The sequence below is a fragment of the Ursus americanus genome, chromosome 15 (assembly GCF_024610735.1).
Source record: "Ursus americanus isolate L20-20 chromosome 15, mUrsAme1.1.p, whole genome shotgun sequence".
Classification (NCBI taxonomy): domain Eukaryota; kingdom Metazoa; phylum Chordata; class Mammalia; order Carnivora; family Ursidae; genus Ursus; species Ursus americanus.
The window spans coordinates 24241560-24381367 of NC_142141.1; the positions used below are offsets into that span (position 1 = coordinate 24241560).

The following is a 139808-nucleotide window of genomic DNA, read 5'->3' on the forward strand; positions in this document are numbered from 1 at the left end:
CATAGTCCATAGTCTCTCATGTTTCATTCCCCCTTCTGATTACCCCCCCTTTCTTTATCCCTTTCTTCCCCTACTGATCATCCTAGTTCTTATGTTCCATAGATGAGAGAAATCATATGATAGTTGTCTTTCTCTGCTTGACTTATTTCACTAAGCATTATCTCCTCCAGTGCCGTCCATGTTGTAGCAAATGTTGAGAACTCGTTCTTTCTGATAGCTGAGTAATATTCCATCGTATATATGGACCACAACTTCTTAATCCAGTCATCTGTTGAAGGGCATCTCAGCTCCTTCCACGATTTAGCTATTGTGGACATTGCTGCTATGAACATTGGGGTGCATATGGCCCTTCTCTTCACTACGTCTGTATCTTTGGGGTAAACACCCAGTAGTGCAATGGCTGGATCATAGGGTAGCTCAATTTTTAACTTTTTAAGGGACCTCCACACTGTTTTCCAGAGTAGCTGTACCAACCTGCATTCCCACCAACAGTGTAGGAGGGATCCCCTTTCTCCACATCCTCTCCAACAGTTGTTGTTTCTTGAGAGATGGGCTCGATTGTTATCACTCCAACTTACGAGATGAGGAAACTGAGGCCCAGGAGGAGAACGTGTTTTCATGATTGTGCAGACATTCAGAGCAGAAGCAAATGTTTACCCAAGACTGCAGGGGTTGCGTGGTGTAATAACTACTACTGCCAGTATTTGCCAAGCTGGCTCGGCCGACAGCTCTTCTCTTATAACCCCTCAACGCTTTTAGGTGGTGACCCCCATTTTACAGATGAAGGAACTGAGGCTCAGAGAAGCAGATCACCTGCTCCAAGTTCAGTTATTTGCAAGCACTAGACAGAGTGTCAAAGTCACGTTTGAACTCAAGTCTGTCTGGCTCCAAAGTCTCAAATCTTACAGGCAAGACAGGGCTGCCTCCCCCTGAAGTGACGGAATCACCCTGTTTCCAAAGTGGGGCCTGGGATGAGCCTGGCCTCACTCCCTGTTCGCGGTGCTGCTTCAGGCCTGGTACACACAGCTCCTGGGAACCCCTTGGGCAACAGGTCCTGGGAAACAGAGCAGGTGCCACAGGACTTTGGGGCATGTTGGGGCCACATCTGTGTGTGAGCCCTCCACACACAACAGCAACCCCTGGTCTCAGCTAATGTGGCCCAATGACAGCCTCACAGATAAGCTCACACATGTGTGCACATGGCTTCTTCCCTCCCTCCCTCCCTCCCTCCCTCCCTCCCTCCCTCCCTCCCTCCCTCCTTCTTTCCTTCCTTCACCAAACACCAGCCAAGTGGCTCTCATACTTCTATACACAGACATTCACTTCTTTTGCTGACCTCCCCAACCAGGAATAGCTACATAATTTATGGAGCCCAGTGCAAAATGAAGATGCAGATCCCCTTGTTCAAAAATCAAGAATTTCGACAATGCTGGCGGAGCATCCAAGCAAGTGTGGGGCCTAGCGTGAGTGCACAGGGGGGTGTGAGTGCACGGAGGCGTGCCCATGTACCGGCCTGCCCCAGCTCAGCTCACCCTTTCTAAATCTAGCTCCCCTCTCCTGACAGAGGGCCACCTTACCCTCCTATCTCATCCATGAACATTCCAAGCTCTTTCCCATCCAGGACTTTTGCTACAGACCCTTTTCCCAATCTTGTCTCATAACTGGGTCCTTCTCATCGTTCAGGTCTCAGCCCAAATGCCACTTCCTCAGGGAGACCTCCCTGGTCCCCCCAGTCTGAAGTGGCCACCATCTTATCTGTTTATCTCTTCCTGGTGTGTGTCACAATCTGTGACCTCACACATACTTCTCAGTTTACTGTTTACTGTCCCTCTTCCCCCCTCAGATATTGGCTCCCCACGCAGGACCCAAGTCTGTCCTGTTCGGCATTGAATCCCTGGGGCCCATCCCGTGATTGGCACCTAGTAGGTGTTCAATAACCATTTGTAAAACAGTGAATGAATGGACATAGACACCTTAATACACACACACACACACACACACACACACACACACACTCCTTCTCCCACCCTCCTTCTGCTAACCCAGACAAGCACAGGGGGCTCCCTAAATATCTGGTGCCCCAGACATCCCACACAAAGATCTGATGAGACCCAGAGGGACAGGATCCTGAGGCCTCAAAACAAGGACACATAGAATTGTCAAGGCCTGGATAAAAAGAGAAAGAGAAAGAGGGAGAAGGAGCAAAAGAGGAAAGAACAGAGAGATAGAGCTGGAGGAAGGAGAGAAGAGGTAGACAAAGAGGGGAGAACAAGTTAGGCTTGGTGATAATCCTGTTTCTTCTCTTTATTAGTGAAACTAATAATTACTATTAATACCTGGCCCCTCCCTGGCCCTTTCATCCAGGCTGGTGGGGAAGTTTTGAAGATGAAAGTCTGGGGGTGGGAGTGGGGTGCTCTCAGATGCAGTTTCCAGGGCCTCACAACCACTAATTAAACTTGGCAGCCCCCTCCAATTACCCCTCCCCACGCCCCCCATGCTGTGCCACCTGACTCAATGCCTTTCCAGGTGGGAAGCTGGCTGAGGAGCTGTAGTTGGGGAGGAGGGACTGTCAGCAGAACCAGTCATGGGGAGGTGCCAGAAAGAGGAACTTCACACCAGGTGGCACTGAAATTGAGAAAGCCTGCCCCCAGCTGAAATTACAGCCCGTCCCTGAGGCTGGCCTCCCCACCCCCACCCCAGGGTCTCCTGTCGGGGCCCTGCCAGATGGCAGTGGGGGAAGTGCCACTGAGGAGAATCTAATCAGACAAAGAGTCAGCATGTCCAGCTCCTCCACACAGTCTTGGGGCCCCCCGGTCCTGGTCTCTGGCATCTTCAGGGGCCGTTTCGTTCCACCCCCCTCAAAGAGGCCTCCCCTTTCCCGCAGCTGTGACTGACCTCAGCCAGGCTCCCCGCACACCTGCAGTGATGGGGCCCTTGCTGGCTTCCGTTGTGCACCCACCTGGACTGTGGGCTGGGTAACCTCCCCCAATCCCTTGACATTGGAACAATCTAGAGGTGACATCGGCAGCCCCGACTGTTCCAGGGAGCCTCAACTACCTGCCCCATCTTTCTACCAGCATGTCCTACAGCTAGCTCCGAAAGTGACAGGGCCTGAGCGTCCCACCCGCCACTCAAATCACAACCTCTCCCAGGCTCCACCACCGTGATAAATGGCCCCACTGTCCACCCGCTGCTCAAAATCCTACCCATGCTACTTCCAAAGTATCTCTCAAACCTGGATTTGGTCCTCCCATCCCCACAGCTACTATCACGCCCTGAGTAACCATCTCTCACCTGCACGACCGTCTTTACCAGATTCTCCCAACAAAATCAGAGTGAACTTTGAAATACACAAATCAGAACATGCCACGCCCTGCCTCCAGCTCCTCACCGCCTTCCCATGGCACCCTCCCACCAGGCTCCTGGCCTCCTGGATGATCTTACCCCTTTTCCCCTCTTTACCTGCCCCCTCCTCCAGGCAGTCCTTCAGGCTCTTCTCTGCCTTGGCAGCCCTTGCACGAGCTATGCCCTCTGGCTATGTGCTTTCTCTCCTCAGGTCTCAGAGTCTGGTCCCCACTCCCCTCCAAGAGAACAAGCCCAGCCCTGTGACCTTTTTGAGCCTGAGTCCACCTGTTTCCCTCACAGCCCTTGGGCCGGTTTATCTGTACATCGTCTGGCTGGCTCTGCTGCTAGATTCTGCCTTTGGGACTGTGCTATCCATTGCCTTCTTGTTCACCAATGCCTAGCACGGAGCCTGGCATGTAGTACGCACTCAACAAGTGTGCTGAATGGGTAAATGCCCCGGAATCCATATCCTGGTACCACCACCCCGTTGGGCCTTGCTCTCGCCTTCAGGGCAACCCCAAGCAGGTCCTCTGAAAGCCAGTTCTGCAGCGTGGGGAAGTGCAGAGCCCTAGATTCGGATCTGGGAGGCCTGGTTTCCACCTGCAACCACTTACTCCACTCTGAACCAGCCCAGGGACCTTGGGCACGTCCCTGACCTTCTCTAGCCTTGGCTTGCTCCCTGGAAAACAAGGATAAAAATCTGAGCTCCTGGGGGTGAGGTGAGGCACAAAGAGAGAACGTCTGCCATGGCCACCTCATAACCATGTCCCAGGTGGATGTCCCGACTGAAGTGCAGATTTACACACACAGACACACACTCACACTCCCCACCAACTTCTGGGCTCAGAAATTGCAGAGCCGGGATCCCTAACACAGGAGCGCCCCCCCTCCCAGCCTCAGTCAAGGCCGCGCCTTCCCCCCAGTGTGGGGATCAGGCGCCATCTAGTGGGCAACCTAGGCAAGAGCGGGCATTCTCAGCCCCTCTGTTCCCACAGCTGCCTTGATCTCCCTCCCTGGGCAGAGCTGGGCCTAGGAGCAAACACAGGGGCTGCCCATCCAGGTACTTAGCCTCTCACCCCCACCCCACCTCCCGATCTGGGAGCCCACTTCTCACCCTTCCCTCCCCTCCAGCCGCACAGAATGTCTCCACGAATGATCCTGAATGATCCACGTTTTCTACAGACTCGGGACCTTCCCACAGGCTCTTTTCTCAGCCTGGGAATTCTCCCCCACCCTCTTCTCCCTGTCCTGGCTGACCCCTAGCCCCTACCTACACTCTGGGCCTCTACTTAAATGGCACCTGCCCGGAGGCCCCTGACCCAGCTAGGCCTGCCCTCTGTTGCCCCTGCAGGCATCCCTCCCGCCCTCTTGCTAAGCCTGCTCCCCGTACATGCACCACGCTTCCTGCCCGGATCCCTCCTTCAGCAAAGACCCAGACAGAGGCTTTGTCATGCTTGCCTCTGCAGGGTCAGAGGCCCGGGGCCCATGCACTCAAACTGCGAGTGAGTCCCGGAGCGTCAGAAGCAAGCGGGTCCCAGCCTGTGAAGGATGGAAACTGGGGGTTTCCAGGAAGGACTCAGGGTGCAGCCTGCCCCAGCTCCAAGCCCCAGTGCCCGCTGGGCTACCGTTGGTCTCTGACTCCTGGCTGTGTGTCTGTGGTGAACTAACTCACCCTCCCTGGGCCACAGCTTCTTCTTCCCACGCTTTCCTTGCTCCCTTTCACAAAACTTGCCTCCAAGGGGAGCAGAGGATGGAACTCATGAGCAAATTAAAGTATGACCTGTTGCTTAACATGGGAAGTTTGGGGCATTCCAGGGTGGGCTTGAGGGCCCAGCAAAGGGCTGGGTGTGGGTTTTTCAATTCCCTGCTCTTCATGTCCCCACCCAACAGATGCTTAGAAAACACTTAGAACTGCGATTTAGCATGTCAGATTGCCTGCGCTCACATCCCCACACCACACTGACGGCTGCTGACTGCTTACTTGGGTGCTCAGTTGTGAATGAGGGGACAAAAAGCTGTCCTGCCTCCCAGGCTGATTGGAAGGACTCAGTGAGGTGATACGTGCACCTGGCTTAGGGCAGGGACTGGCGAGTTGTAAGTGTTTGACTAACACAGGGGCTCTTGTTGCTACTGGTGCTCCCCGGCAGCTGCAGGGGTCAGTCACTAAGCTCTGCTGCCCTGACCGCCCACCCCACACCCACGGCCTCCCTTGTCTCTGGCACTCTGGTCCCTGCGCGGCCCTGGCAGCCCCTCCTCAGTCCTACCCGCCCCCCGCCGCCCCCACCCTTGCCCTTCGATTCCCCTTCAGTTCCTCAAAGCCTTCTGGAATTCTGCCCTCGGGAATTCCAGGCCATCAGCAATGGGATTTCCTCCCTCTCTGCCTCTTCTCCGGACTTTCCCGTCCTGTCCCAGGAAACCTAGCCCTCCCCTACATCTCCCTGCGGGCCTCCCTGTGGCTTCCGCTTTCGCTTCCATGGCCTGGGGCGTAGGAACCACAGGGTGTGAGCCTGTCCTCAGGCTCCTCCTTGTTATTTCCAGGCCATTCCTCCCCCACCCCCAACACACACACTCTAAAGGACTCTAGGTTTGCATCTTGTCCCCGCCCGCCTGTAGCTAGCACGCCTTACCCTACCTCAGCGAGGACATCTCCCAACCCCTGGGTCCCATCCTGCCTCCCATCCTTCAGGCCTTTCCCCCGGACTCAGCATCACTCTCCATCAGTCTATTCCTGTTTTAGTTCTTGGTTCTCTCGGGATTCACACAGAGGACCCTGCCAGCATGACCCTGGCCTCTGGTCCCTTGATCTGCTCCTGTCTACGGAGAGCCGCTCACGCCCGCGGTCGTTAGCAATGCCTGCAACTCCTCTTTCAACCAACGTCTCAACCCCATGCCCCTCAGCGCCTGACCTCAGCCCAAAGGATCAGCCGGTAACTGACTGCAGCTGTCCCCTTGCCCCATCAGGGCCTCTGACCTGTGGCCCCCACAGTCTTTATGGTGTCCTTTAGCCCCTCGCTGCTCTCACGACCCTAGTCATCCAGCTTTGGTGTCATGCTCGGTCATGATGATTGTTCCTGCGCACTCACGCCCATTCTCCTGCCCCTCTGTCAAGTCTCTTCTCTTGACGACACCACAACTCTGGTTAAATCCAAAGCTCTGTCCGCTCCGTGGCTGCATCCAAGCAGCTAAGCACGGCTGGAGAAAACACCAACCACCAACCTCACGTGGGCCCTCCACGCCGCCCCAGAGTTATCCTCTAGGGCCCTAGATCTCAGAGACCGTTTCAAACCTTCTCTCACCTCCAGCCCTCCCTATCCCCCCACCCGTCTCCAGCCTCGTGCTCCTTCCGCTCTCAAGCTCCCTCCCCGACACGTGCTGACCCAGCACGCCTCCCTTTTCCCCCATTTACACAGATGCACTAGTCATGCTACCTCAAGCCAATTCCTCCCTGTGGGCACTGAAGCCCATCAAATCTCTCCTGCTCAAGGACACAGCTCCTTCATCAAATTTCCACTGTACTAGACCATTCCCATCAGTGTGCAAACATCTGTTGTGGATACAATCTTTAAAAAGAAAAACCAAAAGAACCTCTTGATCTCATTTCCTCATTCTCTTATCCAGTCCTTTGCACCCATTACCTTCATTTCTGTCTTACACCTACTCCATTCAAGCGTTCCCCCTATACACACTCACACTGAAACCGCTCTTGTCTTGGTCCCCAGTGCCCCCCATGTGGCTGCATCCGTGCACATTCTCAGTCTCCCCTTACATCTTGGCACAGCTGCCCGCCCCCTTCTCCTTGTTCCCTTTCTTTGCTTGGCTTCCTGGACCCCCTCCTCTCGGTTTTCCTCCCATCTCACTGTTCCCAGCTTCTTTTTCCTTGGTTATCTCTTTCTCTTACCCCCATGCTCCAGTGCTCAGTCCCTGGACCTCTCGTCCATCCACACCCAGCCCCTCAGGGGTCACCAACGGTCTCATGACTTCAAATACTGTCTAGATGCTGAAGACACCTCTCCTCAATTCCAGACCCTTCTATCCCCCAAACCTCCTTGGTATTTCCGCTTGGATGTGCAATCAACACCTTAAACTCAGGCCCACGATTGAACATCTGATCTTCCCCCCAAAACCTACTTCACTCTAGGCCTTCTCCATCCTAGCTGATGGCAACGCCACCTTTCCAGTTCCTCCAGCCATACATGCTGGAATCATCTGTGACAATTCTCTTTCTCTTATGCCTCATGTCTAATCTATCAAGAAATCCTGTTGGATCTACTTCGGAAATATAATGAAATTTTGATCTCTTCTTTCTGCTCCCACTGATGCCACCTGGGTCTCAGCTACCAGTGTCTCTCCCCTCTAAACTGGAACCCCTTCTTCTATGTTGGCCCCACCCCCACTGACAGTCTATTCTCCACGGAGCATCTTCAATGATCTTATTAAAACATAAGTTGGATTCTGTCCGTCCTTTGCTAAAAACCCTCTGATGACTCCTTTCAGAGAAAAAGCCAAAGTCCCTCAGTGACCTAAAAGCCTACATGATCTGCCCACACCACCCATTACTTTCCATCACTGCATCTCCGTGTCTCCCACCCACCTGCCCTCGCTCACTCTATTCCAGCCACACTGGCCTCCTTACGATTCCTGGAATATGCCAGTGGTGCTCCCACCTGTGGCCCTTTGCACATGCTGTTCTGTCTGCTTGTTATAATCTTCCCTTAGAAGGCAATACTTGCTCCTTTTTCTGCCTCCCACCTCTGCTCAAAACTCTCAACAAGACTACCTTGTGCTCTCAATTTAATTCTGCCACATCCGCCACCCCTTCCCTGAGAAACCCCCACCCCTGCAATATCCTTTACCCTACTCAACTTTTTCTTCTTTCCATAGTAACTGGTTGATTACCTTCTAACATAATAGAACTTTTGTTTAGATATTGTGTCTGCCCTTGCTGTCAGAATATAAACCCCAAGAAGGTAAGGATCATTATCTATTCTGATCACAAATATACCCCAAGTATCTAGAACAGCGCAAGACACATACTAAGGGCTCAATAAGATTTTATTGAACGCATGAATAAAGTATGAGAGGTGATGGCAAACATATTCGCTGTGTTTGCACTGTTGACGGTGCATGGGGTGGGGCGGGATGGGGAAAGCAGGCAAGGCAACAGAGAAGTAAGACCCAGCAGGAAGTGGCTCCCACCATTCCTCCCATGATCTCCCATCCCTCTTCCCTCACACACAAAACCCCAACCATACTGGCCATGTTTTTTCCTTAAACTCTCCGAGTGCCTTCCCACCTCAGGACCTTTGCATAAACTGTTCTCCCTGTCAAGACCATTCTTTCCACCTTCATTTAGCTAATTCCCGCTCTGTTTTTAAGTCTTAGTTTAAATGCCAGTATTATTATATCTCAGAGCTTGGCACAGAGCAAGTGCCCAGTGAAGACATGTTTCAACACACATTTTAAAAAATACAGTTATTACCCCATTTTACAGGTGAGAAAACTAAAGTGCAGAGAGGTTACAATTTTTGCCCAAGGACTCACTATAACTATTGTAGAAATAATAAATATGTTGTTTAAATAATAGAACTGGAATTTGAAAGCAGTGACTTTGCTGATTTCTGATATGAAGATAAGACTTCCCTGTTAAAAAAAAATTTTCTTTTTAAAATATTTGTCTTATTTTTTTAAGTGAGCGGTATGCCCAACGTGGGTCTTGAACTCATGACCCTGAGACCAAGAGTCACATGCTCTGCCAACTGAGCCAGACAGGTGCCCTTAAAAAAATATGTTTTGGGGCGCCTGGGTAGCGCAGTCCTTAAGCGTCTGCCTTTGGCTCAGGGCGTGATCCCGGCATTCCGGGATCGAGTCCCACATCGGGCTCCTCCACTGGGAGCCTGCTTCTTCCTCTCCCACTCCCCTGCTGTGTTCCCTCTCTCGCTAGCTGTATCTCTGTCACATAAATAAATAAAATCTTAAAAAAAAAAATATGTTCTGAGGTGACTGTATGGGCTACCTTCAGCCATAAGATCAAGCCATGCTCCCTTCATGAAGTTTTCCTTCACTGAGGTCTTTGTGTTTAGTAAAATTCTTACCCAAAGCAAGAACTCACTCCACAATGCTCCAGTCTCTACTATCATGTCTCTTCTTCTTCTTTTTTTTTAAGTTAAAATATGCAAGCATTTACTGAGATACATAACTACAAATAATTAGATGTTAAAATAATTTAATACAATACTGTAAAATATTCTATGCAAATAATTTTGACATTCATAAGGAGAAAGAAAATTTTTTAAATTTAAGTTCAACTAATTAACATATAATATATTATTGGCTTCAGAGGCAGAGTTCAGTGATTCATCAGTCTTACATAATACCAAGGGCTCATTACATCACATGCCTTCCTTAATGACCATCACCCTGTTACCCCATCCCCCCACTCTCTTCCCCTCCAGCAACCTGAGGGTTGCTATCATATCTCTTCTATTGATGAACTCACTACTAGAGAATAAAACGCTCCCCCTTTTCAGGACTATAAACAATTCACAGAAATTATGCAAATGCTCAAAACAATCCACTAAAAGACATCTCACCTTACTAACCATGGAAGAAATACAATACAAGGAGACATATTTAGTTTCTCAGTTAAGCAAAAGTGAAAATTGATAAGAACTTTCTGAGGGGCAGTGTAGCAACATGTATCAAAATTTCAAATATAGGGGCGCCTGGGTGGCTCAGTCGTTAAGCGTCTGCCTTCGGCTCAGGGTGTGATCCCGGCGTTCTGGGATCGAGCCCCACATCAGGCTCCTCTGCTGGGAGCCTGCTTCTTCCTCTCCCACTCTCCCTGCTTGAGTTCCCTCTCTCGCTGGCTGTCTCTCTCTCTGTCAAATAAATAAATAAAATCTTTAAAAAAAATTTCAAATATATATATTTTTTTACTTCTGGCAATCTACCCTGAGGAACAAATAGCACGAGTGTGTTCTCGACACTTCCGTTTACATTTACAATTCTGTCCCCAACAATAGAGCACTGGCTAAATAAATGATGGGTCAGCTAAACAAAGAAATATCATACAGTAGTTAAACATGATACAATACAGCTCTTCCTAGTTGCTTGCAAGGAAGAGGATTGGGTGGCTGGGATCAGAAGTGAGAGGAGGACTTTTTTTGTGCATACTGTTTCCTATTTGTTTGTAGTTTTTATTTTTGTGAATGCACGTAATATTCAAAATAAAATTTAAAATATTTGTAAAGCAGGGCACCTGGTCAGTTAAGTGTCTGCCTTTGGCTCAGGTCATGATCCCAGGGTCCTGGGATCCAGCCCCGCATCAGGCTCCCCGCTCAGCAGAGAGCCTGCTTCTTCCTCTCCCTCTGCTGCTCCTCCTGCTTGTGCGCTTTCTCTCTCTCTCTGTCAAATAAATAAATAAAATATTTTAAAAAAATAAAATAAAATATTTGTAAAGAAATGTTGAAGATCTCTACTAGTTGTTATGGGAAGATGTCCACAATGTTGAGTAAAAGAAAGTTACCAAATGACATGCACAATACAATTCCATTTACCTAAGACTCTGTATTATATAATAAAAACATAAGCATAGGCAATAGAAAGTAATTTCTAGAATGATGTTACACCTTGATAATGATAATTTGGTAATGGTGGTATCATTAGAAGAATGCATGTAGAGATGATTTTTACTTTTTTCTACATGCTTTTCTTTATTGTGTAGATTGGTTATGTTGGGCACGGATTTTTTTTTTAAACCATCAAGGAAAGATATTGCAAGGTTATTCTCTTTTCTTAAAAAAAGGAAGTGCCTCTTCTGTATGTATTTGCATAGATCATGTTTGGAAAGGACATATACTAAGGTGTTAATTGTTGTGGGTAAGACTGTCATTTCTTCTCTTTTGTTCTCCTTTCTGATCCTTCCATTTTATGGGTTTTCTGTAATTAATCACTTTTGTAAAGGGGAAAAGAAGCACTGCTTTTTAAAAAGTTCTTCCCTAAATTGAGCTAAAGCTATTCAGTGGCACCAATTCTAGAGAAGAAAGGGCTCTATGTTACTCTGTATAATCGCTCATTTTGTTCAAAAACTTTCATATATATATGCAATATATACAGTCCATTACATGGGTTTTATATATAAATGTATGTATGTATATATACACTTATATATATACGTACGTACACACAAACACACACGACCTACTTCTCGGCCCTTCCCCATATAGGGTTTATACATAGGCTTTGAAATCAGAATTCCAAATCAGCCACAAATGTGATTTCAGTTAACATCCCATATCTGTAAAAGGGAAATCGAAACAGTTATCTATTTGATAATTTTGTGAGGATTAAACGAAACAATCCATATAAATTGCTCAGCCCAAGCTAGTATATAAATATTGAATAATGTATTCTTATTTTGCCCAGTACATAGTAGACCACAGTCTGTGATGATCGCCGTTGTTGTTGTTATTGCCCTCCGCGCCACGAGGAGCGCTGCAGCCTCCGAGCTGACCAGGCCCGGGGTCAGGATACAGGAAGTCCATCTAGCCGCGGTCCCGTCCCCTTTGCACACTGGCTCGCCTCACTTAGTAGGTGTAGCTCCTTCGTGCAGTCTCAGAGGCAGACCCGCTTGCAGCGACACCCTGCCCCTTGCGTCCTCTGGTGCTCTCTTAAGCAAACCGGCTTTACCGAGGGCGAGTCTTCAACTCCTTGGAAACGCTAAAGCCGGCATCTTCCGGGAGCCGGTTTCGCTCCGTGACCTCAGGCGTACACTTCCGGGGACGCGGACGTGACCCGTCGCCCCGCCCACTTCCACTCTCTCTTTCCGGTAGCGGAGTCTGGAGAAGACGCGCAGGTAGGAGGCCTGGGCGAGGATAATCCAGTGGCATCCTGCGGCAGGGGGCACCCATCGGGGCCGGGGTCGCGGGACTGGGGTGTTCCCGTGGAAGCCGAGCCAGGTGCGGGCGAGAGGGGCGCGGCCGGCCGACCCAGACTTAGGGGTCGCTCCTAGTCTCGGAAGGTGGCGGTCTTCCCTCGAGGAGGGGCTTGTGAAGTCGGGGTGAGTGCGGCTACAGCTCTGAAGGCCCTGGCTCCGCGCTGCCGCCCCCGCTACGTGTAAGGGGCCGCACAGCGTGGTTGATAAGTTGCGGGGACCCTAGTGTGATGTGGCCTCTCACGTCTACTCCGCCAGTCTCCTGGGCGGTCGCAGGCCCGGCCCCTAACCCCTAGTTCGTTTCCTTGTTTGGGAACTACGATTAACTGTCACTCCGATCCCATAGGGTTGTAGTGAGTATTTAAGGAGGGAATCAGAAACGGCCCTGGGTTGGGTGCTAAGTCTGGGTAATTGCTAAGGCTGGCACGTTGCAAGTACTGGGCGCTTAGGGCGCGCCGCACGATGCCAGAAGTCAGGGCTAGGGAATGTGCATCAGTGTTTGCTGAGCACCTGTTGTGCGTTTATAATTTATTCTCCAAGGACCATTGTCATCACCACTTCAGGGCGACACGGGGTGGGGAAACTGCACATGGGCATTTGTTGAGTGGCCACTGCAGGAATTTGTATTCATGCTTCCGTAGTTCAGATCTGCGGGAGTCTTTCTGGGCTTTTCCAGGCAAAACTTAAAGCTTCTTTTCCTGGGAGCTCCCTTGGCACCTACCTTACAATTTTTACTCTGTTGGATCTATTTGAGCGTAGAAACAATTAACTTTGTACACCCAAGGCCTACACTTGTAGTGTTACTGTGATCACGCACTAGACCTCCTATAAGGAAGGCTCCGGGGAGATGCAGGAACGCAGGAGATGTGGACTTTCCCAGGTCTGGAATTATGGTTATTCATGGAATAGAGGCATCTTGACACAGGGTAGAGAGTGCTGGACTGGGGGGTTGGGACACTGATTTTTAGGTTTGGTGTTGCCGCAGTCTTTACAAACCTAGGCAGGGCCATGTTTGTCTTCATCTGGAAGGATACAGCCTAACTCATCTAAGCCCTTCTTATTTCTAGTATCTTCTGAAAGTGTTAGGAAATTGTTGATTCGAGTCTCAGGAGGGCCAGAAGGCTTGGGGCTTTGGTCAGAAAGTAGGTCCTCTCCTAGCCTTCCGCATTATTATTCTCAGTGCTTTCCTCCTGTTAGTGTCTATCTCCCGTAGGGTCTCTAGCGGTTTAATTGCACTTCCGTTACATGCTATATCAGGTTAGAGTTAACCTGGTTTCACTAACATTGAGTTTTTGGGATGGGGCTTTTTCACTTAGCCTTCCGAGAGGATATGTTTTATTGCCTTTAATGCTTGATTCTAGTAAAAGTTTGAGAATTTGGTTTTATTCAGTTGTGGAAAGATAGCAGGAGATAAGTTGTCAGAGGATGGGAGATAGCATTTAAACTGGCTTTTGGAGGGATCTGGTAGAGCACAGGATATAGTAGGAGATGAAGCTAGAGGGACGTGTGGGTAAGGGACCCTTGAATTTTAAACCAAGGAATTGGTGCAGAGTTCAGGCAACAGGTGCCTTCCATAAAGGGTCTTCGGCGTCACCAGTTGATAGGTTATTGGCCTTGGCCTTCTACTAACCTTTTTGAATGTGGTCTTAAAGTTGTCTTTGAGCCTAACCTGTAAATGGTACTGGGGGCCAGGAAACCAGAAACACTTCTGGCATTGGAAGTATTGTGAGATGTAGACCAAGAATCTCTCAACCTGGTTTTCATCTTTGCTCTGCAAATGACTTGCTATGTCACCCTAAACAAATCATCAAAAATTTCTCAGGATATATACTGGGGGCAGTAAAGCTCAGGGATAATGGATTTGCCCAGGTTTACAGAGCTGTCAGTTGAACTTGGAGGTCTCCAGAGACCTAAGCCAGTGTGTTTCTCAGGTTTTTGAGGCCCACTTGGTAAAAATTTGAGGGATACCTAACGATCTGCTTAGAACTCTAGGCTCCTTTCCTATAAGTGCTATGAGCTGTGCTTTGGTAGATTGAAGAGAAAGACTATCTCAAGGTACTTTGCTTTTTTAGCCATCAGTCGAAAGCCTCTAAATGCAGGGAGAAATGAGTTTTAGGCAGAGATGAGATTTCACAGACGAGGGTGGAGGGAAACAGGACACAGGAGCAAAACTTGGGAGATTTCCTTTAATAGCCAGGAAGAAGGGGCTGTGGAAACCTTGTCCATTGCTAATGTTGGATTCTTTTTCTTCTTTCAGAAATGGCACCTCGCAAGGGGAAGGAAAAGAAGGAAGAACAGGTCATCAGCCTTGGACCTCAGGTAGCTGAAGGAGAAAATGTGTTTGGTGTCTGCCACATCTTTGCATCCTTCAATGACACTTTTGTCCATGTCACCGATCTTTCTGGCAAGTGAGTACTTAGGTGAAGAGGCACACACCAAACTGGCAAGGGTCTGGGGGAAGAAATGCCCCTGGAACTGGGTGGCAGTTTAAGGGATTCTCTTGAAAGAATTAAAAGAATGTTCAGATAAGGAAATGTATTTGGTTGTTTGGCCACAAATACTGTGATTTCCCAGGCACTTGATTTACGAGAGAGAGACACATTCTGTGCCCTTAGTGACCTTAAAGTGTAATCCTTGAATTCTCAATCTCTTGGTACTTTGCAGGAGCAGGGGTGGACAGGAAGTCCGCCCTGTGTACAGGTTCTGGCTTTTTTAGCCAGTTTTTGTGACAGGCGAAGTCACTCAGATTCTAAGCTTTGGTTTTCTCATAAAAGGGGAGGTTAATTGTACCTACCTCATGGAACAATTGGGAGGATTAAATGCAAAAGTAAACTTAATATTGTTAATTCGGATCCCCATTAGGGCCAAACCCATGGCAGTCTTGTTAGAAAGGAGGGTGCATATTCAAGTTGACCTTCATCCTTTGCCATGCCTGAACTGGCACTCTTTACTTAGTAGGGATGTGATAAGCATTCAGAATCCTTGATGGATGAGAGGAATGACTGAGCTTTTGTTCCCAGGGAAACCATCTGCCGCGTGACTGGTGGAATGAAGGTGAAGGCTGACCGAGATGAGTCCTCTCCCTACGCTGCCATGTTGGCTGCCCAGGATGTAGCCCAGAGGTGCAAGGAGCTGGGCATCACTGCCCTCCACATCAAACTACGGGCCACAGGAGGAAATAGGTATATATGGCAGGGTCTGGGTGGTGAGATCCCTGCCAGAGCACCTGGATTTGATGCTTGGTTTTTGTCTTGTGACTGTGCAAGACATCATAAGTGTGTTCAGATTTAGTAGTTGGTTGCTGCACCACTGCTTCTGCGTGTCCCCCCCCCCCCCAACTTACTGTTTATTGAGCACTCGGCTGCATACCAGGTATTGTGTTCTACGTAGTAGAGAAGAATGATGGGAAAGGGTAGTTCTACGTAGTAGAGAAGAATGATGGGAAAGGGTAGCTATAGCCTCTACCCTTTCTGTGTAGAGGTGCCTAGGCTGGTAGGAGAATCTCACTTTATAAACAGCCTGAGTAGGGCTTCGTGTGCTTTCCGTTTGTGGCAAGTGCTGGGAGGCAAGAAGTACAGTGTGAGCGATGGGAGTTAGTGATAACGTATAATTTCAACTAAGACCTAAATGTTGTGCCAAGAGCTGGTTTAGTGAAGGGAGGGCAGGGGGAGAATATTCCAGCCAGATACAACTGCAGGGAAAAGGTCTTGAGTGGGAATGAACTTGGCACATCTACGGGAAAGATTTGCGTTAAGTATGATCAGAGAGATGGGAAGGAGCAAGTTCCTGCTAGGTCTTAGAGGAAGCAGTAAGGATTTGGACTTAATCCAAAGAGGGTGGGGGGAGCATAAGAACTTTTTAATAGTAATGACCTGATGAAATTGGGGTTTTGTTTTTGTGAGAGAAGGTGTGTGAGGGCGGGGAGGGGAAAGCGGTACAGAGGGAAAGGGAGACTCTTAAGCAGACTAAAATGCTCAGCCCAACCCTGAGATTGTGGTTGACCTGAGCTGAAACTGAGTTGGACGCTTAACTGACCGAGCTACCCAGGCGCTCCAGAGATTGGCGATTTTTTCCTTTTTTTTTTTAAGGATGACTCCTGTTTCAGGACACCTGGCTGGCTCAGTTGATAAGAGCATGAAACTCTTGACCTTGAGCGTGAAGAGGCCAAGAGTTCAGGCCTCACGTTGGGCACAGAGCTTACATTTAAAAAAAAACAAAACTGCGACTGCTGTGTGGGCAGCAGACCAAACACGGTGGTCCTCTGGAGAGTGCTAGTGTCTTGGTTTTGGGTGGGGGGAGCAGCTGGAAATGGATAGATTGCCAAAAAAGAAATTACAGCCTTTGGCAAGAAGGGCAGTTCCTTAAATGGGCTGCAAGCAGGGCAGAGCACAAACTCTGATGCATGGGCCAGAAAGTATGCAACAAAAACCACACGTGGCCCACTAAGCCTTAAATATTTATTGTTTGGCCCTTTACGAAAAGTTGCAGATTCTTGAATTAGGTGGTTGTGGGATCAAGAAAGAACCAACCCCTAATGAGTTGAACAAAGCTTTTCTTAATGTAGATCCTCATTTCCCTAGAACCAAGACCCCTGGACCTGGGGCCCAGTCAGCCCTCAGAGCCCTTGCCCGCTCAGGAATGAAGATCGGGCGGATTGGTAAGTGCCTCCCTCTAGCTAGCACTTGAATTTGCTTTGAAGCCTTGACCCCAGAAAGCTTGTGTTGTACTCAGTGGGATGCAGTGCCTAGTCCGGGGACTGTTGGCAGTTAGGGTGCCACAGTTAATGGGGGTTGCAAGAGGCACCACATGACAGAATTTCTCCCTGAGCACCCCTATCGCCTTGATGTGAATGCTGACCTTCCCTTCTGCAGTGGGACAGTGCAGTTTGATTTCTGCCCCTCGGTGCTCCACACTGCCTGGTGTGCAGGGCTTGAGACTGGCTGGTGGAACTGATGGGAGATGAATTGTCTGTCCTTTTCAGTGTTTCTTAAGGGAGTTGGCATTTTGTGTGGTCTGTCCCCTGAATTGTAAGACCGTCAGCATCCTTGGTTCTTTCTTATTACGTATCAGAGCATGCCAAACATTGTAACAATGAAAAATGAATGCAGGGAGCAGCAACTCCATGGTAGAGAATCACAGCAAGTCCCCTTCCTCTGTGTAGTGCCTGCCCCCTCACGCCAGTGATCTTCTGGCCCCTTACAGCTCCTGAAAAGGTGTTGGCCTTTCCCTGTTTTCTGTGCGCATGGTAGCATCATATACTGATTCCCTCGGTCTAGTTAGTGGTTCAGCCTTTTACCTTTTGAAAAGGAGGTAGTTTTCAGTTCCCCCTGTTTAGAAGAATTTTTCCACTAGATAGTCTGTGGGCTGGGTATCAGAAATCTGATATCTCACCTCCTTCTGACATTGTAAGTTGAGTGCCTTTTCTGACCCTCTATTTTTTCCTTCGGAAAAGTGAGTTCAGACCACATCAGAAATTTTGAGGAAGCAGCAGATGGGGCAGTCTATGTCCATGTGTTAATATACTGAGGATTCGCTGTTGGTCTGTTAGACCACGGGTCTAGGGAGGCCTGGACGCTTTCCCATCCATCTCTAGGCAATGATGTTTTCTCTTCCTCCCCACAGAGGATGTCACCCCCATCCCCTCCGATAGCACCCGCAGGAAGGGGGGTCGCCGTGGTCGCCGTCTGTGAACAGGATTCTTCAAATTACTGTTTTCTGTTAATAAATTGCCTTTGTGTAAGCTATTTCGACTCTAGTCTTCTCTCCTTCAGGGATATTTGATTTTCCTCCTAGCTACATTTGACCAGGATATGAGACTGACTTGTGGTCTCAGGTGCAGGACAAAGCAGGAGACATTTAGTAGCTATGTTACTTCAGAGGATGTAGAGAACTTGCCAGACAGGAACACAGGAGAGATTGGTTAGGCCCCTGACATGTGACAGGGTGAGCCAGTGTTCTGTGAAGTGACTTCCTGAGAGGAGTTGCCGGAGGAGAGGTGAGGGACCTGTGCTGCAGTTGGGTCTTCTCCACACTGCTTGTTGTGGCCATCATTTAAAGCAGACCAAGGCCTTAGAGACCTTGTTTTGAAAGCGGAGATGTTGGTTCCAAAAATGGACTAATTCTTAAAGAGCCGGAGCAGAGTGGAAACTGTTGAGCCAAGTGTAGTCTGAGCAGAAGAGGAGCCTTCCAGACTTGAGCCATATATAAACACATGTGGGTGTATACTCGCCCCCCACACCTTCTGTGCAAAATTGGGAGCGCGCACTCCTGCGTCTTGCTTTTTCTCACTTGGCAGATCTTGGAGATTGTTCCACATCAGTACATAAAGTACATAGAGATTCGGTCACCCCACAAATACACACCAAGCCCTATTTCCATCAGTGATTAAAAAAAGTTTTCGCTCTCCGGAAGCTTGCATCCACCTCCAAGGACCCAGTGGCACCAGATGGTACGGAGTGTTCTGCAAGAGATTAGCATAGGGCCCAGTAATGGTGACTGCTACACTGGTGGGGGGTTAAAAAAGTAAGCTGGAAGAAAATGTTACTAACGTTATAAGGAAGAGAAAGAACATTTACAGTATTCTGCTGTATTTATCCAAAAAATCCACATGTATCGAATTACCCACACACTTCAAATCTGTTGTTCAGGGGTCAACTATAGTCATTCAAGGAGATGGGAACACTTCCAAATCTATGATACTCTTTAAAAACCCATAACCCAGTTAGAAGACATTCTGCAAAATACCAGTGCTTAAGTCACCAAAAGTGATGAAAAACAAGGACAGAAGACCAGAGGAGATTATGGAGACAAAACTAAACACAGCGTTGGATTCTGAACCAGAAAGAGGGCTTTGGTGTGAAAAGTAAAATCCAAGTAAGGCCTGAAGTTCAGTTAGTAGCGTACCAACATTTGTTTCTTAGTTTTGACAAATGTTTGTGGTCGTGTTAAGATGTTAACATTAGGGAAAGCTGGATGAGTGGTATTCAGAAAAGCCACATGATCTTTGCAACTTTTTGGAAAATCTAAAATCCAAAGTAAAAATGCGAGGGGAAAAAAAACAAGAGTACTTTCTTATGGTCAGCCTGGTTCCTGAGGCAGGATGTGTACAGACCCTCAAGTGGTATACAGGCCTGGATGAAAATTACCTAGTTTCCCAGCTTCAGACTAGCTTTAGGCAAATAGCCACTCAGCCACTGAGTGAAAATTCCTGTGATAATGGCTGCTTCATAGGATATCATAAGACAAGATGAAAGTGTTCAGCACAGTGTCTGGCTCTGAAGAAGCTACTGCTATTCTTATGCCTGTTGAGTTCTTATGCCAAGGAGCATGAATGACAGCTGGCTAGAATCCTGGTGGAAAAATGCTGGCAGTTGCTAGAGCATTCTTTTTATTTCCTGTGATGGGACTTTGCAACTTGTCCTGCTGTTTCCTGGTAACCAGGGATGCAATCAGCCAGGTCTTTGAAAGCAGCTCCTTTCAGGGGTTTGTTTGCAAGGAGAGCCAATTCGCACAGCTTGGGTTCGAACGGAGCAGCAGTCTGTCGGCCACAGGCATGCAGGGCAGGACTGGATGAGCCGTTGCCCACCTGCAACATGGACCATGGGAACCCATCCTTGGCAGGTGAGCCTGATGACGTGGGCTACAGTCGCAACCCCAACCAGGCTCCTAGAAATGATTCCTACTGCCCTCCTGCTTCCTTTCTCTGACCTGAGCCCCTGCAAGTCTCCTAAACAAGCCTCGGTGTTTTCCCCTCGGGCCCCTGCGTAGCCCTAGAGCACATGTTTTGTTATCTGGTCCTGCCACACACTTCACCCTCTCTTCTGTCCAAGCCAAACGTACTTCCTTTCACTTTTCAGTTCTCTGGGCCTTCAGTCTTCTGCTCATGTCCCCTCCCAGCTTGGCTCCTTCAGCATCTTCTCTCTCCCATTTCACCTCACTATCTGATCTGTTAGAATCAGTTCTTCATCCCTCTCAAAGTCACCCTCCTGGGTGCCCTTCAAAGTGCTTCACTGAATTTCCATGGTAGCCCTACTTCCCATGTGCCACCACTGTCCCCCTGTATTCTGATGGCCTATTTTCTCTACTAATCTGTGAGCTCTGAGAGGGCAAAGTGGGTCTTGTTCACTGTCTCCCACCCCAGCACTCAGCAGTCTGCAAAGTATGGGCTCAATAATTTGTTAGTAACTGAAAGAATGGGTGAATCTCCCCCTCTGTAAACTAGATTGTATAAACTAGATGTGGGTTTTTAATTTTTTTTAAGATGTTATTTATTTCAGAGTGCATGGGTGAGTGAGGGGGAGGGGCAGAGAGATTCTCGAGCAGACTCTGCACTGAGCATGGAGAGGTTGATGTGGGGCTCGATCCGATGACCATTAGATGACCTGAGCCAAAACCAAGAGTTGGACACTGAACTGAGCCACTCAGGTGCCCCTAAGCTACAGAGTTTAAAAAGCCTTGGTAGGGGCGCCTGGGTGGCACAGCGGTTAGGCGTCTGCCTTCGGCTCAGCGTGATCCCGGCGTTATGGGATCGAGCCCCACATCAGGCTCCTCCGCTATGAGCCTGCTTCTTCCTCTCCCACTCCCCCTGCTTGTGTTCCCTCTCTCGCTGGCTGTCTCTGTCTCGAATAAATAAATAAAAAATCTTCAAAAAAAAAAAGAAGCCTTGGTAGATCCTTAATAAATTAAAACAAACATGCGTTCCTGTGCTTCAAAAAAATAAATCTGTAAGGGCATTCAGGGAATGTGGGGGAAAAGTTAGGATGAAATGGATTAGGGAACACAGCCGTAGGCAAAGAAAGTTGGGGTAGCCCTCCTGGCAATACCAAGTCAGTGCCAGGAAGTTAACTTTAGGCTCTGTCCTGACCTCTATCCTCAGCCTCAAGGTGAGGGAGCTGAGCTTGACCTTCACAATAAGCCAGAAATCCCCAGATTTCTGGGCTAATATGGTCCTAAGTAGGACTGTTCCAGGGCTCTTGGCAAAAGCAAATCCTCTGGAAAGAACCACAGTTGAGGCCCTCTGGCTTCCCACAGATTAGGTTCAACTAAGTAGGACCCCCTCCCCCCCCAAATACCAATGCATGAAAATAGGCACCAAATGAGAGTCAACAAAAACAGTTTTAATGTGCCCCAAGACTCCATATTAGAGTTAACAAAATACAATCTCATGTGAAATGTTTAAAGAAACAATAGAACAAGAAAGTAAGCAAAATATGAATAAACAGATGTCTTTGAAAAGGAAGTGAAACAATATAATAGTTACTGAAATTAAATACTCAGTGGATGGGTCCAATGGCAGATTAGAGCCAACAGAAGAAAGAAAGAATGAACTGCAAAGTAAAGCTGAAGAAATTCCAAAACAGGAAAGTTCAGTGGGATTGGAACTGGCTATCTTCCTGCATTGCTCCCTTCCCATTCTGCCCGAGCAAAAGCACTAGCCTTCCAGTTAACCTTCATTCACCTGGGTGATGATGTGGCTCCCTGTCATCTAGGAGTTTACTTTCAAGGTCATTTTCAATCTCTTAATGCAAAATCAGAGAAACCTTTCCCAAGACATGGCTTCAGGGAAGCCGTTGACAGTCTAAAGAGAAGATACATAAGGGACTTAAAATCGGTCAGTTCTGTCTTGGGGAGGAAGGGGTAAGTCTTGTTGCATGTAGTTCTAAGGTGGGAGCATTTGGCCATTGGATAGGAGTTGTGGAGAGGTAGACCTGAGTTATCAAAGAGTTTTCTAAAAGAGCTGCTCAAAGAGGGAATACAACTGCTTAATGATGTAGGTATCTCCCCATCACTGGAGGCATATAAGTATAAACCAGACCCTCAAAGGCTAGTTCCATCAGAATCTCTTAGTGTGGCAGAGACCATTGTTTCCCAATATGCTTTTTCTTCATTTTCTATTGTAGAAAGGAGTCTCAATTTTTAGCTGGCTGTATGGTTGATCAGAATAAAGACTCCTCAGTGGTGCCTGTGTGGCTCAGTTGGTTAAGCACCTGACTCTTGATCTTGGGGTTATGAGTTCAAATACCACCCTGAGCTCCATGCTGAGGCATGGAACCTACTTAAAAAATAAATAAATAAAAATAGACTCCTCAGGCAGGTAAGTGTGGTCCATATGTCTAAGTTGTGGCCAATGTGATATAAGCAGAATTTGTGTATGCAATTTGCAGGAACTATCTTTTGGAATTATTAACTATAGTCACCTATATCATATCCCCAAAATTTACTTAATAGGAAGTGTCTTGAAGGGGAAAAGGCATACGCTTTAACCTTTCCTCTAGATAATTGCTTTCCGATCTCTGCTGGAACCTGTCACCTTATCAGACAGGCTCTCCCTGACCATCACAGATGAATTAGCATTCCCCACCTATCCCCCCACCCAGCCATTCTCAAGATATTTAACCATTTATTTTCTATATTCATAGCACTTAACTCCACCTGATACATACATCTATGTATTTCAGTCTACTAGCCCTCAGCCTTGAGCATGCATCAGATTCAGCGGATGGAGGCCTGAAGATTTGCATTTCTTTTTTTTTTTTTTTTAAAGATTTTATTTATTTATTCGACGGAGATAGAGACAGCCAGCGAGAGAGGGAACACAAGCAGGGGGAGTGGGAGAGGAAGAAGCAGGCTCATAGCGGAGGAGCCTGATGTGGGACTCGATCCCATAATGCCGGGATCACGCCCTGAGCCAAAGGCAGACGCTTACCCGTTGTGCCACCCAGGTGCCCCTGAAGATTTGCATTTCTAACAAGATGTTAGGTGCTGCTGCTGTCAGTGGCCTAAAGACCACACTTTGAGAACTACAGGACTTGTCTTTTTAGGTTCACTGCTATATCCCATAACAGTGCATAAGTGGTGGTGTTTTCTAGATATCTGTTGACTCAAATTACTGACATTACCTCATTTAATCACTTTGAGGTAAGTACTGTTATTATCCACGTTGCACATATGGGGAAACCAAGGGTCAGAGATAAGTGACTTGTGCAGGGGCACAGCTAGAAAGGGGTAGAGCTGGGATTTAAACCTGCACCTGTCTGTAACCACAGGTAGTGCCCTTAATCACTGCACTGTCATACCCCTGGCAGGCTGGGGCTCCGCAGTCCGACTGGCAAGGAGGTGGAGGAGGGGGAGAAGGCGAGGAGGGGGAGGAGGAGGAGCCTCCTGTCCTCCTTTCAGCTGAGGACAGGGAAGTAGATGGCAGCAGAGTCCTGTTCCTAAGGGAGCCTAGCCTCTGCCCTTTACTTGTGGCACTCATTTATAGGTGACCATGAGGTGGCAGCATCATTCTAATAGGAAGCTGCCTACTGGGATGGGGACTGTGTCTGGGTTCTGATCTGAGTTCTGCCACCATTTGTTGTCTGGCCCTAGGCATATCCCATGGGTCTATGGGTAGGCCTCAGTTCCCCATCTTTATAGAGAGAAGATTAGATCTCCTTAATTTCCAAAGCGCCCTTTCAGCTCGAATGCCATCTCTAAGAGACAGGTACAACCATGAAAATTCAAATACCCCAAAACTAGTTGTACTATTTTTTTTTCTCCCCCACTGGAAAAAAAAAAAAGCATTACCACCATCACCCTCTACGAAAAACTACGAAAGCCCCACCATAACAGTACTGTCCAAAAGAAATATAATGCAAGCCACAAAATTGAGCCACATGTAATTTCAAATTTTCTAGTAGACCTATTAATAAAGTAGAAAATAATATTAATTATAATAATATATTTTACTTGGGGCACCTGGGTGGCACAGCGGTTGGGCGTCTGCCTTCAGCTCAGGGCGTGATCCCGGCATTGTGGGATCAAGCCCCACATCGGGCTCCTCTGCTATGAGCCTGTTTCTTCCTCTCCCACTCCCCCTGCTTGTGTTCCCTGTCTCGCTGGCTGTCTCTATCTCTGTCGAATAAATAAATAAAATCTTTTAAAAAAATTTATAAAAAAATAATAATATATTTTACTTAATGCAATAATCCAAAATATTTTCATTTCAACATAATAATCAATATGAAAATTATCAAGGTATTTTACATTCCTTTCTCACACTAAGTCTTTGAAATCCAGCACATTTCAATTTAGACTAGCTATGTTTAAGGCTTCAACTGCCACATGTGGCTAGTGGCTAGTAGACAGCACAGCCCTAGAATATTCATGGCAAATGTTCATTGAGGTAGGAACTGTGCTGAATGTTTTATATGCATTATCTTAATCCTCATAGCACCCAATGAAGTAAGCAAGGTTATTATCCTCTCACTTTTGCAGATGAAGAAACTGAGGTTCAGAGACACTGAGTGTCTTGACCAAGATCACACATTGAAAGTAAGCAGAAGACTCTGGATTTGAGCTTGTCTCTGTCTGTCTCCAGAATCTGGGCTCTTTGTCTTGACATAACCTTGCCCTGATGGTAGATATACAGTCATGGGGGGCCCACTGACGGAGTTCCAAATTCAGGGAGTGCACAAGCCTGGGAGTCAACAAGAGGGCCTGCGAGGGTAGGAGGCGAGGCCTTAAGCTGTCATTCTCCCACCCTACTTATGTATTTGGCAACGTCGAGCTTGCCTGGCAAACTACCAGTGACTCTGTCAAGGAGAAATCATGGTCTTAGGAGAACCATGTTTGCATGATGAATAACTGAGCTTACAAAAAAACCCAAAAAAACAACCCCCCAAAAAAAATTGCATCAGGAGAAAATGAAAATTGAGAACTGCAGAACGATAGGATTAAACTGCAGGTGAGTGCAGAAGAGGGTAGGATTCCAAGGGCCCGATGGGTGGAGGTTATAGTAAAGTAAGAGCTTTCCCTCAGGGAAAATAATGATGATTATGTTAATACCTAAAATTTATTATGTACTTACCAAGCAACTTAAATGTAGCATCTTATTATTAATCCTCATAATCACACTAGGAAGTAGGTACGACAGACTATCATTACCATGTTGCAGATGAGGAAACTGAGGCACAAGACACAGTAGGTAGCAGAGTTGAGATTCAGCCAGAACAACTCGGTCTGGAGTCCATGTTTTGGATTGCTATGCTATCCCGCTGCCTAGAATAGGCTGCTCATGGAGGTAGTGAGCTCTTTGTCTCTGGAGTCATGCAAACAGATTATCAGGGATGTGAGGACATGCTCAAGAAGTGTCATTCCTGTGTAGAAACCTGGTGAATTGATACTAAGCTTGTCTGGAGAGTAATGGTGGAAATTGCCCACATGAAACAAAGATGGAGAAAGAATCCCATCTGCCTTTCAAATCTATCCCATTGGAATTAGGGGCACAGGAGGCATGGCCTTCACTGCGACTGGCCGAAGTGAGTAAGGGGGCTGTGCAGGCAGCATGGCATGGCAGTGAAGAGAATGTAATCTGCGGACAGCTCAGACCTGTGTCCGAGTCCCAGCTCTAACACCAGCGCCCTTAGCTCGTGCTTGTACAGCTCGGTAATCTCCCTGAGGCTCCTAGGGCTGTTGTGACAATAAAGTGAGAAACTGTGTTGTGGGAATGTGTTACACTCAGTTACAGAGGTGAGATACTAAGAGGGAACGAAAGCCAAGAACGAAGGCCTTGGTGTACTTCAGGAAGTTTCACTTTTTCCTCAAATCCAGTAGACAGTGCTGTTGGTGGCAGCATTTGGGAAATGAGCTGCCATGTCGAGGCAGGAGGGCTGAGTCCCGTGGAACAGAAGAACAGAGGTGTCGGGGAGCTGGTTTGGCTGCCATGGACGGGACGCACTGGGGAGGAGGCTGGGTGACAGAGTGGCCTTGCTTGGCGGGGCAGCTTCTGCAGAAACACCTCACTGTGGAGGAGCTGGGCAGGCTTCCTCAGCCCCATCCATGCCTGCCCCCTTCCCTCCTGAGTCATTCACATCCACCCACGTGCCCAAAAGCCATGACCTGAGTCCTCTTCCAGCTGCTGCCCCCAACCTCTCTGGTCCCCCTCGCATACTGGCATCATTTTTCCCAGTCACCTCCCGACCTGGTTCACTGATCTCCTGTCTCCAACTCCCATGGCCTCCATGTGGCCACGCCCAGTGGGCCTCTCCTCTACCTTGTCCTCTCAGCAGTATCTGACAGTTAATGTTCGTCCAACATTCCTTTACTGGGCTCTGTGAGAGCACCCTCTCCTGGCTTTCCCTCTCCCTGACGCCTCCTCTGCACTGGTCAGGGCTGCTCCTCCATCTAGACTTAAACGTTGAGGGTCCCTAGAGCTCAGCTCTAGTCCCGTGGTTGTAAATACCATCTGTAACTTGATCACTTACAAATGTCTATGTTCACTCTTTTTTTAAGTTTCAGTCTGGTACCGTCAACCGTCTCCTTGATGTCTGCATGTGGGTGTCACACAGAATGCAGCCAAAACTAAACTCTGGAGTCCGCCTGTTCCAGAATGTGCTCTCCCATCTTTCCCATCTTGATGAATGCCACAGTCTATTGTGCCCAAAGGCAGGTGCTGACATCTCTCCCTTTAAAACAGCTATGGAATCCATCCACTTCTCCCTGTCTCCACCACCATTGGAAATCACCACCATTTTTCACCTAAACTACTTCTCTCCTAACTGGTCTCCAGGCTCCCACTCCTGCTCCCCTTAAATCTATATGCTACACATCATTTTAAAACATTAACCAAACCAGCCCCTTCCTGCCTCACACCCTCTGCTAGCTTCCCATCGTTTTAAAATAATAACCCACAAACACCCAAGCCTGCGTGATCGCTGGCCCTTGCTTATCCCATTGACAACACTTGAAACCACTCTCCCCCTTGCTCAAAATGCTCAGACGTATGGCATTTCTTTCTGTTCCTCAAATGTGCCAAGGGCTTCCTGTTTCTGTGAATGACATCATCTTCTCTGTCACCCAAGTAGGAATGCTAAGCAGCATCTTGGTCCCACCCCTTTCTCCAGAGAGGCCCAAGTCGAGTCTGGTCCAAGTCCTGTGGACTTTCGTCCTGACCTTTTTACTCTTCATCCCCTTTCCTCCATGCTCCCAGCCACAGGCTCCATCAGGCCTTGCCTCTCCAGCTTGACTTTTCACCACAGCCTCCTAACTGGTCTCCGCCTCCAGCTACAGAATGACCCCTGACCCCCAAGCTTAACCGCAGCCACTGGTAGCCTGGTGTCTGACTGATATCTGACTCCTGCTCCACCAAAGCCTGGGGCTCAGCTCTCGTCGGGTGTCTTCAAATGCCCCTGTATCCTAGTGCCTGCCGTGGAACTGGTGCTTGGTGCATGTTTGTTGGGTGAATGAATCATAGGGGAGGACTACTCAGTCCGCCCTGCTCAGAGGCACTGAGATCCAAGTCCAAAGGCTACTTACCTGCCTACCAGATGGCACCTGGCAGAAGAGTCTGGGAGTTCCAGATCCTAAATTGGTTGTAGAACATCTGACCTTGGGCAAATCAGATCCTTTCCTTGCTCAGTTGTCCCTTCAATAAGATGGGAAGAAACAGAATAGCTGGTCTCCTTTTCCCAGAAGCATTGTACTATATTCAGGGCCTTTTGTTACAAAGTGCTTTCCATCCAGGCTCTCCTTAGACCTTCACAGCAGTCCCACGAGGCAGTGGGGATTATCAGTCCCTATTGTACAGATTCTTAACGAAGCAGCCCGAGCCATTCTGTTAAAACACAATCAGATAACAGCACTCCTCTGCTCAAAAGCTTCCCATGGCTCCTGATTTCACTCAGAGTAAAAGCCAAAGTCATGAACATAGCCACAGGGTCTGGCTGCATACGTCACTGACCTCATGTCCATTCACTCTATAGCTCAGTGGCTCCACTCCAGCCACACTAGCCTCCTTGCTCTTCCTCAACCATGCCAAGCACATCCCCACCGGGGGGCCTTTGCTCTGGCTGTTCCTTCTGCCGAGGACACTTCCCCAGACTTGGGCTTGGTAAACCACCTCACCTCCTTCAGACCTGTCCTCAAATCTGGCCTTGCCAGTGAGGACCATCCCAACACCCTATAATGTGCTGCAACCTGCCCCCATCCACCTGCCCCAGCAGTACCTTCCCTCTTTCCCAGCTTGCTCATCTCTAACGGAATCGTTTACTTGTTTGCCTCCCTGTAGAATGTCAGTTCCATAAGGGCAGAGATAGTTCTCTGTTTTGTTCATTGATGTAGCCCAAGTACCCAGGACAGTGCCTGGCACAAAGTAGATGTGCAATACGTAATTGTGGAATGAATGAATGAATGAATGAATGAATGAATGAATGAATGAATGAAGTGAAGTAAGTAACTTGCCTGGGGCGGGTAAAGCAGATGCGAGACTGGAAACCAGACTTGCTGCTTCTCCCACAAAGAGCCCCTTTTCTGGCTCTGCGTTCATGGCCCAAGTGTACGAGGATCCACGGAGGTCCCACCCTGAAAGGATGGCCAGGCCATGTGGGGTGTGGACAGGGCTGGACATGCACAGCCTGCCTGCCACCTGGGGCGGCTCTTCCCTCTCAGGGACTTAGGAACTAAGGAGAACAGGATGGGCTTGAGGTCCTGGGAGACCCCACCTCCTGGCTCACCCAAAGTGAACTGGCAGGAACTCACACCTCTGGAGCCTGGAGGACCCAGAGCAAAGGAGGGTAGGCGTTTCAACTGACCAGCTCGACGGGTACAGTATGAGACTCCCAGGAGGGTCCCTGGTGGGAGGATACACATGCTCGAACAAACACGCTCGCTGCTCCCTTCTGTTGAGCAGCTCCGAATCTCTACACAGGCAGGGTTCCTGATTCAGAGTTAGCCAGTTTGCAGGAAAAATCATAATGAGCTACCCCAGCTTCATTGCGCACTTAGCCTCTATGTCAGGCCTGTGTGTGTGCACTCATTCAGTTCTCCCAGCGACCCAGTAAGACAGGTTCTATCGTATGCCTGCTTTATAGATGAGGAAACGGAGGCAAAGGGGAGTTAAATGATCCGCTTAAAATCACACATCTAGTAAGTGGTAGAGCTGGAATTCTTTCCTATCAAAAAACAAAGCAAAACAAAACAACTTTTGGTAGTTACTGAGAAAGTCCTACACAGATTACAACACACAGTATGTGCCTGTGCTGTGAAAGAGCCCTCTGTCCCCTCAAGCATCAGTGTAAGAGTGATGGGAATGTAGTGTCTTAGGAGCCAGCACAGTTCCTGCATAGAATTTGTATACAATTGCCTTTTTTCCAGCCATTTATTATGATGAATTTCAAACATACAGAAAAGCGATCATTCCTATACCCACCATCTATAGCCAACTCTTGTTAATTTTATCTATTGTCTATCTGTATCTTTTTTCTGAACCATTTGAAAATAAGTAGGAAACATCATGTCATGTCACCTCCAAGTATTTCATTCAGCCTTCAGCCTCTAAAAAAGAAATACTCACTTAATAGCCAAAAATTCCATTATCACACCTAAGAAAAATAATAATTCCCAAATGTCCTCTAATATTCTATCCAGATTCACATTTCCTTAATTTCTCAAAAATTATCTTTTGTAGCTTTTTTTTTTTTTTTTAAACCAGAATCTTGTCAAGATTTGCAAACTGCAGGGACGCCTGGGTGGCTCAGTCAGTTAAGCGTCTGCCTTTGGCTCAGGTCATGATCCCAGGGTCCTGGGATTGAGTCCCACATCGGGCTCCTTTTTTTTTTTTTTTTTAAAGATTTTATTTATTTATTTGACAGAGAGAGAAACCGCCAGCGAGAGAGGGAACACAAGCAGGGAGAGTGGGAGAGGAAGAAGCAGGCTCCCAGCGGAGGAGCCTGATGTGGGACTCGATCCCAGAATGCCGGGACCATGCCCTGAGCTGAAGGCAGACGCTTAACGACTGAGCCACCCAGGCGCCCCCCACATTGGGCTCCTTGCTCAGTGGCAAGCCTGCTTCTCCCTCTGCCTGCCACTCCCCCTGCTTGTGCTCTCTCTCTCGCTCTGTCTCTGACAAATAAATTAAATCTTTTTAAAAAGATTCACACATTGCATCTGGTTATTACATTTGTTTAATCTTGTTTTTAAGACGTTATTTTTTTGTAATCTCTACACCAAACATGGCACTCGAACTCATAACTCTGAGATCAAGAGTCGTACTTTCCACTGATTGAGCCAGCAAGGTGCCCCTACATTTCTTTCTTTCTTTTCTTTTTTTAAGATTATTTATTTATTTGAGAGAGAGCAGAATAAGCAAGAACATGAGTAGGGGGAAAGAGGTAGAGGGAGATGCAGACCGCCCCCCCCCTCGCTGAGCAGGGGGCCCGATGTGAGGCTCGATCCCAGGACCCTGGGATCATGACCTGAGCGAAGGCAGCTGCTTAACCAACTGAGTCATTCAGGTGCCCCTCCCCTACATTTCTTTAATCTTTTAAAATATAAAACCCTCTCCACACACACATCTTTTTCATGGCATTGACCCTTTGATGGTAACAGCCACGGTCTTGCCGATTGTCCCTGGATTTGTTTCCTCATGGTGTCATTTAACTTGTTCTTCTACTCCTCTAATTACTGTAAACTGGAACTTAGGTCTAAAGGTAGATTCAGGTTAATGATTTTTTAGAAAAGATATTTCATGGCATAATGTCAGTTTGTCCCACTGTTGGTGATGCTAAAAGTTTGATCACTTGGTAGTGACAGCAATAAAGTGCCTTTCCCTCTTTGCCACCAACAGGAACTTTTGGGATGATACTGCAGCGTGTGGATAACCTGTCGCCCTCCATTCATCTCATGGTTTTGGCATCCATTGGTGGCCCTTGCCTGAACCAGCTATTATACTGGGGTTATATAAAGGCGATTTTCTTTCTGTCTTTTACGTTAGTTTTCCTGCATTCTTCTGTTTTTTTTTTTTTTCTTTATCAAGTGGGATTGAACAATAGTTTCTTCCAAGGAGGCAAGGTAAATTATTCTAATTGATTTTGGAATTGTCCCATATCTGGCTGGCAGGTGCCCATTCAAGTTGGATCCTGGATCCTTCTTTTTTAAAGGAGCCCCATTTAAAAGATTTTATTTATTTAGAGAGAGAGCATGAGCATCAGGGGGCAGTAGGGGGGGGAAAGAGAGAATCTCAAGCAGATTCTGCACTGAACGTGGAACTGACTCAGGGCTTGATCTTTTTTTTTTTTTTTTTAAGATTTTATTTATTTATTTGACAGAGATAGAGACAGCCAGCGAGAGAGGGAACACAAGCAGGGGGAGTGGGAGAGGAAGAAGCAGGCTCCCAGCGGAGGAGCCTGATGTGGGTCTTGATCCCAGAACGCCGGGATCGCGCCCTGAGCCAAAGGCAGATGCTTAACTACTGAGCCACCTAGGCATCCCAGGGCTTGATCTTATGACCCTGAGATCATGACCTGAGCTGAAATCAAGAGTCAGACTCTCAACTGACTGAGCCACCCAGTCACCCCAGATCCTGGATCCTTCTGACAAATCCCAGTAGTCTGAGCATTTCCTTGCTTTCTGGAAAAAAAAAAAAAGATGTCTCCAACACACCTATCTGTATTTTCTTTTCCTCTGCCCTGTGATCCAGCTTATTGGAACTTGGATGTAAATACAGGAAGTCTGACCCAGAGCTCTTTTGTTTAACTTCAGGGGCCAGTCTCAGCTCTGTGTGACATTGGGCCAGTTCCTTTCCCCTTTCTGAGCCAGACTTTCTCCATCTGAATAATGGGAGAGCTGAATTCTGCCTTAACCCTGTATCCCCCTAAGGATGTGTCACATACCAAGCCTTCCTACTTTCTATCACTTTGTCTCCTTCCCCATGGAAGGAGAGGGGTGGCACAGAACTCCTACACTGGACAGTGGGGCCTATGTGACAACTGGGACCTTTTACCTTTTTAGAAAAGATGGAGGGAGCCAACCCTGGGGAAACTCAGTCTTAGGGTCCAAGTTCCTGGCTGGAATTGGTCTACAGCCTCCTCTGGGCAAGGCCAGGTTGATCTTTGGGGTCATCCTCAGCCTTGACCTAAAGTTGCTTCACAAGGGAAAGGGTTTGGGCTACCATTTTGTTTTCACAATCAGCCTAGAATCAATTGACTTTGATGCATTTTTTTCTTTATTTTTAAATTTAGTTTTACTTTGTAGCCAAGTTACAAATTTACATATTTAAAGAATCAAATACTTCTATAAGGCTTGCTGTGAAAATAGCATTTCCTCACCTTCCTCTTTATACTATTTCAAACTTTTTTTAGCCGATTCTTTTGGTATTTATCTCTGTACCTCTGAATAGCTTCTGGTATTACTTCCTGGTTTTTTAATTTTAAACATTATCTGGTTGGTTTTTCACAGTGGAAGATGAAGATTTAGCCCTCTTTCCTCCTCTGTCCCTCTATGTTACTCTTTCTGTCCTCTCAAACTCCCTTATGCCTCTACATTTCTTTAATCTTTTAAAATATAAAACCCTCTCCACACACACATCTTTTTCATGGCATTGATCCTTTGATGGTAACAGTCACTGTCTTGCAAACTGTCCTTGGATTTGTTTGTTTCCTCATGGTGTCATTTAACTTGTTCTTCTACCCCTCTAATTACTGTAATATTGTATGTTTGGTTATGTATGATCAGCATTCAATGTTCACCATATTATGACAGTGTGTACACCATTCAATTTGAGCTACACAGTATACTAGGATTATTATACATTTCCTAAATAACTTTTGTTTTCCCAAGACTTAATAGTTGTCTTGGTTTTTCATTTATTTAATTTTCTTTCTTTTTTTTTAAATTAAGTTTTTTATTTTAGTTCCAGTATAGTTAACATACAGTGTTATATTAATTCCAGTGGTACAATAGAGTGATTCAACAATTCTGTATATTACTCAGGGCTCATCATGGCAAGTGTACTCTTTAGTCCCCATTACCTTTCACCCATCCCCCACCCACCTCCCCTCTAGTAACCATCAGTTTGTTCTCTGTAGTTAAGAGTCTGTTTCTTGGTTTGTCTCTCTCTCTTTTTTCTTTTCCTTTGCTGATTTTCTTTTGTTTCTTAAATTCTACATAAGAGTGAAATCATATATTTGTCTTTCTCTGACTTAGTTGCTTAGTATTATACTCTCTAGCTTCATTCATGTTGTTGCAAATGGCAAGACTTCGATTATTATGGCTAAATAATATTCAGTTGTGTTCCTTTCCATCTTATCCATCATCTTTTGATGGACACTGGGGCTGCTTCAATAGCTTGGATATTGTAAATAATGGAGCAATAAACATAGGGAAGCGTGTATCCCTTTGAGTTCGTGTTTTTGCATTTTGGGGGTAAATACCTAGTAGTGTGATTGCTGGATTGTAGGGCAGTTCCATTTTTAGCTTTTTGAGGAACCTCCATACAGTCTTCCAGAATGGCTGTACAGTTCACATTTCCACCAACAGTGCATGAGTGTCCCTTTATTTGCTTAATTTTTTATGAAATTATCATAATTTAACCTCATACTCTCCAACAATTATCTAAATTGCCTCTCGGTACCTCCAGGCCTATCAGATATCTATCAAGTTTGTCATGTTGAGGAGATGTCTTTCAGAGCTCCTGGGCCTGATCCAATGTAGATGTTTGGTTTACTCCTAGAATTTCTGTGTGCCACCCTCCTGGGGATCCCAATTCCCTCTCACAAATTGAATTTCAGTTTCCTGTGTCCCAGGGCTTCTCTTATTTTTAGTGAACTTCATTTTGATAGAGCATAACTTCCTGAAGCTTTCTGAGAAAGGAAGAATTTTGAGATGTTGAATGAGAATATCTTAACGACACCCACTATTTGATAATTTGGCTTAGTAAAGACTCTAGGGTGGAAATCATTTTCCCATAGACTTTTGAGGGCATTGCTCCAATCTTCGGGTTTCCAGGGTTGCTGTTAAGAAGTCCAAAGTCATTGTGATTCCTGGGTTTTTGTATATGTTGTTGTTGGTTTTTTTTTTCCCCTTTTTGAAATTTGGAATTTGTGGAATCTTTTCTTTGTCTTTATTTTTCTGAAAACTCAACCATGATGTCCATTGGTTTGAAACTATTTTATGCCTTTTCCTTGGTACTCACTGGGCCCTTTTAATTTGGAAATGTATGCCCTTGAGTTCTGGAAATGGTACTGAGCTATTTCACTGATGATTTCTTCCTCCAGATTTTCTCTGTTCTCTATTTCTTAAGCTCTGATATTTGGCTGTTGGGCTTCCCAGATTGGTTTTAATTCTCTTTTCTTTCTTTCTTTTTTTTTTTTTAAAGATTTTATTTATTTATTTGACAGAGAGACAGCCAGCGAGAGAGGGAACACAAGCAGGGGGAGTGGGAGAGGAAGAAGCAGGCTCCCAGCGGAGGAGCCTAATGTGGGACTCGATCCCATAACGCCGGGATCACGCCCTGAGCCGAAGGTAGACGCTTAACAACTGCGCCACCCGGGCGCCCCTAATTCTCTTTTCTTTCTGATTTTTCTTTTTATCCTTGTGGGAAATTTATCTTTCTGAGACACTAAAAAAACTTTATTTTCTATCTACCAGTTGTTTAATATCTGCCTTGTACTTTTAATCTTCAATAGCTGTGTTTTTCTTCTAATAGTACCTATATCTTTATAGCATCCTATTCTTGTTTCATGGGTACAGTATCATCTTTTATGTCCCTAAGGCTATTCATGGCCATTTGTTTTCCTCCATGGTGCTTTTTTGGGGTTTGGTTATTTGTTCATTCTCTTTTATGTTGGAGGCTTTCTTCAGATGTTCCATGATCCTTGATTGTCTAAACAACCAAATGGAAGCTGTGATCCATGAGTAGGGCTTATCTGCTGAGGGCTTCCCTGTAGCATTATCTGTTGATTGGGGAATCCCCAGTGTCAGAATATTCAGATCATTCCTCCTGGTACGGTCATGTTCCCCAAAGAAGGATCTTTCCATGTATTACCTGAGGGAGAGGCCTGCCTTCTAGTATTCTGGGAACTCTCAGCTTTAGTGCTGGGCCATGCCCTTTACTATGCCTGGGGATAAACTTCTAGCCTTCTCTCAGAGAGGGTAAGGGTACTCGGGGAGGGAGAGGAAGTGGGTATCCAGCTGTTTCATAAAAAGACTTAAACCAATCCTCTTCTTAACCCCACATTTACTCCCACCCAGTCGCCTAATATCCCAATTCCCGAGCCTGTTCTGCCATGTAAATAGGTAGCTTCTCAGCTTTTCTAGCCGCAGGGTTAGGATTCAGATTTCTGGGGTCTGCTACAAGATATACCACTGGTCCATATGCTCCCCAGCTTCCAAAATTCTGCTGCTGCTTTCTCTTCTGTCCTCTTTGTCCTATAGTTTACATAAAAAAAAAAAAAGAGTCATTTGAGAGAGGAAGCAAAGCTGGTATGTGTGTTCTAGCCATCCTTACCAAGAAATCTTTTTTTAAAATGGAGCTATAATTCACATACCACAATATTCAAGCTTTTAAAATTGTACAACTCAGTGGTTTTCCATATATCCACAAAGTTGTGTAACCCTCAACACTATCTAATTCCAGAATATTTTCATCACCCCAAAAGGAAACCCTGTACCCGTTAGCAATCATCCTCTATACCCCGTCCTCTGCCCCCTCCCCACCCCCAGCCTCTGGCAGCCACTAATCTACTTGCTGTCTCTACGGATTTGCCTATTCCAGACATTTCACAGAAATAGAAGCATACAATATGTAGCCTTTTATGTCTGGCTTATTTCATGTAGCATAATGTTTTCCAAATTCAAACATTTCGTGGCATGAATCAGTACTTCATTGTTTCTTAAAAACAACAGTTCTGTTGAGATTTTAACTCCTCTTTATGGCTAAATAATATTCTATTGTATGGATATGCCACATTTTATTCACTCACTCATCAGTTGATGGCTATTTGGGTTGTTTTCATTTTTGGGGTGCTAGGAATAATGGCACTCTGAATATTTGTGTACAAGTTTTGTGTGGGGGTATGCTTTCATTTCTCTTATGCAGATGTCTAGGAGCAGAATTACTGGGTCACATGATAACTCTGTGTTCAATTTTTTGAGGAATTACCACATTGTTTTTCAAAGTAGCTGTACCATTTTATTTTTTTAAAGTAAGCTCTCTCCCCAAGGTGGTGCTGGAACTCACGACCCTAAGATCAAGCGTCGCATGCTCTACCGGCCGAGCCAGCCAGGCGGTCCAGCTGCACCATTTCACATTCCCACCGGCGGGAATGAGAGAATGACAGTTTTACTTTTTCCACGTCTTGGCAATATTGCTATTGTCTGTCTTTCTGATGAGAGCCCTCAGAGTGGGCGTGAGTGGCGCCTCGTTGTGTCTTTGATGTGCGTTGCCCTAAAGACTCGTGATGCGGAGCGCCTTTTCATGTGCGTATTGACCATTTGCCCAACTTTGGAGAAAAATCTACTGAAATCCTATGCCCATTTGGAATCAGGTTGTCTTGTGACTACTGAGTTCTAATACCTCTTTATATATTCTGGACATTAGATCCTTATTAGATATATCATTTGTAAATATTTTCTCCTATTTTATGGGCTGACCTCACTTTCTTAATAGTGACCTTTGAAGTACACACACTATTTTTCTTTGTCACTTGTTTTTTAAGAAATGTCTTTCAAAAGTCTTATTTTAAAAATAGCTTTATCGAGGTATAATTGACGCATAATAAACTTTACGTATTTAAAGTGCACAATTTGGCAAACTTTGACGTATGCATACATCATGAAAATAGCTCTACAATCAAGGTAATGCCCCCACAGTTTCTTTGTGCCCCTTTGTCATCCTTCCTTTTTGTCCCTTCCTGCACTGCCCTCCACCCCCAACTACTCATCTCTTTTCTATCACTGTAACTTAGTTTGCATTTCCTAGAATTTTATCTAAACGGAATCATACAGTATATATTCTTTTGTTCTGGCTTCTTTCATTTAGCATAATTATTTTGAGATTCATCCAGGTGGTATGAGTATCAATAGTTCATTCCTTTTTATTCCATTGTATGGATGAACCACAGTTTGTTTTTCTAGTCACCTGTTGATGGACATTTGGGTCGTTTCCAGTTGGGGGCTGTTATGAATATTTGTGCTCAAGTTTGTACGGATACATTATCTCATTTGTCTTGATTATCCAGAAAATATCTGGTAAATATTTGAGTAACAGTTTCATTTCTTGAGCATCTCCTAAATGCCTATTTAGGACCTGTGCTAAATGCTTATTTAATCTTATATCTCTGCAAGTTTAGTATTATTGTCCTTCCTTTCCCAAGGAGAAAACCAATTCAGAAAGGTCCAGGGGCTGGCCCAGGCCATGGGGCTAGGTAGGGGCTTTCTGACTTGGGATTTGAACTCAGGTCTGGTGCATCGAAGGGCGTGTCTGCTTTTTTCCCTCCCCTCAAAATACATATACTATTTCCCTTGATTCTTGACATCTAAGACTCATTGAATCTTCAAACCACAAAGCTTTTATTTATTTTTTTAAGATTTTATTTATTCATTCATGAGAGACAGCGAGAGAGAGGCAGAGGCAGAGGGAGAAGCAGACTCCCCTTGGAGCAGGGAGCCCGGTGTAGGACTCAGTCCCAGGACCCTGAGATCACTACCTGAAGGCAGATGCCCAACCGACTGAGCCACCTAGGTGCCCAGACCACAAAGTTTTTAAATTAAAAATTTCTAAAATTACAAAAAAAAAAATAATGTAAATTTTGAAATACACAAAAGACATAAAGATTGATAAAACGAATATGGTAGGTAAGCCACAAGATAGTGAGAAATAAAGCCTTGCCAACATAGTTAAATCTCCCTTGGGTTACCCTTACCAGGCCCTCCGCAGAGGTCCCCACTGTCCTGAATTTGAACCACATGGTTTGGACATCAGCATGCCCAGGAGCAGAGTGGTTAAAACCACGGAGTCCCCACTTCTGGGATGCATGATCCCGAGCAAGCGCAGAGCCTCTCAAAGCCTCAGTGTCCCTACCTATAAATGGACATAATGAAATAAAACAGTACTCAAAGGGTCACTTTAAAGATTCAATGAAACAAAGCATGTAAAACAATTAGCATGGTGCCTGGCACAGAGGAAAGCTTAGTAAGTGGCAGCAAATGTTAGTACCAGAGCCTTAGAACTCTGGACTCAGGTTCATAAAATGGTCAAGTTAGAAGGGAGCCATGGGGAACACTGAGCCCATCACTCCCCCCCCCCACCTTCTGCACCCACTCACCAGTGGGGGAGCAGGGAAGACAAAGACATTTTCTGTTTCAAAGTGATTTCCCATCTAGGGAGTGAATGTTTGCCTGTTTCTCGAAATATCCAAAGTGCCTTATGAATCCAAAGGTCTGCCCGGAAACAAGTGATGAGGGCCCTGAGCAGCCAATGAAAGTATGCCGGCCTTTCTACCTGTCTGGGGAGCCCCCGCCTCCCCATCCTGCCCAAGTGGGGTTATTTCCAGCTTTGTGATTTTCACTTCCAGTTTTACCAGGTGGGCGGAGTGGCCTCCGGTGGACAAATCAGATTCCTCCTCAGCTCCAACTTCAGAGGTAAACCAGGGGTGCAGGGTCCCAGACACCCAGGTGGCGGCGGCGGCAGCAGCAGCAGCAGCAGCAACAGCAGCAGCAGAAAGTGTGGGGAAGACCGGAGGCCAGAACCATGGAAGACCAGCGCGACCTTATCTCCAACCATGAGCAGCTGCCCATGCTGGGCCAGCGCCCTGGTGCTCCAGAGAGGTATGTGTGAGCTGCAGAGGGAGCGCACAAATCCTGGACCACACAGACGTGCCCGGGTGCCGCGGGAGGAGCACTGGGCAGGGAGCCACAGGACAGATGGATTCAGGCCCTGACCCTGGGGGATTTTGAGCAAGTCTCTGGCCTGCTCTGGGCTTCTCCCGCCAGTAAAATGAGGGAGCTTCTCTATGGCAGGAGTTTTAAATTTCTTTGCATGATACACTTCTTTTCTCAAAATCACAAGAGAGCTCCGGATTCTCCCCCTAGACATTCACACTCTATCAGGGACTTCACAGACCCCCTGAAGCTGGACCGCGAATCCTGGGTTACAAAGCTTGGACTAGATTTGGAAAATGTTATAGATCCTAGATGGAGAAGCAGAGTTTCTCAGAGAGGATGGTAGCAGCTGCTCTTCACAGTGGAGTTTCTCCCTCGTCCCCATGGATAGGTGTATGCGTTTGTACCGGGGAGCGTGGTCACAGGTGTTTGTAGAGTGGATGGACACGTCCGCCATTGCGGGAGGGATTGAGAGATGACGGGAGGAGTCAGAAAAAGGCAAACGGGGGCTCTAGCTAAATTTTTAGAAGGGACTGAAGGTTGACGTGGGTCATGCCCTGCCTCTGTCCCTCTCCCTTGCTGCAAGGGGCCAGTGCAGCCATCCAGAGGACCCTGGGACCCCTTTCCCAGCCCCAGGATTGTCTCATCCAGGTGTTTCCCTGAGAAAGAGAGAAAGAAAGAAAGAAAGAAAGAAAGAAAGAAAGAAAGAAAGAAAGGGGGTTAGAATGCAGCTACCCCATGGCCCCTCTCTCCCCAATCTTCAAAAAGTAATTTGTAAATTGGGGTAATCGGCTGGCTCAGTCAGTAGAGCATGGGACTCTTGATCTCAGGGTTGTGGGTTTGAGCCCCATGTTGGACGTAGAGAAGACTTAAAAATCTTTGAAAAAAAAAAGTAATTTGCAAATTATAGGGACTCAGAGCTATGATGTCAGCTGTTGCCAGGCAGAGAGGAGTTTGGGAGAGACGCTCAGAGACGTCATGAGGAACTGCATTCTGGGGGACAGGTGTGACCAGATAGAGACCATTAGAACATTCCAGTGAAAATCCCAAGGAATCCCAGGCCTAGGAGGGCTGACTCTCCTGTGAGGGCTAGATTCTGGTCTAGGTTCTGCTGCCGTCACATGTGACTTGGACAAATGGCTACTTCTCTCTGGGTCTCAGTAATAATAAAAACAATGATGACACTAGTCATGATAATAGCTCCCTTTCACTGACTACCTGTCACCAGTCCTCAGCCAGGGTTAGTAATTCTATGATTAGTTATGTGCTAGACCCAACCCTAACTCTCACAGTAACCCTGTAAGTCCGGCACTTTTATTATCCCCATAAGAGAAAATTGAGGCTTTGTTAGTTAGCAGCTTACCGAAGTTATCATAGCTAGTGAGTATTGGAGTCAGAATTTGAATCCAGGACTAGCCTGATTTCGAAGTGTGAACTCACTCTACCACTGGCCCCCTTCTAGAGTCAGGGTTTGCGGAGAGGGGAGGGAGGGTCACCCCGTGAATCGCAGACCTCGTGCAAGTTCAGTGTACAGAGAGGGTGCCCCCTCCTCAAATCCTTGCCTGGCTCTCCGTTTAGTTCACTGACTGCTTCTGAAACTGGCCCTGGCCCTGTGCGCAGTCCATTCCAGCCTTGAGCCTGTTCCTCAGACCCCTTTGTGAACACTCTGCCTCACAACATTTGTATCACGCTTCCTGCTAATTCTGGTTGGCTCCTGACTTCAGCCAATTATTATTATTATTATTTATTCAAGAAGGAGGCAGTGGAAAGGAGGAAATGAAGAGAGTGGTGGCAAGATTTGGCAGTCATCCAGAACCAGGGGACCTGCATTCAAGAGGCAGAAAGAGGAAGGAAGCCAGACGCTAAAGTTAACTATTATCCCCTGAGAACAGTACTCAGTGCTGTGTACCTAGGTATGGGGCCAAGAGCTTTACTCTCTTGATCTTAACAACCCTTTGAGTAGCTGTTCCTACCTCAGGTTACTCAGAGGGGTTGACTTGCCGCTGCTCCCTGAACTAAGGGGGTGGCAGAGCCAGGATCCACTTCAGGTCTCATCTCCACTACGACTGTAGATTCTTGGGCTTTATGAGAAACTGAGGTTCAGAGAAGGTATAGTGGAAGGTAGAACTGGGACGAGGTGGGTGTGGGGTTGCAGAAGGGGTGAGCAGTGTAGATAACGAGCTGGAGAGCTTGAACCCAGGCATGACCCAGGCTGGGGTGGACATTCACAGAAGCCGGGCCACCCCTGTTCCAGGAGAAGGCCAAGAAGTGGTACTTGTTTTCCCCTCCTGTCTGGTCTCCTCCTTTTCCCCACGCAGGATTTTTGCTTTCTCCTAACAGAACAACAATCTTTTGTGCTGGACCTTGGCCCAGAACATGTAGAGGACTGGCAAGCAGAGAGCCAATGAGAATGAGCTATGTGTGTGATGTCATGAGTTACTAGGCAGAAGGGTCTCCTGGAGTTTCCTAAACTGTGGTTTGGTTCCTGGAGTAAGCAGGGTGCAGTCTCATGCTGACAGTTTCCAGTGGGGTTCTGGTAGTCCCACCCCTGGGGTGAGGTGGGAGAAAACAGGCCAGGAACTCTCAGGGTCCTGGGGCAGGATCCTTATATTCCCTAAGCTGTGACACGTTCATGTGCTTCCAAAACTGTATCCAAGGCCAACAGCTCCAAGGACTGAGGTCTGACCACCCCTCCCTGTGCAGCCAACTCATTGAAAGAATGTGAGACATTCTCCCAGTCGCACAGGCTCAGGCACCACACTCCTACTGAAATCCCCCAGGTGAATAGCACCATCTGAAATACTTCTGTAGTCACAGTCAGATCTTACCTCAAAGAAGAAAACCACCAAATCCTAGAATTGCTGAGGTGAGAGGCACCCACATGACAGGCCCAGAGAATGGCAGAGACTTGCTCAAAGACACAGAGAGTGTGGAGTGAGGATGTGTCCCCAGAGGGGGTGGTGCCTGACTCTGCTTGTCTGACATTTTCCACTGCCCCCAGCCTGCTCCTGAAATGTCAAGGCCTCACTTCTCGTTTTCAGGTGGGCCACACGCACTGCCGTCCAGGGCCCACTTCCTTCCCTTTTCTCTGATTTCACTGAAGGGGTTGGGTAGGTCGGGGGGTGAAAACCCCCTTCCCTTTGAGAGCAAGGGGAGGGGGCTGTGAGATCCTCGGGAGACCCCCTGGCAGAAAGAACTGGGGAGACCCTCCATGTCAAGCCCTTGTTGCACAGGTGGCACCGAGGCCCAGAAAGGACAAGGCACTTGTCCCTGGCTCTTCCCCCCTCATCCTAGGTCCAGGAGCAGCGGTAGGATTTAGGAGGACTAAAGCAGGAGGACTCCTGCTCGGGACGGCTGTAGGAGCAGCAGTGGTTGGAACCGTGGGGCGGGGGGAGGCCTCGAGCTGTGTGTCCACAGGCACTTGCTGTCTGTGCTGTGTGTTTGTAAGGGGTAGCTGAGGTGGGGGAGGGGCTGACGGAAATGGGGGGCATTCCCCCGCTCTCAGTCAGTCCTTGGGGCAGCCGCCTCTGTGGCCCCTCCTCTGACCTATCTCCTTCCCCCCAACAGCAAGTGCAGCCGAGGAGCTCTGTACACAGGCTTTTCTGTCCTGGTGGCTCTGCTCCTGGCCGGCCAGGCCACCACCGCCTACTTCCTGTACCAGCAGCAGGGCCGGCTGGACAAGCTCACGGTCACCTCACAGAACCTGCAGCTGGAGAGCCTGCGCATGAAGCTTCCCAAGCGTGCGTGCCCCACCTCCCTCCTGACGTCCCCCACCCGCCATCCTTCCCTCGAGACCCCATTCCTGCACCCAGCTGGGCCCCGTCTTCTTCCTTGGGTCTGGAATTCCAGCCCCTCCTCGCTGGGTTTGAGATCTTGGGCCCCAGTCTGCGTACTCTCTTCCCTGGGCACTGGGGCCACCCTCATACTGTCCCTCCTGTTCCCACAGCTTCCAAGCCTTTGAACAAGATGAGGGTCGCCACCCCCATGCTGATGCAGGCGCTGCCCATGTCAGGCCTGCTCCAGGGGGTAAGGACAACCCCAGGGCGTGGGCCGGGGGGGGCCTGGGTGGAGGGCAGGGGCCGAGGGCCAGGGGAGGACAGCTGAGCCAGGAAAAGCCCAGCTGGGGAGCGTGGGGGAGCTCCTGGGGGAGGAGAGGCCTGCCTTAGGAAGAAGAGGGTTCCCGGGCTGGGGGAGGAGCGAGCCTCTCGGGGCCGACCCTGGGCCGTTTACAAAATGCTTCAGGTTTCCCAGAGCACATCACGGCCCCTCCCTTCTCAAAGCCCTGATGTCCTATAGGGGTAACGTTTCTGTCATAAAACAGTCCGCTGCCCACGAAGCCCTGGGCAGGGAAGCTTATGCGGCTTTGACCACTGAGGACGTTGGCACAGTAAAGGGACGTGCCTGAGCTCCCCTTGGGCTCCTACTCCGAGGGGCCGAGGCAGGCCTGTTCCTGTGGAGCACCTGGAAGCCCGGACTCTTACCCAGACCCGGAGCTGCTGGCTCTGTCCCAGGGCCCCTCCTCTGTGGGTACTGGTAACCCCCGTTTCTTTCCTTCCACAGCCCGTGCAGAACGCCACCAAGTATGGCAACATGACACAGGACCACGTGATGCACATGCTTCTGGTGAGTGGGACCCCACGAGTGGCCCTGCCTGCCCACCCAGGGTTCCTGCGACAGCGTGCGCCAAGGCCTGCACCTTTCCGGGCTCACCGGATTAGCCAAGGAACGCCGGCGTGCCCCTTACCTGTCCGATGCCGTCTAGTCCTGCCCGCCGCTTTTTTGAGTGTCTGAGGTGGAGCATGAGGCCCAAAGCCCAGAAGTGACTTGCTCAAGATGCCCGTTTTTCCTCCCCAAGTTTCTGCTGCATGTCTACTCCGCAGCCGGCACCGTGCACTGGGCTCCCATTGGGAAGCAATCAGACTCTGCTTCCAACCGCACAGGGGTCCCAGGCTAACAGGGGAGATAGACAAGGGACCAGGGGATAAGGGACATGCAGAGGAAAGCAGCAGGGGACCCAACTGAGTGGGGGGATGGGAGGGGGTGGTGAGGAGGGGAGACCTGGAGGATGAGTAGGAGTCTGCAAGTAGAAGACGGTGGGTTACGGGTAGAACCAGGCCTGGAACCTGGGTCGCCGAGCTCCCAGCCCTGGGACCCTATAGCCGTGCCGCTGGAAGGCCCTCGCTGCCTCCCCGTCCTTGGCTCCATTACGGCAGAGATCCAGGGGAACGCGGGTGGCACATTCCACCGTGCCTGCCAGAGAGCTCTTTTTAGACCTTCCTTCCTGCCTTGCTCCCCCACAGGAAGCTGACCCCCTGAAGGTGTACCCGAAGCTGAAGGGGAGCTTCCCAGAGAACCTGAAACACCTGAAGAGAACCATGGAGACCCTGGATTGGAAGGTCGGCAGCTTTCCCGCACGCTCCCTCTCCTCTGACACCTCGCACAGGGCTGGGAGGAGTGTAAGGGGTGGGCCGGGGAAGCCGGGCTCGGAAGCGAGACACAGCGCGCCAACAGAGCCGCAGACGTGAAGGCGGAACCGCCTCGACCAGACCCTACAGGTCTCTAAGAGGGAACCTGGCTGCCGCTGGACTCTGGGGTGTTGGGTCCCTGTCGGACCCTCCACGTCTGTGCCCAGGGGCGAAGTCAGACAGGGTCGGAGCCTGACCGCTTGCCTCTATCCCGTTAGGTCTTCGAGAACTGGATGTATCAGTGGCTCCTGTTTGAAATGAGCAAGAACTCCCTGGAGGATAAGCCTGAGGTTCCACTAAAAGGTATGGGGAGTCTTGGGATGCCAGGGCTTCTGGAAGCTCCCTCGGGCTCTCTGGGAGCTGCAGAAGTTAGGACCTAGAGCCCTCCCAGATCCCAGCACTGGGACTCTCCCAGTCTCTCTCGACTCTCACTCCTGTCTCTCCTGTCTGTTCCTTCTGGGCTTGGCGGCTCCTCCTCAGACTCCCTTTAGAGGCTGCCCTCCCTCGCAGAGGGTCGCACTGCACACGTGGGCCTGGAGCAAAACGGCCTGACACATCCCAGGAGTCATCACAGTGACCTTCTCCACGCAACCCCGCGCAGGTTTTAGTGAGGGGGCCGGGCAGGGCTCGCGACCCCAGCTGCAGAGGGCCCCCCGAGCTCGCACAGCCAGTACATGCCAGATGAGAGGACTTTGGGGTTCTTGCGTCTTGGGGACATGTACGCTAGGATTTTCTGCCTGAGAGCCTCAGAGTGCCCTGTCTTCATCCTGGCGCTCATCCGTCATGCAGCTCGGGCAGGGGTCTTCCCTCTGGGCTTCGGTTTGGGACGTGGAAGATCAATGGCCCACCCCACCCGAGGCCTCCGGTTTTCTAAACGTAGATTTGTAAAAGCCACCTGCGACGCCATCGTGACCAACTCCCAGCGGTTGTCTGTATCCCTCTACAACATGCTCGAAGCCCCATTTGTACTTGGATAACTCCAGTAACAGAGGCTCAGACTTCCCAAGATGCCCATTGCTTTTCCCTAGAAATAAGAATCACAGGCACAATTCTACACTTTAATAGGCACGGAGTGTCAGAAGAAACCATCAAGCTCTGGGAGAAGTTAGTGTGGCCATGCACTTCCTCTTCGATCTCACAGCTTTTTGGTCCAGGCCTTAGTTTCCCCATCTGTGCCAGGGATAGTGAGCACAGCCACGGGGCCGAAGGCATCAGGCCCCAGCCGTGGTATGCGGATCTCTGGTTCTGCGGAGCTTCCGGCGCAGGGTCTGCTCACTCACTGTCTTCACCATGCCTGTCGCTTCAGTACTGACCAAGTGCCAGGAGGAGGTCAGCCGCGTCCCCGCCGTCCACCCTGGCACGTTCAGGCCCCAGTGCGACGAGAACGGCGACTATAAGCCGCTGCAGTGCTTTGGGAGCACTGGCTACTGCTGGTGCGTCTTCCCCAACGGCACCGAGGTCCCCCACACCAGGAGCCGCGGGCACCACAACTGCAGTGGTAAGCACTGCCTACGCGGCCAGGGAGCGCCGAAGGAGCAGGACTGCGGAGGCCCTCCCGGCACACATGGGGCCGGGCCACTCGGCTCCGAGGGGGCAGCCACTCAGCCGCCCTTGTCCATGCATGTCCTCCACCACCTGTGCACTCATCAGTTTGTCCCTCGGTCCTTTCTCTCCTTACATCCACTCACCTCCTCACTCACCTGTCCTTCGTCCTTCCTCTGTGACGCTCGCGCAGCCGGGCGCCACCCGCGGGACAGCAGGGTCTCCTACAGGCCCTCCGCTCTCGCACAGCACTCCTCCCTCGGCCTGCCCCGAGCACGCCTTGTCGCTGCCATCCAACAAGCGTCCTGCTCCCGCGGGCACGAGGCTGGAGGCCAGGCTGGCGAGAATGACCCCGGCTCCTTGCCTGTGGGTGTGGGCGGCTGGACTGCCAAGTGACACATGGCCTTGCTGCTCCCTTGCAGAGCCGCTGGACCTGGAAGACCTGTCATCCGGACTGGGCATGACCAAGCCGGACCTGGGCCAAGGTAAGGGCCCCTGCAGGGGTCATCGGGCCCCAGCAGCTTATCCCCCGAGGGGCCGAATCCCTCATGGACAGAGGGCTGGCGTAGCGTGACCCTGGGCCGTCCTCCAACGTCCCTAGAACATCCATTTCACACCTGAGGACCACGACTAGGGGCTGTGGGGGTGGGGAGTCCTCAACTGCTCTAAGATCCCAGGATGCTGGGAAGGGGCAGGGACAACAGATGACCCCAACCCTAACCTGCTGCTTCTCTTCTCCGTAGCGGGCATTTGAGAAGAGCAGATGCAGACGCCGGCACGCAGCCCGCCCCGCATGGCCACTGCCTCCTTGCTCCCCTCTACCCCCAACCCTAGCCCCCCATCTCCTTCCCTTTTACACTGCTCCCCCACTGTCTCCCACTCTGCGCCTCCTTCCACGACACCCTGGCACCTGGCTCTCCACCATCCTTAGACCCAAGTCACATCAGAGTGGTGCAGATTTAACGACGCAGGAGGGCCCTGCTGCCCCACGCCCCATCCATCTGAGGAACGAATGGCCCAAGGAGGAAGCCCAGGAGCTCGGCTGATCCCCATTTCAGCCTCCAACATGGAGCCCCAAGATCCAGGCCCACAGATGAGATGGAAGGTGCAGGGAGAGGGGACAGTGCTGCCCCACCCCCAACACGTTAGCTGTTCCTGCCCTTTGGGCCTTGCCTTTCTAGCCTATTTAGCTCCCCTCTCCAGCAGCACCCACCCAGGACCAGCCTCTCCACAATGCCCTCACTTATGCCAAACCCCCTCCCCTCTGTGCAGCCAAGCTTGTCACTGGCCCTCAGGGCCGCTGCTCTGTGAGAATAAAAGGTAGTAATAGAACACATCTGGCTCCTGACTGTTGTTGGGATCTGGCTCGTGGACCCCAAGGAGTGACCGAGACCTTGAATCCAGCAGTCTGGGTGGGAGGGCACAGCCCAGGGAGCCCAACCCGATGCCGTGGGGCCCGGCTGCGCTGTGGGGAGGCACTCTTTGGACACAGCCATGCTTGGTTCCCATGGTAACGCACAGGCATACTCTACTTCCCAAAAGAAATAAACAACTATGGGCAAGAGCCTCAGTGTAAGTTCCTCTTGATTCAACTTCCACTTTCCCAGATGCCCGTTATTTCTATACTAAGAACAGCGGGAGTGTGAGGACAGGCGGCAGTGGCACAAGGCCCCAGTGTCGGGACTACCAGGAAGGGGGCACTACCAGGAAGGCCCTACGTAGACCGGACCTGTTCCAGGAGGGGAGAGAAGCCAATATGGGGCAGGGCCCTGAGTGCAGGGTGCAGCCAGATGCCAACCTGAGTCTCCAAGACCCCCAGCCCAGCACGCTCCTTTTCCACCCGGCCTCTTACTCTCACTAGCAGAAGGCTCGAGGCCTTAGCGAGAAAGCTCCACGTCCTCTAGCGCTCACGCTGCTCTGGGCAACGGCGCTGCCGCCCTCACCGCGTCCTGGAGCTACGTCCCCCTGACTTATCTCTGGAGTTTACACGTTTGTTGCCTTCATCGTCCGAGAACCTACACTGCCCGGCCACGAGGCGCCTCCGTCCTAACTGGTACTCCCGCTCCCGCTCTGCCCGCGGTACCCAGTCTCTACCAGGTTCCTCGACAGGGCCTGCCTCCGGCTCACACCCTAACTTCAAACGGTGGCTCGGACAGTCATCCCCCACCACCCCTCTTCCATTTCCTGCCTCTGGATATTTCCCTGGCCCTCCCTAACAAACCACCTGTGACGATGCACGAGGTCCCCCCCGAGCGGAGATGCCATCTCCTCCAGGAAGCCTTCCCCACGCTGACTCAGCACCTGCGGCACCTTCGCAGAGTCTCGTTCTCTGGCAACCTGTCCGTTCCACTCACCACAGCGTTGCAGAGCCTTGATGTGTCGTCAAGAACAAATGCTGAGTGGTGGTCTGCTCACCTCCAGGTGTCAGCCAGACTCTCCCCTCCCAGAATAAGTCAACTGCAAAATGTTTGTCCTGGATGTGCTGGGAACTCGCACCTTTCCTTCAAGCCTTTTATTTTCTGAAGTTGTTACAAAAAACCACAAACAAAACAGGGAAAAACTGACAGAGGACAAAGCCTCAGCATCAGCCAGAGACCAGAGATGTGGAAGGAGCTGCAGGCTGGGCCTTGCTAGGTCTGCAGGGCCAAGAGGTGGAAAGTCCTGAGGCCTCTGGGCACGTCGGGTTTGAAGGGGGAGGGGCAAGTCACTTAAAAAAATATATATATACTGTACACATCTCTATGAAGCATTCTGTGTCAGGACAGAAGTCAGACGCGGAGTCGGTGAGTACCAGTCACTGGAGCCGGATGCTTTTCCTCCTCCTCCTCGGACCAGCCTCTCTGCAGGGCTCACTAGCTCAGCCAGCACGGGCACTGCGGCTGGCTGGCTTCTTCTGCAGAGGGAGGGAAGTTAAAGGTTCAATTCCAACCCATGGTGGGCAGAGGCATGGGGCTGGTCACCACTTGGCTAAGAAATCCCTGGGTGAAGGAAACACATCCAGGGGAGGAGCACGGGCCACCACGGACACGTGAGCACGGACGGGTCCCAGGAACGGGGCTGAGCGTCTCAGCACTCCACTGGATCCTCGCCGCCAGCCAGGCAGGCTCTGTGCCCCCCAACTCCAGGAGGCTGGTGGCTGCTGGGGCCCCATCAGCCCCTGCACCACCACCCGGACAGCACAGCTCCATCGGAACGGCTTATCCTGCGGAAACCATCTTCCTCCCCACGAGGAACGCCCTCAAATACAGAATCACAAGGAAGAGAAAGCGGACAGTGGTGGGGAGAGACCGAGCTGTACTTGACCTCGAGCCTCATCCTCCTCTACAAAGAGGCACTGTTCTGGATCCTTCTAATTCTGCAGCTCTGACTTCTGGCATCGCCTCACTGGCCCCACTGACCTTGAACCACTTTCTCCAGCCCCCGCTCCTTCCCGCTGCCTGGCCCCCGCGACGAGGACAGATGCTAGTTACCCTCCCACCCTCACCAGAGAGGGGAGGTCAGTGGGATCCCCGGGCCAGGCATCATACCTGTCGCCGTGTGCCCCTCAGACAGTCTGCTCTGCTGTCTTCTTCTGTGAGGAGAGAAGTACGAGGCCCCTGTAACTGAAGCAGCCCTGCCGCCCATGCTGCCCGCGCCCCACACCCAGGAGCGATGTGACGGTTCTCTACCGACGACTCGCAGCTCGCCCAGAACAGATATTGGGTATAAAGGGATCCCCAAGGGCAGGGATGGGACCCCCATTTGTCCAGGAAGGAGCCCAAGACACGGAAGCCAACAGATGCTCAGCTTTTCTGAACACAGCTGAGGCCCCGCTGGCCACGTGAGAACTGCACCACGTAAGGTGTGGAGGCCCCCCTATTCCGGTGATCAGCCTTTGGAAGCCATAAAGCGGAGGGGTGTGTTTCTGTGGTGGGGATACCCCGCCAGCTGGGGTACACACATCCCAGGGAATGTCTCCTCTCACCTTAGCCTGCCTGGCTGGCCTCCCTGCCCCCCACCTTGGGGCTCTCCTTTCTTCACCCATCCCAAGAACATCCTTCCACCTCACAGATAAAGACAGGGTCACTCCCGTGGCTTCTACACACACAGACCATGTCCTCCCCGCAGGTGGTACCTGCCTTCCACCCATCTTCTCCAGTGTGTCACAGTTCACAAGCCCCCAACCCCTGGACCCTGAGAATGGATAGGGGGCAGGGACCAGGTCTGGCCCGCCCCACCAGGACGCTGACACACACAGGACGGAGCTCATCACATTCACCCTGGGGACTGCGTCTGGGTTCTTCTGGCTGGAGACCCCTCAGGAACTCACGCTACCTTTTTCTTTTTTTTCTTCTGGAATGGTGAGTCAGGGTCTTTGGTTGAGGCCTTTTTTACTTTCTTCTTCTTTTCCTTTTTTTCTTTGTCTTTTTTCTCTAAGGAAAGAACGTAAACCCCCTAAGTAACAGAAGCATGGTGGGGTTGGTGTTAATGTCAAGAGACAGGGCTCGTCTCGAGGGATCCTAGAACCACTCCTCCCAATGCCAGGTCCCCAGTTCTCTCCACTCTGTGGGGACCCATCAAAACACAGGCCCCAGGCCTCTGTGACCACCTGCCCTGGTCTGAGAGCCCATGGGGCTTGCCTCATGATTTCTGCCCCATCCACAGGCGACCTGGACTACTACTATTTTTAACTCACTGTTTAAAACTTACACACATTTTACAAAGTTACATTCTACCTGTGAACAGGACTATCGCCTAAGGTATAGACAGGGCTGGAAGAAAGGAGGTTCAGGGCTTGTGGAGTCTAGTGCAGAGCTCAGGAAGGGCCAGCTACCGTGAGCTCCGAGGGGAACCTGCTATCTAGGGGCCCGGGCCGCAGAAGCAGGAGGCTGAAGTGCGCGTGAAACTGGCCGCCCGCTGTGGGCGAGCTCCAGTGGCCTGCGTGTAGGCCGCACCCTGCAGCCCCATGTCCCCATGTCCCCAGCAGGTCAGCCCAGGAGCTCTGGGATCCAGCTCTGGCTCCGCCACCACCATGCCCCCGCCCCAGACAAACCAGCTCGTAGTCTTTCCCTTCTATGCCCACTGAGCGTCCCCCTGCCCATGGCGTGCTGACCGGGGCTCTCGGCCTGCGCCCAGAAGCCTGCTCCAGGCTGCGGCTGGCCGGCCACTTACTCTTGTCGGATTTCTTCTTCTCCTTCTTGCTCTTTGGGTTGCCTTGGTCTCCGCCCTCAACCTTCAGTGTCCCTGGCTCCCTTTCAGGCTTTTCCTTGGCCCCTCGGGAGCCAGGAGACTCTTTCTCCTTCTTCTCCTTGATGTTACCACTTGCTCCGTCTCTCTTGGCTTTGGCCTTGGGAGTCCCGAGGGCCTTTTCTGGCGAGCCACCACCCTCCCCGCCTCCCCCGGCCACCAGCTGCTTCTTCTTCTTGCTCTTGGGGGCTCTGGCGGCCGTCTGGTCCCCCGACAGCTTCCGCTTGCGGCCCAGCCGGCCCTTCCTGCCGCTCTCCTTGGCGGCGTCCGTGGCCTTCTTCCTCTCCTGCTCCAGCAGCTCCGTCAGGACCTTCACCACGGAGGCCTGGACCTGCGCCTCGTTCAGGGGCCAGGGCTCGCTCAGGAGGCGCCGGCTGATGTCGTTTTGCAGTGCCAGCATGGAGGCCTGAGGGCTCCCGGCCTCCTTCTTGGCCTTCCGGGGCTTCTGAGGCATGGGATTAGCCTCTCTTCTGCCTGTGGAGAGAGCACATGGGGTCACGCACTGGGGAGAGAAACAGGCTCACCATGTAAGAGCCAAGGGGGGTCTAGGGACACAGCTACCTTCCTCCGACAATGGTACAGACAGGAAAAGGGTGGCCCATTAGTCACTCTGCCCCATCCGGTCTCCTGCCTCAGCTTTCTAGCAGCTTCTAACTTAGCTTTTTCCTTTAACTTAGCTCTTTCATCTCCTTGCACTAAAAACTCAAGTCAGGTTGGAGATGGAAAAGGACTCCAGAATCTTAAGGAAGAGGCGTGAACTCCATCAACAAAACGAAGGTCAGACAGGAGGGAGACGGTGTTGTCCAGTCAGAAGTCCAGAGCTGGGAGGCAAGGGCCTTGAATTCCAGGTTCTCCTACCAACAGCGTGCTGTGGGACCGTGCTCCTCTCACAGCCTCAGTCTCTCCATTTGTTAAAATAAGGGCTTAGATGAATAGTGAGGCCTCTATTCTACGTCACAGACTATGATAAAAGCTGGTCAGGGGACAAGGCAGCCTGGGGGTGACGGGCATGGTGTATACGCACGTGGCAGCTGACTAAGCAGGTCTGCTGCCTGCCAGAGGGACTTCTGGTGCAGCCTTTGTTTAGAATTCTCCACGCCTCTGCTCTCCTTTGATAATTGTGTGCTGACTACACGTGTGAAAAAAAACGTCCACAGCCCCCTCTAAAATGTCTCCCTGTCGCACCCGCCTCTCACAGAGAACACTGGGGAAGAAAGTGAGCAATGACTCTTCTGCTGACCCAGCACCGGCGAGCTGCAGCTAAAGCCAAGGACGGGGTATGGGGGGTGCGGGGGGACATCAGCACTGTCCCGGTGCTGCCCCTAACTTCCCAGGTGACTCAGCAGGTTTCCACTCATTCTGGGCCTCACAGACACAAGATGCCTACACGCTGGCTCCAAAGGCGCCAGTGGCTCGGCCCTGCTCCCCGTCACGGGGCTGGGGTGGGCTAGGAGAGGCGCAGACGGCAGGCGGAGCGGGAGGGGCTCCCAGCATAGACCGAGGCCCAATTCAGCCCTTCGGTGCTTCTTGGCAAGGGCAGGGGTTGCTTGGAGAGGGAAGCTGAGGAGGGCAGCTTGCACTGGCAGCCTCCCTCCACGCAGCCCACTTCTCCGCTCTTGCCTACAAACACCCCAGAACACCAAAGCTGTCTAACGCCCAAAGCTGTCCCAGACGGGCCCAATAGAGACCCCTGTCCCTCAGTGCTGGCAAAGTCAGCGCTGGCTGGCTGATGCCCCAGGCTGGGTGATCTCAGCAATTCCGGTCCGCCCTCCAAACACCACGTGACAGTTTTCTGTGTGTGCCACGCCTGGACACTCACTGGATGGCTCTACCCTGCTCTGTGTTGTTCAGACACAGAGGCCCAGCGTGGCCAGGGTCCGGTCTGAGGCTTTACAACAAGCCAGTCCATCACCGGGGGTCTCTGCCATGTGCTAGAGACTTCTCCGAAAGTGGCTCCTGCCTTCTGGATGAGCTGCCCTGAGCTCCTACCCCCCAGACCACGAGTCTGTTTGTTAGAAAGCAAAGTCAACGGGGATAGTCGGAGGAGAGCCAAGGCCGCTCTGAGGCAGAGACTGCCCTACTAGGCACGCCAGCATCCCACAGAGCTGGATAACCCGACTTCCCGGCCGGCCCAGATCCTAAGAGCCAGACACGTGGGCGTGGGGCACCAGGCCTTGCCTGGAGAGGCCCTGGTGACAGACAGGACGATACTGGTTAGGACTGTGCCTGAGGGAGAGAAAGAAGGGGCCCACTGCCTTGTCCCTCCATGTCCCACTGTGTCTCCTGTGGCCCTTGACTCACTTGTTTTAGGGGATACGGTGCCTGCTACATGTCGGGGCTCCACTTCCTGCTTGCCGTTGGAGGCATCTGTGGTGGCGGAAGTAGAGGAAGCCGAGGGGTTGTGGTCTGGCCTAGGAGTGGCCTTTGAAGCCTGGGAATTGGCCAGAGTCGGCCCAGGGGTCACATAACCTGAGAGGAGAGACTGAAGAAACCCAGTGTGAATGAGGCTAGAACCCTGCCCCACCCTTGAGTGCCGGGCCTGCTGAGGAAGCTATCCCAGGAGCCCCTAAGATGGGGCCAACCCTGCTGGGCCAGGCGGGGAGCACGTCAGCCCTTTCTCTGTACCTTCTGCACTATTTTAATTGATAGAAATTCCCATCAGGCTCATCTAAGAAGACAGTCTCTTAGTACTAACGCGAATGGAAAATCACTAGCGCCTGCCATGTACAGAAGATAACCTTAAAGAAATCCCATCTGTTACAAAATGTCTTTTTTTCTGGGACTCATCTAGAATCAAGGCAAGCCTTCTCTACAGGCTCTAGGAGTCCACTACGTATGGCTTTATGCTGAAACAGAACCTCGGGGGGAGACACAGGGCCCTGTCGCGGGGGATGGCCTCGGCCTAACACTGCAGCAGGTGGCCTCGAGTGCCCGCCCCAAGGCCCCCAAGGGGCCAGTCCCCTCCCTCGCGGTTACCTGAGAGGGTGCCACCGCCTCGTCCTCGCTGGACTCTGCTGTGGTCTCCTCCACCAAGGTCTCCGTCGTGGAGGGTGCCGGACCTACTGAGGGAGCACAGGCCAGCTGTCGGGAGGCCCTGGGATGGCCTGAGCCTTCCGCTGGACCCTCACCCTCCTGCCCAAGGCTTTAACCGCTCCTATGACTCCCTCCAAGATCAATGGCTGTTTGCAGCCTTTTAAGCAAGACACCTGAACGCCAAAACTTCCGTTCTAATTCCTGAGGCCTGACTTATAGTTCCCAGCTTTTCTGTGCGGGAAGCACGACCCTGGGATTCTGGGGGGTCAGTTATGGGAGCCCGACAGTAAAAAGCCAGCAGTGGTCAAACAGTAGAGCTAGAAGATCTTTGGTATCATTTGGATCAACCTCCTCATGGGATTGTACAGGTGGGGAAACTGAGGCCCAGCATGGGATGACTAGGCCCAGGCCTCTGAACAAGTGGAGACACAGAGCCGAGGCCGGAGCCTCGTGCTCCGCCAGACAGCCCTGGCCCCGCTCTGGGCCCACCTAGCCTTCTCCTGGGACCCTCACCTGGCCTGTGGGCCGAGGGAGCCATCCGGGGCCTGTCAGCATCCTCCTCACTCCCCGAAGAGCTGCCGCTGCTGTCGGCACTGTCATTGGAGGTGTCAGAGGCCTTAGCTTTGGCGTGTCCGGCAGGAGTGGCCGTGGCCCGCTGGATTGCAGGAACCTCAGGCTTTCTGAGCTTGTTGGTCCCCTTGGCCTGCACAGGGGCGCTCTGGGGACTCATCACAGGGAGTGTTCCCAGAGCACCGTCAACCTAATTTCGTTAAAAAAGAGAGAGAGAGACAGAGAGACAGAGAGAGAGAGAGAGAACAGAAGAAAAAATGAAGGGAAATAAACTTGGACTTGGTGCCTACCGAACACCCCAGGTACCTCAGGGCTGGGCGCCTGCTTGCGGCTTCACGCCCGGGCCTCACTTGGCCCTCCCATAAACGCTCCGCCGGGCAGCACAGGCTGGGGGTGTGGGTCAGAGACACGTGCATGCTCCAGTCACAGGGCGGCTAAGTGCTGGCGCTGGGACCTGGGCCCCTGCCTGGGCCCTCTCTTCTCTGCTCTGCCATCCTCGCTCACTGTCCCCTCCAGGATGGGGCCTGGCTCCACCACCACCACCAGGCTCCCCAGCTCACCCCACTGGAAGACGGGGTCCTGGCAGCAGGAGGCTGGGCCTCACTGGCTTTCTGGGCAAGGACCTTCAGGGCAGCCTGGGTCAGCGGGAGGCGAGCAGGGCTCCTCTTTGTCACCTGTGGACAGCCACAGGCAGCCCTGAGACTCGCAGGTCCTCAGGATGCCATCTGTGCTAGGCCCTGGTCAGATCCTGGCTGGGGTAGGAGGGGACCTATATCTGCACAAGGAGTCACGGGGCTGGAGTAAGGGACTGACGGATCGTCAAGGGCGAAATGCCACCATCAGGGCAGAAAACAGGGCCAGGCTTCAGGTTATCAGCTGATCACATCGTTCTCAGAGGATCCAAAGACAGCTTCTAGCCAGGGGAGGGAAGCTGCTCGGGTCCCCTCCGAGGCCCCCCAACTCAATCTGAGCTTGCACCTGGGACGAGTCTCTAGCCTCGTGGCTACAACAGCCTCTCAAAGTCTCCCCGGCGCCACTCCTGCTCCCCACGTCCGCCACCAGTCAGGGAGACGGCACTGGAAAGGAGCTGGGCGGGGCCTCCCCGAAAACCTCCAGGCACCCCCACTGCCTCTCTGCTGCTGGGCAGCCTCACCACGGCCTGTCCGGGCCCTCTCGCCTTCTGCTTCGTCCGGCTCTCCCGCCCAAGTGCTTCCCCAGAGGGTCCCACCCCGTGTGCCCCAGCCTGGAGTACCCCCTTGCTCGCCCTGGCCTGGCCGCTTCTCTAACCTCCGTGTCACCTCCTTGGGGAGGCCGCTCGGGCCCATCCTTCCCGAAGCAGCTCCCCCCCTTATTCTCTGGCTTATACTCAGTTTCTTTCAAAGCACCCACCAGCTGGTGAGTACTTCACTCTTCGGCTTGCTTGTTCCACAGCCCGTGAGGGAAAGCACTCTCCCTGCTGTCCTCCCGCGGCACCTCCAGGGCCTGGCGCGGACAGACGCCCAGCACCGGCTGCCGGCCGAGTGGCCGAACGGAGGCAGGCTGCCGGGCGCAGCGACCACAGCACAGCTAGCCAGCACCCATGCTCCCAGGAAGCTTCTCTTGGGCTGTAGCTCGTGACGAGCCCCTCTGGGCTAGGGGTGCCCAGCTCCCTCCTGCCCTCTTAGAAGAGAGGGGCGGGGTGCAATGGGAAGGGAAAACTAACCCACATGGCCCAGGAGCTGGGTGAGGAGTGAGGAGACCCGGGCTCTGGGCCTGCCTAATCCCGGACAGGCCTCAGCGGTCTTGCCAAGGGGCAGCGCTCGGCTCTGCCGCTCGCCGCTAACGCTACCCTGCTCAGGCTGTAGATTTAGGCAAAGACGCAACAGAAACACGCCGAAAACGGCGAAGGCCAGCAAGTCACCATTACCCACACTAAGAAGGGCAAGGTTTGTTCACAGCACTTCCAGACCGGGGGGGAAAAAGAACACAAACCAAAAGCACAACCGCACTGGACCGGCTGCCGAGGGCGCGCGGAGCCACACGCTCCCAGACTACTGTTCCTCGCTGCTCAGAGGCATCCGGGAGCCTGGTCAGGGCCGCAGCCAAGCCAGGGAAGGCGCGGGCCGCGAGGGGGCGGCTCCTTCTGGGGGCGCCGGCCCGCACAGCCCCCCCTCGCCTGCCAGGTACCTGAGCGACGGGCACCTCCTGTTTCTTGCCTTCTGACGCCCGACCGGACGCCTCACTGCCGCTGGCCCCGACAGCGCTGGCTCGGACGGCTGGCCTTGCGTGGGCCGAGAGCACGGTCGCGCTGGGTCTACTGGCTGAAACGGAGCGGGACGGGGCGCAAGTCAGGGCACACAAGGAGCAATCCCCAATTATCAGCCCTTCCTGGGGACGCGGCGCAGTGCTCACGACATTTGTAGCAGAAGCCTTTTTAAGAGGGCGCCTGGGGGGCTCAGTCGGTGAAGCCTCTACCTTCAGCTCAGGTCATGACCCCAGGGCTCCCTGCTTGGTGGGGAGTCTGCTTCTTCCTCTGTCCCTGATTCCCCGGCTCATGCTCTCTCTCACAAAAATAAATAAAAAAAAAAAAAAAAAAAAAAAAAAAAAAGCCCTCCCTGAACCTCACAGCCAGGAGTTGTCACTAGCTCCGTGTCACGAGCTCAAGGGAATCACAGGACTGCTGTGGCAGTGACCCCAGGATTTCTCCCTGGCCCCTCCCCACACTTCAGTCCGATGACGCTGCCCCTCAGCTGGCCACGCCACTACCTGGGCAATGGTGGGGGGCACTGTCACCAAATGGGACTCACTGTGCTTTTAGAGAGTCTTCGTAAGAATATCACGGTCGCTTGCAAAGGCTGTAACGTGTGTTCGCTGTAGCGCTGTGTTCGTGATATCCCCACAGCCCCCACGCAAAGCCCTTAGCTTCCTCCGGCTCGGCACTGCCCACATACACTATGCTAAGGCCACCCAGAGGACAGCTCCGGGGCCAGCAGGAATCACATGGTAAATGCATCATGTCACCGTCCGTCAGGTAAAAATTACAGAGCAACATGCACAGTACGGCCTCACTAAAAACACAGACACAGTTGCAGTGTCTGGGAAGTTAACAGTTCCAGAACGTCAGTAATTATTCCAGACAGGGGGATTACAGCGACATCTTTTCTTCCGTGCTATTCTGTGTTTAATGAGCCCACCAAAACCAGGTCTTATTATTACCCTCACAGAGTGTCATAACAACAACATTAGCCATTTTTCTGATGGCACTGGCAGCATCACAGATTCTCAGAAGTCAAAGAAACCACAGAGAGGGTCGGTCTCCCACTGACAGATGGAATCCTGGCCTACGATGTCTGGTTAGGGATTACCCAGCCCTCTTTACAGGTGAGCAGGACCAGGAGGCTCACTACCTCCCCGCCCTGTCCCCATTCAGGCGGTCCGTTGTTACAAAGCTCTTCCTTAGATTCTGCGGAAACCTGCTGCCGGCAGCTTCTAGCCACTGGCGTGGGTCCTACCCCTTGGAGCTGGCAGAGAAGTCCCGACAATACTATCTCCGGAAATGGGGACCACAGGTAGCTCCTTGTTGGGATGAAACAATGAGAGCTGGCCTCAAGCCCCTCCGGAGCAACTGCGTGCTGTGTGACTCAGCCAGCAGCCTCTCCCCTTGGGGCTGCAATGGGGTGTGCATGCGTGTGTGCGCGCGCGTGCGTGCGCCGGCGGCCCCTCCCAGGTGAGCCTGGCGGCTCGGGCACAACAGCCTGCCGTGCACGGCGGGCCTGTGCTCACCAGGAGTAGAGCACTGCGTAGCGGGGATCACATCCTCGTCCTCACTCTCAGAGGAGGAGCTCCTGGCTGTGCTCTCCGAGGCCCGGGCCTTCCTCGGGGTGTTTGCAGCTGGGGCTTGTGTGGCGGTAGCAGCTGGGCCAGCTGGACTACGATTAGGGTCGACAAAAATCAGAGGGGGTTTAATCACCTTGAAAAACAAAAACAAAACATACCCCCCTAGTGATTAAAGGCTTGGCCAGGCAGAGGCCATTCCGGCCGCCCCCCAGCACTCTCAGCGCGCCCCCGGCCCGTGCACCTCTAAGACCCGCACAGCACCTCAGAGCCCACAGGAGCGCCTGAGGTCAGCACTCCTAGCTCCACTGTATGGTTGGCAACACTAGAAGTCCAGAGAAGGGACAAGGGTTGCCCAAGGCTGCACAGCTTCACTGAAGTAGAGCCAGGGCCAGAAGAGCCAACTCAGCCTGCTTTCCTCTGGCAACTTCAGGGACAGACGCTGGCCGAGCCAGGTGCTCAAGCGGCATGGCCCTCAGCCGCCTGGTCGTCACCCACGGTTCTCCTGGGGAGCGGCTCCCACCCTAGAGACACTGGCGCAGCCTCCTGAGCTGTGGCCCAGGGTGCGACGACCCAGCTCCACTGACCCCATGTCTCCAGCAAACAAACCGCACAGGGGAAAGGCAAGGTGCAAGCGTAAGGGACCCAATGCAGTGTGTGGCCCTGTGTGGGCCCTTCTCCCAGCACACCGGGTACAAAGACTACCGTACATGAGACAATCCGGGAAGCGGAACGCCGAGTGTGCGGGCCAGTTTCTTAGGGGTGATACTGTATGGTGGCTGTCCTCTCAAAGAAAAGAAGCCAGGGGTGCTGGGGAAGGGGCGGAGGGTTTGCAGGAAGCAAGCCTGGGCACGAGTGCAGACCCGCTGAGGCTGGGGAGGGCACGTGGGGGTTCTTCATGCCTCGTCTATCTCTGGGGAGGCTTTACAGCTTCCAGTGAGGCAGTAGAAGAAAGAGAAAGCGGCCGCTCCCGGGATCCTGCGGACCAGGCCAGGGTCATGGCTCCGGTGGATATGCCCACTGCACGCAAGGGTATGTCGCACACACGGAGCCTGCGAGCCCGGCGAGCCTGCGCTTTCCATCCCCAGAGGTCAGACTCGGTCTGAGTGCCATGCCCTCTCTGGGCTGGGGGAAAACACAGGGCAGCAGGAGGAAGCTGCCCAAAGCCAGGGTCTGGGACCCAGTCTTGCCCATTACTCCACCCCGCCCACCTCCACGGCCCCGAGCACAGGGAGGGGGGTTGAGACATCATGAAAAGTCAAGCAGAGAGGTGCCCGCCCAAGGGTGGGAGTTCTGCTGGGCTAGGGCGCTTCCCACCCTTGCCAAACAGCCTCCCCCGCGGCTGCTCTGATCTGCCACTTCCAGAGCCTGCCTTCCCACATGATGAAAGAGAGAAGGATGGAAAGTGGGAGAAGGCTTACAGTTGAGGGAGGGGGGATCTATATATATGTGAGAAGACAGAAGAACAGATTGTCGGGGACGAAGAGAGGCACCGAACCCACCGAGGCAAACAATAGCGTCTGGGATGTTAAAAGCAGCTCAGCAGCGAAAGCCTCCCCCTCCCTGTTCCACCTGCCCACACGGCCTCGGCGCCGGGGGCGGTACAGGGGGCCTGGCGCGGGAGGGCAGGGACACGAGGGGCCCGGGGCTGAGCCCTGGACACGACGCAGTGCAGTGGTGGCAGCGCATCGTTCAGAAGGTGGGCCATGCGACCCAGGGACACGGGGAAACCCGCCTCTGATCCCACCTCCGCCAGACCTCACCATGTGGTGAGGGCCTCCGTTTCCCACCTGTTGAAAGGGCTCTTAGTAATCCCAGCCTGGGCTCGCTCACTGGAGGGGCTCTGATGCGCTCTGACAACTGCAAAGCACAGCACACGGGGTGACAAAGATTCACAGGAAGCTGGCGAGGCCTCGCCTGGGCATTCGGCTGGGCCTTCCTGCAGCCACCGTGCAGCCAGGGCCCAGAGGGAATGCAGGGATCCCCTTCCAACTGCAGAACAAACCTGGGGGCCCGCTGTCACAGCTGAGCTCACCGACTGTGCCCTCGTTCCAGGCTGGGGCCGACAGGGGGCAGGGGGCTGACCGGCCCAGGCTGTTAACTCTGGGGGTAAGGGACAGAGCTGAGAAGGCACCCCAGAGCCCCTCGCAGAGCTGCCTGGGGGCTAGCGAACAGGTCCTGGGCCAGCCCCACCTGAAAGGGCTGGGAAATCCCTCTCTCCAGGGGTGGGCCTGCAGCCTCGCGGCTCACCAGCCCCCGGGGAATGTCATCCCATGGGTTGAGAAGGCTGAGGCTCAAGAGAGGGCAAGTGGCCTCCCCCAGGGTGACCAGCAAACTGTGCCAGAGAGGGACGGGAAGTCAGCTCTCTCGGCACCACACAGGAGCTCCTTCCAGGACCAACCATGCCAGGGCTCCGACTTAACACCCTAATTCAGTTCTTTCCGGGTCTTTCTCTCTAACTCTCCCTGAAATGTTGAGGGCAGGCCTTAGGTCTTTTTAATACGGTACCTACGCCAGCAGACCCTGGCCTGGGGTTGTAATGCCAGCACAACAGGGCTGCGCCACAGACCACCCCCCCCCCCCCCGTGTATCTCAGAGACAGAGTCTGGGGTCCATCCTTGCAGGTGGGGAGACTGAGGCACAGAGAGGGAGCCTAGGAATGGAGCCACAGTCGCCCCTGCCTCTCAGCCTGAAGCTCTGCCCACAACTCTGGCATCGATCCCTTTTCTCCACTGATAGGCTAATAAAAACAGAGTGAAGCTCGTCCATCGAGGAGTACTTGACAGATGCGAAACAGTGACACTAATCATAATGAGGGAGCTGGGGGGGAAGGAGCTGAAACCCCTCCAGTGGTGAGCAGAGGCTGTGGCTTCCTCAGGCTGCTCTGTCTCCCCTAAATCCTCCTAGGGAAATGCACAAAATGCCAACTTTTTTCCTGTTTCTTTTTTAATAGGGACTCCAGAATCTTCAGGACTAACGTACCAATTAAATGGTTCAGTTTAAGCATGACGCTCATTTTAATTGTGTTACTCTGCCCCCGCAAGCAGGGCGAGGCAGCCCCCTCCCTCCCAGCTGTCCCGATCCTGCTCAGGGAGGGAGGCGGCCTTCTCAGGGCGCCCGGACAGCCAGAGAGCAAAGCCCAGGTCACCCTCCTCTTGCCCTGGAGAGAGGACAGCACAGGCAAGGGCCAGGCCACGGACACAGTACGGACGGCCTGTATTCAAACGCCAGGTCTGTCCGCTTGTTCCTGGCCATGGGACACCAGGGCAGGTCACTCAACTTCTCTGAGCCTCACTCCTTCCTCCTTCGAACGGGAATAAAAGAAGGACCTACCCTCAGGGCTGCTGTGGGGACCGAGCAGAAAAATGAAGTACGGGATTCGGCACACAGAAAGTGACTGATAACATTAGGTGTAGCCGGTCATCAGGACTTTTATCACCGGGGCTACGGAGCAGAGAACGGCAGCGAGCACCCCACCCCATCACTGGGGGTGGCACACAGCATCAGACGTCACCGCTGGACCGATCAGCACGCAGTACGGTAGGTACACGAGAGAGGTGGTTAAGGAGAGGGTCTGGCAATTGCAGGACTCCAGTGACCCTGAGGGGACCTGGCAGAGGCGTCCAGGTACCTGGGGCTACAGGACAAAGGGCACTGCCATCTGCCGGAAAGGCTGGGGCTCACACAGAGGCCTGGACTTAGCAAGCTGGGGAGACAAGGTGGGCCTGGTCCCAACCTTCGGGTGCAGCAGAGCACGTGAATGCACGCCACGGGCATCGGAGTGAGGTCCCGGACATGCCCCCTGGATTGGGACAAGCCCTGCGGAGAAGGCTCCCGGTCCCAAACGGCAAGCAGGGATGTACAGGGAGCCAGGGGGCCAGCATCCGCCCCTACCCTGGCTTCTTATGGGTCATGAGAATTTGGGAAATGGACTTCAACTCACTGGGCTTTGATTCCTGATGCGTCAAATGGGCCACAGTGCATGCCCTTCCGGAGAAACAAGCACTCGCCATCAGGCAGCATGTTGCGCACAGGCGCGGGGGGAGGACCGCTACCCTGCCTGCTTCCGGTGCAGATGTCCGGGCCTCAGGATGGTTAGGGTGTGCCCGGGGTCACAGAACTGGCGGCTGGGAGAGCCAGCACTGACCCTCCACGGTTTGGCTCTGTGTTCAATGATGCTCTGCTGCCTACCTCCCGGGGTAGAGGAATGATCAACTGGGAGACCGTGAAGTGCTGTTTAAATGGCAAAGGTCTGCCCTCACTCCCCCCTTCCCAGGGGCCTGCTGCCCCGTGTCCGCAGTGTCCCAAAGAGAAAGAAGGGCCTACCTGGCTGGCCGGCAGCTCCTCGTCACTGCTCTCTGAGGACCCCTCTGCGTTCTTCTCTGGGGGTGCTGGGGCCAGGGGCTTGCTTCTGGCAGCTTTGGAGTTAGCCTCCTTCTGAGGGGACAAGCACACGGGTAAGGGACAGGGGTGTTAGCTGAGGGGGAACACGACTGAGGGTCTGGGGTGGGGAAACCACAGACAGTGAGCAAGGACCCTCTCATATGCTGGCTGTCCATGGGAGGACAGCTACTGGCCCATTACTACACACACGGGAGGACAGCTACTGGTCCGGTATGCCCCACGGCCACTGGAAACACAGGCTTCCACTCTGCTAATGCTCCCTCCAGAGCTGACTCTGAACTTGAAAGGGACATAGGAGTCAGACCCCACTAAAACCTGAGGGCTGCGGTGCTGTTGGCCAGGCCTCGGGATGAGAGGAGACAGCAGCCTGGGACAGGTTGCAGAGGTGAGCCAGTAGTCCCAGCGTGCTCACATCTGGCTGTAACACCCCCAGGTAAAAGCACGAGCCAGCCGGAAGTGTCCCAAGTCTGCCGCCCCCTCCTGCCAGACTAGGCCTAAATGAGGGGGGCTGGCTGGGCAGGAGCTGCGGTAGGGGCGGGGGCAGAGGAGGAGAGGCACTGGTGGTGACCAGCTCAGGGAAGCCCAGGGCAGGGGCAGAGGCCCCCCTTCACGACTCAGTCCGACCAAGCAAAGTGGCAGAGCCACCCATGTTGCCCGAGTCCAATTTCTCAAGAGCAGTGAAAAGATCCTGATTTGTGCTGTTTCCTACTTTTTAAATGGGTCAGCGACAACGCACAGCGCCATAGCTGTGCCCCCGTCTCTTCCTTGCTAACAGAACCCCGACTCTGGTCTGCTAGCCCCCCACTCCTCACCACGCTCTGGGGAGGGTGGGCCCCTCTCCCAGCCAATCACAGAACCAGAGGCCCCTTATCAGTGGGCGGCCTTGGTTTTTTTCACCAGCGCAACGAGGTGAGGGGAAGGGAGGTCAGCTGGGGGACTTCCTAGCTCTTCTGGAGATGCTGCACCCCGCCATGACAATGAGCGTAAGACGGAAGAAATCTGGGTCCCCCACGATGCCAGGCCGAAGGAACCACCTTTAGAGCAGCTTTACCCCAAAGCTTCGTGCGCTACGAGGTAACCGGTCCCACTTTAAGCTCTTGGAATTAGGTTCTCTCCCGCAGAGTAGGCTGTCCTGATCCAGGAACCCACTTCAAACTTAAAAAACAAATCAAAATACTGCTATGTCTAAACATGGCTGGGAGCCCTGTGTCTTAGCCTGGCATTTAGGCCCCCATAAATGTGCCTGGTAACGAACAACTGGAAGCGACTACTGCCTACAGCGTGGCTGGCCTTTGTGGAACCCGCCTGACTTCACACTCCCTCCCCTGGCAACCCCCCGCGCCGGAGTGCCTGGCTCCACTTTTGTCTGGTGAACCCCTGGTCTTCCTTCAAGCTCTGCTCAACCGTCTCTTCTGGCCTCTTAGAGACCTGTTCTCCCAGCTCCATCAGACAGAACACTACCAGAATCTTCTCCAATAATCTGCTACTTCATCTTGCCCTACTGACTACAGGCCCTGTAAAGGCAGAGCCAACATCTTTCACCCCTTAGTCTCTACCAGTGAGAAAGAGCACCCGGGGCTGGTCTGATGTGCTGACGGCAGTGCTAGGAGCATTTAAGAGACTTCTTGGTGCTTGTTTAACTCCTGAAGAAAACAGCAATCTAAGAGGGGTTGGAGCTCGGCCTGGCACAGGGATTTCCAGCTTCCCTTAAGAAACGAAGATGTTGGCCACACACACAGGTACGGTTCCACAAGGTCACAATCGACCGCTGGAGCTGATGAGGACCGTCTCTCTAGTTGGGACCAGAGCTCTCCAGTTTGCCCTGGCTGCCACCACGACCTTCTACTGCCTCTCCTGACAGCAAGGCTCAATGTCAGCTGCCAGGCCATCACACCTGCGAACCCTCTACGTCCTGGAGTCTGTGTCCCTGAACTTCTGCAGGACAAAGCCACCCCTGCTGCTTTCTGCACACAGACAGAAGGGAAATCGTCCAGATAGAAGTCGGCTCCTCCCTCCCTTTCCCCAGGCTTCACCCAGCTGAGCTGTCCCTGGGCAGATGCACGTGCCTTCCTGGGGTCCCAGGCCCAGGTGAGGGAGGGGGCTTCCTCTAGCTCCCCAGTGCCTCCTGGTACCTGCATCACAGCCCAAGCCTCCTCGAGACTCCCTGTGACATCCTGGGACTCCTGGCCTCATTTACCTTGGCAGGAATTGCTGGTCTAGCCTTCTGTGGGGCTGGTGTGTCCGCTTGTGCTGTGGAGGCCTTGGCAGGTGCGGGAGTGCCCGGGACACCTTTCATCAGGGAGGCCTTGGTCTGGGGGGGCTTCACGGCAGGTTTCCCCTGAAGAGACACAGAGGACAGCAGCTGGGGTAAGGGTCCAGGAGTCACGGCTTTCATCTGGTCTTCTTTCCTCACCTGGCCCTGAACCCAAGTCGTGAGCGAGGAGTGGGTGGTGGCGGCTCAGAGGCCTGGTGTTGCAGCGGCTTCCTCATTAGGCCTCACCTGGGCCGGCGCCTCCTCCTCGCTGTCCGACTCCTCCTCACTGCTGCTCTCCGAGTCCTCCTCCGGCTTCCCGGCCTGGCTGGCTGTGGCTCCTGTCTTCCTGGGAGCGGCTGCTGCAGCCCCTTTCCTGGAGAACCCCTTGTCAGGGGCTGAGGCAGTTCTGACCTGGGGGGTGTGCCCTGAGGGCTTCGCCTGGCATGAGAGACACAGAATTAGGTGAGAGCGCCAAAGGGACCGAAGAGTTGTTCTCCACTCTCCCCGGGCCTCACCTGGGTGGGGGCCTCCCCGTCACTGTCCGACTCCTCCTCGCTGCTCTCTGAGTCCTCCTGTGGGCTCTTGACTGGCCCCTGCTGGGCCTGGGCTGCTGTGGCCACTGCCTTCCCCACGGCTGGCACGGACCCCTGGCCCCTCGCGGAGACGGCGTTGCTCTGGGGGGTTCTTGCTGGTGGCTTTACCTGAATTGTGAGAAGGTAACAGTATTAGGGAAGGAGGCAGACAGCATGGTTCCATTTAGGTTACGCCCTCCCACGGTGTGACTGTGCAGAAGTCTCTCCCGCCTGTGCAGGGCCCTGGCTGGGCTGAGCCAACTGCGTGGCCCTCCTCTCCACCCCACCTCTGGCGCCTCCTGGGCTTCACTTGCCTTGGCCGGGGACTGCTGCTTGGCTTGAGCAGCCGCAGGGACCACTTTTCCCGGAGCGGCTGCTGCCGCTTTGGCTGAAGCTGCTCTAGCGGGAGCTGGGTTGGTTTTGCTCTGCAGGGTTTTCACTGAGGCCTTCACCTGGAAGAAGCAGGAATTACAGAAGGGAAAAGGTGAGATGCAGCAGAGTGGTTAAGCCAAGAACATCGATTCTGGAGTCAGATGCCTGAGTCTGGATTCTTGCTCCTCCAGTTAACTGTTGTGCAAATCTGGGCAAATCACTGACCTCTCTGGGCCTCAGTTTCCTTCTCTGTAAAATGGGGCTAACAAGGCCCACCCACAGGGTTTTCACAAGGATTAAATGGGAGAGTCACAGTGTTTAGCATGGTGCCTGGCACATAAACTCGTTATCGCGAACACTTTTCTTCATGTTGGCTAAGCATGTGCCTACCCAGGGCAGAGGTATTTTCCAGGCTCCCTTTTCAGCCAGGCAGCCACGAGTTTAACTTCTGGCTAACAGAATGGAAGTCGAGGATACCATTCAAGTTTCTTACACAGGTAGAAAACATGGGTCTTCTTCCTCCCAGCTGGAAGAAATGCTGAGGTAACAGCTGGAGCTCTAGCAGCCATCTTAGTCTATGAGGCAGGAGCCATGTACTCAGAATGGCAGAACAAGAGAAAACCATGGCTTGAAGTTTTCTTCATTTTAACCTAATCTTAACTGATATCCAAGGGATTCCCCAAAACCCTCTTGGGGTATCCAAGCAAACACAGACCTAGAGAGACGAGGGCAACGAAGAGTAAAATCTTTGGCGGTGAGATCGCTGACAGTAGTGTGAAAGCAAACCAGGCTAATAGGAGGTAGAATGAGGCATCAGGCAGTGTCTCTAGGCCCCTGCCTCATTTGGAGGCCCCTGCCTCATGTCATCTGATCAGTGACACGACATCCACACGACACCAAGTGAAACTAAGAACTGTACTTCAAGAAAGAAAGCCCTCTAAAGCAACGACTATGCCTGGCTGAAGTCAGGCGCTCATCAGCACAGAAAAGTCATCCAGAGGGGAGCCATGTCTTTGACATTCACTTAAGAAAACAGAAAAGACACCAGGACCAAGTTGACCTCACAAGTCTCAATACATTTAAAAAGACTGAAATCACACCAAATATATTTTCTGGCATAGAGGGATTAAATTAGAAATCGATCACAAGGGGGCGCCTGGGTGGCTCAGACAGTTAAGCGCCTGCCTTTGGCTCAGGTCATGATCTCGGGACCCTGGGATCAAGCCCCAGGTCTGGCTTCCTACCCAGTGGGGAGTCCGCTTCTCCCTCTGTCCCTCCCATGCTTGTGCTCTCTCTCTCTCTCAATAAATAAATAAAATCTTAAAAAGAAAAAAAGAAAGCAATCTACACAGTCCCAGACATTTGGAATCTAACCCACTTCTAAATAACCCATGGTTCAAAGAATAAGAATAAAAGAAACCAACATTTCAAAATTCATGGGATGAAGCTACTGCAGTCCTTATAGGGAAATTCATTGTTTTAAATACTTACATTAGGGGAAAAAAAGAGCTACAATAAATAATTTAAGATTCCATCTTAAGAAGCTAGAAAGAGGGGCGCCTGGGTGGCTCAGTCGTTAAGCGTCTGCCCTTTGGCTCAGGGCATGATCCTGGTGTTATGGGATCGAGCCCCACATCGGGTTCCTCCACTGGGAGCCTGCTTCTTCCTCTCCCATTCCCCCTGCTTGTGTTCCCTCTCTCTCTGGCTGTCTCTCTCTCTGTCAAATAAATAAATAAAATCTTTAAAAAAAAAAAAAAAGCTAGAAAGAGAAGAGCAAATCAGTCCTGAAGAAAGGAATAATGATGATCAGAGTGGACATTAACGAAATAAAAAACAGAAAATGACAGAAAAAGCAATGGGACTACAAGTTATTTCTTTGAAAAGAACAACAAAATAGGTTAAGTCTTTCGCTAGGCTGACAAAGAAACAGGACAGAAGACACAAATTATTGAAAATTAGGACGAAAGCAGGACATCACTTATAGGCCCAATGGAAATTAAGAAAGATTATAAGGGAATATTATGAACAAATTTATGCCAACAAATTAGATAATGGAGATGAAAACATACAAGTTTCTAGAGAGGCACAAATTATTATTATTTTTAAAGGTTTATTTTAGAGGGAGAGCAAGAGCACACCAGTGGGAGCGAGAGAGTCAAGCAGACCCCCTGCTGAGCGCAGAGCCCTATGTGGGGTCAGTCCCACAACCCTGAGATCATGACCTGAGCCAAAACCAAGTCGGAAGTCAGCTGACTGTGCGCCCCAAAAGGCACAAATTATTAAGTGTGCACAAAATTACCAGAAGGTATAAAATGTAACTGGCTCAAGAAGCAAAAAACCCTGAATAGACCAATAGTAATTTTCAAAACTGATTTAGTAATTAAAAATCGTCCACACACAAAAAATCCAGGCCCAAGTGTTTTTATTGGTGAATTCCATTAAGGAAGAAGAAATAATACCAATCCAACATAAACTGTCAGAAAACAAAGGAGAGAACACTACCAAATCCATTTCATGAGGCCAATATGAGCTGGATACCAAACCCAGGCCAAGACACTACACAAAAACCATAGACTAATATTCCTGATGGATACAGACACAAAAACCTTAGCAAACCAAATCCAGCAACAAAGAAAAAGGAATATACAGCATGACCAAGTGGGATTTATAGCAAGAACGAAAGGTTGATTTAACACCTGAAAATCAAGTGCAATATATTGCATTAATAGAACAGGAAAAAAACAGTAAGATCGCTTCAACAGAAAAAAGCATTTAACAAAAATTCAACTTCAATTCATAACAAAAACTCAACGAACTAAGAACAGAAAAGAACTTCTTTGGGGCGCTGACTGGCTCAGTCGGTATAGCATGTGACTGTTGATCTTGGGGTTGTGAGTTCAAGCCCTATGATGGGTGTAGAGCTTACTTAAAAATAAAATCTTTTAAAAAAAGAACTTCTTCATCCTGATAAAGGGCATCTTTGAAATACTTAGAGCTAAAATCATACTCAACAGTGAAAGACTGAATGCTATAACCTAAATGAGAAACAAGGCAAGGGTGTCTGTTCTCACCACTGTTATTCAGCATTGTACTGGAGGATCTAGCCACTGCAGTAAGGCAAGAAAAAGAAATAAATGCAGTCTAAATTGAAGAGGAAAAAGTAGAACTGTCCTTATTCACAGACAACATGGTTTGTATATAGAAAATCCCAAGGAATCTACAAAAGCCAGGAAAACAGGTGAGCAAATGTAAAGTCGTAAGATACAAGATCAACAGGGACGCCTGGGTGGCTCAGTCGGTTAAGTGTCTGCCTTCAGCTCAAGTCATGATCCCAGGGTCCTGGGATTGAGTCCCGCATCAGGCTCCTTGCTCAGTGGGAAGTCTGCTTCTCCCTCTGCCTGCTGCTCCCCCTGCTTGTGCTCTCTGACAAATAAAATCTTAACAGAAGACGTACGATCAACATATAACACGAGGTTGGGCCCTGAAGGCACCCTACCACTCATTCAGCCAGTCATCACATGCTGACTGGCCATCTCTCCCACCCTTTTCACGCAAGGGCTCTCTTCCTATGGCATTTCAACAGAGAACATTCCTCAGTCTCTGGCACACCTGGTTTTCCAGACCAGTCCTGTCTTTGTTACTTTGTTTTGAACGTCAGCTCTCACATGGACGGTTTCCTCTGAGCTGGCCCAAAGACTATCTGACTCACCTGACCCCAGCGATACTGAGCAGTGTGGGACCGACTGAGTGTGTACAGAGGGCATTTTGAGAGGGAGGCCATATAAGGATTCTCTCATTTCATCCTCACCAGAACCCCCCAACAGAGGATTATCCTTATTCTTCAGACAAGACTCCTATCAGACCAGCCTGTCTCAGTGGAGGCAGTTCAGGCCTCCTGAAGCTAGGCGAGGCACCATCTTCTGACAAGGCATCCGGCTACAAAGCTGGGCCCCTAGAAAGAGATTAGCCGCTTTATTTTGCACCTTGGAAGAAACTAAGGCCCCAGAGCATAATCATGTCTGTGGTTGGAAAAGTTTGGGCCAAGATGAAGCAGAAGGATGTGTGCAAGCCAAAGGCTTTTGAGGCAGGCACACTGGGGCCCGGGCCCAGCTTGGACCCTCACTGGCTGGCTGGGCCGAAGCAGGTCAGCAAACAACTCTCCCAAACTCTAATTTCCTCCTCCAGAAACCAAAGCAAATGGTACTGGTGGGAGGCTCAGGTGGGAAGACAAATACTTAAGCAATGAGCACAATGAAACTTTTCAGGCATTGGTCTGGGATGTGTCTATAGCTTACGGGATAGGAGCTGTTGGGCTGGGACTCCAGCAGGGCCCACACACAGGTCAAAACCTCATTAGGGGAATCACAGGAACCTGGGTCCCACAAGGCAACAAGGAGAAGGGGACCCCTCCCCCCCAAAAAATCCATAGAAAATGTGTGCTTTGGTATAGGGGAAAAAAAAGAAATGACTAACCTCTGAGTGGTTACTGGGTGGGGGAAAGAGTGACAATTACAAATAATAAAATGGAGAGTGAGCACAGAGCATGAGTGATCTTCACTTTTCCCCACTTATCTCTTCCGGACTGGGTGAGGACTCCTGATTCTGTTCCCCATCAGCCTGGCCCACCCTCAGGGAGGCAGATGAGGGAGCCAGCAATGCGCAGGCCCGTTGCTGGGTGTGGCAGGTGAGATCTCGTTATATTCCCAATCCTGTGAAGGTTGATTTCCAATTTACAGAAGAGTAAAACAAAGGCCCTGGATGGATTCCGTCACTTGCTAGAACACGAAGCTGGGACTTGAACTCAGGTAGTCGGCCCCTGCCACACCATCTCCCTCAGTGATTCCACCAAAATGCTCGGCTTGGGGCGGTTCACTCAGGCTAGGTGCTCTACCACCCTCTGGGCCTTCACACACGCTAGTTTCTTTGCCTGGAACACTCCACTTCACCTGGCCAGCTCTTTTAGCCCAGAGTTCCCAATGCCACTTTCCAGGAGGCCCTCATTCCTGGAAACCCCTAGATGCTATCAACTGCCATGCTGTTAGCCCGGGCACGTGCTCTATTCTCAACCTCAGCACACCATGCCGGAATAACCTGGGCACACGTCCACGGCCCCTGCCTAGACTGGGGACTCCCTGAGGGAGCCGGGACAGCACCTGGCAGATGGGGTGCTCTACAGAGCGTGTGGAAGGCATAAGGAATCTCAACAGGAGCTCAAAAGGCCACGGGGGAGACCCTGCTGTCTCTGACAGGTGGAGGAGACAGTGAAAAGTAGGGAAGGAGGCTGAGCTGAGGCTGCCCCTGAGGTTTCTGCACACCGGGGGCAGCCCAGAAAAGCCTCTCCTCAGCCCTGCCCCAGGCTCTGGTGTGGGTGGGATGGGCTGGCTCTTCGTCGGCCTCACCTGGGCTGGAGCTTTGGCTGCCTCCTCACTGTCGGAGTCATCTTCACTGCTCTCTGAGGAGTCTTCTTGCACCTCAGCTTTGACCGGGGCCATTGCAGGCCCTGCCTTCCCAGGGGGTGCTGGGGCAGTCCCTTGGCCTGAGGGCCCCTTGGTGGGTGTGGAGGCAGCTTTTACGGTGACACCCTTCCCCACAGGCTTTGCCTGGAATGACAGGGAAGAGAAGCGGGTCACAGATGCCCCAGAGGCCACATGAACACTGGCCCTGAGTCCGGTGAATAAACTTGGCCTCACCTGTCCCACAGCTGGGGCCGGAGCAGGGTCCTCCTCACTCTCAGACTCCTCGCTGCTTGATGAGTCCTCCGGCCTCTGGGTGCCCCTGGCCATAGCTGGGGATGAGGTGCAGGCTGGAGAAGTTGCTGCTCCCGCCTTCCAAGGGGCTGGCGTGCCCACTCGCACCGGGGGGACCTTGGCAGGTGCTGGGGTAATGGGGGTGCCCTTCTTTGGGGAGGCCTTGGTCTGGGGTGTTCTCATAGCTGGTTTTGCCTGAGAGGAAGCAGAGGTCAGAAGCTAGAGAAGGAGACTGAATTCAGAACCCCCATCTGCTCTGGGGTGGAGCCCTGCTGCCATCCTTCCCCACGGCTCCCCAGGGAGCTGACTGGTGGGGGTGGTCAGGTCAGGCTGCAGAGCAGCCCCTCCTGGGCCCCACCTGGGCTGCAGCCATGGCTGCAGGCGCCTCTTCTTCACTGTCTGGCCCCTCCTCACTGCTGTCCGAGTCATCCTTGGACACCTCGGCCTTGCCCTGGGTGGCCACAGGCCCTGCCTTCTGAGGGGGCCCCTTGGCAGGACCTGAGGCAGCTCTGACCTGAAGGACTTTCCCAGAGGACTCTGCCTGCAGTGAGACACACGGGATCAGGGGAGGGAGTGGAGAGCATGGCTGTGTGCAGAGACACAAACCGAGGGGGGGGTGGTGGTGGTGGTGGTGGTGGTGGGTGTGTGGGTGTGTGGGTGTGTGTGGGTGTGTGTGTGTGTGTAGGGCTGGTGCTCTAGGAGAGAAGGAGCCTTACAGTCAGGGGCCTCACCTGGGCCGGTGCCTCCCCTTCGCTGTCTGATTCCTCTTCGCTGCTGCTCTCTGAGTCCTCCTCCTGTTTCCCTACCGGGGTGGCTGCTGGTCCCACCTTTGGAGGGGGCCCCTTGACAGAACCTGAGGCAGCTCTGACCTGGGCGTTTTGCCCCAAGGGCTTTGCCTGGGATTAACAAAAGACAGGATCAGGGCAGGGGCCCACAATGGACTGAGCGCGAGGGGAGACAGGAGGGGAGGAAGGCAAGTGCAGGGCGCAGGGCCCCAGGTGCGGAGAGGGAGGACAAGCCCGCAGACGGGCTCTCTAGGCAGGGGCACCCGCAGCCTCACCTGAGCAGGGCTCTTGGCTGGGGGCACAGCTGCTGGGGCCTCCTCCTCGCTGCCGGACTCCTCAGTGCTACTCTCCGGGTCTTCTTCCCCCTTCCCCACCTGGGCGGCTACAGGCCCTGCCTTGCCAGGGGGCACTGGAGGGGCCCCTTTCCTAGGGGACTCCTTGACAGAAACTGAGGCAGCTTTGACTTGGGGGGTCTTCCCTGAAGGCTTCGACTGGAGGGAGACAAATGGAATCAGGGAAGGGAGCCCAGAGAGTGGACATGAGGAGGAGACGCAAGAGACCGGACAGGGCAAAGGACACCACACGCACCCCAGGTGAGAAGGAGCGGGGCTCGGAGCATGTCTAGGGCTCTTGCAGAGGGCAGAACAAGTCCTCAGAAGGCCTTCAGGGGAGGGGCTCGGGCTGCACGGACTCTCCCTCCCCAGGCCTCACCTGAAGTGGCGTCTTGGCAGCTGGCGCCTCCTCTTCACTGTCGGACTCCTCCTCACTGCTGCTCTCGGAGTCCTCCTCTGGTTTCCCTGCCTTGGCCTGGGCAGCTGTAGGCCCTGCCTTCCCAGGGGGTGCTGGGGTGGCCCCTTTCCCAGGGGTCCCCTTGACAGGACCCGAGGCAGCTCTGACCTGGACTATCTTCTCTGAGCCCTTCGCCTAGTAAGAGAGGAAGGGTGGTTTGTTCCTCTCCTCCTAATCTCTGGTGCCTTCAGGACAAAGTGGAGGCCTCAGCTGGGGCTCACAAGATGCCCCTGCTTCTCTCCTCACTCTCTACCTTGACTGGTGCTCAGGCTTGGCCTATCAGCTTCACTCTCTCACTCCTGGGGCCTTCACAGCCCTGCCCATCTCACTTGGAGACCACACTGCCTCCTCTTCTGGGTCTGAGACAGGCACCAGTTCCTTTGGCAGTCCGCTCTGACGCCCCGGCACTGCTCCCAAAGTCGCCCATACACAGGGGTCAGAGCCTCCTCGGCGGTGCTCCCCCGCCAGCGGGAGAGCTCTGTGAGCACAGGCTCCAAGTCTGGCTTGGCCCACGGCTGCACCGTGTGTGACAATTCTCACTGCCACTGCCACATCAGGGCCTTGGCACTTGGGGGCTCCCCGTCGGAAGGACCTTCGTCTAAATGTCCATGTGGCACGTGCCCCCTGCTCCTCACATCCTCAGTGTCTCTGTCAGGCCTTCCCTGAGCGCTCTACTCTAACTGCCATTCCTACAGCCCAGCCCGCCTTACCTTCCTCTTTAACACCCAGCACAGTGAACCCTATTGACTGCATCTGCCCCTGGGCATCCAGGCCTGGGCCGGTACCGGGACCTCCCCTCCCGGGCCTCACCTGGCCAGCTCAGGGCTGCGGGGCCTTTTCCCACCACAGTCTGATGCTTCCTCCCCCTGTTCTCCGACCCCAACAGCCTCCCAGCCCCCCTGCTTTCCCTTCAGGTGTCCCCAGAGGTGTGGCCACCTGCCGAGCGGGAGGGGATCCCAGCAGATGGAAGTTAATAGGATTCCTGCTAGCTAACAAACCATGATTTGGCCTGAGAAGCCAGAGGACCAGGCGATGAAAACTTAAGTCCCTTCACAACAGGACCAGCTGGCCACATCCCATTCACTAAACAAGGGAACTGAGGTAAAGGGGAGTTACCGACAGAGTGGGGTGCAGGACCACCTTGTGGGAAGCAGCCCTTCTAGGCTGCTGCTTGGGCAAGAAGGGCAATTTCCACAGGTGGCTGAAGCAAGCCCAACTGTCCTTGCCCTTCAATTTTCACACCCTCACCTCCTGCTCTCCAAACCCCAAAGTGAGTCTTATTTGGCAGAGGAAGGGCTCACCACATAGCCATTCGGCCGGCCTCTGGGGGCCACGGAAGAGTCCCTGGCTGCTGAGGGATAGGGGAGTCTGGGGATGCCGAGGGCTAGTCTGCCCCCAGGCCTCACCTGGTGGGGCGGCTCCGCAGGGGCCCCGTCCTCACTCCCAGACTCGTCTTCACTGCTCTCTGAGTCCTCTTCTGCCTCCTTGGCCTTGCTGGCTGGGGTCAGGGCCCCTCCTCTGGCTTGGGGTGTCACGTCCCCTGCCTTCCCAGGGGCTGGGGCTGCCCCTTTCCCGAGAGAGTCCTTGGCAGGGGCTGGTGAGGCTTTGACCTGGGGTGGTTTTACTGACGGTTTCATCTGGAACAAGAAAATGCAATTAGGGAGAAATTAATCATCTTTGCCTCTGAGGGGTAGGAGAGGCTTCATGGCTTATAAAGTCCTCTCCTCGTACTATCCGATTCTCAAACAACTCCCTGAGACAGATGCTGTCTGTACACTCATGTTCCAGAAAAGGACAAGCAGCTCAGGGAAGTTAAGTCATTTAACCCCAATACGAAGGGCAAAGTCACCACTAGAACCCATGTCTGTGCGGCCTTGGGGGCACCCTCCAACACGGTGCTCCTCCGCCACCTGGCACGAGCCCGTCCAGCACAGAGGGGCAGTCTCACTCCACCAGGAGGCTCACCCCGTCTGCCCCTTCGATTTCAGTATCTGATCGTGGCAGCCATCCCAAGGGCCACGAGGCCAGGATTTGAACTCCAGTCTCGCCACTGGCTTGTTTGGGCACATTCCTTTCCTCTGTGGGCTCTTTCCTAGACTTCTAAAATTCTGACATTTCCAAGGCAGGCAGCGCCCTACCTCCACCTCCATCATCAGATTCCACCTGGCCCCGGGTTCCCGGGGCAGCCATGTCCTCAATCACAAACTCCTCACTGCTCTTAGGGCCCTGTGCTGGCCTCTGGCCCACCCAAGTGTGTGTCTGACTGCTGGCTTTCCGGGGCTAGGAGTGGCCCCCTTTCCTGTGGCAGGGCTGGGAAGGGCAGGAGCCCGGGGCACCCTGAGGGCTGTATCCAGGTGGGGATGGGAGGTGGGGAGCGGCAGACAGGAGGCAGACAGGAGGAAGGTCTCCACCTTCATGTTACTGGGTGAGGCGGGAAGCAAGGTACTCTGGACACATCAACCACCCCTGAATCCTGCTGGTTCTCCCTCCACATGCCCTTTCTAGTGGGCGCCCTGGCACCTGCCACCAGCCTCACTCCGCCAGCTGCTTCAACGGTCTCGCTACTTTCCCTCTGCCCTGTCCTCCAACCGAGGCCACAACCAGCAACCTTCCTCCAGCATAAATCAGGCCATCTCACCTCCATGCCTAAAACCTTGAGATGGCTTCTCACAGACCCTAGAGTACAACCCAAACTCCTCGTTGGTCCCCATGGTCTGGCAGGGGAACGCGGCCCCTGCCTACTCTGACCCCTCTTCGGTAACTTGCACCTCGACTACGGCGTCACATTCTTGTTGGTGCCCCTCGGGGCTCTCTACGTTTCCCCTAGCAACCTGCGGCACAGCAGCCGAACTTCTGAGGACCCCTCCCTGTCCCCAGGGCAGCGGGAATCATGCAGTCCTGCCTCCCACTACATTCCCAAGGCCTGGGTGCCCCATAAAGAATGACTCCCTGGTCACAGTTCAGAGAAGGGCTAAGGCCACAGACCAACACCTGACCATCCCTGACCACGCACCTAGGCCCGGCATTCACCGTCAGGCCCAGAGCCCCTCACCCGACTCACCCGACCACACCACGGGACGGCTGCCCTCCCACCCCTGGGCCTTGCCTTGTGCAGCTCTTGCTGCTTAAACACCCCTCCCCCCCACATCCCTTCCTGGTGAGTCCCCTGTGCGTCAAGGCCCCGCTCCAGTGCCACCTCTCCCAAGAAGCCTTCCCTTGTCTCACAGACAGGACAGCGTCTCTCCTCCCCGAGACCTCTCTCATGCCCAAGGTGCGACGAGCAGCACCTGGCTCTCCTCCCCAGGCCTCGGCCTTTCCAGCTCCCAGTCCCCCCAAAACACTTGCTGAACTGATTTGGCCCCATTGGTGTGCAAAGCCCTGGCCACGCCTCTGCGAGAGTTGGTTTGCAGAGGGTGGCTCCTGAGGATGGTGGCAATTACCTCCACATATGTCTCATCGCTCGAGCTCGAGGTCTCCTCGCTGGAGCTGTCGGCCTGGTTGGCTGATGTCATTCCTGAGGGAGGATGAGGGAGAGGACTGAGGGCCTGCCCTTCCAGACTCCTCTCCCCTCGCCAGCACTCTGCCACGCCAGCCAATGAGAGTCAGGTGCTCTGCGCTGGCCTCTCGCGTGAGTGCTTCGGCCCCACCTACCGTGAAGCCCCACAGCTGAGGCGTGTGCCCCTCGCATCCCCGCGTTCCCACACCTCTGTGGCCCTGGGAAGGGTCAGACTAGGTCCTAACACATACAAGCCAGTGTCTGATGGCTCAAAGATCTCTTTCCGTCCTCATCACACTGAGCAGGCAGGCAAATGCCTATTTGACATGAGAAACTGAGGCAAACCCAGGCCTCTCACTTTAGTCTCAGCCTCTACAGTAGGCCTCGGACCCACCTGAGAGCAGTAAGCCAGAAAATGCTCCGCCACCACCCAGGCTGCTCCAACCTTGGCAAAGCCTGATGTGTCCCTGCAGCAGACCCTCCCTCACTGAGGTGTGGAGCCCTTACTGCCATGGAGACAAACCTCTAATTTCCAGAATGTCCCAGAGCTTGATAAAGCAGTGCCTGGGGCCTGCCTCCCCAACACAAACTCAGGGGGCTTGGCGTCTAGAGGTCCTCGCTGCTCACCAGGCTTGGCCGTGGTTCCGAGGGCCGGGACACTGCCCTCCTCCTCAGTTTCTGAGACCAGGATGGTATTTGCCGAGGGCCCAGCTGACTTCCTGGGTGACCTCCCAGACAAAAGGTGGGCCACTGCCTTTCCAGAGGCTGGATGTGGTGTGGAGTTAGTCTTGCCGGCTTTCTTGGTCTTTGCCTACAAAGGACAGGGGTGACGGACACGCTGGGTTGGCCTGGTGAGTGACGAGCACAGGCCTCTTCCCAGCCATGCAACTTGGGCAAATTCCCTCCCTCGGTCTGTTCCTTCATCTTTAAGGTGGGGCCGACAGTGGCACCTGCCCGCAAAGGTTTGGAGAACGCCAAATCACAGTCCTGGGACACAGAGTTACTTGCTAAGCGGTAACGGGCGGCGTGCTGCGGTTCCCAGCACTACCTCGCACTGCAGCTAGCGTGCCAGGCCTCTCAGGCGCGCGTCCTCGTGCGTCTGTACTGCCGCTACAGGGACTACCAGCACATGGTCGTCCACTCTGAGTGGTTCATCTAGAAAACGAGCTTCATGCTTTCAGAACCACAGGTGTCTTATTCACTGTGGTGCCCCCACCACCTCCCACAGTGCCTGGAAAATAACGAGATTGGTCCCAAGTTGTTGGCTGAACAGGTGCACGCAGGGATGACGGGGGAAAGTGTTGCAGGTGCATCCTGTGCCCAGTGGCCCAAGCAGTGGGCATTGTTCCCACCTTACAGAAAAGGAAACTGAGGCCCAGAGAGGGGAAGGGACGCAGCAGGGTCACATGGCTGGTGATAAACGCTGACATCTGATCCAAGTCGGACCCTTAGCCACAACCCTATCCTTCTCTGACGCAGGGGACTGTCCCCCTAGGGCGCTGCACACTGATAGGCCACAGCTTGGAAGGTGGTCCTACTCACCTTGTCTTTCTCTTTTGCGCTCGATGGCAAAACCGACCCCGCCACCAAGGAGTTGGTAGATGCTAGTCTTGGGGCTGCAAGACAGAAACACCCATGGGCTGAGCCAGATGAGCTTTTTCTCACTCAGAACAGCCAACAGGTCTCAGCTCACTTGACGGTTCAATCGGTGTGGCTGCCCGGTGCTGGCACGAGGACCTGAGGCCGAGCCCAGACCTGTGGAAAAGAGCTCTGGGGCGCAGGAGCCACATCCAGAAGGAGCAAGAGAGCAGGGCAACGTGAAAGCCACGGGTCCGCGTCCCCCAGGGAGTCCCAACTCCCTGATGGCATGAGACACTGGAGCCCCCAGAGGAAAGGGCTGGCTCGCAGGCGTGCTGCACACTACCTCGATGGCACGGGCCAACTTCAGGGTGGGCCAGCCCCACAGGCTACCACCCTGCAGTCCCAGAGTCCCTCGGCAGGACAGGGCAGTGGTTACCCAGCCCGTCCCCGGGCCACTGAGAAAGCTGCTTGGGATTTCAAGGGTTTCTAGTGGAAAGGCAGCTGAACCATGGGCCCGGGAACTGGTCAGATGTGGAGACTTACAGATTCCTGGTGCTCTTACACCAGGGGACTGTCTCCCCAGATCTCAGACAGGGCAAGATTTCTAGGGTGTGCTGTGCACTCGAGAGGACACTGTGGAGATGAACGGCTCCCTTCCTGGCATTGAACTCCATCTCCCTCTCTTTTTAATTTTAGACACATCTGTAAGTGGAGAGGAAGTACAGCGAACCACACAGTCCCAACCATTACCAACTTGTGGCCAACGTGATGTCAACCAGCCTCTCTGGCACCCTTCCCCATCAAGTATGATTCTGAAGAGAAAGCCAGACACTGTACCGCACTGCCCACAAATATTTCCATATGCTTCTCTCAACGGGGACTCAATTATGATTCTGTTATCACAGGAAAAATTCATAAACTATCACTCAATAAAATTCATTAAATAAAAATTCATTAATACCAAATAGTACGAAATTCACCCATTTTTGTGTTACACAGTGTGTTGAAATGGATGTGTGCACGTATGGACGGCCGTCTGCAGGACTAGATGCAAAGGGCACAGATGGAGAGCTCCCCGCCAGGATACATTTTGGGGGGGGGCGAACCAGGAGAGAAGAATAGAAAACCTCTCATTTTTCTTCCACATGCTTTCATATGGTTCAAAGTGAACTTGTTTTACATTTGTAATTTTAAAAGATTAAGAAAGATATAAGATATATATTCAATATGATCTTGAATATTTTTAAAAACATGCTCAGGAAAAATAAATGGAAGAATATTTGCCAACTTGTAGGTGGCAAGAATATGGGTAATTTTTTCTCCTGTCTTTTTAACCAGTAATTTTCATATATCCTATAATGAACAGTCCACAGTAAATCCTAGATTTCTTTTACAATCAGAAAATATACTTAAAATCAAGAAATTACCCTCTTGCAGAGGAAAAGGGACGATTCCTCAGTGGAGTTATAGTTATGTTGGTTAAAGCAAACTGTCCTGAGGGCTTGGGGAGAAGGGGCTGGGAAGGCCTCACAGGCTCACCCCTGCGAAAGCTCTGAAACCGGAGTGCTCAGGACAGCCCCCCTGTGCTACCTTGTACTCCTCCAGCACAGAAAACACAGCCCCTCTCCCAGCAGCCCACAGGCCGCACAGAGAGGTGCTTGCCGGCTGTGCTCTGAGATCTTTCCAGCAGTTCTTCTACATATGCGGGCTTCTTTCCATCTTTATCAGAATCACCCGGGGGCTTGTAACAACGCAGCTGTTGTACCCCAAATTAGACTGTAAGGGCCCAGCTTGGTTTTTGTTCACCACTGGATTCCCAGTACCCGGGACACAATGTCTGGCACGAGAAAGGGCTCAACTAAATACTGCAATAGGTATGTGGGACGCTTCCAGTCTTCTCTCTAAAAGGTCCTGGTCCTCCCAGGGCTCACCGGAGGAGCAGCTAGAGGTGGGCTCTCCCCCAGGACAACCCAATATCCAAAAGCCTGCTCCCCAAAGCTGCAGGGCCCTGGGCTGAGCCGCGCCCACACCGACAGAAACTCCCCCAGAGTGCAGGACTCTTACTGGCTTTAGCGGCTTCAGCTTCTGCGTCGTCCTCGTCCTCCTCTTCCGAGCTCTCTGAGCTGCTAATGGGGTCTGACACTCGGGTCTTCTTAGCCTGCAACGCCGCATCCTCCTCCGCCTTTCGCTTCTGGCCAATCTCTGAGGTTCTGCAGGACAAGGATGACTGGCTATACCAACCAGGTGACAAGGGCACCTCCAGATTTGAAAAGACACGCCCCCCCGCCCCCCAAGGAAATGCGCATAGCGAGTTTGAGAACACGGCGTAATACACTTGTATTCTCCATTTTCACACATTTCATAAACTATTTTTACGATTATTAGTCTTCAAAAAAATCAGGAAGGGTCAAGAACAGCATGTGACAGCGGCTAACCGTCACTGAGTGGGATGAGCCAGCATCTGTAGGCCGTTCATAGAACCATCCGGGCTCCTCCTCCAGAACTTGCAGCACCGCCACTGTCCTCTGGGAGATCCCGCTCAGGTTCTGCCTGTGCTTTAGGCCCCAGCGCCAACACAGACTCCTCAAGGCCCTGCCTGACCGTGCCCCACCCCCGCCGGGCTCGGCCCTGCCATCCCGTTTCATTTTCTTCAGAGCACTTTCTCTCTCCTGTCATTCTACTTACTTCCTGCCTGACTCCCCAGCTTGTAGTCAAACCCCGGGGCGGGGGGGGGGGGGGGGCTGACAGGAGCGTCTGCTAGCTCACCAAGTACCTTCCGCATGTAGCAAGCATCTCAAAAAACGAACAACTAAATGACTTGCTCAGGGTCAGAGAGGAGGAAGTTTGGAAGTTTGGGGCACGGGCAGGACAAGCACCCAGATGGCTGAGTCCCTGGAATGTGCGAGTACCATCTCCTCTGACCTCACCCTCCCACCCCGACAGCGTCACCATCTATGCCCTGTGTTCTCCAGCTGGGCTAGATGTGCCCTGCCACAGTCTGTGGTCCCTTGTTCCCAGGAAGGCCACTTGTTGGGACTCCCCTGAAAAACAGGTTTCCTTTATTATGCTTATCAATTCATTCTGCTCCTCTCACCTCAACAGAATCTAAGTTTCACAAGGGCAGGGATTTTTCTCTGGTTGGTTCCAGGTACATCAAGAACTGTTCTGGCTCATAGTAGCTGCTGCTTAATAAATGTGGGCGGAGGGGGGACGCCTCCGAAGGTCAGGTTTAGCACCTTATCTACTATTACTACATTTTACAGGTGAAGACGCAGACTCAAGGAAACCAAGGTCATAAAGCTGGTTGTTGGGTTTGAACTTTGCTGAGAACCGTTAGACTAGGCTGCCTCTGGTGGGGGTGAGGTCCACGTTCCATTCAGTACCCCTCACCCACAGAAGGGACCAGTGACAAGGAAGGGGCTCACTGAGGCGGTTCTCTAGGGAAGGAAGTGCCAGACACCTGGGCACACTGAAGAGGGTGAGGGAGAGGAAGTGCGGGGTGTGCACTGCACTCTGACCTTACCTTACAGCAGAGGAAAGCTGAGAACTGAGAGCTGACAGGGCCTTCACAGACCTTAGCTCTCTGCTGGAAGCTGGGATCGCTTTCACACCATTCTCGCCTTTGCTTACACCCCTCCGGTGACAGGGAACTGTAGTCTACCTCATTTTTGGATAGCTCTGATGACCAAGTGCTTATATTCAGAAGCTGAAGCCTGTCTCCCCAAAGTGGTACATCTGGGTCCCACTTCAGTCTCTCAGAGCCCTAGAGAACGGCCCACTCCCTTTGTCCTCTGAGATGTGCAGACGCATCACCCGCCCCTTTGTCACCTCTTGTCCATCCTGGACAGTTCAGTGTTTTCTAATCATTCCTCATGGAACATGACTGCACGTCCTTCACTCCCCTGGATGACTGTGGTCAGGCCAGTTCAGGGAGAATGATTATCCCCTCCCTCCCTCTCAAACCATTCCTCTGTTGATATGCCCTTGGATTATCCCCCCTTTCCTTGTTTCTGCATGTTTCACAGACACTTCCCTCCATCTCTCCCTCCAAATTGGGCTTGCTTCTTGCTCCACGCTCAGGCCCACCGTCCACACAAGAGCACAAGCCAGGCACCTGGAAGTCAATGAGCCCACCCCTCCAGACCATCCACAGCTCTGGGTCTCGTCCCCTAATATTCCTGGAATTGACCATCTGACTCTCTACCTCCCCCCCCACCCCGTTATTCCTGTCTCAAGCCCCATCAGCTCTTGCCTGGATGATGGTGTCCAAAGCCCCAACCAGCCACGCCATCCTGCAGAGTGATCTCACCACTCTCTACTTCACCCTTTCACAGCTTTCATTGCTCTTAGGGCAAAGACACAACTTCTCACCATGGATGATGAGGCCTTGCATGGGGTGGACCCTGCCAGTCGGCCAGCCTCCTCTGTCCTGTGGCTGCAGCTACAGGCCTCAAGCACCAGCAGTTCCTTCTGCCAGGCCCACTCTACCTGCCTCTCCAGACCTACTGCCTAGTTCCCTCCTCTACTGCAGCCCTCACACAAAAGGTCACCACAGGGAAATCTCCCCTAAACCCCCAAATGAGGCCCAGCTAACCCGTTTATGGGGTTTTGATACCAGGTCTTTTTTCATAGTCATTACTACCATTTTAATTTAACATTTATTTGTTTCAGTCTTTGAGGCATGCCTACCTCCCTGACTCCAAGGTCAGCTCCAGGAAAGAAGGAACCATGTCTGTCTCACTCACGACAGTTATCTCCATACTTAGAACAGGAGCTGGCATTTAGCGGGTAGGTGCTAAACGTTTGTTTCAATAAACGTTTGTTGACTGAATAACAAGCTGCTGAGAAGCTATGGTCCGTGGAAGCACTGACCACAGCTCTCAATGTCCTCTCTCACTATCAGACACCCACACCTGTGACCTGGCTTCTCAGGGGCGATGCCTATGTCCACAGTGGGCTATGCAGACAGATCGCAGACCTGATTAGAATCCTAGCTTATTTCAAGCTGATGGCCTGGGGTGTCCCTACTCCACTCTTTCAGCCCCGTCAGACTTACTGTTGCCAGTGAGTATAGATGTCCATAAGGGTTACAGGCTGAGTCAGGAAACTTTTCTGCAGAGAAGTAAAGAGAAAGCAGCAATTAATCCCCCAGCACAATATGGGTTCTCCTTGGGCCTAACTCTCCATGACCTCACGGGAGACTGTTTGCTCTGGGAAATATGTCTGTTTGGCCCTGTCAGTACCACTCAAACCTTCCAGAGACAAGCAGGGCAAGTACTTCCAGCTAAAACCTTTTAGGACAACGTGTTAGTCAGAGGTACCTTTGAGAAACTGGAGTTAGAATGTTCCAGCATTTGTCTAGCAGTCCCCAACCTCCCTTGCACTCTCCACGCTTAGAGGCCACAAGACAGAGTTTTTTCCACCCCTGACCTTTCAAAAGTCTTTGAAAGGCCAGGTGGGTCAATCTCCCCAGGGCAATATGAACTACAGCTCAGACATCCAAGGCATCCAGGTGGCATAACCGCGGTCCACTTATCCACTAGGAAGAGACTAGAACCAAATGGTGCCAGTCCCTTGGTAGAAGCAGAGGGAACCGGGTGGAATCCAGCCCTTTGGAACCAAGGCCGGATGGCCCACTCTGTACATGTCAAGAACCCAGGGTGTCAAGTGCTCCAGGGAGGTCGAGTGAGCAATGCGAGGTGAGGGCAGCATCAGGGATCTGGGCAGAATGGCCAAGAGGCTGCATCTGGAGTCAGGCAGAGCTCCTCTGTTAACTGCTGGGCTAATCTCTTCACCTCTTCAAACTTCAGGTTCCTTCTTTATAACACGGGGCTAAGAGCACCCACCTAGCAGGATGCTATCAGGCCTGAACAAGATATTCTAGTCCGTGCCCAGCACATGACTGATAACACACAGACTCCAACTGTCGACTTCACTCTGCTCTGCCCCAGCCACACTTGCTTCCTCACTGGCGCTCAAATGTGTTGCTATTCTTTCTACCTGGAATGCTCCCTCCTGCTAACTACGTAGCTCACGCCCTCACTTCCTTAAGGTCTCTGCCTTCTCAGAGGTGAAATGTCAGATGAAATGTCACCTTCTCAGTGGGGCTTCCTGATCACCCCACTTATAACTGAACCCTGATATTCCTTATCCTCCTTGCCTGCCTTATTTTTATAGCTAACACCTATGATCACCTAATACGCTACATCATTAACTTTTTTTTAAGTATTTGTCATCTGTCTGCTCCTGCTCCAATGTATGTTCCACAAGGACAGGATACTTTGGCCTAGGCAAATGCCCCCATGAAGATGGGTACTGTCTCTCACCCCACTTACCTGTTAAGTAATCTAAATGGAGTAAGAAGGCAATCAAGGTCTAGAGAGGGTTGAGAAAAGCTCGGATAATGTCTTAGGGTCCATCACCCTCTAGGGAGATCCTGGGAGCAAGCAGCAGGACCAGAGCCTACACCACAGCCAAAGGGATGACTAATCAGGTCAATATTCGGTTTAATAGCTTAAAACCTTCCCGTGGCTTACCACTGTTCTTCAGATGAAGACCAAACTAATTACAGGAAGGCTCTAGCCAGCTCCCTACCCCCTCTGTCACCCTGTACTCCACACTTCAGCCACAATGGACTTTCCAGAGGCCAGTACAAATGCAACAAGTTCCCTCCCACCACAGGACGTTTGCACTTCTGCCTGGAATATCCACCTCCCTCCTCCCAGGTCTCAAATCAACATCCACTTCACCGGGAAAGCAGTCCTGGATATCCCTGACACACGGGCAATTTGCCATCCCTGTCTTATCACCCTGTGCCTAATGTGTTAAGCGTACAGTTACTTCTGTGATTCTTTGATTTATGTCCACCTCGCCTACTAGATTTAGAATGTAAACCCTAGGAAGCCTGAGGGACAGTGCTCAACATTCTATCACGAGCACCCTGAGCGCCGGAGTGAGTTGCTGAAGAAAATGAATGAAGTAAGCAATGACTCCACCACAAGCTCGCATTCTAAAGCTGTCTGACTCAGTAGGGAGGGACGAGGGCCTGAGCTTCACCTCAAGGACGAGGCCACAAGCCCCTTCCCGCGGCGGTCTCTTTCGCCTCCTCACCCTTCCCGGGGTCTCGTCGCAATTCACCCCTCAGGCTCTTAACAACCCTCTCGCCCTCCGGGGCCCGCGCTGAGCCACGTGGCCCGAGACTTCGGAAACTCGGAAACTTTAAACCGCCACCACCAGGAAGGGGGTGGAGGTGAGGGCCGCGGGAATTACAAAGCCGTGCGCGTCCGATCTCACATCCCGGCCCGCCCACTGCACGGCTGAGGAAACTGAGGCCCAGAAGGACAGGGAGCCGCAGGGGGGCAGAGGCTGCGGCTCCTTCACTACCCCTGGCCGCCTCCCAGAGCACCGCAGGGACGGTCCGGCCCTGGGCGCCCGCCAGGCCGCTAGGAGAGGGGGCGCAGGCGGTCGGTCTCCAAATCCTGCACGCGGCCCTAGCACACGGCCCGCACACGCTTACCTGGCCACTCTGCTCCTTCACTTCCCGCGCCGCGCGCACATAGCCTGCCTGCAACAGATGCTGGTAGATCAGGGGGAGCAACTCCCGGCGTTTCCTGGCCTCGGCCATGCCGGCGAAACCCGGCCCGTCCGCTCACCTGCACGCCCCCCTCAGTCCCCGCCCGCCACTTCCCTCGTGCCCTTAGACCTCGCGCGCCCCACTTCCGGCTCCTTTTTTGCCCAAGGCGCGCAGCGCGCCGGGAAATGTAGTCTTAGTTCCTGGAGTGGCCGGCCCCGCCCCGGAGGGGCCGAAAGGGCAGAGGCTTGGGGGATAACGAAGCCTCCCATTGGCGGGGGAGGGCGTGGTCAGACCTAGACCCGCCTCCTAGCCTTATGATGAAGGACTCCCTCTTAAAATCTCCGGACTTGCCCACTGCAGGCGTTTGTCTTCCATGTTTGCTGTGACGTCTGCGATAGGGTTTTACTCATCACTGAACATCTTTTTTTTTTTTTTTTTAAAGATTTTATTTATTTATTTGACAGAGATACAGACAGCCAGCGAGAGAGGGAACACAAGCAGGGGGAGTGGGAGAGAAAGAAGCAGGCTCATAGCGGAAGAGCCTGATGTGGGGCTCGATCCCATAACGCTGGGATCACGCCCTGAGCCGAAGGCAGACGCTTAGCCGCTGTGCCACCCAGGCGCCCCATCACTGAACATCTTAATCTGCATCTCTCTGGTCCCGAACTTCCAGTTACTCGCTCATTTATTCACTTCACAGAGTTTTTAGGACCCATGTATTTGTCATCATTCATTCATTGCATAAATCGTTTTTGAGCACCATACTTCAGGCTCATGCTCGCCTAGAATGGAGGGATAAAAAGATGGATAAGAAATGGTGGCTACCTTCAAAGCTCACAGGGAGATTCGGTAACCAAGCAACTGTGGGTCAATGCCTTGAGTGCATTATCCGGGACAGGGGCAGCCTATGGGAGCCAGGAGAAGGGGCCCTAACCCCCAAGACACATCTAATTTGAGGCTTAAAGATGGAGTAGGAATTTCTAGGTGCAGAAGAGAGGACTGGCACTCCAGGCAGAGGGCACTGCCTGTATACAGTCAGGAGAAACCACCCTGGTACAGGCTGGGAAGCCCACACACAGAACCCAGTCTGTGCTGATGGGCTGCAGTTGCGGGGAAGAGGGGATGAGTAAGGACACAGGAGGATGGAGAAGGGAACAGGCCTGACAGCAGCCTCTCCCGCTGAGCAGAGCTTGCACTTTGTTCCAAGGGTGATAGATAATCTCTGACTGGTTTTCTGTGGGAGGGTGACCTGGGTTTGTGTTTGTAAGAGATTGCTATCACCAAAATGTGGAGGATGGATTTGTAGAGAACAAAACTAGATTGTGAGGCTGTTGTACTTGTTGAGGGGAGGTTGGCAGGGAGAGGATGAGGTAGGCTGGGGAATATTTGAATCAGCTCTTTTTAACTTCATGGACCCATTGAGAAACTGAAGATAGCATGAACCACCTAGACTTTGCTGTAGAAAATGTTGAATGCGTACAGACACATGACGTTTTCAAACCGATTTTAGGACGTGCATAAGCACACAACTGAACCTCCTAAAGTTAGGAACTACTGTTCCAGGAAGAAACAGGGATAGGACCAGGTGACTGAATGTAGTGAGTGAGGAAGAAGGAAGAGAGTAATCTGCATTCAGCCATTTAGTAAAATATTTATTGAGTACCTACTATTGGGATGAAGTAGTCTCCATCCCAACAGAGCCTAGATTCCAAAGGGGGAGACACATGCTTGAACACTTCGTTACAAACAGTGAGTCCATGCAGAGAGGAAAAGAATAGAGTTTTTTGGTGTTTTGTTTTTAATTTTTATTTTTTATTTGACAGAGAGAGTCAGTGAGAGAGGGAACACAAGCAGGGGGAATGGGAGAGGAAGAGGCAGGCTCCCAGCGGAGGAGCCTGATGCAGGGCTCGATCCCAGAACTCCGGGATCATGCCCTGAGCCAAAGGCTGACGCTTGACGACTGAGCCACCCAGGCGCCCCAGAATAGAGTTTTCTTAAGGAACAGTAAACACTGTGGGAGTCACACAGCTAAGGTTCAAATTCTGGCTTTGCTTCTTGTTAACTGGGGAACCTTGGGTAAGTGACATAACTTCTCTGTGCCTCAGCTTCTCCATCTGTAAAATAGAGATAATTTAATATCTACCTCATAGGGTTGTCATGAGGAGTAACTGAGTTCTAAGCAGAAATGCTCAGAAGAGCTTCTAACAATAGTGCTGTGGCTAGATGTATGTTAGCCATTATTGTGAAAGCATTTAACAGGAAGGAGGGATTTATCCTTTCTTGGGGATTAGGGAAGGATTCCCTGAGGAAGTGTTTTGGTTTTTTTTTTTTTTTTTAAGATTTTATTTATTTGTCAGAGAGAGAGAGAGAGCACAAGCAGGGGGAGCAGCAGAGGCAGAGGGAGAAGCAGGCTCCCCGCTGAGCAAGGAACCCGATGTGGGATTGGATCCCAGGACCCTGGGATCATGACCCGAGCCAAACGGAGGCAGACGCTTAAGGGACTGAGCCACCCAGGCATCCCGAGGAAGTGATATTTGTAAGGAAATCTGAACTATGTGTAGATGAGGATGGGGAGGGGGGACTCCTGGGCATAAGGAAGAACCTGTGCAAAGGGCCTGAGGCAGAAGGTGCAGCTGAGAGAAGAGGCCAGAAAAGGCCTTGGTAGCAGGGTTAAGGGGGAGAGCAGGGAGATTGGGGAATGTGGAGGGAGGGTGGGCACAGGCAGATTTCACATTAACGAATCTTTCTTTTCATCGTAAGCATGATAGGAAGCCACTGACAGTGTAGGCCCAAGAAGGACAGGATGATTTTTCATTTTAATGTGACCTATGTGAATGCCCAGTGGAGAGTGGAGTAGGGTGTGGATGCATCCATGCCAGAAAACAAGTGAGGGTTAGGAGCACAGGCAGGCATCCAGGGAGAATATAATGGGGCAATGCTGGTGGCAGCGGAGGGGGAGAGTGGTGGAAGATTCCAGAGTTGTCAGGAAGTAAAATCGTCATAAAGATGTGTTGGAATGGAGGGCAAGGCAGAGGGAGCATCAGGATGAACTGTGAGGTTTCTCTGCAGCCTGGCAGGCAGCGACTTTCCCTGAAAAAGGGAAGCCTGGAGAGGACAGGGATGGGGGCAGATGGGGGAGGGGAGGGTGGTGAGGGGGCCATGAAAAGCCTAAGTTCCACTTTAGCCAGGTGAAGCTTGAAATGCCTTTGAGACATGGAGTGTAGGTGTTGGGTAGGCAGTTGGGGGCCTGGGTTTGGACCCACATGAAGATGGGAAGTTGTCAGAAGAGAGATGATAATTGAGGCTGTGGCTGCGGGCTGGTTGTCTAGGGAGCAGAATGCGGACAGAGGAGAGAAGTGGCCCGGGAGGAAGCCCTGAGGCGTACCCACGGGGTCGGGCTGCGCAGAGGAGGACGTGCCTTGCAAGCCAACAGAGAGATAGGAGAAAACCCAGGAGGGTGGGTGTAGGGAAGGAAGGCAGGGGACGAGTTTCAAGAAAGTGGGGCGAGCCCATGGGGAATGCTCTGAGAAGTCAGATGGGATGAGGACAGGACTGTGAGCTTTGGTTTAATGACAGCTGTGGCGACTGTTATGGCTTCAGGGAGTGCTACTTCCGTGGAGTGATGGAGAGGGTCAGGTGGCAGTGGTCCGATGAGTGAAGGAGGGATGAAGGAGGCAGTGGGTCTTTGGAGAAGTTTCTGTGCAAAGGGGAGGAGAGAGACAGTGTGACAGGGTCGGTGCGTGTGCTGGGGGAGGTGTGTTATAAGGTGCAAGAGAGCTGGGTTTGTTTAAAGGCAGATCAAGGGGAGAGAGCTTAATTAGGGGTGTAGGGAACAGGGGAGATAATCAGCAAGTGATGTTTGGGAGCATATGCAGGAGGGAATGGGATCAGGCATGTGGGTGGAGGGGTTGGTCTCAGAGAGGAGGAGGGATGACTTCTCTAGAACCAAAAGAAGGAACAAAGAGAGGCCGGGTGCAGATGTCGATGTAGGTTTGTAGTGGGATGTTAAGGGAGATTTCATCTCGAGCTTCTATTTTTTCTGCAAAGTGGGAGGCAAGGTCCTCTGCTGAGAGCGAGGAAGAGGTGGTGAAGAGTCTGGAGGAAGGAGGAGAATGAGCATTCCGACTTGGGAAGCAAACTTGCCCACTAAATCCCCAATTGCCTGATAGCGTCGACAACTCAGTTGAGGCTGGTGATCGTTAACGGACGCGTGTCCTGTCCCGTCCCACTGAGAGATTTCCCCCTTTGTAGCTCACCTACCCCGATGCAAGCCAGGGGGAAAGTCCTTAGTGGGGTTTATCTAGAGGCCTCGGGTTTTGCCAGAGGGGTGAGGAAAAGAGGCACAAGGGTCTAAAGAGTTGGCAAGAGAGATGCTCAGTGTCTGGGCTCTGGGATCTCACTGGGCAGGGAGGGAAGTGGAGACAGATGGAGTCAATTTTCAGGGAGAGAGTGGAAGCCTCCGGGACTGGGCCACCATGAACTTGATAACCAGCAGCCTGAGCTGGAAGACAGTTGGCGACTCCAGTTGATGGCAATGCCCAGGTTCCTGATTGTGGGGCTGGATGGGCCACTGACTGAGATAGGTCTGAGGAGCATACAAATCTTTGGGTAAATCGAAGCTTTTTTCCACCCCCCCAAGAACTAATTTTCGCCCCCGTGGGGTATTATCACCCTTGTTGAGATGAACGCTTTAGTAGGATATGTTTCCCGAGGGCAGATTTGGGGTTGTCTTGTTGGCCGTGTTATCCCCAGCCCCCGTCAACAAATATTGGCAAATGCAAGGGTGGTTATAGCCTGTCTCCTGAGGAAGAAAGGAGGGCAGAGCGGGCAGGGCACACGTTGTGGGTACAAACTTGGAAGCAGACATGTGGAAGCTTCTAGAAGTCAATGGAGAGGGTACTGGGTCATGAGTCTGTGGCAGACCTTGGGAGAAAGGAAGAAGCTGATATTAAATTAAAAAACAAAACAAAACCAGGATGGTCTAATACCTTCTGTCTGGTAACAGGTTGTTTGTTTTTGTTTTGTTCTTAATAAAATTCATTTTAGGCACCTAGGCTTTGTCCTTGGCTCCTAGGAGGCTGCCTCTTCTGTGGACAATTTTTTATTCCCTTGATTTTCTAAATCATACCCTTCACTGAATTGCCTCAGGGCCCAAGCACAAAATTAAAACATTAAACTGATAAAATATAACATGGCAACAATTAAGACAGCAGCAAACAAAACAGTGCATTAAAAAAAAAAATAGCCTCAGAGCATTTTTTTTTTTTTTTTTTTTTTTTTTTTTTTTACCAGTGAGAAAAAGATGTCTTTGTTAGTGGTAGAAGCCAGAAGCTTCCAGACCACTCGACTGTGATTGCCTCTCGGGGAAGCCGCATGCCTTAGTCATCTTGAATTCTCAAGCAGGGCACAGTGAGGGCGCTCAGGAAATGAATGAAGGAGGGACTGTCAGCAGAGGGGAAAGAAGCTAAGCAGGTGGAACACCATACCCTTCTTTTCCCAGCAGGATGGCTCCTGTGCAGCGTTGGAAGGTAGCACGATACAGGGGAGAGGTTACTGAGCCAGGAGTCAGGAAGCTGCATTTTTGGCCAGGCTCTGCTGTGTGACCTTGGGCCAGTCTCTTGACCTCTCTGATCCGCAACATTTCTACTGGTTGGAGAGGTTGGGCAAAGGCCCTTTTGGCATTGGAACTTTCAAGAGAGGGGCCCATCTGGGAAGGCTGCCTTTGCCCCCAGAACCCAAAGATGGCCCCTTCATCGACTGTAACAATGGGTTCTCCAGGGGCCAAGTCACTTGGGCCTGTAGGTTTCCCACAGCCTCCTTCTCTCTCCTGGGATGACAATTTCTCGCTGTCTTTTTTTTTTTAATCTCAGTGGAGATTTTAAAGATTTACAGAAGGTTTAAAAGTGATTACTGAAGTCAGGAGTCAAACAATTCAGGGATGTCGAGAGATAAAGCTAGTCCTTCCCTCCAGGTCATCCACTCCCAGCTCACTTCCCCACCCTCCAGCACCACCTGCCCCCCAACCTCCACCCCCAACAACCCCTGAGGGCCTGGTGTCAGGTCCCTCCACATCCTGCCTCGGGGCTCAGACAGACACAGACACCCTGCATAAGGTTTTGTAAGGTTTTAATCCTCCTGCCCTATTTCCCGTTTTCATCTCTCTTTTCTTTTCTACAAAAGGGGATCACACAAACACACAACCCTGCAACTCACTTTTTTCACCGAGTGACAGATCTGAGCCATTTCTGCAGACACTGGGATCTGCCGCAGCCTTCTGAGTGGCAGCTCACCTACCCTGAGCCGGCGCTGTGCTGCGACGCAAACCAGCACTTGCGGGCTTAGCCCTCCGAGCCCCCTATGGAGCATGTCACCGGGGTTCTCTGCCCCGTTCGTAGAGGAGAATTTGAGTCTCAGAGAGGTAAGGCCCCAGGCTGTAAGCTTTGAGCTACGGGGTGAGGGGCAGAGTTTGGATGGAGGCCAGCTGCAGGGGGGGGCAGGGAGGGGGGGACTCCCACTGACAGACAGAGGTGGGAGATAACATGGGACAGGTTATTTACTTTTACTTTTCCGGCTAATGCAATGTTCTCATCGCCCTGGCAAATAACATCCTTACGGACTGGAGCTTTAATTTTTGTAGAATGGAATGAAAGTGGGCCAGAGGGGATGCTCTGGTTTATTTTAATAGCTAAAGCCGGATTAACTGCCAAAAGGGTGTAGCAATTCACAACTTCATCAGCATAATTTCCTATTTACATGGTTTTTATTTCTCAGAGCTGGAAGTGTCCTTGGAGAGCATGGAGCCTGGCTCTCTCTTCTCACTGATAAGGAACCGGGCCCAGAGGAGAGGTGGGAATCGGCTTGGTGAGGTCCCAGCCGGTTTGAGGCTGAGGTAGGCCCTGCCCCGCTTCAGACCTCCCTTCCCTCCGGCTGTGTCTTGCCCCACTCTCTCCTCCCCTGTCGGTTCTCCACACTGCCTTTGGCATGACTTCTGTCCCAGGCTTATCAAACCTCCTCGGAGAGGTCAACCACCGACCAGGAGAACAAATCACAGCTTCCTACAGGCATTCATTCAAACTCAGCCCTGTCTGGTCACGCTTCAGATCCAAGTGCAAATAGCACCTCTTCAGTGGCGCCTTCCCTGACTGCCTCGGCTTCTTACCTGAGCGCGGTCGCCTCTGCTCTGCAAGGAGGCCCTCTCCTCCGGCCCGCTCCTTCCAGCAGGAGCCGCATTGCAGAAGGGCCCACCAGGAGGGGGCAGTGCACCACCAAGGAAAGGTCTCCCTAAAGGTCATGGTCACCAGGGTACCGAGGCCGGCCACAGGCCCTTTGGTGTGCCCCCCCCATCTCCAGTGTGGACGCACTGTGGGAATACAGGGTTCCACCCGGTGGCGTAGCCTGTGGCAGGCCCCCCTCGGTCTGTGCCTCAGTTTGCGTCTCTGTAAATGGAGAGGGTTGGACCAGCTCCGTGTTTCTGAAAGCGTGGTGACGCACAAAGTGACTTAAGGAGATAAATAGATGGACATTTTCAAATGGAAATCATTATGTATTTATTTTAATGTGTATTAGACAAAAAATAACTAGCACATCAAACCTGTTATTTCACAGATATTATTGCTTAGAATGGGGCTAAAGTAGGCATTCAAGTAAAAAAACCAGTGAGTCAATGTAAAAGAAAGTAGCAATTAAATAATAGTACAGGTGGTAAGACGGTGGTGAATGGCTTCCATCAAGAAAACATCGGTCTGCCTTTGATGTTCTAGAATGCTGTGATTTGTGGTGATTCCTACCCTTGGCAAGGATGGGGGCGGGGAGAAAGGTGCTGCCTCCAGGAGCTAGGGCACTGGGCCTTGGAGCAGAGGGGTAGGAATTCAGCAGATGGGCCATGTCCCCACCACCAGACCCTCCTCCACCTGTGGAGGGGTGCAAGTGCCTGCCCCTCCTCCCGCCTTCTTTCTCAGCTTCCCTGCGGTTACTAAGGAGTGGGAGGCTGAGAGGGGCCGCATTCTGGAAGCTCATCTGCTCCCTCATTCTCACCCAGCACCCTGCTTGGCATCAACTATTCAGGGTGATGATTAACAAAGATGCAGGAAGGCACTGGGGGTGGGGAGAGAAAATAAGGCGACGTGGACAGAATTTTCTGACATATGTGAATGTCCAACCTGGAATGACCGTCCGATCCCCAAACTTGCCCGCGCATTGTTGAAATCACCTGGCAATTCAATAGAAATGCAATTCCAGGGCCCCACCTCAGGCAGTTCTGATTACGGAGCCCCGGCAACAACACTTCAAAAATCTCGCCAGTCAACTCTGATGCTTCTAGGTCGGGAACCACCACATTGGACCACACAGTTTCATCAGTGTTCCTGTGTTGAGACCGAGGCTCAGAGAGGTTTGCCGGTAACCCAGAGTCACCCAGCATATCAACAGCAGATGTCCTGACACCCAGCTCGGTGCTTCTCACTGAGCACCCCTTGTTGAGCCTAGTCCGTGGTTAGCAGAGAGAACTCCACCGACAAATGTGGTGGGATTTCTTTGAGCCTCCTTTGCGTCTGGGCTTCTCAAGGACTTTCCACAGAAAAGAACATGCTGTGTGAACAGCCATCTGCTTTAAAGACTGGGGTGGCGAGGGGCGGAGGGGGGTGGCGATGGAGGGGGTGGCTGGGAGAAGCAGCCTCCTCTCTGCACTTGCCAGCCTGCACAATCACACGGGATCCTCAAGGAACAGAATTAGGAGCCATGACTAGGGGATAAATTCCAGATGGAATTTTCTAACAGTGATCAGTGACCCGGGAGACCATTGACCTCGGAGCCATTGTCTGGCTCCCTTTTAAAAAAATTAAACATTCGACATATGAAAAATACAGGGACACATATATACAGCTTCTATGTTCCCAGGATCCAGGTTGTGAAATAAAACATCACAAATGAAGTAGCAGCCTCTCAGCCTCTTCCCCTCCCTCCTGCCCAGAGACAGTCACCACTGTGTTCCCTGAGGTTGGCGTGGATCTTTCTGGTACATATTTTTATGTTTATGCTATATATGTATACATCCATAAAACATATAAAGTATTGCGCTGCAGATTTTTAAAGTTTTTGTCAGTGATAGAATATTGCACATAGCCTTCTGCAACTTGCTTGTTTCCTTTCAACATTTTGTTTGAAATTTATCTGCATTATGTGCTGAGCTCAGTGCAGACGTTACCACTACCCCAATCCATTTCGTTGTAACTGTGTGCTTCGATTTCTTCATCTATTCTCCCGTTGATGGGCATTCGAGCTCGTTGCAGTTTTTCACGATCCGAGCCTCACGAAGGTCCTTGCACAAGTCTCCCGCGTGTGCCTGGGGAGGGGTCGCCGGGTGCGTGAGCTGCTTCCGGTCGGCCCACCATCGCCTGCCTGCATCTGAAGGGCTGGCCGGCTTCTGTCGCTCCCCATCCAGACTCACGCTGGCACTTGTCAGACTTTGGAATTTATGCCGCTCTGATGGGGGCCAAATGCCTCTCATTGGTGTTTTTAATTTGTATGTCTCTGATCAGTGGGGCTGAAACGTTTTCATCATTTGTCTGCTCGCTTGTGTTTCCTCTCCTGTGAATTGCCTTTGTATCTCTGGCCCATGTCTCCAGTGGGCTGTCTGTGTCGTTCTTCCTGATTTGCGGGAGCTCGAATCCTGGGCCCGGTGCTGCTACAACCTGCCAGTCGGTGGCCTGTCTTCGCACTTTATTTATGGAGTCTTTTGATGCACAAGGATTTTACATTTTAATATAATTACCGTGGCAATCTCTCCCTCTACAGCCTGGGCTTCTGCAGTACGTGGTTAGCAGAGGCCATTTTGCCCGCATAGCGCCCTCCGTAGGAGGCCTGGTGCTGGACCGGGAAGAGAATGGGCTCCCGAACTGGGCCAGCTTGGACTGAAGCCTTCCTGAGAGAGTTACGAGCGAGATGAACTTGGGAGTAAGTTATTTCACCTCTGGCTGCCAGCTTCCTCCCTCGTGAAACAGGAAATAGGGACAGTCTTGAGCTGCAGGGATGCTGCGAGGCTGGAAGGAGGAGGGCCGTGGCAGAAGGCGGGGAGGACTCACTGACAAGAGTCTCCAGAGAGGCTGTCATCTGAGGCCCATCTAGCATGGAGGTCCCAATGTTATCTGGTCCAAAGGGGTAGATACATTCTCTTCAAATCTGACTACATCTCAGAACGTGGCTAGGTGTCTGGAGGAACCGAATGTGTGGAACCTGGCCTTACCACCCCTCCCTTCCTACTCGGGCCCTGGGTCCTGAGCCCATGTTAGGTGACTCCGGAGGGACGGGCATGGAGTCGCATTCCTGATCTTGCAGGAGAGGTGGGAGTATGCAGCTGACAGCCAATTATCCACGGTAGCAGGCTTGGGAGAGCATCTGATGGCTCCAAGGAAAATATTTGGGGAAAGCAAAGGGCACACATGCCGGTCACTCTCACTCATGTGACCACGTGCCAGCCCACACAAACAGGTCTCTTGAGGCCACAGCAGGGGGGTACCCCATTGCCTCCCAGCAATTCATCCTGGGCACAGCGCCCTGTTAGGGCAGGATCAAGCCTGGGGGGGAGGGAGGGATGGGCAGAGCCCTCTGGGGTGAGCAGTCATTTGGACAAGACCATGGAGCCCAGGGACAGGAAGGCCAAAAGATGCTTACTCTTCACTCTGCTGACCCTAACTCACTCCACCACCCCTCCCACCATCACAGAGAGGTCAGCCTGCTCAAGTGACCAGAGCACTGGGGTGGCGGTCAAGAGTGTTGTTTACAACTAAAACTTATTTCTGGAGTAGGCAATACGCATGCATGATGTGCAAACTAGAAAGGTACAGAAAGGACGTGGAGAAAAGTCTCCCAGCTTCCCACCCTTCTACCCAGCTTCCCAGGAGGAAGCAATGTTATTGGAGGGTCTATACATATATGCATTTATGTAACATCGAGAGTAGCACATTATACACATTTTGGTAAACTTTGCTTATTTTTTTCCCCACCCTATCTTCTCCGTCCCAAATTTAGGACCTAGAATATAACGGGCAGGAGTGAATATTTGAAGAACGGATGGGTTAGTGGATGGGGTGGTGGATAAATGAGTGATCTTCATCCAGGTTGAAGCCTTTCGGATCCTCTATTTTGAGACCCATCCCCGACCTTGGGAGGTTCCCTCTTCCTTTGGCCTGTCACTGCAGGTGGGGAAATTCAGGCCTTCCTGACCCTGGCACAGAGCCATAATGGGGGAACTAAGTGAACCAGGCAGCTGAACAGCTTAATTGTCATTTCCACCAGCAGATGGTTACCAGGGAAACTCAAAGAATGTTAGAACTGGGAGGGGTGAATTTTCAGGCAATGTGGAGGCAGCCCGACAGAATCTCAGATTGGGGGGTGGGGTTCCCCACAAGTTCTTTTAGGCTTTAATTTTTCGGTGTTCATTCCAGTGATAATCTACAACAATTAAAGATAATATTTTTGGATCATCGGGCTGTCTGCCTGATAATGCCGCACGGCCGCGTGACCAGACCCGTGTTTGTACGTACGCTCGCCCTGGCACCGGGATCATCAGTGACCCTCCTGAACAAAGCAGGGTTTTCACAAGGATCGAAATGAGCAGGTTCTTATATTTTGTGTCTGCAAACCCCTAAGGCCCCAGGTCAGTGAGAATTTTTTAAGGTGTGTGTCTGTTTCCCAAGTTTGAGAAACCCAGAGAAGACAAGAGGATTCCAGACGGGGGCTGGGAGCCTGGACAGAGGTCCCATCTCCAGTGCTGAGGGGCTGAGTCACCTGGATTCTCCTGACTCTTTTGCCTTCATTTCTCCACCAATAAATCAGGGATCAAAGAGGCTTCCTCACAGGATATCATGATGGCAAAACGAGGTAGTGAATGTGAAGGTTTGGTCCTTATGAACATGTTCAACTCTCCCATTTCATAAAGGAGGGAAACAGGCCTGAAGAGGCCAAATGACTTTTCCAACATCAGTTCCTGGCAGAGCTGTGCTGGGGGCTCGGGATCCTAACCCAACCTGGCACTTTCCCCCTGCCCTGGGCACCGAGGCCATTGGCTGCAGTGGTGTGCTTTTCATTCCCGAAGTGTCATAATAACATCTCAGGTGCAGCCTGTCACTATTTGGGCAAACACACTATCTTTATTTTTATTTGTTAAAGAGATTAAATTAAGGAAACCAAACAAACAAATGAGCATGTTGAACTTTCCACAGCTATACCTCTCTTCCCGGAGCAAAAACAAATTCTTGCTCAGGCAGAAGGTCAGACAGGAGGCACATGGGGACAGAGCATCCAAGCAAGGGCTGCAAAGCCAGACAATTGCATTTACCACTTTGAGCGGCTAAAGGGCCCCTGAGCCAAGCACGTGGGCTTCATTTCAGCACCCACTCCTCTGGAGGAAGTGGTTTTCAGGGTTGGGGTCACCCGGGGCAGGCTGAGAGCTTCAGAAAGCAAGGATGGTGTCTGGTCAGTGCTGTTTCTCCTGAGCGGAGCTCCGTGCCTCACGTGGTAGGTGCTCAATGACTGTTTAAAGAACAAAGGAATTTGTGAGTAGAGTCACGTTCTTTGTGTTTAAAGACTTGGAGGGGCCTGTCAGAGACATGTCTAACAAGTCCAGGTTCAAAATCAGGCCATCAGGAAGCAAGGGAACTGGGGGGGAGAAATGGCCTTCTGGCCTGGATTTCGGAGACCAGGCAGGAGTAAGGCCGGCCCAGAGGCTGAGGTCAGACACAACAGGCTGATTGACGACTCTGTGGTATCAAGTCTCTGTTTCCTGAGCATCTTCCATATGCCAGATGCTGGGGATCCTGAGCAGAGAAGGTCCTGCACCCCAGAAACCCCTACTCTGTGGCAATGAGCCCATAGTGGTGAAGAAGAATTTGGGCTTGGGAATCAGACAGATGTGACCTCGAACTCCAGCTCTGCAATGGGTGACCTTGGGCAAACCACTTTACTTCTTCTCTGCGTTTCAGCTGCCTTCCCTGGGAAAGGAGATGAAGCATGGTAACGGCCTCCTTGGCTGGGAAATAAGATACCACCCTAACGAATGTAGCACCCGGCACAGAAAGGAGGGCTTAGTGCCCGCCATCCAGCATGACATCTGATGGGGCTTGGGCCCCACTGGAAGCCCGGCCTGTTTCCTTCATCTGCCCAGAGGCCTGGAGCCGCTTCTCTGACCCAACAGAAGGGGGCAGCTCGGATGGGCATCTTCCGTCCACGCACCTCCAGTTATTTATAGCTGATTTGTTATTGTGGCTGTTGCAGTTGCTCTTGGGTCTACTAAGAACACTGCTGCTATGAATAAACTTGGGCATTTCTCTCGGTGCATGAGAACGAGAGTTTCTCTAGGGTGTATATAATAATAACAAACAACCGGAAAGGTGAGGGCGCCGATGGATCAGAATGAATGTTGTGCAGCTGGAACCTGGTCCCGGGGGTATTAGGAGAGGCCAGGTGTTAACCTTAGAGTTGCTGGATCATGGGAAGGTTGTGAGGCCCCCAGGAGAGGAGCTGGAGCAGCCAGCCAGAGCGCGGGGGAGTAGCACGGTGCAGGGGCTGGGTGGAGAGAGACGTGGAGTAGCAGCTATTTACCAACTGGCCTGAAATTAACTCAACATTTTAATAACCAGTGTGGTCTAAAGGGTAAGCACTCACGTATACCTACCTGGGACTATACGTGCCCAGGAGCGGCATTGCCATGTTGTAGGGAAAGTGAATGATCAACTTTATAAGATAATACCAGATGGTTTTCTGAATCACTTATCCCCGCAGACACTCCTGTTAGCAGTATCCATATCCTTGCCAACACTTGGTATTGTCAGGCTCCTTATCTTTTTGCCAATCTTGTGGGCGTAAAATGGTATCTCACAATGGTCTTAATTTGTATTTCTCTGAATTCCCATGAGGTTGAACATCTTTTCATATGTTTTTGGGCCTGGAGCTATTTGCTTAAAGGGTCTGGTCCTCTCACAGCACGGAGAACGTTCCGCTAGCTACTTACCTTGAACGACAGCCGGGTAAGAGCGCTGGGTGGGAAGCCAAGAGACCCGGGTTCCAGCTTCAGCATGGTTATGTCCTCACTCTGTGGCCTTTTGGGTAAGACATTTGCCTTTTGTGAGCCTCAAATTCACCATCAGCCAAGTTGGGGAGAGCCTTGCTCTGCTCACAGGGAGGGCAGCTAAGAGACCAAGTTAGCTCGTGGAAGTAAATGTGCTTTGGGAACTGAAAAGTCCTGTATGAGGCAGAGATTAATACTCGCTCTTTGAAGACAATTTAAGAAGGCTTTGAAGCTCAGAGGGGCAGGAACAGCCAACCAACCTCCCGGAAGCAGAGAGCACCAGCCCCAAGGCCTGAACGAATGTCTCCTTCCTCCCCAACCCCCTCCAGGCCCCTCTCTGTCTACCCCCATCAGGCAGACAAAGAACAAAGTCCATTAACTCCTGACAAAAACATGCCTTAGGCACCCTGAGGGGTTTGGGGACCGAAAACCCAGTGCCCGGGCTGCTCCAATGTGAAGAGAGCCAGCCCCTTGATCCCGGTCTTTCCCTGAGAGGCCAGCCAGGCGGGCTCTAGGGCCAGCAGGTGCCATAAGCAGAGATGCAGCTACGTGGCAGGGCTAACCCTCAGGTTCATGGCTTTTTCCTCTGTTCCTTCTGGCCTTCCATGCCTTGCCTGTTCAGCAGCAGGGTGGTTAGCCTAGATAGGCATTTCTCGAAGCATGTGCTGCAGAGCAACAACTATCAGGGGTGGTAGTTAATGGGGAGGCAGGGATGGGTGAGAGATTCTCTTTCAAATCAAAATGTTAGAAGTTATTTTTGCAGCTCACGTTCGCTGAATATGTCAGGCACTGGGCTAGGCATTTCATAAGCATTATCTCATTGACTTCTTAGAACCATGTTACGAGGCTATGGTTGGCTCTGTTTCACAGGTGAGGAAACTGGGATTTTGCAAGGTTAAGTGACCTACCCAAGGTCTCTCAACTCATATGTGGCAGCACCATGATTCAAACTGACATTTCCAGATCTCCTGTTCTTAACCAGTTTGAATGAACAGGACTTGGTGATTGATCAGATCGTGGAGGTCTGGGGAAGGGGAAAAAATTCATATGCCCTTTCTCGGATTTAGTTCCATGTCATATAGTGTCCTTGTGGCTAGTGGAGAAATGCAATGGGAAAAAAAAGGCGTCACTTTACCCTCCTAGAACTTCAGGCGAGGGGGTAAATTCAGCAGTGTGAAAGCACTTTGAGGTGGGTACGGGAGGCAAGGCTTCCTGGTCTCCTTTAGGTTAAGACGTAAGGGACCATTAAACATGGGAAGAGGGCAGGGTCGGGGTGGGCAAAGGAGCCCCAGGCAGAGGGAATAGTGTTTGCAAAGGCCAGGATCTCAGGGAGGGCACGTAGGCACAGACACAGTGGATCGAAGGGCTGGGGGCACAGGAGATAAGGCCTAGATGTCAGCAGGGGGCAGTCACCCAAGGATTTGACCTCGAGGATTCTAGATTGAGGCTGGGACAAAGGAAGGGGAGACCGTCAAGGAGGCAGTACTGGGGAGGAATGGGGCCATTGGTTGGTGCTGGGAACGTGGGAGGAGGAGAGAGGGAGGGGGCAGAGAGTATGGTGATCATGAGCTTAGCTTCGGCCTCCCCAGTGTTGAGGAGGGTCACCCCTAAGGTCTCTTCCTGCGCTGACCTTCTCAACTTCCCTGGAAGGAAGGAACATCTCCCTGCAGCCCCTCCGTCCCCAAATATTCCCGGCAGGAAGGAGCGGGATCTGTTTTGTCAACGCAGCTTGCAAATAAAGCGTCTCATTCAGGGAGGCAAACAGCTGCTTGACTATTAATAGGCAGGGGCCTCAGCCGCAGCCTGCTGGGAGGGCCTCAGCAAGTAGTTTTGGAAAGGTGAATCAGTTCCTTCTGCCTGTCTGGAGTTTGCACCCTGTGGTGGGACAATTGGCCAGGTGCTTATTTCTCAGAAGGTCACTCACCCTGAGCCTTCCTGGGGCAGCTCGGAAGGGGGCATGGCCCTGCCGTCATGCTGACCCTCCCCCTTCATGCTGGGCCCAGAGCTGGCCAGAGAAGCAGACATCCATGTGGATGGGGGAGTGTCTGGTTGGGGTCTCCACAGCAGCTCTCATGGACAATCAGGCACTCGCTTTTAAGGGGGTCACGGAGACATCAGAGTTGGTCAGTCCAGAAACGAGAGGACCTGATGAAAGGAAATGGGGGATACAGAGGGTGGATGTTGAGTCTGGGGTCAGGGAGAACCCACGCAGGGTTATGCGCCAGACCAGGGCTTGAGGGAGACCGAGGTCCAATCCTGAGAGGGTGAGGCCTAAGGAAGGCCACAGGCTCCGGGCTGCCGCCATCTTGGCACCTGAGCTCATTTGTGGCCAGCCAAATCACCCACCCGTACAAGCCTGTGGAGAGGGTGGCTGGGATGGAGCTAATGGAAACCCGACGGGCGCCCTGGGCCACGCCGGGGCCAACTGTTACCGCGCGAGCAGCCCCATGGCGCCTGCCCAAGCGGGTGCGGGCCTCACAGGCTGGCTTTGTTCCCGCCCCCTCAGGTGGCTGCTTCAGGTGGTGGCCACTTCAAAGGAGCCCCATTTAAAGCGGGGCCTTGCCTCAAGTTTCCTAAGGGCCCTGTCCGGGCTAATGAGATCATTAAGAGGCTCCTTGTTAAATGGGTTTAAATAGAGTTTGCCTGTACGGCCTCTGGCTGAGCCTGGTGGCCGTGTGCAGCTTTTTTTTTTTTTTTTTTTTAATTTTAAGGTATGTGTATCGGTGTCTGCGTACGTACTTAACAATGTGCGGAGGGTGTAGGCTCTGGCCTCAGACTGCTGCGATGGAATCCCGGCCCTGCCGCTTTCTGGTGGTGTGACCTCAGGCCGGTTACCTACTGTTCCTCAATACCTCAGTTTCCCCATCCGGAAAAGAGGACTAATCATTCATTGTACTGCTGAATTGTACCATAGAACCCTCCAGTGCCCTCAAAAGTGCCCCCAAGTCCGTTAGAGAGGTCAGCCTTCCCTGACCTCGGCCTCGTTCCTCTCACCATGTCCATTTTTCACACTGGCCGCTCGGACCGTGCAGACCAGCCCTCTGGATTTAGCCTTCATGTGAGCTGCTTATCCATCTTGGAACATGCTTGCCCTTCCTCTTCCCTGCCTAGCCTTCCTTCCCCTGTAGGTCTCCGCTGAGGTTCTGTGTGGGGAGAAGTGCCGCTGACGTCTCACGCCGAGTTCGAGTCCGCCTGCTCCCCTGACAGTGCCCACTGTGCCATGCTGGAATGCCAGCGCATCGGCTCTCTTTGCTGGACTGTCAGCTCCGTGAGGGCAGGGGCTCAGTCCTGATCCTGTGTCCCCAAGGCCTATTGTTGCCCATGACGGTTTTGTAAGGAGCCCCTGTCACTTGCAGTTTACCTGAAGGTTGGGGCTGCCTCTGGGTCTCTAGTCATTGGCTGTTCCTTGACATGTCCCCCTGCTCCTTCTCTCTGGCCTTGACTCAGAACCCCACTGCAGCAAAGCCTGTACCAGGAAGAAGGCACAGGGAGGCCCAGACCCAGGTGTCCAGGACAACCTCACCTGGAAGCAGGCTGTCTGTCTTTCTTTCTTCCGAGAGCTCCAACCTCTGGATTAAGCCTCTCAGGGCCCAGCTAGGCCTTTGCCTGAGGATAGTGTGTGGATTTGCAGAGCAGGCCGAATCTTTGTGACTTTTTCCCTCAGAACCCGCCACGACATCATTGTTTGCTCAGTGTCTGGACTGATTGACCGGTATGGCCCTGCGTTCAGTCAGGAGGGTAGGGAGGCCCTCGGGGTGGCGCCCAGCTCAGAGCGGGAGGTCTCCAGGCTGTCTGGCTGACACTGTAGCAGGAGCAAGAACGGGATCTTCCCTAGGGTGGGGGGTGGGGGAAGGGCAATTTTCAAGTCAAAGGGGTAAGGGAAGGGTAGATAAATGAGAGGCGGGGTAAGAAAAGTAAAGTGGGGTGGGACAGTCAGGCCAGAAGCAGTGCCAGCCTAGAGCAGTGAGCCAGGCTGGTGGCCAGGACCAGGCGTGTGAACAGAGTGAACTCATGTTGACGTGTGCCCCTGGCGAGAGCCGGGTGGCTTATTGGGGCCACTCAGGCTCCACACCCATCTTTCCACTAAGACCTGGAGCTCCTCAAGGAGAGGGACTATGTACTCGTCACATCTGGGCCCCCTGGTTTGCGGAATGAATTCCAAATCCTTCTATGGAGTCAGCATTTAACAGAAGCATTCTTTCCCCTGGGTGCTTAAAATGGATGGTACTCCTCCCCTCCTAATAAAAATCGTATCATTTGTTGAGTTCTTACCAGGTACCAGGCACTGTGCTGACGACGTCACACCCATTAGCTCTAAGACTGTCAGGAACCCGGCCTGTGCTGGCTCACCACTGCTTCCCCCCGGCCTACCACAGGCCTGACACAGAGTTGACGCTCTATACGCATTTGTTGAGTGAACAAATAATCCTGCCTCTATTTGATTTCTCCGGTAAGGAGCTGAGTCTCAAGGAGGCTAAGTGACTGAGGTTAGTTAGCTAGCGGGATGGGGAAGCCTGGATTCGAACTCAGTCTATCTGACTCCAAAGCTCATGGCCTTTGCCACACTCTGCTGTCCTGGCCCCGAACTTGAAGCTCGCTATAAAAGTATGGTCTGAGAACCAGTTCCATCAGCATTACCTGGGAGCTTGATGGAAATGCAGATTGCCAGGTGCACCCCAGACCTATTGAATTGGAACCTGCATTGCAACAAGAAGCTTAGGAAATTCAGATAAACAACAAAGCACGAGAAGCCTGTTTTCAGCGGCTGGAACTTCCTCCCTCCTCCCCCGCCAGTCCACCCCCACCCTCACTCAGGGGGTCTGAGCCCTTGGCTGCCAGGCAGCCTCAATCAAACTGCGCTTGGCCATTGGGTCCTTTGTCCTTTGCCACGAGACTGCTGGGTGTAATTATTAGTACTGGCGGCTGGGGCTGTGACTTTCAAAATTAGCACTGAAGGATCAAAAGCATATTTCACTTTAAAAATCTTGCTTGTCCATCAGGTTTCTAGCACCCCCAGGAACATGTTCATGAGAATGGAGGCGGAGTTTTCTAGCTGGTGGTCTTGCTTATGAGCAGGACCGGTTTGGAATGGGTCTCATCCCAACAGGGACCCTCCCGATCCTCGGCCCTCCTCCACGCAATCATAGAGGTTGTGGGTTCTCAGCCCAGGCTCTGTTTATTATGAACAGACAATGTAATCCAATAATTATATTCATAAACAATTCCCCAATGATTTAAGAGGCTCTGCTTGTTTATGTTTTGAAGCTTACGAGTTCGGTCTTTTAAAACAGCTTAAAGAATTGCTTTGTCTAGCAGAAGGAACACAGAGACTGCCTCGTGGCTTATTTTACCTAAGCTTCCCCCTCCCCCTTTTCTCCCTGATCAGCACCCCTGCCCCCAGGTTCTGGGGCCACAGACCTCGTGTGTCCCTAGCCTCTCCTAATAAGTTATGTGGTGCCCTTGTCTAAGAATTCAAGTTAGGCATTTGCTCCAGACTTGCCTGACTTCTGTTTATGGGTTTATCTAAATCAAGAGTTCTTAATCTGAGGTCTGGGAGATGAATCAGGAGACCTGTGACCGCCAGGTAATTGTACATGAAATCTGGTGCATGAAGCCATCCTGACCGGGCACAGTTAGTACTTTTCTCAGATTCTCAGTGGGGTGGGACCCTTCAAAGATCACTAGTCTTGTCTGCCTCTGAGCTTTCAGGCCCCACGTCTGTTTCTTGCCCTGAAGTCAAGTTACTTGGATTCTATCTTGTTTGCAAAACTGTAAGCTCCATGCGAGTCAGGACAGGAGCTGGTGCTATTCCCGGTAGAGGTCCTGCCTTTCAAAGTTGGAGCCCCTCTTGCGAAATGCATTAGCTGTCTCACTCCATCACATGTGAAAGGAGATGAGTGATAATTTCATGTATTTGGTTTCTAGATAATGCTCGAGGTACAGACAACTTCCCAGATCTTTAAGGAAATCTCTGCTCCTCCCCTTGCAGAGGGGTCTGCAGCTCGATCACAGGTAGTAAGGAAGGAAAGAAGCCTTAGATATTATCAAGTCCCACTCCCCCACTTTGCAGATGAGGAGACTAGGCTCCTATGAAGAAAGTGACCTGCCTAAGGTCACACAAAAAGTGCCCGTCTGAGCTGGGGTGAGGAACCAGATCCCATGCCTAGCCCCCAAGCCCTCTCTGCAGCCTCAGCAGCACACATGTCCTCAAGAAATGTTTTTGAAATAAACAAATGAACATTGGGTGGGGTAAGGATGACTATAGTTGTCAAGTTTTCTCTAGTTAGTTAAAATAAGTTAATGGGGATCTTGTTCTGTCCCCCCACCCCCACCCCCCTAGATGTGAACAGACTGGGCTGATGCAGGTGTTAGAGCCTAAAGGAAAACACAAAGGGGGGGGGGGTCAGGGGGCCTCTCTCTTTGAAGCTTAAGGTTAAGGAGCCCTAGCTTGATTGTATCTGACTCCAACCTCAGTTCTTACTAATAATATTTACCATACTGCTTTTCAGACATACATGCAACCGTTTGCTAATTATTTATTGAGCAGCTTTGGCATTGAGCTCTGTGCTGGGCTGAGGATGTGAGGGCCAGGAAATGCAGGCCCAGCCCCGTCCTCTGATTGCCTGCAGTTTCTATGGTGATGGCTCTAAACCTTCACAGGCCATAGAGCCAGTTGTCCCCGCTCTCCTGACTGCAAGTCTGACAGGTCTTCAATGCGCCAAGGGAGGCTGAGTCGCCGGGATCACATCCTTCTTGCCGTGGGCACCACAGCATCCGCCATTCCCGATGCCAGGACTGGAAGGAACTTGGAAGACATGCAGTTCAATGCTTTATTTCCTACGGAAACTAAGGCCTGGAGCAGCCATGGGACTTACCCAAAGTAACAAGAGAACCAGGGGTCCGGCCAGGACCATCAGCTGGGTCTCAGAGGCTGGTCCTCAGGGGCGGATCAAACAAAGGAGGGCATCCCGGTGGAGGGCATCCCGGTGGAGGGCAAGAGCAAGGATAGAGGCCGAGGGCTGAGAACGCACATAGGGTGAAGGGAACAGGGAGCGAGATGGCTCTGGCTTTTCATAAATTGCTCTGGAGTCAGACAGACAGAGGCTGCCTTGGATGTGGGGTCAAGGTCACTATCATGGAGAAGTCGTCATGTGGCCAGCTCCAGAAAATGACTCCAGTCTAGGGACCGATGCTGCTCTTAGGCCCCCGGCGGCCTGGCGGGAGGGAAATAGAATTGTTATCAAATTGATGAAGCACTTCTGTGACCAAAACGCTTAGATGTATCGACCCTGTCAATGAGAAAATTACTGCCCACCCTACCCTTCCCTGAAAAATCAGGAGGCTCAAATGATAATTATTACTGTTTTAACTTTAATAGCAACAGCCATTTACTTGAGTGCAAACACATGCTTGAGATAGAGTGTGACCCAATAAGTACTCCGGTGTGAGACAGCCAAGTACCCATCCCCATCTCACAGTGAGGAAGCGCCTGCGCAGAGGAAAAGGGGTTTGCTCAGGGTCCCACACTGGGCCGGCAGTGGGAAGGGGCATTAGCACTTGGGTCTTCCTGCCCACGGGTCAGTGCCCATCCCGATGCCACCCTAGCTCTGTAACCAGCCCCAAAGAGGGCGAGCATGGCCTTGAACCTGCAGGGGTGTGCTGGGCCACACCAGATTCTTCCCACCGCCCCCACCCTCCCTAACCCTGGGGGTGCAGCAGGCCGTGCCTGCTCTTTCGGACCTGCAGGCAAAGGCATCACCTCAGGCCCAACTGTCACCAGATGGGCACTGAGTCCTGCTGGTGGCTCTGGAGACACTGTCTCCAACACTCTCCAAGTGGGAGGCTTCCAGGGTCACTCTAGCCAGAGGGAGATGAGCAGAGGAAAGCCTCAGGCCTGAATTTCAGACCCTGGTTTTGCAGTAATGCAAAGAGGACCTGGCCCAAAGCTCAGATGAGAAGAAACCAACTGGACAAAGTGTGGACAATTGTCTCTGGACAATGTGTGTGTGGCCTGGAAGGCAAGAACTCTAGGTTCCTTTACCTACGCGTAGTAGAGCGAGGTGATTTGCATGGTGAAGGGACGTACTTGGCAATGAACGTAGGTGGTGTCCAGGGACAGCACCAAACACACCAACACTTAAGGAGAAGGAAATGAAAAGTTCAGTGATATTTTCAGCCCTTCTCACTATACTGTTTTTAATTTGATGCTAACATGTCTTTAATACCTCTCCAAGCCTTGCCAGTGTGTGTGTGTGTCTGTATGTGTGTGTGCGCATGTGTGCTAAAAAAAAGATTTTTTTTAAGAGCAGGCCTTGGGCTCTGAGCCTTTGGCAGGCAACAGTATCTAGTTAGAATTTAATAACATTGTTTTTATTGTATTTATTTTTACTTTTAGGTCCTATTTATGGCAGGTGAGACTGGTTTTCCATTTGCCGTAGTGATATAAAGTTTCCATTTTAAAGACATTTATTTAAGTTAAAAAGAGTCTATTTAAAGAAAAATCCTAAATGAATACTAATACAGGTGGTATGCAGACATAGCCTAGGTGGTAAAGGTGGTGCGGGGACGATAGAAACTTGGGCAGCACTGACATATGCCATCATGGAACAAAAAAGCCATATATTCTCAGAACCAAAGGCCATTGAATTTTAGAAGCCGAAGAGTCTAGATCCCAGAATGTAGACTCTTAGCATCATAAATCCTAAAAAAACAATAAAATATATCAGAAACCAGAAAACATAGTCTCTCACAAAATATTAGCATGGTGGGGGGAGAATGCCTTGAAGGTCCAATCCTCTCATTTTGATGGGAGGAAACTGAGGCCCCAAGGGATACAGGGTAGAATGAAGTAACATACGTGGAAGAGCCTGTCACACGTAATGGGTTCTTCAAATATTAGGGATCTTCGAAAAAGCACCCCCTCAAAGTCACACAGCTTTCTAGCAAAGAAGTGGGACTGAAATCAACTTTCTTGATTCCTGTCCCTGCATCTTTTGCTTTCCTGCCTGTGAGCCCCGCCCCAGAGCTCTGATGAGGTCCTTGAGACTCCTCTGACTCAAGCCCAGCCTCTGCTGGGAGCTAAGGGGCTCTGCACGGGCATGGCCTGCTGGGCCCTCTCCAGAGATGGGAGCAGAGGAAGGGAAGGCAAGGTCATGTTGGGGGGTCCTGAGCAGAGGGAATCATGCAGCGCGGTCGCGTGGCAGGGGCCAGATGACCTCCAAAAGAAAATCCATTTTATGATTCCAATTCAGCTTTTTCTGGGGCCTCAGGTTCTTCCTTCCCTAGTCAGAAACCTAAGCAACGCTTTTCCTGACCCCCAGGGCTTCACACATAATTTCCAGGGTCTTATCTGTGTAGAGGAGGGCTCCATCCCGTGGGGGTGTTGGAGACTCTCAGTGGATCACAGGGCCTTAGGCAGGGCAAAGTCTTAAGAGCTATCGATGTGATGAAGGGAAAAGAAATCCACCACTCTCTCGGGAAAGACCCTATCCCTCAGCTCCTACGACAGTGACCTTCATTTCTCCATGAACCTGGAATTTATAGGATCTCCATAGCCCAGGGCCAACTGCCCTGAAAACCCACGCTCCAAGGTACGGTGACAGGCTGGGCCAGTGGGGTGGTCAGGTATGCTGCTCTGCTTGGCACTTCTGCGTATTGACCTTTAGAATTGCCCACTAGCCACAGGTGCAAAGCGTGGTCCTGTCGGCACCGTGTAGGGAGAGGGGACCTCTGGCAGGGGTGCAGTGGTGCAGCACTTTCCTTCTGCCCCACAGCCGGGGTGCCCTTTCTCCCAGTGACCAGACCGAAGGGGACTCCTTCAGACTAGTCTCCAAGGCCACCGAGTTGCCCCCTTGTCGTGGACGGTACTTCATCTACCAGGCTCAAATTTTCACACCCACTTCTGAAGTGTGTTCTCTCCCGCTCCCCAGGGGAAATGTTTCATGCAGCTTGTGGGAGGGGAAATACCACGGGCTTCTCTGTAGTTGCCTGGCTGGGGGCCGCAGCAGCCCCCCCTTCCTGAGGGAGCCAGGGTTGGGGGGGGTGGCTGGGTGTTCAATGATGCAGATTCCTGAGCGAGTTCCAGGAGACCCTGCCACAGACCCCACCAACACGGCTGACCCTTCCCGGCCCACCACCCTCCAGACCGGCGCCGGAGGAGGAGGGAAAAAAGGACCACTTCTCCTCACAGCCGGCCCTCCAAAGTGTCTAAGCCATTCTCTCCACATTAATCATGGAAAAGCCAGCACGCTGAGCCTGGGAGGGAGAAAGCGCCTTTCTCATCTGTCTGGCTACATGGCTCTCAACTCACAAGTTCAGCCCTGGCTAAGCTCTTGCTCTTGACAGCTGTCCTGACCCATCTCGGCCTCTTCTGCCCACACCCGCAAAGGGTAACAGGATTAAGTCAATTTCACTTTTCTGAGAAAACGCTGCAGAGCCTGTCTTATCCACTGTGCCCTGGAGGCCGGCTCATGGCTCCTTGGCGCCCATCTGCGGGCTCCCCGCCCTCCCTAGCCGTTACCCTGGGCTGGGACTGTTAAGTATTTCCTCATTAAAGCCCTGGCGGCCCAGCTCAGGTCTGTGAGCCAACACCAATAGTTACAACCGCCCCGGAATGTTTGGACAGATTTCTGCAGTTTCGAGTTTATGAAGTTGAAAGGTTTTATAGATGGGGACTATGTTGGTGTTAAGGGAGACCATTTCTCCAGGGGGCCTGAGTTTGCTATCTTAAGATCCCAGCGGCAGGAAGAGGAGGGGACGGGGCCAGGAGGAACCAGGGTGGCCAACCAAGGAGCAAGAATAATGGGCCCAGACTGCAAGGGGTCTGGGGAATTAGGGACAGGAGTAAGAGGGGGCACCGAGAGGCACCTTCGCCTCCAAATGAGGAAATGTGAAGTCCATGAAAGGGGAGTGTCAAATCCTGAGCACCTTTTGCAACCAAAGGAACAGCTCCTTGATCTCATTGTTTTCTGTTCCCAAATCTGAAAACCTCAGAGCAAGATCAGGGAGTCTGGGGTAGGCTTCAAAGGGGCTGGGGACGCCCTCTCCAAACTTGACATACAATGTTGCGTGTCTGGGGCGCCTAGGTGGCTCAGTTGTTTGAGGAGCCAACTCTTGATTTCAGCTCAGGTCATGATCTAGGGCCCGGGGATAGAGCCCTGCATCAGGCTCTGCACTCAGCGGGGAATCTCCTTGGGGATCCCCACCCCAATCAATCAATCAATCAATCAATCTTTAAAAAAAATATTGTGTGTCTGTGCTTTCTCAGGGAGGGGATCCCTAAACTGTGTTTATTTGAAAAGGCATCTATGACCAGAGCTGAGTAACATCTACACTCCCACTGCTTTGATAGGCAAATTGAGGTCCATGCTGGCCATTCATCCACGCATTCATCAAATATGAATGTCTAAGCATTGAGGCCATAGTAGGGAACCAGGCAGAAGGTCCCTGCTGGTATGAATGCTGACTGTCACAGGGAGGGAAAGGGGAGACACACAGAGACAATAAAACACACAAACAGGAAATGTTTGGGTGATTGAGAAGACTGTGGAGATGCAGACATGAGCTCACCGGATGGTTCTGGGGCTGGGGAAACCTCTCTGAGGAGTGACATTGTTGCTGGGGCTCCAAATGCAAGAAGGAGGCAGCTTTGTGAAGGTTGGGGGAAGAGAGTTCTAGGCAGCGGGAACAGCCAGTGCAAAGGTCCTGAGGGCGAATGAGCTTGGAGGGAAGGCAGGAGGCTAGCATGGCAAGAGGAGTGTGAGCAAGAGGGAGAGATGGGAGCAGATGAGGCTGGCAAGACGGGTCATGTAGGGCCATGCTAAGGAGTTTGGGGTTTATTTTGGGGGCAGTTGGAAGCCATGGAGAGTTTGGAACAGAGAAGACAGAGGTCCTAAGAGGGGCAGATAGTACCCACACTGTCCAACTTAGAATTCCTGATGGCAGCTCAGTGCTCTGCCCACTATACTATACTGCCTCTTCCCCAGGCTGCCCTGCTTCACCCCCTCTCTGCTCTTTGTGGAAAAGGAGGACACTTAGAAAGGATCTTGGTGGCTGGGGTTGCCTCCTTGACCAAGACAGTAATTGAACTCTGTATGAAAGGGCTCTACGATAACATCAGGCCCGGAGAGGGTAAGTGGCTTACCTAAGGCCACACAGTACATTTGTGGCAGAGCAGGAAGTAGACCTAGTTTCTCTCCAGGCCGTGGTCTCTCCATCGGTCCACACGCTCTGGTTTATCACAGCATACTCTGGTCCTGACAGCCAGCCATAGGCCAGGGCCAGGCTGGGATCCTGACAGGGGGTGGGTAGGGGTCTAGAGTCAGAGGGAATGACAGAGAAGAGCCAAGTGACCCTGAAAAGGAAGCTCAGAGAATGGCCAGGAAACTCCGTATTTCTTCCTGCTCTACAGGTAAAACCACTAACATGACAAGGCAAGGCACCTCTTCATTTCTATTGTAACAAAATTCATACTTGTTTTAAAAATTAGTTATATTGAAAAGTAAAAAAAATCCACCTATTGTCTTAACCCCCCACACATAGCCGTGGAGGAACAATGTGGTATAGTGTCGATTTGGGTTCTGCTTAACTTAACTCTTCCATCTCATGGAAAACAGCAGCATATAAAGAGCTAGACTTCCGGGCCAGCTGGCCAGGCTCATGTCCTGGGTGTATGACCTATGCAGTCACACCGGACCCTGCACCTAGGAGGGCCCTGTGCTTGGATGAATGCCCTACAGCCACCATTTTGAAATTCTTAACAATGTTTGAACTCGCGGCCCCATGTTTTCACTGTGCGCTGGGCTTGCAAATTCCGTAGCTGGTCACGCCAGGTGGCCGAGGTGAGAACCTAGCTCCGCCTCTGCTTGGTGTGTGACACTGCCCGTGGCTTTGTTTCCTAGTGTGTCACGGGGATAACTGGGATAGCTTCCTTGCAGGGTTGTCGTGGGAAGTACATGAGAGCAGCTTGAGGTGAGCTGTGGGCAGGTGTCCCCCTAGGGCCATCCTGCTTCTCTGTGGCTTTGCCCATCTCCTTCCCTGTCCCTGGAGCTCCACCTTGGCCCCGGAGGGGGGGAGCAGGGATCCCTGCCCTTCCTGGCCTAATCTAGCATCCCCTCCTCCGAGAAGCCTTTCCCAGGATCTGCGTCTGGAGAGACCTTCCCTGACCCCTTGGGCGCTCGGGCAGAGTGTTAGGAGGCCCCTGTTTCTACTTCAGATTGTGAGAACTTGGGTCCAGCCAGCTCTTCCTCCCCAACTGTGCTCTCAGACCTGAGATTTCATAGACCAGACACATTCCAAAAAAACGAAAAATTAAAAACTGGGAAACCAAAACAGAATTGGCAACTATATTCTTTTGCTAAAGACGCTTTAAGAAGGCTATCGTTGAACAGAGCCATGATTTCCTTAAAGAGAGTGCTTTTTGACATCAAGCAAACCAGGAAGGGCATAACCTCTGAGCGAAAGACAATCCTCTAAACTGAGTGAATGCGGCTTTAGGAACAACTCGGCTGTTCTTACTCTCACCCTGCTGCAATCGATGGAATCTCCCCCTCGGAGCACACTTGGGGCTGTTCCTCAGAAGTCTCTGCCTGGTTCTGCTTACGGAGGCCCTTGGCACGCCTCCCCGCCCTCGCGGGCTTCTCCCCCCTAGACCCCGACAGCTGTGATTTTCAGGGGGTTATTTTTTTCACCTTGAAAAAGCAGCAGGTCGGTGGATTCCAAAACGTGTTATTAATCCTTAAAAAAAATTCCACGTTCCGACCAAAATGTGGACATGCTTTGAAATGTTTGTAGGGCCTCCCTTCCCTCTCAGTTTTCAAGAAGTGAGGACTTCAAAGGCCATTTCCTTGCCGAAATAAACACTGGGGCTGGAGGTAGGGGAGAGAAACATGGGCTTGTTGAGTGGAAAAGAAAATTGTATTTTTCTTCTAAAAGGCATCCAGACCCATCACTGTGCACATGGCCTCTGGTCTGGAGGGCAGGGGCCGGGGGAGGATGTGGGCCGTGATGACGGGTCCCTTTGTCCTTGTGTGTTCCACGTGGGGGTGGGGGTGAGCCCGGGCGAGTCCGCGTGCAAGGGCCACGTCAGTCACCCTGAGATGCTTTATCAGTTGAGCTTAAGAGCTTGACTCCGGAGCCTACTGGCTTCCACCAAAACACGGTCACTCAGTAGCTGTGGGGGCGTGACTTTCCCTGCCTCGGTGTGCTCATCTGGAAAGCGGGGATAACAGTTTTTGTGAGGCTCGGGCTACGAACGCATATGTGATTGTGTATAATAGCGCCCGGCGGGGATGGTAAGCGCTTGCTAAATGGTAGCCATTGTAATTACGATCATTTATGGAAGTGCCCAGAGGGCAGATGGCCATCTGATTCCCTTCTCCAAGGTTCTGCCCAACGTTGAAAAGATCCATGATTCTGACTGCCTCCCAACCTTATCCCACCACTCATGAGGGAACACAGCTGGAGTCCCTGGAAAAGGAGCAGGCCCTTGGCTCACCCGCCGGCCCCAGCTAGCCCGGCCATGGGCGTGTGGAACGGACAGGCCCTGCTGTTCGGCAAGGCACGGAGGGCTTCGGTGTTGCAGCCCTGTCGCGATCCCCTGCTCAACCACCTACTAAGACAAGTGTCAGAGGGAGGCACTTTATGATTGTTGTCCTTCCTGCTATGATTGTTGTGGTTGTTGTTGTGGTTGTTACTATTGTTGTTGTTGTTGCTGTTAAATGGAGCCTGCCTGACACTGGCCTCCTTGGACGTCCTCCAACACCACCTGGGGTCAGCCAGGTCCTGACTCAGCGGAGAAACGTGGGGTTGCGCCCCAGCCACAGGGGAAGGAGAGTCAGAGAGCCACGGCTGCAGGGGTAAGGCGAGAGAGAGGAGGGAGGCTGCTGCAAGCTGCGGCAGGGTAGAGATCAGGGAGTACATCCAGGGCCTGCCCCCTGTCAAAGGGAGACAGCGAGGGGGTGCCCTGTGGAGAGGTCAGGCAGCTGAGCCCACCGCAAGGCAGGGATGGCTCGGAGAGCGAGCATCTGCCATCTCAGGGTGCAGAGACTGGAGGGAGGTCCCAGCTTGGTTGGGGAGGGTGTACAGCTGGGTTCTTGGAAAAGCAGGCCAGATCCTAGGGGCTGCCACGGTCCACACCAGGGAGCCAGTCTCCCCTCCCCGCCCCCGGACTGACCACTCAGGTCCCATCTCACTTCCTCGGAGAAGCCTTCCCTAACTCCTCCCCGCCCCCCAGCCTGTGACCTGTTCCAGGGTCACACAGTGTCCTGCTCTCCTTCACTGTACTGACCGCAAGCCTGGTTTACCGTTTGGGTCAAATGTTAAATTGTCTCTTCCTTGGAGGATATAAGACCCAGAGGAGATGACCTCCCTATCCCCTGGGCTCAGCTCCATGCCTGGGGCAGAACCAGCTGGCAATAAATATTGGTTGAGCAGATAAATACAAAAAGACATCACTTAGCAACAGCAGTGGTGAGAAAGAAAAGGCATTTTAGGTGATCTTGGCTAGACTCACAAATGTAGGTAATGTTTCCTCCCTTCCCTCCTTCCTCCCTTCTTCCTCCCTCCCTCCCTCCCTCCCTCCCTCCCTCCCTCCCTCCCTCCCTTCCTTCCTTCCTTCCTTCCTTCCTTTTCTTCTCCTTCTCTCCCTTCCACAATATATCTCAAGCACCTACTATGTGCCCAGTCCTATCTCGGGCACCGGAGTGCTGTGTTGAACAAGACAGAGAAGCCCTCTGATTAGAGGGCTTATATTCTAGCGGGGGAGGCTGGGAAAAAGTAAGCTACAAAGAAGTGTGTAGTATGATATCAGGTAATAAATGTTTTAAGGAGAAGCTGTCCCAGGGCTGCATGTATGTGTGTGGTTTCGGGTAGGCTGGAAAGGGGAGGCTTCGCTGAAAGCTAAAGAGCGGAGTGAGGTAGAGAAGAGCACCGTGTGGACGGGGGGGGGGGGGGGGGGCATGGGGACGATGCTTCTGGAGGAGGGCACAGTAGACAGTAAGGCCAGGTGGTGAGGACAACTTTGACTTGTTCCAAAGGAGGGTTGGTTGTTGAACTATTGACAAGCAGACTGGAAGGGCTTTCATCCCGGCCAGCCTCTTCTGTGATGGAGAGAAGAGCCTGGAAGAGGGAAAGGAATTGCCCAGGCATGTCAGTAGCAGAGCAGGAAGGAGAACCAGGAGTCCTCGGCTTTGTCTGAGCTCCTGCCGCCTTGCTCAGCTCCTCCAGGCCTGGGGCCCAAACTGCCCTAAAGGGCCCCTGCAGGCTGGAATCATACAGCAGGAAAGCTGCTGGGGCCCGCCAGAGATTGCCTGGGCTAATACCCTCATTGTACAGAGGAGGAGACTAAGGACTCAAGAGACAGGGGCCACTCCCAAGCCACACGGAGCAGAACCGGTGGGATCTCCCAACAAACCAGGCCCATGCTTTCTGAAGCCTGGCAGGGCACGAAGGAAGGGCCGAATGTAAGAGATGAAGGCATGAATGAAGCCCACGAGCTAAGGGGAGACACAATGGCCGCAATGCATTGTGTGTCTATATGTTGTGGGGGCTATTTCCTTATGGCGATGACCAAATCAATATTAATGAATGTTTATTCAAGTTTACCGTGCGTCAGGCACGGTGCTAACTTAACTGCATTGCCTCTAAATTTAATCCTTGTAACAACCATATGTGGTGGCAACCTTGTCCCCACTCTAGAGGGAAGGAAGCAGACTTCCAGAGCCAAGTAACCGAACTAAGGAAAAGGAGAAAGGATGGGTTCATGAGAAACACTGGGACAGGAGAGGGTGGGGGGCGGAGGGCCCAGCCTCGTGCATGTCTAATTAGCAGGGCTGGTGGAAAAACTACCATTTCAGTAACGCTGCCCAGCTCAGGCGAGAGGATGAGAGGGAAGTCAAAAGCCGAAGGCTAGTCTTCTCATCTGTGTATGGGTTTCCAGGCTGCAAAGCCCCTTCCCACCCTCTGCCTTATTTGGGTCTCGTGAGAACCCAGTTGGGAGTGGGACTTGCTTTTCCCCATCTTACCAAGAATAATAAGGCCTAGAAAAGGGGAGTATCGGAGGTCACCCTGGAAGCTGCTGGCAGAGTCCAGAGGTCCCAGTACCCGGATCAGAGCTCCTGCCCATCTTCTTCCTCCCAGTTTCTATGCCCCCTTCCACCCACCAGGGAAAACCAGAGGACCATGCCTTCTGACTCCTGGTGTTATGGTTGAATTGCGTTTTCCGCAAAAGGTATGTTGCAGTCCTAACACCAGTACCTGTGAATGTGACCTTATTTGGAAATAAAGTCTTGCAGATGAACTCATTGCGGATTGGGGGTGGGCTGCTAATCCGGTATGACCGACCCGCAAGGAGAAGACCATGCGACGTGAGAGAGGCAGAGATTGGACACCTGTGTCTGCATGCCAAGGAACATCGAGGATGGATGGCCACTACCAGAAGCTAGGAAGAGGCGAGAAAGATTCTACCCAGTATCTCAGAGGGAGCATGGCCCTGCCGACACCTGATTTTAGACATCTGACCTCCAGAATTGTGAGAGAATAAATTTCTGTTGTTTCAACCCACCCAGTTTTTGGTGCTTTGTTATGGGGCCCCTGGCAAACTAATATGCTTGGTTTCCAATCTTTCCAGCCAGTATGCAAAGTGACCCTTAGAATCAGGGGAAGGGTCGCTGGTCTTCAATGCTCAGGCCAAGAGTAAGGCCAAGGCAGGATTTCGGGAAGCAAGGATCATGCTGATAGTTTAATGCTTATAAGCATCTTACTATATGCCAGACACTGTTCTGTTGCTTTACAGATAGTAAGCCACTGCATCTTCCAAGGACTCTGTGAGTCCTGTTGCTATCTCCACTTGAGTGCATTAATACTCCTATGAGTCCATTCCAGAGAGGCGAAGTGACTAACCTTAGATCACACAGCTAGTAATAAGCAGAGCCCAGATCCAAATCCAGGCAATAGGTCTCTACACGACGTTGGTTTTGACCAATATGGAGGCGAGTACCATTCCTGCCAGAGAGAAATGCATGAGCCAAGCCCCAGGAGGGGGCGAGTCAAGGGCAACTTTGGGGAAATGGCTCGTTTTCCAAGGTAGTGAACTCAGGGAAGGAGACATGGCTTCTCCTTGTCTGGATAAGGAGTGGGCTCCGCAAAGGGGGAGAAGGCTGTGGGCTCTACGAAGGGGGCTGTATCTTCAGCATGATTCCGGGTGGTATGCCACGTTAGTCAGAATACTGTTACATATCCACTATAGCTCCTTCTCTCTGGGACCCTCACTCAGGAAAAGAGAGTTTGGAGGGCCTCCCCCCAGCAGTGCAATGCCGCAGCTCATAATATGGTACAATTCAGAACCAGCACTGGTCATGTGGTCCCACCCCGCCACAAAGGAGCCGGGTGGCATCGTCCTTCCTCACGTCTGGGAGGCAGAAACCCAGAAATGCACGGTGGACGGCACGTGTGAGGACCACACGGCTAATGACAGGGAAACACACGGTGAAGAGCTCCTTCAATCCTTCTCCTTCAATCCCATTTAGTTTTGAGATTCCCTCAAGGAGGAACCCTCCTTCGGTACTAGCCTATCACTGACCCCTTGCTGACACGTGTTGGTCTCTCTCATGGATTGAGTGAGCCTCTCCGGTTCAGGTCTTTGAACAGCAATAGTATTTTTAGACTTTAGTTAGAATTTACTAACAGTACTTGGTTTTTGTTGCATTTATTTTTACCTTTGCCCAACATGGGTTTTTCATTATTAGTAGTAATAACAGGTTTCCTTTGAGAACAAAATTTATTTAAATAAATAAAACACAACAAAAAATATTAGAGTGAGCTTTGGAGTCACCCAGAGGGCCTGGGTTCAAATCAGGATTCTTCCTCTTAGTAGTTCCTTGACCTTGGGCCTGTAAGTGAACTTCTCTCTGAGCCTCAGTTTCCCCAAGTGGAAAATGGCAGTAACATGAGTGGCCACATCACAGGATTGCTGTGAAATGTTGGTCGAGCTCTTACCACCCTCCTGACTCATGACAAGTTCTCAATGTTCAGGTATTTTCTAGCTGGGTGGCCCCTTCCCCTTCCTGGCCTCAGTTTCCCTGTCTCTGAACTGGGTTCAGGACATGATCTATGGTATGGCAGGCTGTCATCCCTGCTTAGAATAGGCAAGGAAGATGCCGGTCCTTGAATGCCAGTGTGAGTGAACTTTGGGAGATGGGGAGGCACCCAGCGAGCCTGGCAGCCCCCTCCCCTCTCCCGTCCAGATCCTTCCCTGCAGGTGTTGCGCTGGGCCTCTGGCTGACAGCTGTGTTTTCTCTGCTCAGCATAGGTCTTCACCGTGAACAGCAGAAGTCGGGTGACCCCAGGGGCCTAGGTGAGAAAAAGCTCCTTGTGTCTCGGGTAGAGGTGGACTCTGCATTCCTCAGGACCATCTATGGAGGCAGATTTGCTCCCGGAATGCAGCTGGAGGGCTCGGCCCCCCACCAGAAGTAGCCTCCAGGTGTGGTCTCCCTGCTCGAGGAGGGGTTTCCCTCCAAGGGCCCCGCGGGTGTTGGGAAGGCTGAGAGGCGCAGCAGCAGGGACAGAACACAGGCCGCCCCCTGGGGAAAATGGCCAAGCTCTTGCCAGCTTTAGTCCTGATTTAGGCATTGGGGGGGTCTTGCCCTCCAGGGAACCCCAGCCTAAGAGGCATGGAATCGCATTTCAGAGAAATTGAACATGTTTTTACATGGCTTGAAAGGCCGTGACACTCCCTGTCCTCATCTCAAGCCGCTCCCCTTCTCAGGGCAGCGCCACGCACCTCCTTGCTGTGCCTTCCCCAGCAGACTGTCTCCTGGCACCGCTCCTCACCGTTCCTCTCGCCCTGGCCCGGAGGCCCTCCTCCTGCCTCCTCACAAGGCTGGCTTCTTCTCACGGTTCTGCCCTCACGTCTCAGCAAAAACATCACCCTCCCCAGAGAGGCCGCCTGGCCACTCCATCTACGTGGACTCCCCCGGCCACCCTCAACCACGTATGTGTAGTTTTCTTCCTTATTAGCTGTTTAACTTTGTGCGCTCTCTCTTCTCCCCACTAGAATGTAAGTTCCATGATGCAGAGACATCTGTGTTTTCTCGGCTCAGCAGAGGCCTTGGCCGTGAACATCAGCTAGCGGAAAGCCCCGTTCCCAGCTCTGTCCCCCGCTGGAGGTGCTCAGTAAATACTGGTTAAACGAATGAATGAGTGACTGGGTGAATGCATGCAAGGGGAATGCCAGAAAAGACCGTGGATTATATTTACTCCCTTAATGATAGCTCCCAATTCTTGAGCGTCCTCTCTGTGTCCTGCCCTGTGCTAAGTGCATGACATACATCCTCTCACTTTGTCCTCCTGCGGCCTTGTGGGGTTAAGAAACTGGCCATGGTCACGTGTCATAGGAGGCCAAGTTGGGGCTCCCATCCCGACCCAAGCTTGTCTTATGGCAAAGCTTATGCTCTTAACATCCCCCCACCCCACGCACACAGAAGTGGGGAGTGACTTGCCCAAATTGGGGCAGAGAGGGTATCAGAGAATCTTCTCCCTGCCTCCCCACAACCTCTCCCAGCCAGGACCCCGGCTGGTACCTCCCACCCCAGCTTCCTTCGGAGAGAGCATGTGGGGTCAGCGTCCGGCTCCCGGGCCGCACAGAGGCAGCCGGGGTTTCTCTGAGTCATCCGAATCCCCGAGGCCCCCACAGGTCAGTTCCCAGGCTGTTGGGCCATGACCCGAGGCCGCTCATCTGGCTGACTCTCTCACGTCTGGCCTCTCTGGAGAATGTGCCAGCCTCACCGAGGTACAAGGCAGGGCCCGCAGCTATGCTGCAGCGCTGTCAGCCCCCAAGAATGCTGCTGACTCACAGCAGGCAGGCTGGCCGCCTGTGACTCACGGTGGTGCAGGCACGGCCCGCGGGAGGGGAGGAGAGGGTCCCCAGGTGGAATGCAGGCCAGGCCCTAGCTCGTGGCCTGCCATGCGTCAGGGCTCTCTCCATGAGAGTGATGGTTAGCCTCTAGCTGGGTGACCCAGACAGCCCTTCCCTCCGCGGGCCTCGATTTCCTGGTCGCTGCATGGAGCGGAAGCACAGCGTGATCCGTGATGGGCTGTCATCTGCCATTAAGCCAATGAAAGGGAACAAGAACCAGGTGGTCCAGGCCTCAGGTGCCCATGGGGGCCTCTTGACTGGACTTTGCGGGGGCTGATGTCCTGGATGAAGGATTGGGGTCCTGGGCTCAAGTCTCACCCTTAATGCCAATTCTCATGTGAGCTCGGTAGAATTACCTCCCGCCTCTGGCCCTCAATCTCCTCATCTACCGATGGCCAGCTTGGTGGACAGAGTGGACCGTCGCTGTCTTGACTTTTGCCCACACTGCCCCCTCTGCTGAGGATGCCCTGGCCACCGTCCGCCTCCTGATCCTTCAAGGGCCTGGTCAGACGTCTCTTCACCAAGGAGCCTTGCAGAACCTTCTATTCAAAATTCAATTCTCACAGATGTTAAAATGATGACATGAATCTACATTTGATTACATTTTAAAAAATGTACAAAATATATTAAGCGAAAAAAGCAGGAGACAGAATCAAGTGTATAAAATGCATTTCGATCCATATATATGTGTCTATAATTGGAAATGCAGAGAAAAAAAAAGGCCTAGAAGGATATATATAAAAACGTTAACCATGACAATCTCTGAGTCATGAAGATTATGGTGATATTTATTTTTCCTTAATATTTTGCGAAGCTTTCTAAGTTGCATGCAATGAGCATGTTGCTTTTATAAACAGAAAGACATTAGAGCCTCTTTTCAATTAAGAACTTCGTCTCCAATTCCCCTATGACCGTGTAGCCTTTCGCCAATCATCCTCTCCGCGGCTTACGCTGCTTTTCCCGCCGTGGCTGGGGGCTTGCCCCCCCCCCAACCTCTCAAGACCATCAGTAAGCAGAATCGAAGGGGCTGCCCTGTCATTTCTTGTGGGCATGTTTCCTCTCCCATGAAACTGGAGCCCCCTGAGGACAGACGGCACCCTACCTACCGTGTGTGCACTGTAGGGAAAGCACATCATCTGAACAGAGGAGTCAAGAAGCCTGAGTACCGGTTCTGGCTATGGCCCTGTCATGCTCTGTGTATTTATGTAAGTGTCCTCCTCCTCCAGGTCTCATTTCCCTCACGTCCAAAATGAAGGGGTTGGGCGCTCCAATCCCTAAATTAGTGCTGTCCAACAGAACCTTCTGCAATGATGGAAAAGTTCTGTATCTCCGTTGTCCAATATGGTGGCCACTAGCTCTTGAAAGGTGCTCATGCCATTTAGAAACTGAATTAATTTAAATCTAAATGGCCATACTTGGGGCGCCTGGGTGGCTCAGTGGGTTAAGCATCTGCCTTCGACTCAGTCATGATCCCAGGGTCCTGGGATGGAGCTCCAGGACGGGCTCCTGGCTCATCTGGGAGTCTGCTTCTCCCTCTGCCTTTCCCTCTGCCTCTCTCCCTGCTCATGCTCGCTCTCTCTGTTTCAAATGAATAAATAAAATATTTTAAAAAATAAATAAACGGCCATATTTAGCTAGTAGCCACCAAACAGATGGTGTAGTTCCCGATTCTCTTTTAGCCCTGTCGTTTGGCAATTCTTTTATTTATTAAAGCTTCATTGTCTCAGAGGAGTGCCCTGTCTCTCACCTCTTCAGGAACTGTAACCTCCCCCAACTGCAACCATGTGACTCCAAGGAGAGCCACCATGTCTTTGTAGATCCCACCCCCAATCCCTGTGGATTGGCCGGGGTGGGCACGTGACCTGAGCTAGGCCAACCAGAGCTCTTCTCTGGGGCTTTTCCATTTTACTGTAGTGAAATGACTATAACCTAAAATTAACTTTCTAAACATGAGTGAACAATTCAATTCGATGTTGGACAACCACCACCTCTCGTTCGAAAACCTCTTCATCCCCTCCAGAGGAAACACCACACCAATTAAGCAGTTGCTCCGCATTTCCTCTTTCCGATTCCTCTGACCACCACCCATCTGCATTCTACGGATTTTCCTCTTCTAGCTCTTTCCCACAGATGGAATCATGCACCATGTGCCCTTTGGTGTCTGGGGTCTCTCGCTTAGCATGTTGGTTTTGAGGCGCACCTGCACTGCAGCACGGATCAGTACTCCATTTCTTTTTGTGGCGGAGTAATACCCCACTGCATGCGTTTATGAAGCTCAGCCACTGAAAGACCTTTGGGCTATTTCCACTGTTTGGCTATTGCGAATAGCGCTGTATGAATATTTGTGTACTAGACTATGTTTGAGTCCTTGTTTTCAAGTCTTTGGGACATACTGTCAGAAGTGGAATTGCTGGGTCTTAAGGTAATTCTGTGTTGACTTTTCTTTCTCATGGTGGCTCCATCATTTTGAACATTCCCATCAGTAATGTGTGAGCCCTCTGGGACTTTTTAACTTGGGCCAAGAATGTGTCTCTGAGCGTCTTTCTGGTGAGCCTGGAAGAATGAAAGTGACACCCACAGAGGGGCAAAGGGGAAAAATGGAAGAGTGTGAGTCATTCCAGCAGCCCCGCTCTTTCCCATCCCCTTCCTCATGGCTCCACCAGTCAAAAAACTCCCCCTTCTTGCCTTAAGCTGGCAAGGGTCTATCACTCCAAGGGTCCTGATCAATCCCCTCTTCTCAGTGCTGAGCCCAGAGTCTTGATGACTCAAGGTGTGTTCGAGGGCGCTCTAGATGGAACCCTATGCGTTGTGAGCCAATCCCCGCCTGGCCCCTGCAGCCGAAACACCCTGTAGTTCCCTCTGCTTCTGCCCTCATCCTTAGCCGGGAGCCTCACGCAGACGCCTAAGAAAAACCACCGTGGCTAGTCATCCGATAAGAGAGAGGAGGCTGGTAGTCAGGGTGGGTGGAAGGTGGGTTGTAGGGGCAGAGAGGGCCAGGTTCCCCTGAGGACACTACAGGGCAAGGAATATGGAAGAGAGGCCGGAGGCCAGGCCAGGCCAGGGGAAGGAGGAGGAAAAGGTGGAAAGAAAAACCCAGCTGAATCGCCAATGTTTAGAAGGCCTTTCCAGGGTAATTGAGAATGCTCGCCTGGGGCCAAACACGAAGGCAACATTCCTTCAGGGTCTGAGAGGAAAGAACTCGGATTTGGTTTTCTGGGCTGGGGGAAGGAATGGAAAGTGATGAGGAAGGGTGGTTTGGGGGATAGGGTTCAGGCCACTCTACCCTTTAAATCTCTAGAATCTCAAATCTGGGATCTGGGCCCATAGGGGCAGAGCCCAGCCGGTCGTTTGCTAAATAGGACGTGGGGAGCACACACAGGTAACAGGAGGAGGCCCTGGCGGGTGGAGGTAGGGAAGTCTTAGCTGCGGACAATGAGAGAAAGTTCCAGATGCTGGGAGCTGTGTAGGTCTTGGAGGATGGGGGGAGGCCACAGGTATACTCTTGGAAAGAAAATGGAAAGATAATTGACTCTCCCTTCTTGCATGGTTAACTGGATTTTTCCTTTTGATTTGTGCTAGTTGGAATGCATGAAACATGGGACTTCACACATGGGTGTACTCACTGCGTGTGGTATTGCCCCAGCTTCGTGGCCTACAGACACAGGTCTTCTGACAACTTCTATTTCCCGTGTGTATTTGTTTACGGGGACCACCATAACCAAGTGCCATGCTGGGTGGCTTAAACCACAGCAATGTATTGTCTCCCAGTTTTAGAAGCTAGAAGTCTGCAATCAAGGTGGTTGGCAGTATTGGTTCCTTCTGGGGGCCGTGAGAAAGAATCTGGTCCAGGCCCCTCGCATAGCTTCTGGGGGTTTGCTGGCAGTCTTTGGTGTTCTTTGCCTTGTAGAAGCATCACCCCGATTTCTGCCCTCATCTCTATCTGGGATTGCCCTGTGTGTCTGTCTCTGTGTCCAAACTTTCCTCCTTTACCAGTTATATGGGATTGGGGCCTGTTCTAAGGGCCTTGTTTTAATTTGATTACCTCCATAAAGACCCTATTTCCAACTAAGGTCACATTCTGAGGTACCGGGAATTAGGACAACAGACCTTTTCAGAAGGACACAGTTCAACCATAAGCAACAAAAAAAGAAAGGAAGGGTTATCTGCTTACAATCGTAGAGGCCTGATCATTGGAAGAACTGTCTGCAGCCTATAGCCTCCAGCTTCCCAGATTTCAAACGATCCCTCCTCTCCAGCACACACAGGTCTGTTGCCTGGTCCTGGAGGACACGTTCACGGCGCCGTGCAGCTCAGAGCCTTCATCTCTGTGTCTTTATCCCAGGTGAGTGGGCTCAAGAGACAGCAAGGGGGTCCTTCCAGATGTTTCTCTCCTGAAACAGCTGACTTAACTATATACAAAACCTAGACAGCCACCAAATGCAAACTAAAGGTATCACTAATTCCACTTCCCCTTAGCCAGATCCCCAAAATGCCATGGCCATTCTAAAGCCATCTGACATACGGAAGATCTGGCAGTAAGGAGGACAGAATGGGAAAGTGAGTGATCTCAAGTGATTACAGTTAAAATGACTTGCGCAATTTTTACAGAAGCACATGACCATGTGAACACATTGCTAGGGCCCCTCCCAGGGCTTAGAGAGCGGCCTGTGCCAGGGAAGGGTCCTGAAGCTTAAACTGTACTAGTTTCAAGGTCAGTATGCCTCAGGAGTGGCACACTCTTTCCCTCTGAAAAGCCCCCCCAAGTGAAAAAATGAACAAACAAAAACCCACAAACATTCATTTGAGAACAACTTACTCATCTACTCTATGTCAGACTCTGTGCTTTATCCGGACGAGGCAGAGACAAACAAAGCAAGCTGAGGGCAAATCCAGCTTCTAGACATCACAACCTCCCCCAGGGGCCCAACCCTGGAGAGACTGGGCTCTCCCAGGGCGTGAGTCATCAGATGCAGGAGAAAGACTCGCCTCAGCTTGGGCTGGAAAGTGGGCCTTTCCCTTTGAGAAGTGTAGTGAAAGATCTCAGGAGAAGAAGCCTCCTCCTAGGATAATCTTGATGCTGGAGAGCCTTTAATAATCAGAGTTCTAGCCCAAGAGGAGAGCCTATCCATTCAGCCAGGAGCACGGACTCAAATCCCCCCAGTCAAACCTCAGAGCCACACAGTTCCCAGGGAAATGTCCCCTGTTGGGAGTCCTAGACCTGGGGGACTACAGCCTCTCTTGCTTTGGTCCAAAACCTTCCTGCTTTGACCTGGGATGAGCAGAAACTCATGAATGCCTCTACCAGTTCTTTCTGCCAGTGACTGACCAGCCCCAGCTCCTGCCCCAGCTCCTGCCCGGCCTCATTCTGGACCATGGCACCCTGGATCATTTGAAGGATGCGTACTTTGGGGGTGTCCCCCTCTCTGAGCCTCGGTCTCTTCCTATGTCAAGTGGGATGACAATAGACCATCAGCTCATGCAGAGGGCTGGGTGGTTTGTCTCGTCCATCCCTGCAGTCTCAGCCCGGGGAAGTAGATGGCACATAGGAAGTGCTCAGTTAAGTGTTTGCTGCGTGAGTGAATGGAATAGAGATCCTTGACCTCAGTGTGGAGGAGATAGTTTTTGCAATAGCTGGTACTTGTTCAGTTGCAGGGGGCAGACACCAACACAACCTGGCACGAGATGGAAAGACTATCCGTTCCCATTGCAAAGTCCATGGGTAGTTGTATGTTCGGGGTTCCTCGGCTCAACTGACAACATGATGAATCTGTCTTCACCTCTGCACTTGGCTTTCCTCTCTGTTAGAGTTAGCCCCTACAGTCAGCCTAGGGTTAGGCTTATGGTCCAGCAGCAAAGAGACAATCTTGTTCTCAGAAATTCAAACAAAAATCTCAGAAGTCGGTCTCATTGGATAGACTTGGGTCCCCCTGCCCGTCCCCGAACTAATCACCGTGGCCAGGGACGTCTGATGCTCTGATTAGCCAAGCCTGCCTCGGAGTGGACCCACCAGGAGGAAGGAGTAGTTCTGCACAGGGAAATGCAGCTTCCATCACCAGGAAAGGGGAGACGGATCCACGGCCGACAACAGGTGCCCACAGTAGCACTCGACTGAGGTCTGAACATTTCGGCCAACCTTCGCCTCCCCGAGCCTCAGCCTCCTTGGTGATAAGAACGACACTGACAAAAGCCCTGCCCTTCTTCTCATCCTAGAGCTTTGGTGGGGTCCAAATGAGACCATGAGTTATAATAATGACTAACATTTCACTGAGGCATCGCGAGCATCTGGCCCTGTGCTAAGCAAACTCTTTACACGTTTATTTTAATATTTACAACAATCCATTTTACCGACGAGAAGCAAGCTGAGAGCAGTGGCAGGGCTCGTACACTGTCACAGAGCTAGCAAGGGTGGAGCTGGGGTTTAAAGCAGTGCCCTCAAGCATGAAGCTATATATAAACTGTAAATAATTTTACAAGCATAGGGATTATTAGTAATGGTCTGTACTGTTAATAATAGTAATTTTTTAAAACCCTGAAAGGGAAATTCAAATAAATTCAAACAAATGTTTGTTTAGCACCTACTATGGGCTGATCACTCACCAGGGGCTCAGCGGGAGACACGTAAATAACTGTGAAACAGGCAGACTGTGATCTAAGAGAGCCATAAACATGCCCCAGGGGAGTGTGGGGAGCAGGAGACTGACCTGGGGAAGGGGAAGGGAAAGGAATCCAGAAAGGTCTCTTAGAAGAGGTGGGATTTGAGCTGAGCTTTCAAGATAAAGGGACTTCGACAAAGGGGGGAAAGAGAAAATCAACTTTATAAGCGATCTGGAAGGATCTAAAGACCCAGCGCAGAGTTCCTGGGTAAGAGTTAAGCATGTCTATGCAAAATAACTCTCACACCAGCAGGAGCTTCAAAAAGTGATTGACTAAGTGGAGCGCAGCAGTTGCCATAGGAACGGAGGCAAGCCTCTTCCCTGTCATTAGTGAGCATCCCTGGCTTGGAGCTGTCTAGCCAGGGCCAGGAGGCAGTGGGGGCTGGGCTGCACTGTCCCTCAGAAGAAAAGCCAGCAAGACTGCTGCTGCCCTGGGAGATGGGCTCTTGTTTCACAGGGAGGCAGAACTGACAGGTGACATCTGTTTCCGAGGAGTCAGGCAGCCAGGGGAAGCCTCTGCCTCAAAGGGCTTCGGGACCTCCCCAAGCTACTGGAGCAGGCACTGGGATCTCAGGGAGGGAATGCAAAGGGCAGGGAGCAGGCCCGAGAGCCAGGGGTGGCCAAGGGGTGGAGCTCTACCCAGGCTGCCTCCCAGGACCCCCGGGGAATGCCAGGGGATTCCAATGCACTGAGAGAGTTGGCATCTAACCCCCAAGAGCACAGGGGGAACCGAAGTGAAGACCCCAGTGGCAGGCTAGGGTCTCTAACAGGGGAGTGAATAGTGGCGTGATCAATACGACAGACGTTCAATCCCAGACCTCCGTTCAAATCCTGGCTCTGATACTTTCTAGTGGTGTGAGCTTGGGCAAATTGCTTACCCTTCCTCTGCTTCTCAGTGTCTTTATCTGGAAGATGCAGATGATGGTAATAATTTTACCTGCATCCTAGGCCTGCGTGAAAATTCAGTGAGATAACGTAGTCACGCATGGCACGTGGCACATAGTGGGTATTCACTAAACGCAAGCTATCATAGCACTATTATGACCTCCACGTTTCAATATGGTATTGAGTCAGCTTCTTCCTCCCCCAGGCAGGGCTGCCTGCTTCTATTGGTGCTAAGAGCCAGGTTCTCCAAACACAGTAGGTGAGGACAGTGACAACCGTGATGGTAGTGAGAGGACCCATGTACCTTCCACATTTCCGGTGACTGTTACCATGAAGGCAGGAGTCAAGGTTCTGTCCCCCGAGAGCCAAGCCAAAGAGCTTGAGCCCTTTACTACAGACAGTGGGTAGCTAGCCATTGAAAATTCTGGGAGAGAAAAAGGACTTGATCAGGGGAATGCAGATGTTTGTCCCTGAGGCTATGCACTTGTAGGAACAGACTCTAAGTACAAGGACAATAGAATCTAAATATAGTAACAATAATAACAACAGCTAGCATTTCACGAGAGCTTATCATGCACCAGGCTCCGTGCTAAGAGCTAAGATCCTCACATGCCTTGTCTGTTGTAATCCTTATAACAACCTTAGGAGGTAGCTACTGTAATTATTCCCGTTTTACAAACAAGAAAACCGGGGCACCGAGAGGTCGATGCAGGGAGCTAAGTCACACAGCTAGCAAACGGCAGAGCCGGGCCAGAACTCAGCCGTTGGCTCCTGGGGTCCCACGGGGCACTCTTTCCTTCCCCGAGCCTGGGAGGGGATGCTAGCGGGCAGCCTGGCAGCCTCACTTTCTGGAGTGCCTCTACTTATCTGGACCTCAGGGCCCCCCACTCTCAGTCTGACTCTCTGGGACTTCACCTCTTTCTCTGAAAGTCCCACCTGGTGTGTGTGTGTGAGAGAGAGACAGAAACCAGCTGACCAGTGAGGACGGAAACCGACGGACATCAAAGTGGGCAGAGCCCCGGATGGATGGGCTAGAGGCAGGCCTGGGTCCCGTTGGGCTAATTCCTCCCAAGGCTGGCAGAGGCCACGGCGGGAACTTCTGAGAAGGTGGAGAACAACTCCTTTCATACGGCCTCCCTTTGAGCCGGCCTCGAGGTGGGGCCGGGGTCGGGTGGGTGGAGGGTGGGGAGTGTGCGGAGAGGCGAGGCCGCAGTCGAGCTGGGCAAACAGATTGGGCAGCGGCTGTGAGCACAGAGCGCCCATTGTGGACCCAGAGCTCTGCTTTCAATAATCTCCTCGGAAGAATGTTTCATTGAGCGCCAGAGAAAGGAGCCATTGACATGCCCAGCACTGGGGCCCCGTGAAGGGTTAAAGGCAAGGGACTACGGTGCCCTGGCTCTGGCCACTCGCGGTTCAGATGTCTGATACGGGGATCCCGACACTAAAACTAGGGGGACTCGGGAGACCACCGAGAGCGCCAGAAGCAAGGCTCACGAATGTGTCCCCCTCGGAAATGCAAAAGGAGGTGCACCAGCATCAAGGAGGAAAATGCTCTTCCTCGCAGAACCATGTTGCCCAAACAGTACCCAGTCAGGACCGGGCCTCGGATGCCCTCAGCCTGCCCGCTGGGGAGAGGAGCTCCTCTGGGCAGTCAATACCGCGTCTCTGACGCAGCTGGCGCGGCGTCCGTAAGCACCTCTGACCTTACCTGCGATCCTCCAGTCGTTGTAATTAATGATGCCAGGCAGGGGTGGGAGTGGACGTGAGGACCAACGGCCACTAAACAGGGAAACCTGTGGCACTTTCTCTCGGGGAGGCATTTTTCAGAGAGAAGCTGCTCACGAGGAGGACATGGCCTCACGGCTGGAAAGGGTGCCAGGAGCAGAATTCTGTGCTCCCACTCGGCGTGCTTCCTGCCCGGGTGCCACGGGCCATACGCCACATGCCCTCTCAAGCCGCAGGGGCCCGCGGGGCTTGCAGTGCGGGCCACCTGATGCGGGCACGTGTGGGCTCCGAGGAGAGGCCCGAGGCGGCTGGCCGGGCCTGCGGCTGGGGAGCCCGGCCCCCGGCACTAGGCGGGGCGGCATCCTTCTCGCTGCATCCTTCTGAGCCTGCGTCTTCAGGGAAGATGCCCTACAGCCCAAGCCGAGCTTTCACCCCGAACCTGTCAGAGTAGCCGTTTTGGATGGAGACCTTAAAACGTCACCGATGCCTTCTCCAGCTTTCTTAAAAAGAACCTGAACAGAATTTAAACGCTGAAGGGTGACCCCTCATTCCCTTCTGTGGCTTGGTTGTGATTTGGTGGTGCCCTCGGGCCTGTCCGGGAGGACACAGCCCTTTGCTTTTGCCCCAGATGGCCCCGAACTCCCAGGCTTTTGGAATTCATCGGCCTGATTTTTATGTGTATTCTTTTGTTCCTCCCTGACATTTCCACTGTGAAACTGTATTACTGTGAAACAGGCAAGTGCCTGGAGCCACCTTCTTATCTCTTCTCTCTGAACTGCTTCCCATATTCTGGGGTTGGAAAACCAAATCGCTAGCTTTATTAAGAATGACGCAGGAAGCAGGAGTCCGTAGGCCTGAAGCAAGGAAGGCCCGGGGAGCTCTCCTCTGAGTTACGGGACTGAACTCTGTGACATGTTTGACTGGTCAGAAGCCTTTTGTGTTATGTTTCCTGTCCCTGACTTGGCCCGGTGACACAAAATGACCTCCAGAGGGCAAGGGCATGCGTGATCTGTGCAGAAGATCTTTGCCAAGGTCAGTTAAGTCAGAAGAAAAGAATATCTGTACTGAGTTAATTTTAGCTCAAAGATGGCCAAACACACACACACACACACACACACACACACACACACACACCCCTACACCACACACACAGCAATGAAAGACAAAGCCACAAAACAGACTCCCCCACTTTTTCACTCTTATATCTCCCCAACCTAAAAAGTTCTCTATGGATAAACAATCCGAATCGTAACATTTTCAAGTTGGAAAGAACTTCCAAAGTCCTCAGTTTTGCCCCATTTTAGTTCGGAATCTCTCTCCCTCCTGGGCAGACGGGCACTTTCTGCCCCTCCCGCATTGTTCTAATAACGAGGAGCTTGGTGCTTTTTGAAGTCCTGCAGGAAGTAACGACACTATACCCCTACTGTATCTGATCTGCATTTCGTGTGCAAATGTTAGGTTTCTGGTACTGTTTTAATGCGGCTGCTCTTTGGGGGTGATGGGGGAAGCGTGCACCTGCACGAACGAGGCGACCGATCTCCCCCAGCTATTCCTGCTGTCCTTCACCTGGGAAACACGTGCGTGCTGACACAGAAACTGCAAAGGCTAGCTTAGCTCAAGAGGGAACTTCTATTTCTCTGCCACTTACTTTTTGGGCCTGAACTTGCGACATTTGAGAGTTCTTGAGTCCATCTCTGAGTGGCAGTAGGGCTGATGGACATTGTCCCAGGGAAGAAGGCAGGTAGGCATCCTGTAGGGAACATGAAGGAAAGATGAGTGAGTCACGTCCTAACAGCCATCTGACCTGGATTCAGGCTACTCTTTGTTTATTTCCCCGTCGACATCCCTGAGCCTTGGGAAACGTCCAGCTTAAATGTCCCAGCCTGGTCCTACTGTGTAATGGCATTAAGAGTTGCGGGCCACTGTGTATTTCCCTAGAATGTGAGAGGGGAACGATGCCCCCTGGGGCCACCGTGGGTTTGGGGGAGGACTGAGGGGCCCTTAAACCTGAACACGGGGGAACACAAGTCGGGTCCAAGTTCCACCTCCCCTTCTCCATGTGGTGATTCACCCGTCACTGCCAGCCTTTTATTAAGAAAGCTGCCAGATTTCCTACAAAAGCAATCCCTTAAATTGGCCCGGAATCTGCCTCCCAGTAACATTCAACCCACAGGACTCGGTCTTTTCTCCCTGAACCACAGAGAACATTCATCATAATCGGTCCCATCCACTGAGTGCTTACTCTGTGCTGGGCACTTTACTGAACACTGTCTTGTGCCTCATTTATATTACCCCATTTTACAGAAGAAGAAATCGAGGCTGAGGGAGAACAAATAATCTGCCCAAGGCCTGACCCCACATAGGCAGCAGGATTTGAACACAAGCAGTTTGATGTCAGAGCCCACGGTCATGAACTCTCAGAAATTCTACTCGTCTTGTCGCTTTGATGCCCCCCACCCTCCCCAAGATTTGCAGCCTGTGAGCTTCCCTCCCCAGACCTCTTTTCTTCCAGGCTACATCCCCACCCCACCTCCCTTGCCATTTCTCCCCGTGCTGCTTCTCCTCGTCCTCCTGACCGAGGTCTGGGACAATGCAAGGCCTGCAAAACCCAAGCCCATCTGACCTCCTGTGACTTGTCCCACTTTGACCCCAGGACAGCCTTCAGGCCGAAGCCTCCGGAAGCACCATTTTAGCAGCATTCCCCTCAGGAGGCTGTATTTTTCCTGTCTGTCCTCAACATTTCTTCTGCCAGAACAACAGGCTCAGTTTTCCCTTCTGATAAATCTGGTCACCCTAAATATGGGGCTTTGAGCAAACAGGAGCGGCCGGCCCCACGCAGCCCTCATTTCAAAATGTGGATTCACTCGGGCTGCTATTTTGGAGGTCTGGTTTCTTTCCCCACACACAGCGGTTTTAAGGAAGAGGGAAGGGATCCTGACAGAACACTGGCAGGGGAAAGATGCTAGCACAGAAGACACACCTGGGCACTCTTCGTACCCTTAAGTTCCTCAGACACTGGCCCTTCTAGAAGCCCTGTGGAAAGGAGGGTCCTTGGCCACATAAAATTGGAAAATACAGCTTTACCAGCTCCCCTCCTGGAGATCAGCATATCCAACATTCGAAGTGCTGGTAGTAAGGAAGCCTGACTGGTTTTGTTTAATTCAGTTTTCCCATTTAAAAAATGCATCCTAGGAAAACTTCGGAAAGCAACGAAGCAGGGAGGAAGTTGCAAAAGGCACCCGATGGCCTAACATATTCCTCAGGTTTGAGTTGGCCTGTGCAGTGCTTAAATTTGCTTTAAATTAGTTGCTAGCACTTAACAGTTGGAATATTTCTCATAATAATCTGGATTTGGGTGTTCTTGGAAAATCAGAGGATCTGGCAACACTGGTCCACATTCTTGCGTGACAATGGTCAGCTGGACACAAGACTGCGGTCTTGGGCTCACCACAGCCCCTGCCTTCCTCTGGCAAAAGAGTCACCCCCCTGCTTTACTCCTTTATGATACCTGCCTGGCCCAGGAGTCCCTCCGGCTTGCATTCTCTGCCATGGAGATTTCCTTGGCTGGGAGTTGGCCTGCACCCATGCTGGAGGCCCATTCATCCATTCATTCGTGCAACATGTGCTGATTGAGCTTCTGGACCCTGTGGATACAAGATGTATTCAACAGCCCTGACCCTCTGCATTTTAGCGCTGGCCTTCTAGCCCTGGAGGGCAGAATGAAGACGCACAGGGGAGGGGTTGGGGAGAGGGAAGCTGGCAAAGGCCAGAACCTAGTTTCCTGATTTCCAGCCCCCAGATGCTTGCTAAAGGCATCCCTATTCTCTACTGCGGTCCCTACTGCCACTCTGGCAGGCACTGAGCCCCAGGGAAGAAGCTACTAACATGACTTACAGGAGTTCCCACCTAGCTCAGAACCTCAGTTTCTCCCACTGTAGAACCAGCGGGTTGGAATAGAAAACTAGGTGCGTCCCTTCCAGGGCTGGCACGCAGAGATGCTAAGACTCCAAGATCTTGGAATGTCTGACCCGTTCTGGAGCTGTTCCACTGAATTCCAAGTAGCCCCTCTCCCTCCTTTTCCCGGCCCGGGCCGGGAGGGGGCCGGGAGGGGGCCGGAGCCAAGGGCCGACCGGGCCTGGGCTTCCCGCCCGGGGGCGGAGCCGCTGCTCCACGTCCCGCCCCTCCACCTGGGGCTCGGCCCCGGCAGATGTTACAACTTCCTCGCATTCTCTCCCGCGGTGTCCCCCCAGGCCCGCCCAACCCGTGCCTCCCTCCCTTTCCCCGCTGGGGTCCTGCCCGCCTCCCTGCGGGGAGTCCAACTGTTCTCAGGACTCCGGGCGGGGCGAGAGGCCGGGCCGGGGGCTGGAGGGTCCGGAGGAGGAGGAAGGGAAAGCAGAGGCGAGAGAAATTAGGAGGCGGGAGAAATCGAGGGCTAGTAGGAAGGGGAGAGTCAGAGGATGGTGGAGAGCACTTTTTGGAAGCAGCCACGCCGCGTCCCAGGCTGGCCCGGCTGAGCTGGGGGAGAGGGAGCGAGGGCGGCGCAGGGCGGGCGCGCAGGCGGCGGGAGGCAGCTCGGCGCTGGCTTGACCTCCCCAGAGCGCCCCGCTGCGGCCGCGCAGGTCCGGCCGCCAGTCCTGGATCAACCCCTGGGCCGTCCCCGGGGCCGCTGAACGATCTCGCGGCGTCCAGGCCGGCCAGCCGGCGTGCGTGCGGGCCGTGCGCCCTGGGCGCGCGAGGCGGTGAGGCCCCGGGAACCCTGTGCGCCGGGACGCGCGGGCGGGCATGGCGATGCACGCCCTCACTGGCTTGTCGCTGGTCAGCCTGCTCAGCTTGGGCTACCTGTCCTGGGATTGGGCCAAACCGAGCCTGGTGGCGGACGAGCCCGGGGAGGCCGGCGTGGAGCAGCCTTCGGCCGCTCCATCCCAGCCTCCCCATATCATCTTCATCCTCACCGACGACCAGGGCTACCACGACGTGGGCTACCATGGCTCAGATATCGAGACCCCTACACTGGACCGGCTGGCAGCCGAGGGTGTCAAGTTGGAGAATTATTATATCCAGCCCATCTGCACGCCTTCGCGGAGCCAACTTCTCACTGGCAGGTAGGCATTGACCCAGGCTGCTGGGGCTGGCCGGTGGAGCCCCAAGTAAATCCCCGTCTGTAGATTTCCTCTGCATTCACAGACCCCCGCTCTGGGACCTGGAAAACCAGGACTTGCCCGATTCTGTCTCCAGCTGCCTGTGTGATCATTAGTTAAGTCCTTTGCCCTCTCTGGGCCTCAGTTTCTCCAACTGTACACTGAATGGATTGGATCATCTTTGAGGTCTCCTCCCTCTGAAGATCTAGGACACATGCTATACACCTTGTGAAGGAGACATCTGGTCATCCCCTTGTGAGAGGAACACAGCAGTCTCTGACACTTCGGTTTTAACGCTGCTTCTAATTACAGACCCTGAGGCCATGAGCAAGCCATTTAACTTCTCTAAACCTCCGCTTTCTTGTCTGTCCACAAACAGAGTGGAGAGCAGTGTTTATCCTGAAAAAGAGTGGTGAGGATGGAATGAGTTGCGTGTAACCTGCTTGGCTGTCGATCAATGGCAGCCCCTATGTCACCAGAGGGATTAGGGTCCCCAAATGGATGGCTGCATGGAAAGGAAACCAAGGAACGTATCGTGGGTGCAGAAAGACACATACAGGATGTCAGGATGTTGTGACCTATGGAGCCTTAGGCTAGTTACTTCATTTCTCCAAACCTCTGGTTTTTCATTGTGAAATCCTTCTAAGGTGGCTGGCACTCCAAGGAGACGTGCTGCTTTCTCCATAAGGAGTTGCCCACGGGCAAGGCGGCAGGATTACGGGATTAAAGAGCAGGGAAACAGGAGGTGGGGGTGTGGAAGGCAAACTCTGGCGGCCACTTAGGAGAAAATCCTTTGGCAAGGCTGAAGCTAATTCTCCTTGGATGGGGTCCAAGGCATGCCTTCTCCCAAGTTCCACCCAAAAGCCACGAGTATGATCTCAGGAACCAGAGCCTTGCTCTCTTTGTTTCCTGGGTGGGAGAAACTGAGGCACGGAGTCAGGGGGGGTCCCCCAACTCATGCCTCTGCTCAACTTCAGGGTCTGTGGGAGAGGGGGCTGAGAGGCCAGGGGGTTGGCAGGGGTCCCAGAGCTGGGAGTCGAATAGGTGCCTTTTCTTGCTTCACTCCGGCATGCAGCATTCAGCTCCAGGAACAGAGAGAACTGGAGAAGTGTGGAAGAGGGGCCGGGGTATGTGTTGCGGCTGGGGGCGTAGCTAGTGGTGGTGAGGACCAAATGTTGGCTAACCTCCAGATGAGGGAGAAGAATCTGCATTCCCAGGAATTGGGCACAAGTTAGCATTTCTCTCTGGAGAGGTGACTTTTGGTTTAAGCAGGGGAATGAGCAGCCAGTGGGGCAGCGTTCCAACCCCCTGATCTGTGAGGTTCGCTGAGCCTGGCTGGGCAGCGTCTGCCCTCCGCCCCCTGCCGCTGGCTCCGTCTGACCGATGCTGACGACTCTCATTAGCGTCTGTTAATGCGTCCAGCCGTGTTCGCTGAAGCTGGACGGAGCCTGTGTTTCTCCGGTTACCCCCTTGCAGACGGGCTTCAGTCGGCCCACTGAAGCTGGCCCACCCACTTTACAAACCAGTGCTCCACGGTGCCCAGCCCTGTGAAGAGGCTGCACCGCTGCTCCGCCCTAGGGTGCTTCCTATATTAAATAGAATCATTCATTAGCTTGACTGAGGTCTGCAGAGCCAGCGTCGCCGGGAGGTTTTGAGCCCAAGTTGGATAGACCTGGGTGCAAAGCTCGGAGCCGCTGCTTGCTAGCTGTCTGCGGTGGGGCCTGTGCTGTACTTTTGAGAGCCTCGGTTTCATCATCTGTAGAATGGGGAGAGTAAGAGTCTTCCCTGTAGGTTTTCAGTGAGGATTGAATGAAATAATACATGTGGCGTATAGACAAATATAAAAGCGGCGATGGTAGCTAATGATGGCTAACAACGGTAACAGCTTTAAGGAAACCAAAAACAGGAGAGCCCACCCTAGTGCCTGGGTTTCAAAGTGTCAGATAGTCAGGGCTTGGCTTCACCTGGATTCCCCTGGGGTGAGAAAAAGGTGTGGGATTCTAAGACCCTTGTGAAGTTCCAACCTTCTTATTTACTCTGGGCTTTTAAGATTTGAGTAAAGGCTGGACACCACAAGCAGATCGCGTGGGGACCTTGACTGCAGAAGGGATTCGAATGAATAGATGAGGAATGCAGGATTCTGCTAACCGTTTGCTTCTGCCTCTAAGCATTAGCCTGGGTGAGTGACCCAGATCCAGGGGCCACATGAATTTATAGGCAGGCACATGAGAACTGGTCTCATAAAATTTGGGAACTGGAAGGTTTTCAGAGATCTCCTGTTCTACCCAACTGACCTGTCTATGTGAGCAAACTGAGGCCACATGGCGGAAGAGACGTGGCAGCTTAGTTTGCTGGAAGAGAGTCTGTGCTTAGACTCGGCTTGGACTTATGTTCAAGTCCTTGTTTGCCCCTGACCACCGAGTGACCTTGAGCAAGGCCCTTCCCCTCCTCTGGACATGTGTTTTTCTTAATTATTTTAAAGATTTAATTTATTAATTTGAGAGAGAGAGCACGAGCAGGGGGAGGGGCAGAGGGAGAAGGAAAGGGACAAGCAGACTCTCCGCTGAGTGCGGAGCCTGATCCAGGGCTTCACTCCGGGCTCAGTCCCAGGACCCCGAGATCATGATCTGAGCCAAAGTCAGACACTTAACTGACTGAGCCACCCACGTGCCCCTGGACCTGTGTTTTTAAGACAAGGTAAATATGCTAGAAATTGACTTGGGTCCCTTCTGCCTCTAAAATCCTCTGAGTTCGTTCGTTCGTTCCTTCCTTCCTTCCTCCCTCCCTCCCTCTCTCCCTTCCTTCTATAAGTTATTGAAGATCCTTTAAACATCGCCTGAATGCCAGGAATACAAAGTTGAGTAAAGGACAGCCCCATTACATGTCACTGGGCCCAAGAGCATGTACAACTGAGTAGAGCCCTGTGGCCAAGTAGGACAACGATCATGTGTACTAAATGTTAACCCAGAAGCAAAAGTGACTCATTCTTTGAGAGAGTTAGGAGAGACTTTACAGAGGGGGTAACATTGGGGCTGGGCTTTGAAGAGTGAGTAGGAGTTTGCCTGGGAGAACAGAACTTGCTCTAGGCCCCAGAGCAAGTTAGTAGCTTAGAACTTAGGGATTCTGAAGTCTCTGAAGACCCCCTGGGATGTAGATCCCAATTCCAGTTACTAATTGTTTGAATCACTGGGTGAGTGACGTAACTTATTGAGCCTCAGTTTCCTTATTTGGAAAATGGGCATAAAAATGACATGCATGTACTCCCTAGGTTGGTGGTGAGTTGGTAAGATAATTCCTGTAAGGGGCTTGGCACAATGCTGAGCACACAGAGAGTACTTGGTGTTAACTATTATTATTTTGTTGTCATGATGAACCTGGGTTCGACTCCTAACTCCCCCATCTCCCTAGCTGCGTGATCCTGCACGAGTGGTTTAACCATTCCGAGCTTCAGTCTCCTCATCTGTAAAATGACAATAAATATCTGCTTCTGTTGATCTTGATTCGGAGTGCTTCTCACATGCTGGCTACTGTACGTTGGCTGGAAGTGCTGGGGCCCCCCTCCAGGAGAGAATGGGGGCGTGGTTGGCCCGAGTGGTGGTTTGCAGCTCACCTGTGCCTTCCACACCCTCCGCTCTTCCCTCCAGGTACCAGATCCACACAGGACTCCAGCACTCCATCATCCGCCCTCGGCAGCCCAACTGCCTGCCCCTGGACCAGGTGACACTGCCTCAGAAGCTGCAGGAGGCAGGTTACTCCACCCACATGGTGGGCAAATGGCACCTGGGCTTCTACCGGAAGGAGTGCCTGCCCACCCGCCGGGGCTTCGACACCTTCCTGGGCTCGCTCACGGGCAACGTGGACTACTACACCTACGACAACTGTGACGGCCCCGGGGTGTGCGGCTTTGACCTGCACGAGGGCGAGAGCGTGGCCTGGGGGCTCAGCGGCCAGTACTCCACCATGCTCTATGCCCAGCGGGTCAGCCACATCCTAGCGAGCCACAGCCCCCGGCGGCCCCTCTTCCTCTATGTGGCCTTCCAGGCGGTGCACACGCCCCTGCAGTCCCCTCGCGAGTACCTGTACCGCTACCGCGCCATGGGCAACGTGGCCCGGCGCAAGTACGCGGCCATGGTAACCTGCATGGACGAGGCTGTGCGCAACATCACCTGGGCCCTCAAGCGCTATGGTTTCTACAACAACAGCGTCATCATCTTCTCCAGTGACAATGGCGGCCAGACCTTCTCGGGGGGAAGCAACTGGCCGCTGCGAGGACGCAAGGGCACTTACTGGGAAGGTGGCGT

At 52.2% G+C, this 139808-nt stretch overlaps 4 protein-coding genes across 11 annotated transcripts in view; 3 read left to right on the forward strand and 1 right to left on the reverse strand.

Moving 5' to 3' along the window:
- The first annotated feature begins 12040 nt into the window (after window positions 1–12040).
- Window positions 12041–18021, forward strand: RPS14 (ribosomal protein S14). Its single transcript, XM_045815332.2, has 5 exons — window positions 12041–12199; window positions 14535–14685; window positions 15298–15459; window positions 16858–16934; window positions 17900–18021. The coding sequence occupies exons 2-5, from the start codon at window positions 14537–14539 to the stop codon at window positions 17965–17967; spliced, it is 456 nt and encodes a 151-aa protein (XP_045671288.1). The 5' UTR covers window positions 12041–12199; window positions 14535–14536; the 3' UTR covers window positions 17968–18021.
- A 20567-nt stretch (window positions 18022–38588) lies between these two features.
- Window positions 38589–47252, forward strand: CD74 (CD74 molecule). 2 transcript variants are annotated; one of them, XM_045815321.2, is made up of 9 exons: window positions 38589–38857; window positions 42479–42651; window positions 42858–42937; window positions 43472–43534; window positions 44212–44307; window positions 44595–44679; window positions 45683–45874; window positions 46341–46403; window positions 46662–47252. In XM_045815321.2, the coding sequence occupies exons 1-9, from the start codon at window positions 38781–38783 to the stop codon at window positions 46670–46672; spliced, it is 840 nt and encodes a 279-aa protein (XP_045671277.2). In that variant the 5' UTR covers window positions 38589–38780; the 3' UTR covers window positions 46673–47252. The 2 variants fall into 2 exon arrangements, with proteins under 2 accessions (XP_045671277.2, XP_087723982.1); XM_087867856.1 differs by lacking the exon at window positions 45683–45874 and having other exon boundaries at window positions 38592–38857.
- Window positions 47253–48201: 949 nt separating this feature from the next.
- TCOF1 (treacle ribosome biogenesis factor 1) lies at window positions 48202–86249 on the reverse strand. 7 transcript variants are annotated; one of them, XM_045815292.2, is made up of 28 exons: window positions 86077–86249; window positions 83617–83672; window positions 80625–80770; window positions 78522–78595; window positions 77607–77790; window positions 76924–76997; window positions 74890–75120; window positions 73406–73618; window positions 72970–73185; window positions 72641–72805; window positions 72268–72450; window positions 71853–72104; window positions 71562–71762; window positions 66105–66242; window positions 65734–65919; window positions 65465–65656; window positions 65162–65302; window positions 62887–62997; window positions 58510–58696; window positions 56914–57047; window positions 55308–55421; window positions 54691–54937; window positions 54121–54203; window positions 53446–53626; window positions 51070–51618; window positions 50233–50330; window positions 49446–49489; window positions 48203–48811 (listed from the first exon to the last, which is right to left on the reverse strand). In XM_045815292.2, exons 1-27 carry the CDS (start codon window positions 86182–86184, stop codon window positions 49463–49465), a joined length of 4491 nt encoding a protein of 1496 aa, XP_045671248.2. In that variant the 5' UTR covers window positions 86185–86249; the 3' UTR covers window positions 48203–48811; window positions 49446–49462. The 7 variants fall into 7 exon arrangements, with proteins under 7 accessions (XP_045671252.2, XP_045671248.2, XP_045671247.2 ...); XM_045815291.2 differs by having other exon boundaries at window positions 54121–54206; XM_045815296.2 differs by lacking the exon at window positions 72970–73185 and having other exon boundaries at window positions 48202–48811; window positions 54121–54206.
- A 48323-nt stretch (window positions 86250–134572) lies between these two features.
- Window positions 134573–139808, forward strand: part of ARSI (arylsulfatase family member I) — a 7348-nt gene continuing 2112 nt past the window's right edge. Inside the window, exons 1-2 of the mRNA XM_045815311.2 lie at window positions 134573–135471; window positions 139152–139808. The exon at window positions 139152–139808 is cut by the window's right edge and continues 2112 nt beyond it. Of these exons, the coding sequence (XP_045671267.1) occupies window positions 135152–135471; window positions 139152–139808 (977 nt within the window). The 5' untranslated portion in view covers window positions 134573–135151. The remainder of the gene's footprint in view (window positions 135472–139151) is intronic.

Excerpts from the sequence above, each read along its gene's own strand:
- RPS14 (XM_045815332.2), top strand. The coding sequence starts at position 14,537 with ATGGCACCTCGCAAGGGGAAGGAAAAGAAGGAAGAACAGGTCATCAGC. Across the intron at positions 15,460-16,857 it reads CGGGCCACAGGAGGAAATAG|AACCAAGACCCCTGGACCTG; the intron begins GTATATATGGCA and ends TCATTTCCCTAG. Across the intron at positions 16,935-17,899 it reads AATGAAGATCGGGCGGATTG|AGGATGTCACCCCCATCCCC; the intron begins GTAAGTGCCTCC and ends TCCTCCCCACAG.
- CD74 (XM_045815321.2), top strand. The coding sequence starts at position 38,781 with ATGGAAGACCAGCGCGACCTTATCTCCAACCATGAGCAGCTGCCCATG. Across the intron at positions 38,858-42,478 it reads CGCCCTGGTGCTCCAGAGAG|CAAGTGCAGCCGAGGAGCTC; the intron begins GTATGTGTGAGC and ends TCCCCCCAACAG. Across the intron at positions 42,652-42,857 it reads GCGCATGAAGCTTCCCAAGC|CTTCCAAGCCTTTGAACAAG; the intron begins GTGCGTGCCCCA and ends CTGTTCCCACAG.
- TCOF1 (XM_045815291.2), bottom strand. The coding sequence starts at position 86,184 with ATGGCCGAGGCCAGGAAACGCCGGGAGTTGCTCCCCCTGATCTACCAG. Across the intron at positions 65,920-66,104 it reads AGCAGCAGTCCCCGGCCAAG|GTAAAGCCACCAGCAAGAAC; the intron begins GCAAGTGAAGCC and ends CTCACAATTCAG. Across the intron at positions 54,207-54,690 it reads TCCCTCGGCCCACAGGCCAG|TAGGTCCGGCACCCTCCACG; the intron begins GTGAGGGTCCCA and ends GTGCTCCCTCAG.